General features: G+C 37.6%; 1 protein-coding gene and 1 pseudogene across 3 annotated transcripts; one reads left to right on the top strand and one right to left on the bottom strand.

The window, feature by feature from the left end:
- Window positions 1-215: 215 nt before the first annotated feature.
- LOC106094533 (ecdysone 20-monooxygenase) lies at window positions 216-91,024 on the bottom strand. 3 transcript variants are annotated; one of them, XM_059370778.1, is made up of 9 exons: window positions 90,969-91,024; window positions 18,856-19,178; window positions 18,581-18,779; window positions 18,116-18,511; window positions 17,865-18,033; window positions 17,566-17,805; window positions 1,429-1,641; window positions 1,219-1,318; window positions 216-1,134 (listed from the first exon to the last, which is right to left on the bottom strand). In XM_059370778.1, the coding sequence occupies exons 2-9, from the start codon at window positions 19,169-19,171 to the stop codon at window positions 1,076-1,078; spliced, it is 1,692 nt and encodes a 563-aa protein (XP_059226761.1). In that variant the 5' UTR covers window positions 19,172-19,178; window positions 90,969-91,024; the 3' UTR covers window positions 216-1,075. The 3 variants fall into 3 exon arrangements, with proteins under 3 accessions (XP_059226761.1, XP_059226796.1, XP_059226844.1); XM_059370813.1 differs by lacking the exon at window positions 90,969-91,024 and adding an exon at window positions 89,737-89,781; XM_059370861.1 differs by having other exon boundaries at window positions 217-1,318; window positions 90,969-91,022.
- Window positions 44,480-45,249, top strand: LOC106092846 (THO complex subunit 3-like; annotated as a pseudogene).
- Window positions 91,025-121,896: the final 30,872 nt, after the last annotated feature.

Genomic DNA, 121,896 nt, shown 5'->3' with positions numbered 1-121,896 from the left:
TGAAATTGGAAAAAATCGGTTCAGATTTGGATATAGCTCCCATGTATATGTTCGTCCGATTGGCAGTAATAATGCAATAAAATGGTCATTTGTTAACCGATTCTCTTGAAATTTGGTAGGTATTTTCTCTTGACTCTCGACATTCATGGTGGATTTCATGGAAATCGGTTCAGATTTAGATATAGCTGTCATATATGTATATCGCCCGCTTTTTACTTCTAGGGTCATTGCAATCGCAAATTTTGTGTAATTTGCAATAATGTTGTCATTTGTGGACTATAGATATTGCAGTTTGAACATATTTGCTCGAAATGTGATACGGATTGTTTAACAACCCATCTGAAAACATCCGGCTGCTGTTTTGACATTTGCAATATTGAGTAACATTTGTCTTTGAGTGCATGACTGTATGACTGTCATTTGGTAATTAATGCACACTTATTACCTCAAATAGAATACAGTCCATAAAGACATATGGTCCTCATATAAACTAATTCTCCGATTTGTGTTCTTGTGCTTTTAGAAGTCTCATTTATTTGTCGATTTGCTTTCTTCGCGGATTTGCTCAAGTTTTGAGCTGTCCAAGGATCGGCCACACGTAGTGCCTTTTTTTTAAGAAAGCAATGCTCTTTTATTGCAAATTTGTCCACTGACATTTAGGTTCTTCAATGAGACTTTTCGGTTCACGTTTCTTTCACGAACGCAGAGATTAAAAAGGTTCAAACGAATCATAAAATATCGAAGATTATAGCATTTTTTTTTATTTTTTATTACAAAATTATTATAATTACATTTGTCTTTATTTTGATAATTCTTATAGTGTAGTCTTTTTGCGGTTTGTTTAATAAATAACATTTAATTGCATACCGTTATACAGTCTTTCGTTACTCTCACACAAAAAATGCTGCTACTTATGAACTAAAAAACGACCAAAACAGGATTGCACTCGATATTGAATTGTGGTGACTGTGGGCATGCCGACCATCACCAAACACCAAAAATCAACTCACAATCGCATTTCAATCAGAAAATTATAAAATTATGCTAGTCTAAAGTTTTACAAGGCTTTTAAAATCTAAATTCTACAATTTGTATGTTGGAGAGGGGGGATTCGTCGAAAGTAATGGGGTAACTCTTAAAAAAATAAATAAACCAAAGAGAAAGAGAAGAATACTTTTTGTTGTTCATGACGATCAATGTGATGGACTTAGAACTCACGATCACGCATAATTAAACTTAGAGGAGTTTTAGGCGCCAGCAGAAATTCAAACTCCGTTTCCAACGGCTTTGTGAAGGTGATGTCGAATGCGAGCAGTAGCTATAAATTAGACAAAAAATGAAAAAAAAAAACAAAGTAGACGGGGATTTGATGAGAATAGATTTGATTGGTAATCAAAAACAGTGCCAGTATAAATTAATGCGACAGACCTTTGCTAGCAGCAACACAATTTCCATCTCCACAAACCGTTTACCCGGACATGTTCTTTTGCCAATACCAAAAGGTACCACAATGGTTGAACTTTCAATGTTTACACTGAAATTGCCATCTTTGTCTATCCACCGTTCGGGGTGAAATGTTTTGGCTTCGGGAAAATTTTGGTCCTTGTGACAGGCAATCATGTTCTGGCAGAGAACCACAGTCTGTAAAGCAAAAAAAAAATTCAAATAATAACTAATATTTGTTATGGGCAAATTTCACGTTCATATTTTTAACACCCATTATAAGGTGTATAAAATGTTATCAATACTTGTGCAACATATAAAAGTATATAGCTTAAATTGTTAGGAACATTTCAAGCTTTAATTAAAAGTAAGAAAAAATTAAAAAAAAAATCAATTTTTTTGACAGTGTGAAAACAAGGCAAAATTTTGATATTATAAAATTAAACTTTTCATATGTCGTTAACGAAACATGATGGCAAGGTCATGCCCAATTGTTTTTTAGATATTGCCAAGCTCTTTCGTTTGAATTCTAAATCATGGAAATAAATCGATTCAGTAGATCAAAACTTATAGCCCCTGTATCAGAGATATTGATATAGTAGCCTTTACAAATGGCTAAAATTTTTGTATTGTTAAGATCAATAGATAAAAAGTTGTGGACTTATTATACCCTCCACCATATGATGGGGGGTATACTAATTTCGTCATTCTGATTGTAACTACTCGAAATATTCGTCTGAGACCCCATAAAGTATATATATTCTTGATCGTCGTGAAATTTTATGTCGATCTAGCCATGTCCGTCCGTCTGTCCGTCCGTCCGTCTGTCGAAAGCACGCTAACTTCCGAAGGAGTAAAGCTTGCCGCTTGAAATTTTGCACAAATACTTCTTATTAGTGTAGGTCGGTTGGTATTGTAAATGGGCCATATCGGTCCATGTTTTGATATAGCTGCCATATAAACCGATCTTGGGTCTTGACTTCTTGAGCCTCTAGAGGGCGCAATTCTTATCCGATTGGAATGAAATTTTGCACGACGTGTTTTGCTATGATATCCAACAACTGTGCTAAGTATGGTTCAAATCGATCCATAACCTGATATAGCTGCCATATAAACCGATCTTGGGTCTTGAATTCTTGAGCCTCTAGAGTGCGCAATTCTTATCCGATTGGAATGAAATTTTGCACGACGTGTTTTGTTATGATATCCAATAACTGCGCCAAGTATGGTTCAAATCGGTTCATAACCTGATATAGCTGCCATATAAACCGATCTTGGGTCTTGACTTCTTGAGCCTCTAGAGTGCGCAATTCTTATCCGATTGGAATGAAATTTTGCACGACGTGTTTTGTTATTATATCCAACAACTGTGCCAAGTATGGTTTAAATCGGTTCATAACCTGATATAGCTGCCATATAAACCGATCTGGGGTCTTGACTTCTTGAGCCGCTAGAGTGCGCAATTCTTATCCGATTGGGATGAAATTTTGCACGACGTGTTTTGTTATGATATCCAACAACTGTGCCAAGTATGGTTCAAATCGGTCCATAACCTTATATAGCTGTCATATAAACAGATCTGGGGACTTGACTTCTTGAGCTTCTAGAGGGCTCAATTTCTATCCGATTTGGCTGAAATTTCGCAAGACGTTTTTTATTGTTACTTTCAACAACTATGTCAAATATAGTACAAGTCGGTTCATAACCTGATATAGCTGTCATATAAACCGATCTGGGATCTTGACTTCTTGAGCCTCTAGAGGTCGCAATTATTATCCGATTTGCCTGAAATTTTGTACGACAGATTCTCTCATGACCATTAACATACGTGTTTATTATGGTCTGAATTGGTCTATAGCCCGATACAGCTCCCATATAAATCGATCTCTCTATTTTATTCTTGAGCCCACAAAGGGGCTCATTCGAAATTATTCGAATTGGCTGACATTTTACACAGGTCTCCAACATATGATTTAATTTTAATAGCAGAGCAACCCTTTTCTTATATCCTTTTTTGCCTAAGAAGAGATGCCGGGAAAAGAACTCGACAAATGCGATCCATGGTGGAGGGTATATAAGATTTGGCCCGGCCGAACTTAGCACGCTTTTACTTGTTTTAAATTTTTTCGTCGTTCGGACTACTGTGCGACGGAAATCAGATCAATTTTATGCGATCAATACCAATAATCGAGGTGTAATAAATGAAATGACGAAATTTGTATATCCCCATTCGATGTTGGAGGATATAAAAATGGGCTTAATTCGATTTTACAGGATTTTGGATGCAAACCACCATTCCGCGGTGAAAGGCATAAATATGTTTGAATCGTTATAGTTGCATATTAAGCCTTTTATTATTATTAGAGATGGGCAATGTGTAAATACCCAAAAAGTATTTACCCGGTAAATTGGGTATTTACCCATTTATATCCAAAAGCTGGGTATTTATATTTTGCAATATCTTGGTATAAAAACATTTTCTAATCAATTGATGATTTCATATTCCTTGCATATAAATCTGATCTTCTGATCTTATAAAATCGGTTATTAGTTATATATAGCCGCTATATAGACCGATCTCCAGACTTTAAGTCTGGAGGCAATAAATTGGTTATTTTCCTTCCGAACTCGGTGAAATTTCGATTTCGGATAAAAAATGCTCCTTTTATAGGCTCAATACTCTATATTGGTAGATCGGTTTATATGGCAGCTATATCTAAATATGGTCCGATTTGGACAATATTCAACAAAATTTCATCCAAATCGGATGAAAAATGCTCATTTTATGGGATCAATACTTTAAATGCGAAGATCGGTTTCAACAAAATTTCATCCAAATCGGATGAAACATCCTCATTTATATATAAGAATGTTGATTATTTCCTCATCGTTCAATATCGGCTTTCCGAATGATATCATTCTAAATTCCCGAAGTATAGGACAGATGCCCAGAAAATGTTGCATTGTTTCAATTTCATGCATGTTACACAATTTACATTATTTATTTAAGACATCGGGATCAAAACTGTTACACCCTAGAGGGATAATTCCACTGCGCGCTTTAAATATCCACACGATTTCCGCTTGAGAGTACTTTCTGTTTAGGTAAAGATGGGATCTGCTTGGGTTTAAATATCTATATATCCGCCAGCTCTGGCTGAATTGTTTTCTATACAGTCTTTCTTCATGCAATCGTTCTTTCATACCACTTAATAAATCATTGCAGAAAGTGTTCCAATTGCCTTGTGAAGACATCGTTTGTGGCCATTGAACGTGTAGGCTTCGAGATAAGTCTTTTAATTCTGTTACCCAAAATATATTTTTTTGGTATATAATCTCCGATAGTTGATTTGGGAGCCTGTTTTGTGTATAGTAATACAAAATTCGCCCCAAATAGTTTAAATGTTTTCCCAGCGTGTATATTTGTGAGTCTTCTACTTCCGCTTCCAGCATTAGTACATAATTTGGTGTAAAACTTGGTACCCTAAGTATTCGCTTCAGAAAATATCTTTGGAGTGCATTAATCTCTTCGAAGTGTGAAAAACCCCAAATTTCGGCAGCATATGTTTGTATAGATCTACAAACGGCTAAAAATAATTTCCATTTAGAATTCATATCTATATCTGCTCTTCCAATGAATTGGTTCCATGTGGCATTAATAGCGTTTTTTGCTTCATTGTTTCTGGTTTGTACATGTTTGTTGAACTTCATTTTCGGAGTAAAGACTACCCCTAGATATTTAAACTCGTTGGAGATCTTAATTTCTCTGCCGTTGTACATCCACCTTTCGTATTTGCTTAATTTTCCTCCATTTCTAAAGACCATAATTTCGGATTTAGCTAGGTTTACTTCCAAACTCCACATTTTGCAGTATATTTCCAGATTATCTATCATTTTCTGTAGTACTTTTATGTCATCTGCTAGGAAAACGATATCATCTGCATACAAGAGAAGTCGGATGTTAATATTTTTCACAAACAAACCACCTTCGATGAACTCGTGCAGGTCATTTACATAGAGGGCAAATAATAACGGCGATAAAAGACATCCTTGTTTTACGCCTTTGGTTGTTTCGAAGTATTCAGACAGCTCCCTGCCGTTCCATACTGCTGACTGCGTGTTGCTGTATATTTTCTCTATTATTGAGACCATTTTATATGATACACCCATTCTAAATAATTTATATATAAGGGCTTGCCTTGATATATTGTCAAAAGCTGCCTTGAAATCGATAAAAAAACAATATACTTTTTTCCTCTCTGCCAATTTCAAGTGGACGATCGAGGCCAGATTGTATATATTATCAACCGTTGAATAATTTTTCCGGAATCCAGCTTGGTATTCTGTAAGAATTTGATAGTTTTCAACCCAATTATATAGTCTTTCATTTATAAGACCCATAAATAACTTCGCCACACAATTCATAAATGAAATGCCCCTGTAGTTTGACGGCTCGTTTAGATCACCTTTCTTATGAATTGGGTGAATAATAGTTTTTGTGAATACAGGATCAATTTCCCCACTCGAATAAATGGTATTGTATATTCTTAACAGCAGACTATTAAACTCTTCGGTGCCGTTTATGAAGAACTCATATGGTATCCTATCCTCGCCGGGTGCCTTATTTCTTGTAACTTTCACTAGCATTTTCTGCAGTTCCGACATCGTAAAGTGCCTATCGAGATCCATATCATTTTTATAAGGGGGAGCATAGTGAATAAGAGTGGTCTCTTGAGATTTATTTAATAAGTTGTCATAGTAGGATTTAAAGGCATCTGGGGTAATATTTGAGCCCACGAGGTTACATTGGTTACGAATTTCTTTCGCCATTTTCCACCATTCTTTGGAGTTTTTGATGTTATTTAATTTGTTGGCTATTGTATTGTAATACACGGATTTATTGGTACTGCATACAGTTTTGTACTCTTTTTGTGCGACTATATATCGTCTCTTGTCTTCCAAATTCCTTGTTGTCCTGTACACCTTTAAGAGCTTAAAACTTTTCATTCTTGCATTATTACAGTTTTTGTTGTACCATTTATTTTTCGGCTCAAAAGGCTTTTTGTGATTAATCAATTTTGAAGCGGATTTCACTATTATTTGGTTAATATCGTTGAGGTTGATGTGATTTACACCAGCGATATTACGTATACTTTCATTTATCTTTCTTTGATAATTATCCTTTTCTTCATCTTTCCATATCAATTTTGGCAATAGAGACATCTTTTCCCCCGTTCGTGAAGTGGGTTCAATATTTATTTTCGTCAGGATAGGGAAATGATCTGACCATACTTTATCTTCCACTCTGAACTCTTCAATCTTTCCCAAAACTTCCTTAGATACCGCGCATATGTCGTTTACTGACTCACCCAATGTCGTAATGTATGTCAATTTTCCATCTTCATCACCCTTCGTTATTCCATTCAAAATAAGCATGTTATAATTATCACATAGTTGTATAAATTTAACACCTTTTTGATTTACAGTTTTATCTCTTGATTTTCTGCAATCATATCCTGAGCAAAAGCTACTTTTATATATTTCTCCGATATTCTGGTTTGTTTCTCCGATTCGGACATTAAAATCACCTATGAGTATAGGGTTTTGTATTTCTATGTCTTGAAAATACTTTGCAGTTTTTCAAAGTCATTGTCCCAATTGGCAGGTCTTAAGTATTGAGGTATTACGCTGTAAGTATTTTCCATTGTGTACAATTTTAAAAGCGGGGTTTCCCCTATATCAATAACTTCATACGAAATACCAGTATCGTGTAGATGTTTGCTTATACCGATCAAACAGCCTCCAATTGCTCTGCCGTATCTATGAATGCGTATCGCATGCTAAAAAAATAAATCAAACCCGCTGAAATATGATTTTCAGCGGGTTTGATTGTATTGTTTGATATATTGAAAAAAAGTTGGGTACAAATACTTATTTTCTAGGCCATTAATGTTGTACGATAAAATCGAAATATTATACGGTTTAATCGCTTGTGTATTATTTATTAGTTTTTTGGATACGAATCATCATTAAGTTGATAATAATTTAAACAAATAGTTTTTATATCCTCCCCATATAATTTGACAAGTTCTTTTTCTCCATCAGCGTTGCCAGATACAAGTTTGTGATCGGAATTCCATTTAAACCAACGGTCTTTTATTTTTAGCTTGTCTTCTCTTACAACAACTTTATGCTGTTTGCTAACCGCTAAAATTTGTTTTCGAAGAATAAGAAAAGTCTTTTTGTGCTGTTGCTTGTTTGGTATCATATACGTTCAATAGAGATATCAGAGCCCGACAATTTTTTTGTATTTCGAAATATCTGTTGTAGAGCATCTTCGTTCTCAAGTTCGGCTATAACTGCCATTTTTCCGTTACGGTCAAAAACTTTGCGGACATTTTTCGTACTTGCCGTTACGTTTAATTTTTCTGTGAACAGTTTTTGCACCTCTTCTTTTGGATTTTTTGCACTTGGTAGGCCTTTAATAAATAACTTACTTGACCTGATTTGATTTTCTAGCCAAGTAATATCCTTTTTATACTGACTATTTTCTATTTCACTTTACTTAGCTCTTCTTTCAAACTCTGATTCTCTGACTTCAGTGCATTTATATCAGTGCTGATAGCAATTATCTCGCATTTTATGTCTTCTATGTCTGCTTTCGTAGGTAGCGATTTGAGCTTTTCGTCTAAATTGGAGTTAATAGTTTCTTTTATAAGTTTTATGAGTTCAGTTGGCTCCATGTTTGATGTTGATGACTTTGGTTTTTCTGGCGATGATATTTCGTTGTGTTTCCTCTTGGGTGTTTGAAAATTATCTTGCATATTTCTGAACCCTGCCAATGAATGGTAATGCTGTCGATCGCAGTAGATTAGATATCGATAACTTTTGCTTTGTTGTTATCGGTAGATTACCATCACTAAACTTGGTTGGATAAGGTCAGCTGATATGCTTATTTGTTGTGTCGGTGTTTGTCTACTCGTTGTTTTGTATTTTGAGTGACAATATTTATGAAAATTTTGTTGATAAAAGAAAACAAATTATCGGCTCACCACGAACTTTACAAGAGGTTCTTCCTTATGAATCCGGTGACGAGTTTGAAGGGGTGTGTTTTGAAGTGCGAAACAAAGGGAATCTCGGCTTGTTTACCTTATTTTTTTGCCGTTTGAAAGGAGCCTACTTTTACACGTCCGTCCTCTGATGATGTTCAATAGTATCTTTATAGGCAGCTATATCCAAATATCGTTTTATAGGCAGCTATATCCAAATATAGTCCGATCTGAATCACACCTCACGGAAATGGGTAGGAGTCTACCAGAACTAGTAGTGCTAAATTTCATCGAAATAGGATAAAAATAACTAAATTATTGCCTCCAGACTTTAAGTCTAGAGATCGGTCTATATAGCGGCTATATATAACTAAAATCCGATTTTATGAGATCAGAAGATCAGAATATGAAATCATCAAAAATTGATTAGAAAATGTTTTTATACCAAGATATTTGAAAAATTATAAATACCCAAATAAATATTCAAAAAAGGTATTTATTAGATATTTACCCAATAAATACCAAAGCGTTGAGTATTTACCCGGTAGAAACCCATCTCCAATTATTATTACTGCCTAAAAGTATGCAAACATTTTTGACGCCATTAACTTATCTGTAGAGCGATTCTCTAGATTGACGAAAAATTCGGTTGAAATCACGATTAGGTCATTCTGTAATCAAAGGTTACCACTAATGCTGGTGATATTTAAAATTTGAATTTTTAAAATGTTCAAACATTGTCGGTTGGACTTGACGACTATTTTTGTTGTTGTTGTTAACTTACCGATAATTTTCGGTAGCTACCGAAAGTTCATACAGACAAATTTCGGTTAACTTTGAATATAGAATAGCACTTACCGACAAATATCGTTAATTCTGTCGGTAAGAAGAGAATCTCACTACGGGTGGCCCTTTCGTTATTGTTTTAAAATACACATGAGCACTGGCTCACAAAAGTTAGTATGCACCCATGTAACCAAATGTCTTTATGAATAAACATCTAGTAGTTAATTGAAACAGCTAAATTAAATATTTTTACGATAAAAGTAAAAGCAGTTTTCCTTATGAACTACCAAAATTAATTTTTATAACAAAATTTTTATTCGATATGCTTAAAAGCTGATCTTCACTTCTGTTCTGCTTATTAACGTACCCATTGAGTCAAAAATGAGCTTCGTCCATAAAATAGAAGAATCGCGTGATGTACTTTTTTAAGAATGCACGCATTTAGATAATAAAATTCAATAATTTGCAAGCTTTGTTCATTTGTAAGACGATTCATGGATTATTATACACCAATCTGAAGATGTTTGACAGTGAAACAAAACACGAAACGTGGGTGTGCTTTTTGAACCAGTGTTGCCAAAAAGTTGTTTATTCATAAAGACACTTTTTATTTACATGGGTGCATACTAACTTTTGTGAGCCAGTGTATATGCAAGTTTGTTTTATTTGTTTCAGGTGGTTAAGAGGGATACGAAAAGTGTAAAACAAGTACAATTTCACTTACTTCAACCGTTCCGAACTTAAGATACCCATTATTATGGACATATTTAAATTCTATTTTATAATTACTTCCTGGTTGGAATCAGCCATTTCCATCTGTGAATCCATTTTCTTTAACTCAGGTCCACGGTTGTGATGAGGAAGTGGACAAAATTGACCTTTTTTGCGCCAAGTTGCAGTCAATGAAAACACACCTACCGAAAATCGGGAGAGGGTTCTATGCTAGTGATGGGCATAGAAGCACGATTGAAAAGACTAAATTGTGTTTATATGCGGGCCGTTAAACTCGTCCGATAAAAAATTATAATTATAAGTAGTTTTTTCCAATTAGCGAAAGGCATTCTCTCATTATTTTTATACCCTCCACCATAGGATGGGGCGTATACTAATTTCGTCATTCTGTTTGTAACTACTCGAAATATTCGATTGAGACTCCATAAAGTATATATATTCTTGATCGTCGCGATATTTTATGTCGATCTAGCCATGTCCGTCCGTCCGTCTGTCTGTCGAACGCACGCTAACTTCCGAAGGAATAAAGCTAGCCGCTTGAAATTTTGCACAAATACTTCTTATTAGTGTAGGTCGGTTGGTATTGTAAATGGGCCACATCGGTCCATGTTTTGATATAGCTGCCATATAAACCTATCTTGGGTCTTGGCTTCTTGGGTCTCTAGAGTGCGCAATTCTTATCCGATTGAGATAAAATTTTGCACGACGTATTCTGTTATGATATCCAACAACTGTGCCAAGTATGGTTCAAATCGGTCCATAACCATATATAGCTGCCATATAAACCGATTTTGGGTCTTGACTTCTTGAGCCTCTAGAGTGCGCAATTTTTATCCGATTGGAATGAAATTTTGCACGTGGTATTTTGTTATGATATCCAACAACTGTGCCAAGTATGGTTTAAATCGGTTCATAACCTGATATAGCTGTCCTATAAACAGATCTGAGGACTTGACTTCTTGAGCTTCTAGAGGGCGCAATTCCTATCCGATTTGGCTGAAATTAAGACGTATTTTATTCTTACTTTCAACAACTGTGTTAAATAAGGTTCAAATCGGTTCATAACCTGATATAGCTGCCATATAAACCGATCTGGGATCTTGACTTCTTGAGTGTTTATTATGGTCTGAATCGGTCTATAACCCGATACAGCTCCCATATAAATCGATCTCTCTATTTAACTTCTTGAGCCCCCAAAGGGTGCCATTCATATTCGAAATGGCTGACATTTTACTCGGGTCTCCAACATATAATTTAATTGTGGTCGAAACCGGACCATATCTTGATATCGCTCTAATAGTAGAGCAAATCATTTCTTATATCCTTTGTTTGCCTAAGAAGAGATGCCGGGAAAAGAACTCGTCAAATGCGATCCATGGTGGAGGGTATGTAAGATTCGGCCCGGCCGAACTTAGCACGCTTTTATTTGTTTTCCTTTTAATTCCAATACACGAAATACTGAATATTTTGACGATAGATTAACGATACACCGTGCAAACATGATGTTCAAAGTTGGATGTACTTTCTAAGGAAGCTTGTTGAGGTTTTTGGGCCATAGAATGATCTGTACTCGTATTGCGACAGAGATGCAGCGTACAATTTGACTTAGAAACTCATTTGGTTCAGCTATGCCCGTCTTTTCTTTACGCGCCGTTTGTCCGTGTGTCCTTTTTTTTAAATCAAGATGAACGTTGCATTTGTTGTAAAATCAACACAAAGTACACATATATTTCACGGACATGTACGCTCATTGGGAATATATAAAACTCAAAAACACTGTTAACCAAGTGTTTGGAGGTCATCTATCTCAGAAAAAAACCTGTAAGGGACATGTCAGCCCGCCTAGACAAATAACACTGCTCAACAAACTCAAAAACGTTTGCTGTTTCCACTGTTTTTTATACCCTCCACCATAGAATCGGGGTATACCAATTTCGTCATTCTGTTTGTAACACCTCGAAATATGAGACCCCACAAAGTATATATTCTTGATCGTCATGTCATTTTAAGTCGATCTAGCCATGTCCGTCCGTCTGTCCGTCTGTCTGTCGAAAGCACGCTAAACTTCGAAGGAGTAAAGCTAGCCGCTTGAAATTTCGCACATATACTTTTTATTAGTGTAGGTCGGTTGGTAATGTAAATAGGCCAAATCGGTCCATGTTTTGATATAGCTGCCATATAAACCGATTTGGGGTCTTGACTTCTTGAGCCTCTAGAGGATTTGGCTGAAATTTTGCATGAGGTGTTTTGTTATGACTTCAAATATCTGTGCTAAGTATGGCGTAAATTTGTATAGAACCTGATATAGCTGCCATATAAACCGATCTGGAATCCGATCTCTTTCTTTCTTATCCGATTGAGCCTCTTTCTTATCCAATTTGGCTGAAATTTTGTACATCTGTTTCTCCCATGACCTTCAACATACGTGTCTAATATTGTCTGAATCAATCAATAGCTTGATACAACACCCATATAAACCTATCTCCCGATTTTGCTTTTAATCGGCTTTTTGAGTGTAATCGGCTTTTGTGTGCTCTAAATACTAAGGAGTAACCTCGAAAAAGAAAATCTAAGTTGGGAATTCCGAGCTATTTTACAAATCCCTAATTATTTTCCACACCATGCCCCTAAGTTGGATGCCACTGTGGTGCAGAGGTTATCATTTCCGCCTATGACGCCGAACGCCTGGGTTCAAATCCCACATGGTAACATTTGGCAGGTACTATGCCACTGCGGCACGCCGTTCGGACTATGGAAAGGAGGCCCCTTATCGTTGAGCTTAAACTTGATTCGGACTGCACTCATTGATATGTGAGAATTTTGCCCCTGGAACGTTCATGGGCAAAATTTTTTATTTTGCCCCTAAGTTGGTTCGTGTCTGGTATTGTTTCCCCACCTAAGTGCCGGTGTCTATTAGCCGCGAAAGCCGGGCAAGATATAGGAAATGCTCAAACGTCATCATCTTGCCCCACATATGCTATCACTTGCCGCACCGATTTGCTTAAGTGAGCTGGTAGTCTATGTATCCTGTTACAATACCGAAAGCTATACTGGTCTCCTTCTAACTTCCTTTCAGTAATAGCCTAGTCTTCTCACGATCCGGATCTCCCTACCGACCGTTCGCATCGTCCTACCGACCGTTCGCTGGTCCTCAGTGTTACATGCACGTTCATCACCCACGCCCTAAACTCGGATTGCGTCGACACGAAAGTCTTCGGGTTAACCAAGTTTATTGACGGCAGTCCTTCGGCATGCACTACCAAATCGTCTGCTCTTTCATTTTCCCTTACTCCCCTGCAGCCCGGCACCCAATTGTGCATAGTGCCATCCTCATAGAAGGCGTTAATCTTCTTCTAACACTCCAAGACTGTTCGTGATCTTACCGTCCTGGTTGTTATTGCCCTGATGGCCAGTTTACTGTCGTAAGTTTTCGTGTCACGCGTGAATCACGGGTGAGTCACATGGTTCGTGAGTGAAATCCAAATTCAATCAAGCGATGGCGCGTGGTCGTGATTGAATTAAAATTGTTCGCGCGTGTGCGTGAGTAATGGAAATAAGCTCACAACACCAATCACGACTTAGGAATAAATCACGACTTATGAGACACTGACGAGAAAATCACGACTAAGTTTAAAAAATAACGTAAAACTAAATTTTTTTAATGCTCTCAAATCGTACGGTTTACGAATCTTTCTACAGATGGATAAAAACGAAAAGACCAAATAACTGGTTATGTAGGGCTGATACAAGTTATATATTAATACTTGCTAGATCGGATCCGCTCCGCTGCGCCTTCCTTTACTTTATATGGAACAAAATTTTCCTTGGAATATTTATTTTCGACAATTAAAGAGCTTTTAGTGAAATACCATGCTACGAAAATAGTATATCGCTTGGCAAACAGTTTAACCATAGAAGTTCCCTCATATGAATCCCATATGATCTTTATTGGTATACGAATTTAAGTTTGGATGTAAGGTGTACTACATTCTTAAAAAACTTTATTTCAGCCCGATATTCTCATGATGTCTGATTAAGGAGTGTTTTCGGGGGTGAGGCGGTCCCCCAGACACTGTGCCCTGAAAAAATATCAGCATCGTGCTCTTCTCTCAAATACCATTTATTTAAATTGCCATTGGTTTTGAGGAGGAGTTTACAGGATGAGATGACCCCCAAACACACGGTCCCAAAATTGGTTATCAAATTCGTTTTCTCAAAAACCTTTCATTTGAGCCACATATTGGAATGGTCGAAAAATGTTTACTCTTTGGGGGTGTTTTGGGGAAGGGGTGATGCCCTAAATACATGGTCCTACATTTGGATATCAAATTCGTATTCTACTCCCAAATACCTTTATTTAAGCCCCATATTGCGATGGTCAGTACAAAATAGCTGTTTGTGGGGTATTTCGGGAAGGGGGTGGACCCCCAAAAATTGGTCCCAAAAGTGGGTATCAATTCTTGCTCTGCCCCCATTACCTTTCATTTAAGCCACATTGGCATGGTCGGTAAATATGCCCGAATTAAGGATGATTTGGGGGGTGGGGTGGTCCCCCAATTACTAAGCCCTGAAAATATATCAACAACGTGCTTTATTCTCAAATATTTGAACCCCATATTTCCATTGGATATCAAATTCGTTTTCTAATCTCAAATACCATTCACTTAAATCCCTTATTGGGAAAGCCAGCAAATATGCCCGGTTTGGGGTATGGGCCCTAAAAACTATGAAGATCGAGCTCCACAGTCTTAAAGACCCATATTGTCTTGGTGAGCAAATGCGTCTTACTTGGGGGTTGTTATGGTGGTGGGACGTCCCCTAGACAGTTGGTCCCGAATGTTGATGTCAGATTCATGGTCTACTCCCAAATACCATTCATTGGAGCTCCATTTTTCCATAGTCGGCAAACATGACCGGTTTGGGGAGTGATTTGGGAGATGGGGCGGTCACTAAGTGACTTGGCTTTGAAAATATATATCGGACTCGTGTTCTACTCTAAAAGCCCTCTTATTGCAAAAAAGCCTCATATTGCAATAGTCAGCAAATACTTCCTATTTGGGCGGTGTGGGGTGGCCCCATAGACACTTTTCCCGAATATTGATTCAGATCCGGGCTTTACTCCCAAAGAATTTTCATTTAAGCCCCATATTCCCATGGTCAGTGGTCTCCCAAACAGTTGGTCGGACAATTGGATATCAGATACGTTTTCTTATCTTAAATACCTTTCATTTGAGTCCCATATTGTAGTGATTGGTGTATATATATATATATATATTTGGTAGGTTTTGGGGTTGGGGGTTTTGCTTGCTTAAAGATCCCACGATGCATTCCGTCGCGAATTTGCTGCCCAATCCCTTGATGAAGGCTGTCGCCTTTGTAAGCTGGGGATGTCCATCTTTCTCACTGGGTGGAGCTTTGCGCCCCAGGGAGTGTGGATACTCCCAACCAGGTTTTTGCCGGCATCAGTACATTCTGCTAACGCAAGGCGCAGCGTAAAGATGTCCCCCCTATACTCGCAGCTCATAACTTGTTTGGGTGGACCCTCTTCAGACTTCTACACTTGTTCGAAAATCCGTTCGTTAACCAGATCCTCCATTTGGGACCGATCAGCGACCATCTCCCCTTTAATGATGCCTGTTGTGTCCTTTTGGTTGGCACAGACCTCCATCAAGACTCATGGACCTTGCGCGCTTCCTTCGTTACTTTCCCACTTTGTCTCCCTCTGCAGGCGGCGGTCTGAAGTTTCCGTTGTGGGAGGGCTGGCTTGGTCTTTCCAGAGTACTTGAAAGCGGGGAGCTTTTTTTCAGCGTTTCAGCAGCACTATGCTCTGATCTGATTTTCTTTCCAGTAGAAGTGCATAGAATGTCAGTTCTATCCCTTCCAGCATGCTCCTTTGTCGTGCCCTGGATTGCTTCCTCGGTCTTCTTGTGAGCTTTGTAAAGCCCTTAATCACTACTGCCGTCATCCCGCTGTCGTCATCTCTCGATTCGGTTGTGATGCAGTTATTTCCGTCATTTCAATGACAATGTCGCTGTCTAAATGTGAATCGGCTGGGGACGAATTGCGCATCTCTCTGGTTTATCCGTCTCTTCCCATCTGTTAGTCTGACAACATACAACGGTCCGCAGCTTTTGGGTCTTCGGAGTCAAGGCTTAAAAATTTTTGCATAAAAGGCAGTACCTATTCCTGGGTACAGATATTTTTCTTTGAGGAGAGAAATAAAAAACACGTCCGCTCCACTAAACGGTTACATCGTATCATATTTGAGTGTTAAATCTAAACAGTTTTTGCTATATTGATGGTGAATATATATCTGAAGTATATGAAAAATCTTTACTGTCAAAATTGCGTATTTTGTATAAAATATCGTTCAATTATATGTGAAAAACCCGTGGTATGTGGAAAAAGAGCTGCCACAAATTGCTTAGCACCCATGATTTGCCGATTTTATTTGCAAATAATTTTTTGTCCATTACCTCAGTGTGGTGTTATTCGAAAAACAAGTAGCAGAGATCGCGTATGACGTATGTGTAACATTTATCAAATATTAATCATACGCTCCCATATACAATACATTTTATTAATAAATTATTTTAAATGGAGTTGTTTCACAAATTTGTAGGTTTTAAAAATTTGTAGGTTTTACATACCACGCATTCCAACTTACAATGTGAGGAACTCAAGGCTTGTTCTGAGGATGTAATTCTATTTTAAAGTACTGCTGATTCACCATTTTGAAAACGTTCCATATAAATATAGCAAAAACTAAAAACAAAAATAAATACTTTTTACTAACGTAGATCAGTTGGTTTAGTAAATTGGTAAAACAGGCCACCGTAGCGCTGAGGTAAGCCTGTCCGGCTATGACGGTAAACGCATGGGTTCGAATCCTTGTGAGGACATGAAAACATTGCTGCGAACCTTTGTGAGGTACTATGCTATGTAAAAACTTTCCCCTACAGAGGTTTCGCACCGCGGCACGTCGTTCAGACTCGGCTATAAAAATGAGGTCCTTTGTCATTGAGCTTAAACTTGAATCGGACAGCACTCATTGATATGTTCCTTAATGGAATGTTCATGGGCAAATTTTTTTGCATAAGACGATCTTCAGATTGGTATACTTGAACCCCAAAAGGGAGGAAATATTATCGAATTTGGCTAAAATTTTGGCACGTGGTGTTTTTTATTTCGACTATGGGATTAATCTGTTAAAGTTCCCATATAAACCGAACACTCGATTTGTCTTCTTAATCTCTAGAGGGCGCCTTTGTTGTCTGCTTTTACTGTTATGTAATATTATGACTTTCAACTTCAATGTCAGGTATGGTCCAAATAGTTATAAAAGCTTCCATATGTCTCATAAAAACTGATAAAAAAAATTTATTTTAATTTTGGACCGCCTTCAGAGTGCAACTCCACTCGTACCTCAGTTGTAATCACCAATTATTATGTAGATGGTATTTGAAATTCAGCACAGCTGTACCAAATGATCAACTTTTTGTCTTTTAAAATCGACTTTTGAAGGATTTATGGCATTGTCATTACAGATACTTACCCCTGCTTTAAGATCATAGCCCGAAAGCTGCATATCCTCCTCCAGTATTCGCGCCAAACAAAATGCTGTCGGCCTTATGCGATACGATTCCTGAATACAGGCTTTGGTGAATATGGCATTGGTGAAAGCTTCCTGCAGTATTAATGTGTGGCGGTGCTCCTGAAATTCTTCTAGAATTTTGGAAATGACCTCAGCATTGCCTGTCACCGAACTCAAGACAAACAACAAGGTATTAGCCAACTAAAAAAAAGGGGGTGTACATTTTATTGTAAGCTCTACTTATACCAAGATACACTTACCGTCTCTATGCCAGCTGCAATGAAATCAATGATGGCCGACTTCTTATCTCGTATATCCAAATCTTTCAATTCGAGAATATGTTGGAATACACTACGCACATCATCGTCGTGGTGCATAAAATTAGCATTATTCTCTTCCAGAGCCTGATCGACCATTTCCGAAATCACACTATGCATGAACTGAGAAGTTACTTTCTAGATTTCTTAAGAGCCGGAGGGATATTGAAATTCGAACACCTGGGAATACTTACTCGTAAATAGTCTCCTCGGCCCAAGCAAACTTCCTATAGGTCTGTGTGGGAAAGTATTTCCACATGCCGAAGCCGTAGTACGAGTCTCTTTGGGATATGAACAGTTGTTTGACTGCTGTGGCCAGTTGCCTGATTTTTTCCGGTTGTTCGGTGGTGGTGGAGAGAAATCCCATGCGACGTCCCAGCATAAGGGTACACACAGCCTCTAGACCCATCAAATTGGCAATATCTTCAAAATTGGTAACCTCGAACGTATGAGGATCTCTATGTGCTTTTAAAAGGTCAATAAAATCATCACATACCAAATTTAGGGCTGGCAAAAAGTTTTGCAGTATTCTGGGCGAGGTGATGAATGAGGTGAGTGAGGAACGTAGCTTTTGCCATGTGGGACCCTGTCTGAACGGAATAGTGATTTAATCGACAAGTCCACAGGCCAGAGAAATACAAAAAAATCACCAAACTTACTCATTAACAATGCCGACGCTGGCATAGCGTTCGGGTCTTGAGCGACGATAGGTCACCACAATTTCCGTGGGAGGTCTAAAGGGATATTTGCTGGGATATTTTAGAACTTTTTCCAAATCGGAACGGTTGAACAAGTGTACGATGGGTAGACCCGAGGGCATGACTTCCAAAACGATATCACCGTATTTACGATTAAGATCTTTAAGGAGACAAAATAAAAAACAAACTCAATAAAATGCCAATGAAAATGAAAAATGGCGTCGCTGAAAGCTCACCCGCATAAACCTCATGAAGCCGAGACATTTTGTATTTTCGAAAAAATAACAAAAATATCCATTTGGTGCCAACCATTGGCAGCGGCTTTGGTCCAGGAATATCAAATACTCCCTTCGGTCTTATCTCACGCGCATGATAGTAATCTGTATCCGAGGTTAAGGATGCTTCCGAATCTGTGTTGTTGTATTTGTTCACTCGATCCTGTTTAAAGAGCAGTGGCTTTATGTAACATTCTGAGAATTTGCGCAAATCTAAGTTACAATAGAAAGCCAACAAAATGGCAATTGCCACCAGAAGCACCAAAGCCATAACCATTAGAACTCTAAAAGTGATAAATATAAAAAAGGGGATGATGAAATGTTAGGCTTTATATCTTCAAATATGTACATATATCTATAATGCAACATGCAAATTGTGTTTCTATTTTTCGGTAAAGCTAATTGATATGTGCTAAGTGCATTTCGTTTTTTTTTTGCCTTAGAAGCACCGTTACATCTCTCTTCGATTGGCTACAAAACTCATTATGTGAGACCTTATACCGATGCCAGTCTACCTTACCATAGCTTAGAACAGCTTATATATTGACAGAAGTTTAAGTGGCGAGACATGTCATTGTATCCAGCAAGACAAGAGGCGATATGGACCTAAGGTGATATAGTAAAGTCCGTTTCGAAGGTGGAAATCTAGGCGCTAGAAATTTTGCGCAAATATTTCTTATGAGTGTAGGTTAGTTGGAGTTGTAAATGGGCCAAATCGGTCCATGTTTTGATATAGCTGCCATTTAAACCGATCTCCCGATTAGACTTCTTGAGCTTATAGAGAGTGCAGTTCTTATCCGATTTGATTGAAATTTTGCACATATAGTTGGTTATGACTTTCAATAACTGTGCCCAGTAGTCTGCACAATGCGTTTCTAGCACACCACATATGCCTTAACTTTTTAAAAAGAAATCCAAAGAAATCCATCGTTAAAACGAAACAAGCAAAATAAGAAGTAGCGCAAAACAGATGATTGAATGGACGGCACGCCGATAAATGTGTAGGCTGCAATATGTACACTCTGGTGAAGACTTTTTATACCCTCCACCATAAGATGGAGGGTATACTAATTTCGTCATTCTGATTGTAACTACTCGAAATATTCGTCTGAGACCCCATAAAGTATATATATTTTTGATCGTCGTGAAATTTTATGTCGATCTAGCCATGTCCGTCCGTCCGTCGAAAGCACGCTAACTTCCGAAGGAGTAAAGCTAGCCGCTTGAAATTTTGTACAAATACTTCTTATTAGTGTAGGTCGGTTGGTATTGTAAATGGACCATATCGGTCCATGTTTTGATATAGCTGCCATATAAACCGATCTTGGGTCTTGACTTCTTGAGCCTCTAGAGTGCGCAATTCTTATCCGATTGGGATGAAATTTTGCACGACGTGTTTTGTTATGATATACAACAACTGTGCCAAGTATGGTTCAAATCGGTCCATAACCATATATAGCTGCCATATAAACCGATCTTGGGTCTTGACTTCTTGAGCCTCTAGAGTGCGCAATTCTTATCCGATTGGATTGAAATTTTGCACGACTTATTTCGTTATTATATCCAACAACTGTGCCAAGTATGGTTCAAATCGGTTCATAACCTGATATAGCTGTTATATAAACCGATCTGGGGTCTTGACTTCTTGAGCCTCTAGAGGGCGCAATTCTTATCCGATTGGAATGAAATTTTGCACGACGTGTTTTGTTACGATATCGAACAACTGTGCCAAGTATGGTTCAAATCGGTCCATTACCTGATATAGCTGCCATATAAACCGATCTTGGGTCTTGACTTCTTGTGGCTCTAGAGGGCGCAATTCTTATCCAATTTGAATGAATTTTGGCACGTAGTATTTTGTTATGATATCCAACAACTGTGCCAAATATGGTTCAAATCGGTTCATAACCTGATATAGCTGTTATATAAACCGATCTGGGGTCTTGACTTCTTGAGCCTCTAGAGGGCGCAATTCTTATCCGATTGGAATGAAATTTTGCACGACGTGTTTTGTTACGATATCGAACAACTGTGCCAAGTATGGTTCAAATCGGTTCATAACCTGATATAGCTGTTATATAAACCGATCTGGGGTCTTGACTTCTTGAGCCTCTAGAGGGCGCAATTCTTATCCGATTGGAATGAAATTTCGCACGACGTGTTTTGTTACGATATCGAACAACTGTGCCAAGTATGATTCAAATCGGTCCATAACCTGATATAGCTGCCATATAAACTGATCTGGGGACTTGACTTCTTGAGCTTCTAGAGGGCGCAATTCCTATCCGATTTGGCTGAAATTTCGCAAGACGTTTTTTATTGTTACTTTCAACAACTATGTCAAATAAAGTACAAGTCGGTCCATAGCCCGATACAGCTCCCATATAAATCGATCTCTCTATTTAACTTTTTGAGCTCTCAAAGAGCCCAATTCTTATTCGAATTGGCTGACATTTTACACAGGTCTCCAACATATTATTTAATTGTGGTCCAAACCGGACCATATCTTGATATCGCTCTAATAGCAGAGCAAATCTTTTCTTATATCCTGTTTTGACTAAGAAGAGATGCCGGGAAAAGAACTCGACAAATGCGATCCATGGTGGAGGGTGTATAAGATTCGGCCCGGCCGAACTTAGCACGCTTTTACTTGTTTTTTCTCAAAAATTATTTCTAGTTGCACGAATGAATGAGTTTTTGTCTATTCATGACTCAAATAATGTTTATTACACTTTGAAATAATATTTTTTTTTTTTTTGAAAAAAATTAAAATATTTTCTCTTTTTCAAATCAAACGAATCCAAAGCGGAAAAATTTTGTCAAGTCTTATAACTTACACACCAAGCCATATTACCTATGAACAAAAGAAGATATTGATCGTAAAAATCGGATTACATACTTCGCTTGTATTAACAATTAAGTGGGGGTATCTCACTTTGAATCGAGTGTACAGTGGTGTACAGCAAGGCCTTAAAAGTGAAAATCGGGAGAGCATATATATGGGAGCTATAACTAAAACTGAACAAATTTCTATGAAATTCATCAGTCATCAGAAGAGTTATAAGAGAAACCTTCGTGCCAAAAAATTACTAAATTATTGAGTATTATTTAAAATGGGAGCTATATCTAAATTTGAACCGATTTCTATAAAATTCAACAGCAATACTGGGAATCGTAAGGCAATCCTTTGTAACAATTTTCGTGTGAATCGTTTAACAAATGACCAAATATTGCAATACTAGTGCAAATCTGACTATATGGGAGCTATATCTTAATTTGAACCGATTTCTTTGAATTTACCAATAATGTCGAGACTTATAAAAGAATCCCTCTTGTAAAGTTTTGTTAGAATATATATGAGAGCTATATCCAATTCTGAACCGATTTTTTCCAATTTCAATAGGGTTCGTCTCTAGGCCCAAACAAATGTTTGTGCCAAATTTATAGACGATCGGATGAAAATTGCGACCTGTACTTTGTACACATATTAACATGGACAGACAGACGGACATAGCTAAACTGAATCAGAAAGTGATTCTGAGTCGATTGGTATACTTATCAATGGGGCTATCTCTCTTCCTTTTGGATGTTATAAACAAATTCACTAAAATATTATACCCTGTACCACAGTAGTGGTGTAGGGTATAAAAATACAGGCGAAAAAGTAGCTGAGTTTATATAAAAAGGCAAAGAAATATTTCATCCAATTTTTGTTTGGACAGTTAATTCGGGACAAATATGTTTTTCTTGTATTAAGTAAAAAGAGGTATGATTTGTGTAACCTAATTTGGTTGTTCGGGTTGTTCTTAAGGTTCTTAGCTCTCAGATAACTAGTTGGATGACTCTTTCATGTAAGTCCTGCTCTTCAACTTGGGGGAAGGTTTGCAACTAACTTTTCGGCGAACTTGGGAGATATTTACCCTAAGTGTACATTTTGGAATAACTCATCCGAATTTCAATTTGTTCTCCTCCTAAGTTCCAAAAGTTCTGTAAAGTATTTGAATACGGTCATCCGGGAGGATCAGACCAAAAAATCTATATTTTATTAGAAAATCCAGGGTTTAACGCCCCTGAAGGCATGTTTTCGAGTATTCTCGTCCATAATAACGACTGAAGTTGGCATGTTATGAACTTTCATTGCATTTTTTTTACCTCTATAAGGAAATGGTGATACACTCTTTGAGTATTCTTACGTTTAGGAACCCCAAAATACCATGAAAAAGCACCCCAGAACCATTATGGTGCTTCCATCAGGATTTATAGCCCTTAATGTATACTGAGGGTCAATTCTTTTGTTTGGAGGGTGCCGTATGTATTTCATGGTATGATGTGGTTCCTAAACGTAAGAATTCTCAAAGAATGGATCAACATTTTTATAGAGATGTAACGCAAACGCAATGAAAGAAGCTCAAAGCTGTCGACCCACTGGGCAGCAATGGTGGGCCATCAGCTTTCCGCTGAGGGCACTGAAATCCCAATCCCATGTCAGTCAGGAATCGACGAGGCTATCTATAAGAAAGCTACTCGGGTGTATATGGCACACGATTTAAAGTTGCCACCTTCAAGCATTAAGTTGCTAGTTGTAGCCGCTTCTGTAGGCAAAAAGAACCTCATTGTAGGAAGTGATGCTAAAGCACATCACCAGATATGGGAAAGTTCGGTGACCAACCAGAACTGGTTGGTCTGTGTACGTGGCACACAGAAAAAACTAAAAACTAGGTTCAATTAAGAATTTTGTGCATCCAATCTAAAAATTTTCAAAAATCGGCCCTATAAAGGAATTTGTATTATTGATTACCAAATTTTGCAATTTGGATTTATGATAAGCTCAAAAATCCAATTAAAGTAGTTACAATCTCCATAGACCAATTATTTGAAAGTTGCCCTTGTTTTACAGAAACTTTTTTATTGTTTGAAAAAAAAAAATAATAAAAAAAAAACTTTTATTCCATTGGATTAAATTGCGTATAAGACATGATATATATTTCTTTAAAAAATATTTATATCTTATTTAATGATCCCAGGCTTCGACAAAAGAAGAAAAATTGTCGTTTCCATTATGAGCCCCTCTTTATTGTCGGGAACATGGTCCTTACTTTACTTTACTTTAAATGGCTATGACATAACATTTGCTCCACTAGCTGAACGTAGAATAGCATTCCAAGCGCCTCGATCTTCTGCGCTCATTCTAAAATCTCTGACACCAAGTTTCAAGGTGTCTCCCACCACTTGATCTTTTGATCGGGCTTTTGGTCTTCCCGGTTTGCGTGTACCACCTTGTTTTTCCTTCAAAAGATTTCTTTGCTGGAGCTTCTTCATCCATTCTGACAACATGACCTAGCTAACGCAGCCGTTGTATTTTGATGCTATGCTATCGTCGTCATACAGCTCGTGGTTCATACGTCGCCTACATTCAACATTAATGTAAACTGGTTCATGTATTTTACGAAGAATCTTTCTCTCTGCCTCATCTACTCTCACAAGTACCCATGCCTCAGAATCACAAGTACCCATACCAGAACAACAAGGGTAGTATCAGTGTCTTGTATAGTGTAATCTTCGTCTGTCAAGAGGTGGCCTTGTTTTTAAACTGTTTACTTAGTCCAAAGTTACATCTGTTTGCCAGTATTATTCTTCGCTTTATCTTAAAATTGGTGTCATTAGTTTCGGTTATGGCGGTGCCGAGGTTGATAAAGTTACTGACAATCTCAAAGTTGTGGTTCCCAACTTTCTCCATTTTCTTTATCAGCTCGGTTGTACAAGGAGTTTTGGGAGTTTAAACCATTCATTTCGTCTTATCTCCATTTACTGCCAGACATAATTTCACTGATTCTCTTTCGATTCTTTCAAAGGCTGCAGTTACTACTTCCGGTGACCGACCTATGATGTCGATGTTGTCGACATGAGTGAGTTCTCTTGTGATTAGTGAGCCATATCTATTCACATCTGCATCTCGTATAATCTGGAGGCCACCGTAGCGCAGAAGTTAGCATGTCCGCCTATGACGCTGAACGCCGGGCCTCGAATCCTGGCGAGACCTTCAGAAAAAAACATTTCTCAGCGGTAGTTTTCCCTCCTTATGCTGGAAACATTTGTGAGGTACTATGCCATGCAAAAACTTCTCTCCAAAGAGGTGTCGCACTGCGGCACGCCGTTCGGACTCGGCTATAAAAAGGAGGACCCCTTATATTGAGCTTAAACTTCAATCGGACTGCACTCATTGATATGTGAGAAGTTAGCCCCTGTTCCTCAGTGGAATGTTCATGGGCAAAATTTGCAATTTTATCTCGTATAATCTTCTCCAGCAGGATATTAAAGAGATCACACGATAGGCTGTCTCCTTGTCTGAAACCTCGTTTGGTATTAAATGGTTCGGAGAGATTCTTTCCTATTCTTACTGAGGAACGCGTATCAGCAAGTGTCATTCTGCAGAGTCTTATTAATTTTGCGAGGATACCAAACTCAGACATGGTTTAAAATATTGGTTGCCCAAAAAGTAATTGCGGATTTTTTAAAAGAAAGTAAATGCATTTTTAATAAAACTTAGAATGAACTTTAATCAAATATACTTTTTTTTAAAATTTTTTCTAAAGCAAGCTAAAAGTAATAGCTAATAACTGACAGAAGAAAGAATGCAATTACAGAGTCACAAGCTGTAAAAAATTTGTCAACGCCGACTATATGAAAAATCCGCAATTACTTCTTGGGCAACCCAATACTTTTGAACGTAAAGGGGTATCGAAAGCGGCATTGTAGTCAACAAAGAGATGGTAGGTGTTGATTTGTCCTTCTCGGGTCTTTTCCAGGATTTGGCGCAGTGTGAATATCTGGTCCAAGGTGGATTTGCCAGGTCTAAAACCACATTGATAGGACCCAATTATCTCATTGATTTTAGGTTTTAATCTTTCATACAGTTTACTGGAGAGTATCTTGTATGCGATGGGGAAGAGACTTATTCCTCTGTAGTTGGCACATTCCGTCTTGTCTCCTCTCTTGTGTACAGGACATAGTAAGCTAGGCAGATTGCTCAGATAAGCTGATGCATAAGCCTTTTCAGCGTGTCGCCTCCGGTCTTAAATAGTTCAGCGAGTAACCCGTCGGCTCCTGCTGCCTTGCTGTTTTTTACTCGGGTCACTGCTTCTTGGACCTCATTTTGACTAAGAGGTAAACATTCTAAGCCATCATCATTGATTGGTTCTACGGTAATATATATACATATTTAAAATGAATCGTACAAATCGTAAAATCAATAATACTTAGCATTTTGCGCACAATACCACGAAATCTAGATCCACATATGTTATATTCCGTCCTCAGTGCCGTTTTCCACGTTAATATAATCTCTGTGGATAATTAACTGTTAAAATATGATAACATTTATAAATACCGCGTTTGCATTCTACAATGTCCCTGTTCATTTGGTAATATTTCCGCTTTTCACTATTTTATCGTACTTTGAAATCATAGTTGAATAAATTATATTCGGGTATATATGTAAACCACCTTTCTTCAAAATCCGGTGAAAAATGCATACCTTATGTCCCATAGCAGCTATATCGAAATATGTTCCAATTTGGGCCAAATACTTATAAGTACAAGTCATTGTTCAATTCTGAAAAAAAATTGGTCTTTTAAGTAGCTATATCTAACAATTAAACGATCTGAACCATATACGACACGGATGTCCAAAATCCCAACATAAGTCACTGTGTCAAATTTCAGTGAAATCGGATTATAACCGGATGACAAGGATGTCCTAAGTTCCAACATAAGTCACTGTGTCAAATTTCAGTGAAATCTTATATATAACAAGTATAAGCGTGCTAAGTTCGGCCGGGCCGAATCTTATATACGCTCCACCATGGATCGCATTTGTCGAGTTCTTTTCCCGGCATCTCTTTTTAGGCAAAAAAAGGATATAAGAAAAGATTTGCTCTGCTATTAGAGCGATATCAAGATATGGTCCGGTTTGGACCACAATTAAATTATATGTTGGAGATATGTGTAAAATGTCAGCCAATTCGAATAAGAATTGCGCCCTTTGGGGGCTCAAGAAGTAAAATAGAGAGATCGATTTATATGGGAGCTGTATCGGGCTATAAACCGATTCAGACCATAATAAACACGTATGTTGATGGTCATGAGAGAATCCGTCGTACAAAATTTCAGGCAAATCGGATAATAATTGCGACCTGTAGAGGCTCAAGAAGCCAAGATTCCAGATTGGTATATGGCAGCTCTATCAGGTTATGAACCGATTTGAACCATACTTGGCACAGTTGTTGGATATCATAATAAAATACGTGCAAAATTTCATTCCAATCGGATTAGAATTGCGCCCTCTAGAGTCTCAAGAAGTCAAGACCCAAGATCGGTTTACATGACAGCTATATCAGGTTATGAACCGATTTGTACCATACTTGGCACAGTTATTGGATAGCACGTCGTGCAAAATTTCATTCCAATCGGATAAGAATTGCGCACTCTAGAGGCTCAAGAAGTCAAGACCCAAAATCGGTTTATGTGGCAGCTATATCAGGTTATGAACCCATTTAAACCATACTCGGCACAGTTGTTGGATATCATAACAAAACACGTCGTGCAAAATGTCATTTCCATCGGATTATATGGCAGCTATATCAAAACATGAACCGATATGGTCCATTTACAATACCAACCTACCTTCACTAATAAGAAGTATTTTTACAAAATTTCAAGCGGCTAGCTTTACACCTTCGGAAGTTAGCGTGCTTTCGACAGACAGACGGACGGACAGACAGACGGACATGGCTAGATCGACATAAAATGTCGCGACGATCAAGAATATATATGCTTTGTGGGATCTCAGACGAATATTTCGAGTAGTTACAAACAGAATGACGAAATTAGTATACCCCCCTCCTATGGTGGAGGGCATAAAAATCAATTTGCGTTTGTTTGTTTGTGTGTTCCTTATGGACTCAGAAACGGCTGAACCGATTTTCTTGAAATTTTCACAGATGGTACATAATGACCCCGTGGTGAAAATAGGGTACTAAAGTTTTTGATATCTGAAGGGGGGGCGGACCCTCCCCCTTACCCTAATTTTCATAAAACCAGATCTCGGAGATGGGTGGTGCGATTTAAGCGAAATTTTGTGTGCTCTCATATAGTACCCTAAAAATAAAAATTTGGTATCCAAATTTCGAATGGGGAATCTAGGGGGCTGCCCCACCCTAAAACCTACCAAACATATATTTAGACCAATCACGACAATATGGGACTCAAATAAAAGGTATTTAGGATAAGAAAACGTATCTGATATCCAATTGTCGGACCAAGTGCGAAGGGGCCACCCCAAGCCCCAAAACACTCCTAAATCGGACATATTTACCGACCATGGCAATATGGGACTCAAATGAAAGGTATTTGCGAGTAGAATACGAAGCTGATATCCAAATGTGGGACCATGTTTCTGGGGGTTCACCCCTTCCCCAAAACACCCCCGAAACTGGACTTATTTACTGACCATGGGAACATGGGGCTTAAATAAAAGGTATTTGAATGTGGAATACGAATCTGATATCCAAATATGTGACCAAGTGTTTGGGGGGTCGCCTCTCACAAAAAACATCCCCCAAAGGCGACAAATTTACGACCATAGCAATATGGGGCTCAAATGAAGAGTCTTTGGGAGTAAAGCACGATTTTGATATCAATATTCGGGAAAAGTGTCTATGGGGCCACCCTACCCCCCCAACACCACCCAAATAGTAAGTATTTTCTGACTATTGCAATATGAGTCTCAAATAAAAGGATTTTTAGAGTAGAACACGATCCGATAGGCCAACTCACTGAGTGGCCGCCCATCCCCAAAAAAAAACCCCCAAGCCGGTTATGTTTGCCGACTATGGAAATATGGAGCTCAAATTAAAGGTATGTGGGAGTAGACCACGTATCTGATATCAACATACGGGGCCAATTGTCTAGCGGACGTCCCACCACTATAACAACCCCCAAATAGGACGTATTTGCTCACCAAGACAATTTGGGTCTTAAAGAGAGTGGAACTAAATATTCATAGTTTTTAGAGCCAATATCCCAAACCGGACATATTTTCTGACTGTTGCAATAAGGAGTTTAAATTTGATTAGAGAACGAATTTGATATCCAATTTTGAGGGCAATGGCAATATGGGGTTCAACTAAATGATATATAGATATATGAGAATAGAGCACGTTGCCCATATATTTACGAGGCTTAGTGTTTGGGGGACCACTCCAATCCCCAAAGCACTCCTGAATCGGGCATATTTACCGACCATGTCAATGTGGAGCTTAAATAAAAGGTATTGGGGGATAGAGCAAAAATTGATACCCATTCTCGGAACCAATTTTCTGGGGGTCTACTCCTTTCCCAAAATATCCCACATCAAGCAATTTTTTAGTGACCATCGCAATATGGGGCTCAGATAAAGGTATTTGGGAGTAGAATATGAATTTGATATCCAAATTTAGGACCATGTATTTACCCCATTCCCAAAACTCCCCCAAAGGGAAAAAATTTTTCGACCATGACAATCTGTGGCTTGAATGAAAGGTGTTTGAGATTAGAAAACGAATTTGATAACCTATTTTGGGGCCATGGGTTTGGGGGACGCCTCATCCTGTAAACTCCTCTTAAGTCAATGGCAATATGGGGTTTAAATAAATGGTATTTGACAGAAGAGCACGATGCTGATATTTTTTCAGGGCCAAGTATCTGGGGGACCACCTCTCCCCCGAAAACACCTTTAAATCAGACATCATGAGAATATCAAGCTGAAATGTAGTATTTCAAGAAAGGAGTACACCTTACATCCAAACTTAAATGCGTAGACCAATAAATATCACATGGGATTCAGATAAAGGCACTTATGTTGTTAAACTATTAGTCAAGTTAGCATGGTATTTCACTAAAAGATCTTTAATTGTCGAAAATAAATATTCCAATGAAACTTTTGTTGCATATAAAGTAAAAGAAGGCGCAGCGGAGCGGGCCCGGGTCAGCTAGTCGGATTATATATGAGCCGTTTAGTGGGCCATGACTTTAAGATCGATCGAGAGATCGGTCTATATGGCAGCTATATTCAAATATGGGCGCCATTTATGGGCCCAAAACCTAAAATCGAGAGATCGGTCTATATGGCAGCTATATCCAAATCTGGACCGATCTGGACCAAATTGCAGAAATATGTCGAAGGGCGTAACACAACTCACTGTCCTAATTTTTGGCAAAATAAATGCGCCTTTTAGGGACCCAAAACCTCAAATCGTGAGATCGGTCTATATGGCAGCTATATCCAAATCTGGACCGATCTGGGCCAAATTGAAGAAGGACGTCAAAGGGCCTAACACAAATCACTGTCCCAAATTTCAGCAATCGGATAATAAATGTGGCTTTTATGGGCCTAAGGCCCTAAATCAGCGGATCGGTTTATATGGGAGCTATATCAAGATATAGTCCGACATAGCCCATCTTCGAACTTAACCTGCTTATGGACAAAAAGAAGAATCTGTGCAAAATTTCTGCTCAATATCTCTATTTTTAAAGAATGAAGCGTGATTTCAACAGACAGACGGACGGACATGGCTAGATCGTCTTAGATTTTTACGCTGATCAAGAATATATATACTTTATAGGGTTGGAAATGGATATTTCGATGTGCTGCAAACGGAATGACAAATGGAATATACCCCCATCCTTCGGTGGTGGGCATAAAAATAACAAAATAATATGTATATATTTGTGACAATAACTTAGAAAGTTGTCTGTCAAAAGTCGATATTTAAATTCTGTTAAATGAATTATAGTTCTATACAGTATTTTCTTTTATTTTTAAAATTGGTCTTGAATTATACTTTCTCTATATCTTATTGCCATTCGGACATAATTATATAGCTTCTCCCATCTTCTTCTAAATATGTGCTTCCTAAAAACCTCACTCTAGTTTCACATAAAATTGGATATTTCACGTGTATTGCAGAGAGTACATTGCTTTGTTTCTTCATTTCCATGATAGTTTCCATTTAAAAGGAGTACATTGACTCTTGCTCTCATTAAAATAGAAATCTGGTCCAAATTCCAACTATTTGCCTATTACTCTATTCCAACATCTGGATTCAGAAAACTGTAAAAACTGATTTTGCTGGCATTTGCTTTTAGCCTTTGTGTACTTTAAGCTTATTTGACATGTCGTCCATTTTCCTCACCCATTCCTGCGTAGTTGTAATACCTATGCTAGATGTTGAGATATTTACTTGATTCGCCAAGGTTTCTATGGTCTTTGGCAGTATATGTGGTAATCTTCGAGTTCCATAATTAAATAAAGTAGTACCAACATAGTCCAAGTGAAGTTTTAGAGTATAGAAGTGATTGCCCGGTACATCTGTTTCCAATGATGATATGTAGTTAGGCAGTGAATCTGGTTGCCTTAATAACCTCTTTAAGAGTATCTCTCTAACTTATCAACGTCATCGAACCATTCGAATCACTTGTGCAGCGTATGACTGTGTTGTTCTACATTCGCTTTGAGAGATTATCCATTTTTCTATTAGCGATATCTGTGGCTCATCAATCAACACTCCCCCTTCTAACCAGTCGTGCAGATCATTTAGATACAGGGTAAATAACAATGGTGACAATAAACATCCTTATCCAACTCCAGTGTAAGTATAGACATGTCCTGGTACTTCCTTTCCATTATTCCACCGACTTAGTATTTCTGTATATGTTTTCAATCAAATTAACATCTTTTGTTGGAATTCCCATACTATGAAGTTTAAAAAACATTAGGTTTCGTGAAATCATATCAAAAGCCGCCGAAAATTCTGCAAACAACGCATAGGCTTTCTTCATCTCATTAAGTTGTAAGTGAACAATTGAGGCTAAATTATAAACATTTTCCAGCTTCCAATATCCTGATCGGAAGACTGCTTGAGATTCATTTAAAATGTTGTCCCTTTCTGTACACTGCTCAATGCGATTATTTGAAATTTTTATAAGAATTTTGGCAGAAGAATTCATAAATGATATCTCTCAATAATTGCTTGTTATATTAAAATCTCTTTTTGTGGATGGGGAATATTACCGAGTCTTCCATTGTACTATCTACACGACTTGTGCTAAACATTTCGTTCTACTGATTGGCCAATTCTGCGAGAAATTCTTGGTGTGTGTTCTTTAAGAACTCATATGGCACTCTGTCTATACCTGGCGCCTTTTTTTTTACTTTGTCTTTTTAAGAATTTCGGTGATTTTCAAGATCCCGTTCATGGTCGGTTCGATACAATGCTGCATACTGAACATCATTCGCTGCTGGTTTAGGAGCATATTGAAGTATATTCTAAATTCCTGATCGGATATATTTGCCCCCAACTGCGTACTCTGTTCGATTTTATTGGGGGATACATCATTTGTCGTTTGGGTGAATTCAATTTATTATTCCAATGGTAAATGGTTTGAACATATTTTCTCCTCTACTTCGAATCTTACTATAATTCGCAGTCCTTTGTAGGTCATTGCCACAGTATCTTTGACCGAGTTAACTATATTGCTTACAAATGTTTAGTGTCCCTCCCCATCACCTGTAGTTTTGCCATTTAATATTAGCAAACCGTTAACTTCACAAAATTCCCTTTACCACATTTCTCCTCTTATATAAATCGGGACTAATACAAACTTATTTTTGGAGATTCAATTTTTAATATATTTATGTTAATCTTTTGCTGGTATTCGTTTATTTAAACTTTTTGCAAACTTATTTTCCCTCCTCTTTAAATTCCACCACTAGCTCTGCCATATGTATGATCTCGTTCTGCGTTCAGCCAATATAAGTTGAAATCATTGAAATATTTTTTTAATATCCCTCTGTTTCATTCTCCATGTCAGTCTCAATTAATGCAAATATATTGAAGCTCCTAACCTATCCAAAGAATTCCTGATAGGGACACTTGCTTTTAAGACTGAGTACATTGTATAACAATATTTTGAATGTTTTCTTTGCTTGTTTACTTAATACTAGATTATTACTTATCCATATACACTAAATTGAATTCAATTTATTACAATTATCTAGTTTTTTAAATTTAATGAGTTTTTTTTATAATATCATACTTCAAATTCGGGTTAAAATCTTCTCCACACAGTTCTCTCTTAACATTGACCGCCTTGCATGGACCGCATACCAATATTTTCTCTGTATTCCACTTAAACCATTTACCAGCAACCTTTATCCCGTCATCTTCTACTTCCACCTGGTGATTCTCGCTGAAATCGATCAATTGTCTTAGCTTGTTTTTGCCAAAATCAGTTCAACATCGCTTTCAGTTTTAAATTCTATCACACACTTTTCTCTACTTCAACTTTTAATGCATGCTGACATATCATTTGAGTTTTGCCAATATTGGTTTGCTGAGAGTTAAATCCTCCGAAAATTAAGTGATTTCCTTTAATGCTGTTTTCCAACTTATTTCAGCGTCTCTTAAGCATATTATTTTCTGTTTTGAAAACCTCCATGTCATGCGCCAAACCATCATAGATCACCTTCAAATGATTTACTTCTTCGCTGAGCGATGTAATTCTTCCCAAAACATCTTCGTTACGTTCCCTTATAATTGCTTATAAACTGGCCACATTTATATCTGAAACTTTTTGTTCTTTATTCATTTTGAACGATTTCGGGACAAGTTGTCTATTGTGAATTATTGTGGTGTAAAAACGGCATTTTCTCCAAATGACATCTACGACGGTAATCAGCTGTGTTTTGTTGTACTGCTGTTGTTTATTTATCTATATCGCTTAACGGTTAACATTAAAAATGTTGTTGTGTAATTCAGTTTGCAAGAATTTGAATTTTTAAGATTCAAATTCTTTGAATTAAAAAAATTTTTATAAATACAAATAACAATAATAAAAATAAGATATTGGAGAGTAGAATACGAATTTGGTATACAAACTTGGGTTCAAGTACCCAAGGGGTCACTCAACCCCAAAAACTGCTCCAAACAGACATATTGGACGCACATATGTTTCAAATGAAAGGTATTCGGGAGTATTCGTAGTCTACTCCATACATAAAAACTTAGGTCCATGTAATTGATGGCCTCCCATCCCCGAAAAGCCCCCTAGATGGGAATATAACTTGATCATAGCTTGATGAAACACAAATGAACTAAAATTTGAGAGCAGATTACGAATATGACATTGAACTTTGTGTCCAAGAATCTAGGTAGTTCTTTACCTCATAAAATCGCCTCCAATAGTTTATTTGACCCATTAAAACAATGCGGAATCAAGTAACAGATTTTTTTGAGTAGAGTGCGTCATTTCAATTTGTGCTCAATTGGCAGATAGGGTGTAGCACAAAATCCTCAAATAGACGCTCTCCACCAAACGGCCGTATACACCAATCATGACAATATGGCGTTAATATAAAGGTATAAGATCATTGCCCGGCTTTTGGGGCTAACGGGTTTTTAGGTGGGGCCACGATACCAGACATGAACCAACTAAGGGGAGTGGTATGGAAAACAGTTGAGGGGATTTTGTAATTTCAAATTTTATTTTTCGAGGTTACTGTTTAGTTTTTAGAGCCCACAACAAGCCGATTACTGGCTTAGGTGTATGTCTATAGTGCCATGGGGTAGATTAATATCTGCACTCTCTTTTTAACCCAACCTAAAGGTATAAGGATGTTGACTGCGAATCTGATATCTTTATTATGCTCATATATCAAGCAGACCACCTCACCCCAAAACAGTCGATCTATCAAAGTGACCTAACAGGACACTGTGTGATTTAAATAATGTTGGGGGCACAAATAAATTAAGGCCGACCTACCCCCAAAATTGTGACGTTCAGCGTGATAGCAGGAGTTGCAAACCTTAACGTTGCAACCATTTTTAGTTCATCGATAGACAAGAACAAACGACGTCCTGCTGGGCAACACTTTTTTATTCAAAAGTTTTACATGATTTAATAGTAAGAATTATCTCCACCGCACCAAACATATAGACTGACAAATAAGTTTTTTTTTGCCACAGAAATCGTTTAATACGGCAATTTGACTTGATTTAAAAAGGACTAAATAAACCGACAAACACAAATTCATTTTTATATATATAGATTACTGTCAGTTGTAAAAATACTCTTCTATGATTTTATATGAACGCCTATGAAATTTCGAAAGAACCTTGATCTTCCATCCAATGCTACACGTAGAAATGTTAGATTTTTATACCCTCCACCATAGGATGGGGGTATACTAATTTCGTCATTCTGTTTGTAACACCTCGAAATATGCGTCTGAGACCCCATAAAGTATATATATTCTTGATCGTCATTTTAAGTCGATCTAGCCATGTCCGTCCGTCCGTCTGTCTGTCGAAAGCACGCTAACTTTCAAAGGAGTAAAGCTAGGTGCTTGAAATTTTGCACAAATACTTTTTATTAGTATAGGTCAGTTGGGATTGTAAATAGGCTAAATCGGTCCAAGTTTTGATATACCTGCCATATAGACCAATCTTGGGACGTGACTTTTTGAGCCTCTAGAGGGCGCAATTCTCGTCCGGTGTGACTGAAATTTTGCACGTAGTGTTTTGGTATCCCTTCCAATAACTGTGTTAAGTATGATTCCAATCGGTTGATAATCTGGTATAGCTGTCATATAAACCGACCATGGATCTTGACTTCTTGAGCCTATAGAGCGCGCAATTCTCATTCGATTTGGCTGAAATTTCGCATGAGTATGACGCAAATCGGTACATAACCTGATATAGCTGCCATATAAACCGATCTGGGATCTTGACTTCTTGAGTCTCTAGAGGGCGCAATTCTCATCCGATTTGGAAGAAATTGTTTACAATGGCTTCTCTCATAATCTTTTACTTACGTGTCTAATATGGTCTAAATCGATCAATAGTTTGATGCAACTCCCATATAAACCCATCTCCCGATTTTGCTTCTTGAGCCCCTACAAGGCGCAATTCTTATCCGAATGAACTGAAATACTACACAATGACTTATACTTATATGTTCAGCATTCATCTATGGTCCGACCGTTCAAAGTTGACCTATTTTCGATTTAAAAAAAGACACACAATTTATGTTTTTGTCATATATTATTTGTTCTGTTATTTGGGTATACTGAATCAATGTAAAACTATCAAAAAAAGAATAATAATAATGTTTACGTTATTTCTCCCAAAGGGGAGTGAGTCAAGCTAATGACCCTGGGAATGAATATCACCAGCAATTGAAGGATTTAATTGATTACTGAAAGAAGTTGCCATTAATTAGATGGAGTTGATAACAGAAAAAACGCCTTCGGCAGACGTTTCTAGCGTGGCTAATCTCCTGTACCGTAGAGTTGCTCCCTAACATCCCGTCTATCGGGCCTATGGTTGATAACCTGGCAATTTGCTGAGTCAAACTTAAATCCAAATGAGAATGGCGTGTGGGATTTTTAAGTTTCGCTACAACAAATTAATTCGTTCGCATCCGTCGGATCAATATCTCTCCATGTGCCACTATAGCTTTTACTTTACTCTGGAGGTTACAGAGCATCGCAAAACTAATCGACTTATATTGCCCTCTTCTACGAAAAGTTATACGCTTCACAACTTAAAATTTCCGAAAATACTTATTTACGAATTGTGATGAAAATTTGACATAAAATTAAAAAATAAATAAAAAAGTTTTAGTTGATAATTTTAAAATCTTTTTCGGCTCAAATGATATGATTTTTGCAACGAAAAAGCTCAAACCGCGCGCCACGTGCGCCGATTTCAATATTGAATATGAGTTATCTTTGCCAATTTTTCTTGTGTGCTTAAATCACTGTAATTTCACTAACCACCAATTCGTGCCAAAGCAGTTGCAATGAGTACTCTCTGTGGTTTTGTGACAAACCACATTTAGTCTGAAATTAAAACAGACAGCTACCTCTGTCTGGACAAGTGCCTAACCGGTATTTAAATTAAATTATCTGCTCACATTTGTTGTGGTTAATAGCACACATATGAAATTAATACCAAACGGAACGTATGATAAGTGTGACTTAATGTCATTTTTTACAAAACACACTTCTACGTCATATTCTCATTCATTGATTCGCGAGTGTGAATTTATTTAAAAGCCTTTGAATTTTAATGCATTTCAAATTGGTCCGTTTCTAACAAGCTGCGAAGAAATCAATTTATGATAACAGAATCAGCTGTAGTAGCTCTTTGTGTTTCTTTAGGGATGACAACGGAGATTGATAATTTGATATAATTGAATATAATATTTTTATACCCTCCACCATAGGATGGGGGTACCCTAATTTCGTCATTCTGTTTGTAACTACTCGAAATATTCGTCTGAGACCCCCTAAAATATATATGATCTTGATCGTCGTGACATTTTATGTCGATCTAGCCATGTCCGTCCGTCCGTTAGTCTGTCTGTAGAAAGCACGCTATCTTTCGAAGGAGTTAAGCCAGCCGCTTGAAATTTTGCACAAATACTTCTTATTAGTGTAGGTCGGTTGGGATTGTAAATGGGCCATATCGGTTCATGTTTTGATAAAGCTGTCATATAAACCGATCTTGGGTCTTGACTTCTTGAGCCTCTAGAGGGCGCAATTCTTATCCGATTTTAATGAAATTCTGCACGACGTGTTTTGTTCTGATATTCAACAACTGTGCCAAGTGTGGTTGAAATCGGTCAATAACCTGATATAGCTGCCATATAAACCGATCTTGGGTCTTGACTTCTTAAGCCTCTGGAGGGCGCAGTTCTTATCCGATTGGAATGAAATTTTGCATGACGTGTTTCGCTATGACTTCCAACTACTGTGGTAAGTTAGGTTCAAATCGGTCAATAACCTGATATATCTGCCATATAAACCGATCTTGAATATTTGCACGGAATATTTTTTGTGATTTCCAACAATCGCCTTAAGAATTTCCCTATTTGACATCTTGACTTCTTGACATCAATGTGCCAAATATGGTCTAAATCTGTCAATAACTTCATTTAAACCCATCTTAGGATTTGACTTCTTCCAGCAGCCTGTCTATAACCTGATATCGGTCCCATATAAATCGATTTTCCGATTTGACCTGGAAGCCGCAATTGTTATCCGAATGAGTTGAAACTTTGCACGTAGTGTTTCGTTACGACTGCCAACAATGGTACCAAGTATGGTGTAAGTCAATTTATAGTTTAAAATTTTGCCTGATTTCGTAGAATTTTGGTATGTAGCAATTTTTAGCAGAATCTCTTCTAGTGTATTTCCAATATTCGGCCCGGCCGATCTAAGCACGTTTTTACTTAGTTTTGATTAAGTCTGATCGGATTTTGATGAATTTGTTAACACTTTCTGAAACAGCATACCTTCGACCGACGGACCCGAATAGATCGGTTTAAAATGTCATGACGCATATGTTCTCTCTATGGGGTTTTAGACTAATATTTCAAGGTGTTTCGGAGGTACAAGCGGAATGACGAAGTTAGTGTTCCCCCATCCTATAGTGGAGGGTATTTAAAGCAGTCAAAGAATGCAAATAGCTATGGCAAGTCTCTATTTCTATTCTTCCTCCACCACAGCATGGATGGGATACGGTAAACATTAAAATAAACAAGTAAAAGCGTGCTAAGTTCGGCCGGGCCGAATCTTATATACCCTCCACCATGGAGCGCAGTTGTCGAGTTCTTTTCCCGGCATCTCTTCTTAGGCAAAAAGTGATATAAGAAAAGATTTGCTCTGCTATTAGAGCGATATCAAGATATGGTCCGGTTTGGACCACAATTAAATTATATGTTGGAGGCCTGTGTAAAATGTCAGCCAATTCGAGTAAGAATTGCGCCCTTTGGGGGCTCAAGAAGTAAAATAGAGAGATCGATTTATATGGGAGCTGTATGGGGCTATAAACAGATTTAGACCATAATCAACACGTATGTTGATGGTCAAGAGAGGATCCATCGTACAAAATTTCAGGCAAATCGGATAATAATTGCGACTTCAAGAGGCTCAAGAAGTCAAGATCCCAGATCGGTTTACATGGCAGCTATATCAGGTTATGAACCGATTTAAACCTTATTTGACACAGTGGTTGAAAGAAAAAATAAAAAATAAAAAACGTCATGCAAAATTTCAGCCAAATCAGGTAGGAAGTCCCCAAATCTGTTTATATGACAGCTATATAAGGTTATGGACCGATTTGAACCATTTTTGGCACACTTGTTGGATATCATAAAAAAACATGTAGTGCAAAATTTCATTCCAATCTGATAAGAATTGCGCACTTTAGAGGCTTAAGAAGTCAAGACCCAAGATCGGTTTATATGGCAGCTATATCAGGTTAGGAACCGATTAGGACCATACTTGGCACAGTTGTTGAATATCATAACAAAACACGTCGTGCTAAATTTCATTGTAATCGGATAAGAATTGCGCACTCTAGAGGCTTAAGAAGTCAAGACCCAAGATCGGTTTATATGGCAGCTATATCAGGTTATGGACCGATTAGGACCATACTTGGCACAGTTGTTGAATATCATAACAAAACACGTCGTGCAAGATTTCATTCCAATCGGATAAGAATTGCGCACTCTAGAGGCTCAAGAATTCAAGACCCAAGATCGGTTTATATGCCAGCTATATCAGATTATGGACCGATTTGAACCATATTTAGCACAGTTGTTGGATATCATAACAAAACACGTCGTGCCAAAATTCATTCAAATCGGATAAGAATTGGGCACTCTAGAGGCTCAAGAAGTCAAGACCCAAGATCGGTTGATATGGCAGCTATATCAGATTATGAACCGATTTGAACCATACTTGGCACAGTTATTGGATATCATAACAAAACACGTCGTGCCAAAATTCATTCAAATCGGATAAGAATTGCGCACTCTAGAGGCTCAAGAAGTCAAGACCCAAGATCGGTTTATATGGCAGCTATATCAGATTATGAACCGATTTCAACCATACTTGGCACAGTTGTTGGATGTCATAACAAAACACGTCGTGCAAAATTTCGTGCCAATCGGATAAGAATTGCGCACTCTAGAGGTTCAAGAAGTCAAGACCCAAGATCGGTTTATATGGCAGCTATATCAAAACATGGACCGATATGGCCCATTTACAATACCAACCGACCTACACTAATAAGAAGTATTTGTGCAAAATTTCAAGCGGCTAGCTTTACTCCTTCGGAAGTTAGCGTGCTTTCGACAGACAGACGGACGGACGGACGGACGGACGGACGGACGGACGGACGGACATGGCTAGATCGACATAAAATTTCACGACGATCAAGAATATATATACTTTATGGGGTCTCAGACGAATATTTCGAGTAGTTACAAACAGAATGACGAAATTAGTATACCCCCCATCTTATGGTGGAGGGTATAAAAAAGAGGGGAAGGGGAAACGCACAAAACAAAAACCGGGCAAGCAAGACTGGAGCCCTGATATGCGAGAACTTCGTCTAGTCCGCAACTTCAAGGTTCTACAGTAGTGACGAGAGGGCAAAGTGGAAGTCCAGGCACAAAAAGAAGGCTCTATCCATAATCCTAAGTCTTCTCTTCTCAATGACACAATAGGTGCTACATCATATCCATCACTAATTGCCACAGATCTCGTATAAGTCGAGCCCTAAACTAGTGAAGTGTTTATTATCTTGCATTCAGCATACCATGAATCTTACTCATCAGGTTATTGTTGTTATTTTATGTCCAAGAAAACCGCCAAAGTGTGGACGTTTTTCCCCAAATTTTTTTCGAAGCAGTCAACTAAATTTAAGGGCTCTGTCAGCTGACCGGTTTTGCCAGTAGTCGGCCTTGCTCTTCGCCACATAGCAGGCTATCTGGTCCCGCTGACTTGTAGGGTTCTCACGAATTCACCGCCCAGACTATCTCTTCCTTTGTTATAAGTGTGTTGTATGTGAGATATATCGACCTGCTGCTTTACGTCTGAACACCTAGTACTATAACTCTTGAACTCACAGAAGGACAGTAAAGACAGATTCAATGAGCCCGAGTCCAAATAAGATACATTTTTTGCCAGTCCGGACTTAAATTTAGTACTATGGGTTGCTGTAAATCCTTACATTGTCTACATTAAATAATACATTGCGCCACAAGTTCCGAGCCTACTAATGGTAATTACTTATTCCCACATTCACCACTCGTTTGAATGTTCAACGTTATCACGAGAAACTCAGATGAGAGCTTCCGGGTGTGATAGGATGGTGGAATGTTTCGTATACGGAGCTACTTAAAATTGCAGTTGCAAACAATCAGCCATATCGACTGGAGAGTCTCAGTGAGAGGCCGGGCGGCACCGGTTCATGCTAAAATACTGAGTACCTGCGATAGTGCATATGACAAAGCGAGTTATTGACGCCTTTTAATAACCAATGGCTATAATGTTCCCGCGGCGATCGGTCCTATGAACCGGAATGAGCTTGATCACCTATGGAGCTTGACAAGGATCGCTACCTCCATATACAAATGAGGCTACGACATCAACAACAACTAACTGACAGAAATATACCCGCAAATATACCCAAAGAGATGTCGCACTGCGGCACCGCATTCGGACTCGGTTATAAAAAAGTCCCTTATCATTTAGTTTAAACTTGAATCGAAAAGCTTTCATTGATGTGTGAGAAGTGTGCCCCTTCTCGGTTCCTGGGTAAATTTGTACTCCAATTTAGAGAGACACTTAGCCCTTAATGTAAATATACGCTTCGTGCTCTACTTTGAAATATTGGGTTGCATAAAAAGTAATTGCGGATTTTTTTAAAAGAAAGTAAATGCATTTTAATAAAACTTAGAATGAACTTTAATCAAATATACTTTTTTTACACTTTTTTTCTAAAGCAAGCTAAAATTAACAGCTGATAACTGACAGAAGAAAGAATGCAATTACAGAGTCACAAGCTGTGAAAAAATTTGCCAACGCCGACTATATGAAAAATCCGCAATTACTTTTTGGGCAACCCAATACATTTTATATGAACCCCATAATGGCATGATCGGTAAATAAATTCTGTTTGAGGGTGGGATGCACCCCAGGGACTTTGTCCCGAAAATGAGTATTTTATGGGAGGGATGACACTCAGACATTTCGACTCAAATATGGATATCAATATGGATATCGTGCTGCACTCCCAAATCCATTTAATGTGAGCCCCATATTGCCATGGTCAGTGAATATGAAATGTTTGGAAGATGTTTTGTTCTTACTCCCAAATACCGTTGAATAGAGCTCCATATTGCCATAATCGGAAATTAGGCGATCGGTCGCTTTAGGACGTACCTTGGCTCCAAATTTGGATATCAAATTCAATTTCTACCCTCAATCAACCTATTTGACTTATTTTTGGAAAGAAGAGGCGCCGCCTAGACTTGAACTCAAATTTTAATGACATATTCGTAATCTCCTGCCAAATACCTTTCATTTGAGTCCCATATAGATATGGTCGGTTAATATGTTCATATGGGGAAACTTGGGGGTGGGGAAAGGGAGATCGCCCTTTACTTGGAACTAATTTTTTAAGCCAAGATCCGACGCTCGCCGCCAGCCGCCCCTAATTGGGCCCTATCAATGCGGGTTTAGACCTGGTAAATCCACCCTAGACCAGATATTCACACTGCGCCAAATCCTGGAAAAGACCCGAGAAGGACAAATCAACACCTGCCACCTCTTTGTTGACTACAAAGCCGCCTTCGATACTCCTTTACGTTCAAAGGTATTTCAAGCCATGTCTGAGTTTGGTATCCTTGCAAAATTAATAAGACTCTGCAGGATGACACTTGCTGATACGCGTTCCTCAGTAAGAATAGGAAAGAATCTCTCCGAACCATTTAATACCAAACGAGGTTTCAGACAAGGAGACAGCCTCTCGTGTGATCTCTTTAATATCCTGCTGGAGAAGATTATACGAGATGCAGAAGTGAATAGATATGTCACACTAATCACAAGAGAGCACATGCTACTTGCCTATGCCGACGATATCGATATCATAGGTCGGTCACCGGAAGTAGTAACTGCAGCCTTTGAAAGAATCGAAAGAGAGTCAGTGAAAATGGATCTGGCAGTAAATGGAGATAAGACGAAATGGATAGTCTCCACTCCCAAAAACCCTTGTACAACCGAGCAGATAAAGAACATGGAGAAAGTTGGGAACCACAACTTTGAGATAGTCAGTAACTTTATCTGCCTCGGCACCGCCGTAACCGAAACGAATGACACCAGTTTTGAGATAAAGCGAAGAATAATACTGGCAAACAGATGCTACTTTGGACTTAGTAAATAGTTTAGAAACAAGGCCACCTCTCGACAGACGAAGATTACACTATACAAGTCACTGATACTACCCGTGCTGTTATATGGTTCTGAAGCATGGGTACTTGTGAAAGCAGATTAGGCAGTGCTTGGAGTATTTGAGAGAAAGATTCTTCGTAAAATATATGGACCAGTTTGCGTTAACGGAGAATATAGGCGACGTATGAACCATGAGCTGTATGAGCTGTATGACGACGATAGCATAGTTACACGCATCAAAATACAAAGGCTGCGTTGGCTAGGTCATGTTGTCAGAATGGATGAAGAAGCTTCAGCAAAGAAGTCTTTTGAAGGCAAACACGGTGGTACACGCAAACCGGGAAGACCAAAAGCCCGACGAAACTTGGTGTCAGAGATTTTAGAATGAGCGCAGAAGATCGAGGCGTTTGGAACGCTATTCTACGTTCGGCTAGTGAAAGAAATATTCTGTCATATCCAATTAAAGTAAAGCAAGTAAGTAATTTTTTAAGCCATATTTTCTTTTTCGGTCGAATTCTTTTCATTTAAGGTCCATATTGACATGAACGTCGAATATATTTGTTTATAGGAGTTTTTGGATTGAGGAAGCCTGCTGGGTACTTTGAGTATTTTTGAAGGGAAGGGGGACCCCCTATAATTCGATCTGATTTTGTATGCCAGATTCGTAATCTACTCCCGAATACCTTTCATTTGAGGCCCATATTGACATGAACGCCTAATATGTCTGTTTGGGTGAATTTTAGGGTTGGGGCGGCTCGATGGCTACTGAAATCCAAATTTGAATACCACACTCGTATTCTACTTTCCAACACCTTTCATTTGATACCCATATTGTCCCGATCGGTTCACTTTTGATTTTGGGTGGTGGTTTTGGGTAAAGGGGGAGGGTCCGCCCCCTTCTGAAATCAACAAAGCCTATATCTCCTTCCTGACCACATTCTGCGTTCGATCGTCCAAAAAACCTATTTTGGGGGGTTTTGGGGTTGGGGCCGCCCCCCAGTTACTTGGACCCAAGCTTTAATATGAAATTCGTTCTCTACTCCTGAATACCTTTCATTTGAGTCCCATATTCTCCCGATCGGTCCACTTTTATTTTTGGGTAGTACTTTTGGGGTAAGGGGGAGGGTCCGCCGCCCGTCCGATATCAAAAAATTATATAGCCTATTTTTCCTTCCAGACCAACCTACACAATCTGTGATAATTTCAAGGTAATCGGTTCTGCCGTTTTTGAGTCTATATAAGATGGTTCGAGCAAATGTAGTTGTTGAGGAGGAACTCCGAAATTATTTTAAGTCACATAGCAAAATAAGAGAACAGAAAGTTCATACATCCAAAGTTCATTCTGTATGTTGGAGCTGCGATGGCCAGCGTCTGGCATCCGGTTTCATTTGATAAGACTTTTGATCGTGATCATAGTGGTTCTGTGGATCGGCTGTTTTGGCATGCTTCATATCCAGATTTATTAAGTACTGCGGGTGGAGATAAAATCGATCGAATTTGGGATATTAGAGTAGGCAAATGTTCATCTGTTACCAATACAAAGGGAGAAAACATTAATATAACTTGGTCCCCTGATGGCAAAACCATAGCTGTAGGAAACAAGGAAGACCTTGTGGTTTTTATTGACACAAGAACGAATAAAATTCGTGCGGAGGAACAGTTTAATTTTGAGCTGAATGAAATTGCCTGGAATAATAGCAGTGATCTTTTCTTTTTCACCAATGGAATGGGTTGAGTTCATATACATAGCTATCGCAGCTTGGAATTACAGCATATTCTAAAAGCACATCTTAGCCAAATGCATAGGCATTGAGATCGACCCAGCTGGAAAATATTTCGCAACAGGTTCGGCCGATGCTCTTGTGTCTTTGTGGAACGCAAGGGAATTTGCATATTTACGGGTATTGTCCCGATTAGATTGGCAAGTGAGAACTATTTATCAGCTGTGTTCAAAATGGGCACCGCGTTTGTTCACAATAACGGTAGACAATGTTTTTTGTTACCATGGCTAAACTGCACAATATTACTTTCCGCACCACCCGTATACACTAGATTTGATCCCCAGCGACTATTACCTGTTTGCAAATCCGTAAAAATTATCCAAGAAAAGAGATTTGTCTCCAAGACGAGGGGACTGCTGAAACTGAATCGTATTTTGGGGGAAAACATTAAACGTTCTACAAAAAAGGTATTGGTGAAGGTATATTTTAGTACCACCAGTAGTGCAAAAATTTTAAAACTATTTTTCTTTGTCCACAACGAGACCGCTAGAATTAAGCAATTTGCTAAAAATTACAGTGATTGGTACTATTTGGTACATTCTTTATGGGTGGATCTAAAGCCCTCAAAATTGTCATTTATTCTTTGACAATATATATTGAGTGACTAGAAAATTTTTTGAAAATCGTACTTAAACATATTAAATAGTACTTCTTTACGGAATGAGCTAGAGCTCTGAAATTTGGTATACAGGTACACCTTAAGAGTATATACCGGGTGACTAGCAAAATTTTTTAAAGTCGAACGATAAGGTACTCAAACGTACAAAATAGTACATTATTTTCAGCTCTCAAAATTGGGATACAGTTACACCTTGACAGCATGTATCGAGTGACTAGAATTTTTTTTTCCGTTTAATTAAGTTCTAAAACGTACAAAATTGTACTTTTTCGCGGATCAGAGAACGGCAGCGATGCAGAACAACCGCGCGATGTATTTGGTAAATACCAGTACTTGCGGTGAGAAAATACCAAATGGTAAAAAGAATTTCAACCACCAACATATACTGCAAGCGCTCCCTATTTGTGTTAGTACCCAGTGAGAAAAGATAATCAATGGCATATATCGACTACCCTGATAGCCTCTATAGTTTATTGATTCCAGAATACGTTTTTCTTTACACTGGAAATGTCCATAATATAGCTCGTTTAGTGCAATACATTATTTAACAATGTATTTGGAATGAATTTTATAACTAATGCATTATAATTTTATAATATACTATATATTATATTATATACTATATAGTATATTATATACTTATAATATACTATATACTTTTATAAAAAATCAAAAATCAAAAAAATAAAAAATCAAATTTATTCCCCGAAAAAAATAGCAAAATGATTTTCTAAAAGTCTGCTCTTTTAGGAAGCAAGAAATTGTTATTATTCTAACAAGGTTCGATTTAGGATGTATTTGGCGTAGATGTGAGGGATGTTATAAATCACCAAATTTTTTATGAGCTAATGAAAAGATCCAAAAATGGTCTAATTTAAATGAAATAAGCAAAAGCGTGCTAAGTTCGACCGAGCCGAATCTTATATACCCTCCACCATGGATCGCATTTGTCAAGTTCTTCGGTTTATATGGCGGCTATATCATGATATGAACTGATTTAGTCCATAATCGACACAGTTATTTGAAGTCAAAATAAGAAAAGATCCAAAAATTGTCTAATTTAAATGAAACAAGTAAAAGCGTGCTAAGTTCGACCGAGCCGAATCTTATATACCCTCCACCATGGATCGCATTTGTCAAGTTCTTCGGTTTATATGGCGGCTATATCATGATATGAACTGATTTAGACCATACTCGACACAGTTGTTTGAAGTCAAAATAAAACACTTAATGCAAAATTTCGGCCAAATCGGATAGGAATTGCCCCCTCCAGAGGCTCAAGAAGTATAATCGGGTCAAAAATGAAAAAAAAAAAATTTAGCATTTAGCATTAAATTGGGCATCACACTTTGCAAATACTTACTACACAGATAAAATTAAAAAAACTAGGTTCAATTAAGAAATGTTTACATTCAATTTAAAAACTTGCTGAAATCGTTACTTTAAACCAATTTGTGTTGTTGATTAACAATTTTGCAAATTTAATTTATGATAAGCTCAAAAATCCAATTATAGTGGTTACTAAGTCCATAAACCAAGTTATTTCGAAGTTGTCATTTCTTTTAAGCAACTTTTTTACTGCTTCAATAAAAAATTGGCGTTTCCATCATAGACCTCTCTTCACTGTCAGCGGCATGATCATTAAAGGGTTTTATAAACAATATTACGAAAAAAATTAATCGTAATAAGTACCAATCATAGCATTTTGCGTACAGTACCATGAAATCTGGACCCACCTATGTTATCTTCCGTCGTCAGCTCCGTTTTCCTGCTCCGGGAGCAGGGCGGACCCACCCCCTTACCCCAAAAGTACTACCCAAATATAAAAGTGGACCGATCGGGACAATATGAGCTACAAATAAAAGGTATTCGAGAGTAAAGTACGAATTTCATAATAAAACTCCAAGTACCTGGGGGGCCGCCCCAGCCCCAAAACCCATAAAACTAGGTTTATTTGACGATCATGACAATATGGGACTCAAATGAAAGGTATTCGGGAGTAGATTACGAATTTGGTCAGGAAGTAGGAATAGGCTTTATAATTTATTGATAACGGAAGGGGGCAGACCCTCCACCGTTACCCCAAAAACACCACCTAAAATTAAAAGTGGACCGATAAGGACAATATGGGTATCAAATGAAAAGTATGTGGGAGTAGATAACGAATCTGGCATACAAATTTATATCAAAGTATAGAGGGTCACCCCATCCCCACAAAAACGCCCAAAATGGGCACATTAGTAATCACGGACAACCCGTGATTACTAATGGGCACATTAGTAATCACGGGTTGTTTGTTCCGCATAGACTGAAAAACGGCAGAACCCATTTTCTCGAAATTTTCGCATATTGTGTAGGTTGATCTGGAAGGAAACATAGGCTATATAATTTTTCGGTATCGGAAGGGGGTCGGAACCTCCCCCTTAGCCAAAAACACAACCTAAAATCAAAAGTGAAACCATCAGGACTACATAGGTATCAAATGAAAGGTATTGGAGACCAGAAAACGAATATCGTATTAAAATTTGGGTCCAAGTACCCAGCGGTTCATGTCAATATGGGACTCAAATGAAAAGTATTAGACATTAGATTACAAATATAGCATTAAATATTAGGTCCAAGTAACAGGAGGTCGCCCCACCCCCCAATGGGCATGTTAGCCGACCATGGCTATATGGGACTCAAATGAAAAGTATTAGGGAGTAGATTACGAATGTGAATTAAAATTTGCGTTCAAGTCTAGGTGGCGCTTTTCCTCTTCGAGATACGTCAAAAGGAGTATTTGACCTATTATGACAATATGGGACTGAAATGAAAGGTAATTTAGAGTAGAAAACTACTTTAATATCTAATTTTGGAGTCAATATTTTTGGGGTACGCCTTAAAGCACCCCCAAAACTGAACTTCGTTTTCGTTGGAAAAAAGAACGAATTTGATATCTTTTTTCAGTGCAAAGGGCGGTGGCCACCCCAGCCACAAAACACCCTTCAAACGGTTAATATTTAACGGCCATGGCAATATGGAGCTCAAATTAAAGGGATTTGAAAGTGCAGCACGATGTCTGAGGTGCCATTCCTCCCCTAATGAGTACATTACCCTAAGGAAGAACATTACCACCAGCAACCGAGAAGGGGCAATATGGAGCTCAAATTAAAGGGATTTGAAAGTGCAGCACGAATTAGATATCCATATTTGAGTCGAAATGTCTGAGGTGCCATTCCTCCCCTAATGAGTACATTACCCTAAGGAAGAACATTACCACCAGCAACCGAGAAGGGGCCAATTCTCACACATCAATGAGTGCTTTTCGATTCAAGTTTAAACTCAATGATAAGGGGCCTTTTTCTATAGCCGAGTCCGAACGGCGTCCCGTAGTGTGACTACTCTGTGGGGAAAATTTTTATAATGACCATGCATTTCATTGCAGCTCGCAAATGTCGCCAACATTAAGAGAGGATAAATACCGCTTTGTCCGATATTCTCGCCAGGGTTCGAACGCGCTTAGCGTCATAGGCTACAATGTTACGAATACGATGTCCGCATTCAGGGCGAAGTGTCCCCAACCTAAAAAGATATTAGAGAGTTAATGAAGGAGCAGCGGAGCGGGCCCGGTTTGGCTAGTAAACTATTTATTAAAATAAGATAATATCTTCTGAAATTGCTGCTGTTTGTTTGTTTATTTATTTGTTTGTTAGTTTGTTTGTCTGTTCCGTATAGACTCAAAAACGTCTGAACCGATTTTCATGAAATTTTCACAGATGGTAGAGTTTGGGCCTCCGATGAAAATAGAGCGCTACATTTTTTTATATCCGATGTTTATCGATTGGGACAATATGGGTATCAAATGAAAAGTATTTAAGAGTAGAATACAAACTTCACCCAAAGTGTTCGGGGGGTCCCCCACACCCTAACAGGAATCTTTCACCGCTTTGTGCAATATGGGTATCCAATGAAAGGTATTTAAAAGTAGAGTACAAATCTGACATAAAAATGTATTCGTGGCGTGTGAATTAAAAGAAAGGTCAATGTCAGTAGAGTTCGAATTTAATATTAATAAGGATTCAAGAATCTGGGTCACGTCCAGCCGTCCTGCGGTTCAGCAGGACATGTATATCGCGACATTTAAGGACGCAAATAAATTGTCTTTTGGGCCTTAGCGTTGGGGGAGCGACCCCCTCTTGCCAATAAAAACAACACCAAACTGTAATGTCATGTAGGACGACCGAGAATATATTTTACTTAAATGAAAGGATGTGTCAGATGGCAATCCACCTCCCCCTATCCTATATAAAATAATATATGAAGGCCGATCAGTATAGAATAGGACAGCAATAAAAGGTCTTTGGTAGTAGAGTACACTTTTTACCCTAAAATTGGGATAGTCACAGGAGGACCTAAGGATCATTAAAAATGTGACATCCCAAGTGGTAGATTTGAAATATGATTTTGAATGAACAAAAAAAAAAAAAACAACGAGACGCCCTGAATATCTTAATAGCCACCTTCATCTCACGTCATAAACTCCCCCTAAACCAATAGCAATTGGGGCTCAAATAAAAGAAATTTGAGAGTAGAGCAATATGCTGATATTTTTTCTGGGATAAGTGCGTGGGTGGCCGCCCCACCCTACATACCCCTCAAACTGGCCATATTTGATTTAAATTCATTTTGTTTATAATAAATCAAAAACAGAAATTTAATATCCTTATTTAGGAGGGGGCCACGCCACCCCCAAAAACCCGCCAAATGGAAATATAAACCAATAACGACAATATGGGAAAATTATTTGAGGCTAGATCATGAATCTGATATATGGGCGTCCACACAAAAAAAAGCTACCCTTTATTATACCTTCCACCATAAGATGGGGGGTATTCTAATTTCATCATTCTGTTTGTAACTACTCGAAATATTCGTCTGAGACCCCATAAAGTATATATTGGGTTGCCCAAAAAGTAATTGCGGATTTTTCATATAGTCGGCGTTGACAAATTTTTTCACAGCTTGTGACTCTGTAATTGCATTACTATTACTTTTTGGGCAACCCAATATATTCTTGATCGTCGTGACATTTTATGTCCATCTAGCAATGTCCGTCCGTCCATCCGTCTGTCTGTCGAAAGCACGCTAACTTCCGAAGGATTAAAGCTAGCCGCTTAAAATTTTGCACAAATACTTCTTATTAGTGTAGGTTGGTTGGTATTGTAAATGGGCCATATCGGTACATGTTTTGATATAGCTATCATATAAACCGATCTTGGGTCTTGACTTCTTGAGCCTCTAGAGGGCGTAATTCTTATCCGATTGGAATGAAATTTCGCACGACGTGTTTTGTCATGATATCCAACAAATGTGCCAAGAATGGTTCAAATCGGTCTATAACCTGATATAGCTGTCATATAAACCGATCGTGGGTCTTGACTTCTTGAGCCTCTAGAGGGCGCAATCCTAATCCGATTTGAATGAATTTTTGCACGACGTGTTTTGTTGTGATATCTAACATCTGTGCGAAGTATGATTCAAATCGGTCCATAACCTGATATAGCTGCCATATAAACAGATCTGGGGTCTTGACTTCTTGAGCAACTAGAGGGCGCAATTATTATCCGATTTAGCTGAAATTTTGCATGAAGTATTTTGTTATAACTTTCAACAACTGTGCTAAGAACAGTTCAAATCGATTCATAACCTGATATAGCTGCCATATAAACCGATCTGGGATCTTGACTTCTTGAGCCTCTAGAGGTCGCAAGTATTATCCGATTTGCCTGAAAATTTGTACGACGGATCCTCTCATGACCATCAACATATGTGTTTATTATGGTCTGAATCGGTCTATAGCCCGAAACAGATCCCATATAAATCGATCGCTCTATTTTACTTCTTGAGCCCCCAAAGGGCGCAATTCTGAAATTGTAGACAGGTCTCCAACATATAAAATAATTGTGGTCCAAACCAAACCATATCTTTATATCGCTCTAATAGCAGAGCAACTCTTTTCTTATATCCTCTTTTGCCTAAGAAGAGATGCCGGGAAAAAAACTCGACAAATGCGATCCATGGTGGAGGGTATGTAAGATTCGGCCCGGCCGAACTTAGCATGCTTTTACTTGTTTTTCCTGATATTGATTTGTCTACCCAAGTCACTTTGTGTTTACATATGATAGAAGCGAGGCATATATTTGACCCATTCTCACTTCTTTTCGCAATGAATACGAGTGAAAGGGAACACAATATAAATTCGATCAATGCAGAATTTATACTATTACAAAACAATTTTATTCGTGCAATTAAAATATGTTCAACGTATGTCTTGTTTACCAATCACTTGCCGTGATATAAAAGAAAATCGAATTTCTATGTCGAAAATTATTAAAGCAATTAAAACCTGGTTTAAAAATATTTTTTATAAGTTAATACAATATTTAATCGGTCAAATATAGGTCTGTTCCTTTCTGTGTATTAAGGTTATTATTTAGTGCTATGCAAACATTCGCGTAAGAAAATCTCTTCCTATACCGACAATTTATTTTTGGTTTCCAAGACTTGGCAACGACATCTCTGTTATTTAAATATAATATGTTTATATTCGGTTAAAATTATGCCTTAACGTTTCCAAGCATACTTAGCGTTGCATATTAATTTCTGTTTTGTGGATATCGACTGATGGTTGGTATATCTTGATATACAAATCTTGTTTCAATTTCAATTTATTTGTATATTTTTTCAATTAATTTTTATATCTTTAAATTTTTGCATATTGCAATTTTCGTTGTCATCTCGATATGATTTATTTAAGTATAAATTTCTATGCGTTAATTTAAAAAAAAGGTTGAAAATTTCCAATATTTTTAAATTTTTGAATATTTATGTACATAGAATTATATGAAACGTGCAATAAAGATGCAAATCGTATGTAGTGACTTTGGGCCTATTAATACACAGGAAATGAAAACACCTGCCATAAGGTTTCGTAATTCTTGCAATGCATAATTTGCATAGATTTCCTATTTAACCAATGACCTACCTAAGGTAATTACAATAAAAGTGTATTTAATTCAATGGGAGAATGTCTTTTACTTACTACACTCAGACAATTAAAACGATCAAAAACGAACAAGAAAAATAAATTTGAAAGACTTTGAGTAGACTTTAGAAGAAATTTAAGAAATGTTATACTGCATTGAATTATACAAATTATTCTAGAACGAGGGCTCAGTACAACACTGGGAATATCAGATGTTATTCTGATTATGAGGAATTGTATTTACAGTACTTCCAGTAGCTTTTATAAGTTTGTGAATTTTAAGAGGAAGGTTCGGGAATTCCCTACTTGCATGAAGCTTGATTGTAGGTAATCGTCTGATGATTTGTAGACAAGCGATATGTTTGCAGACTTGCAGACCCATTCTACAAGTTCTATTCAGATAGGATTGAATCAGTCCAGATAAAATTTCTTCCTTTTGCGCTTAGGGGCATACCATGGAATCCAGCTGAATTTCTTCCCCACTACGAGAACAGCTTGAAACTTATTGATTTACAAACGCTCGAAATTGAGAAAATTGCGTGGTCAAATTGATTCCCAATTCTTAACTGGCGAATTAAATTTCAATATTCCCATCCGAAATACTCGGCATTGCATACCTAGATTATACATAGATACATACATAGATTTAATACATACATAGATTTAATTGCGAATTAAACAATCCGCTTCGCTCTATGTGTTATGCATGTAACAAATTGTATAGTAGCATATCCTTCCCCGATACTATTCATGTAATATAGAGTTCTATCCTTCATCTGTAGTTTGTTGTATAAGTTGCCAGCTAAGACTATATACATATTTATTGTCCTTTCACTGTTATGTAATATCTATGTTGCTTTAGACATTTTGTGTATGTTGATTTAACTTTACTGTTAATCTGGATGTGAAACTTCTGCATCCAGTATTACCCTAACCCTCTACTTACCCTCCATAGTTTGGAATATGGGGTGTACGCATCCCTACGGAATGGCAGGTGGCCCCCTCGGTCGGCAGAGGTGGTGTGAGTGGCGTGGGAACGAACGAAACATTTTCAAGTAGTTTGAATTTGTTTAAGAAATCAAATTGGCGTGAGACTGATTTTAAAAGAGTAACAAAAAGTTGGGTCGGAAATCGTTATTTCAATTGATGGGCTATCGGGGCCACAATTGGTGGTTGTTGAAATATGATGCCTGTCGGAGACAAACATTTATACCAACCGCCGTTAACCATTTAATTGACTTGTATTTTTATACCTACCACCGAAGGATGGGGGTATATTCATTTTGTCATTCCGTTTGCAACATTTCGAAATTTCCATTTCCGACCCTATAAAGTATATATATTCTTGATCAACGTCAAAATCTAGGACGATCTAGACATGACCGTCCGTCTGTCTGTTGAAATCACGCTGCAGTCTTTAAAAATAGAGATATTGAGCTGAAATTTTGCACAGGTTCTTTTTTGTCCATAAGCAGATTAACTTCGAAGATGGGCTATCTTGATATAGCCCCCATATAGACCGATCGGCCGATTTAGGGTCCTAGGCCCATAAAAGCCACATTTATTATCCGATTTTGCTGAAATTTGGGACAGTGAGTTGTGTTGGGCCCTTCGACATCCTTCGTCAATTTGGCACAAATCGGTCCAGATTTGGATATATCTGCCATATATACCGGTCCTCCGATTTAGGGTCTAAGGCCCATAAAACCCACATTTGTTATCCGATTTTGTTGACATTTTGGACAGTGAGTTGTCTTAAGACCTTCGACATCTTTCATCAATTTGCACCTGATCGGTTCAGATTTGGATATAGCTGCCATATAAACCGAACTCTCGATTTAAGGTTTTGGGCCCATGAAAGGCGCATTTATTGTCCGATGTCGCCGAAATTTGGGACAGTGAGTTAAGTTAGGCTTTTCGACATCTGTGTCGTATATGGTTCAGATCGGTTTATTTTTAGATATAGCTACTAAAAAGACCAATATTTTGTTATACACAATTGAACAATGACTTGTACTTATTAGTATTTGGTCCAAATCGGAACATATTTCGATATAACTGCTATAGGACATAAGGTGTGCAATGCAATTTTCACCGGATTTTGATGGAAGGTGGTTTACGTATATACCCGAGGTGGTGGGTATCCAAGGTTCGGCCCGGCCGAACTTAACGCCTTTTTGACTTGTTAGTACTAATATGTCTTCAATATTTAAAGCAGATTTTTGTATTTAAAACAGCAGATTTTGTTTGCTAAAATAGCAGTCGAAAACAGCAGCCCTATGTTTGTTGAATCAACAGTAATCTCTGTTTTCCCATTTTCAGCAGACAAAAACAAATTTCGCTGAGTAAACACATGTTTCTGTGCATCTTTCGGAAGTTGCACATCATAAATAACCTAAAACGAAAGAAAACGACATGGGAGTGAGAGCAGAGACAATGGAGGACATGTTGATGTTTTTGATGAAAACGCATTTTACACATGATACGACGAGATTGGAAGGTTTATCGAAGTCTTACGGATTTATACGGAGACCATCTATCTGGTGCCCCATCTGCCCACTATTTTCACAGTCTGCCAAGTACTTGCATATATTCCGAAAGCTTGGCAGGTGGCAAGGGTGGTATTTATACCCAAGACCGGCAAGGCAAGTTATGCTACACCAAAAGCCTATTGAGCTATAATCCTTACGTCCTTTCTACTACAAACCATGGAACGTATTGTAGATACCATAATAAAGAGTAGGATATCAAGCGAATTGCTCAAATACAAACAGCATGCCTATGTCAAGGGAAGGTCGGTGGAGACTGCCCTGCACGAAGAATCCTTCGATGCCAAGACGTTCACATTGACGGTATGCATTGACATCGAGGGGGCGTTTAATAATGTGCGGACCGACACACTGATCCAATACCTAGACCAGTACCGTGCTGGACCGGGTCCTTAGAGACTGGATAAATCATATGCTAAGCAACAGGTGGATAACTTGTGGGTCCAATGACATAAATATAAGGGAGAAGGTAGCACAGAGCACGCCACTCCAATGGATAATCATCATAAATAACCTATTACAGATGCTGACTGAGGAGGGATTTGAACCCGACAATGTTATAGTACTTCTAAGGGGTATAGACTCGAATCAGCTATATAGAAGGGCCGAAAGGGTCTTGCAGATGGCAGATGCAGATGGCGAGACCTAGTGGTGTCAATGTAAACCCAGAGAAGACTGCAATCAGTATGATCACCAGGAAGACGTAGATGAGCCAAGTTGACGCACCACGTTTCCTAAATAGAACGATTTCGATACTGACAATGTGAAATAATTAGGAGTGATCTTGAACAGGAAACTGAATTGGAAGTGTTACATTCAGGAACGTTCTTGGAAGGCTCACAAATGTTGAGCTCTATTAAGAAGGGCCGTAGGCTTGAATATAGGGCATCCAAATCTGAGGATACGCCACTGGCTCAGTAGTTTGGTGGGCTGCGATGGAAAAGTGCGAAGTGCAACATAAGGCCACCGTATGACGCTGAATGCCTGGATTCGAATCCTGGCGAGAATGAAAAAATATCAGCGGTGGTTTCCCCTCCTAATGCTGGTGAGGTATTGTACCGTTTGGTATGCAGCCATGTAAAAACTTCGACCCAAAGAGGTGTTACACTGCGGCACGCCGTTCGGACTCGGCTATGAAAAGGAGGTCCCTTATTATTGAGCTTAAACTTGAATTGGACATCAACCATTTATATGTGAGAAGTTTGCCCCTGTTCCATAGAAATTTGCATTTGCAAGGATAATAAAACAGGTTCAGAAAATGTCATTGTTTCAAAAAACTATTCCTCTATGACTCGTAAAATATGTTCAGATTTTAGTCGAAATTCTACATATAGGCAAGATTTTAATAAAACTTTTCCAAAAACAAAATTTCAATGCATTGACATTTTTTCTAAAACAAAATTTTAATGAAATTTATTTCAAATGCAATATTTTAATGATATTTTTTCCAAACACAAAATTTCGGCGAAGTTTTCTTTAACAAAATTTTAATGCAATTTTTCTAAACAACTTTTCCATCTTTTTTAAATACGCATTTTTAATAAACAATTTTCGAAACACAAAATTTCAAGGACATTTTTAAGACAGTATTTCAAAGAATTTTAGTTTTTTAATATATTCTCAAGACAAAATTATGATAACATGTTATGGAGACAACTTTTGAATGAAATTGTTCCTTAAGCCTAAATTTTTAACCGTTCTTTTAAATGTCAAATGACAAATAATATTGTAGTATTAAAAGATTATTTAAATTCTTTCAGTAACATTTTCTCTAAAAACAATATTTCGATTAAAGTTTCCCTACCCCCATCCACCATAAGATGGGGGTATACTAATTTCGTCATACTGTTTGTAAAACCTCGAAATATGCGTCTAAGACCCCATAAAGTATATATATTCTTCATCATCATGTCATTCTAAGTCGATCTAGCCATGTCCGTCCGTCTGTCCGTCCATCCGTCCGTCCGTCGAAGGAGTAAAGCTAGCAGCTTGAAATTTTCCACAAATACTTTTTATTAGTGTAGGTTGGTTGGTATTGTAAATGGACCAAATCGGTCCATGTTTTTATATAGCTGCGATATAAACCGATCTTGGGTCTTGACTTCTTGAGCCTCTAGAGGGCGCAATTCTTGTCCGATTTGACTGACATTTTGCACGTATTGTTTTGGTCACTTCCAACAACTGTGCTAAGTATGATTCAAATCGGTTCATAATCTGGTATAGCTGTCATATAAACCGATCTTGGATCTTGACTTCTTGAGCCAATAGAGCGCGCAATTCTCATCCGTGTTGGCTGAAATTTGCATAAGGTGTCTAAAGGCGTTAAATCGCACGATCTAGGCGGCCAATTGACCGAACTCGCCTCTCAATAAGTCCATTGTTGCGCGTGCTGTGTGGCATGTGACACCGTTTTGTTGAAACCACATGTCATGCATGTCAAGCTCTTTCATTTTGGGCAAAACAAAGTTGAATATCATCTCACGATAGCACTCACCATTCACAGTTGCATTACGATTCGCATTATCTCTGAAGAAGTACGGTCCAATGATGCCACCAGTCCATAAACCGCACCAAACTGTCACTTTTTCTGGATGCATTGGTAGCTCTTGTATTGCTTCTGGCTGATCTTTAATGCAAAATCGACTATTCTGCTTATTTACGCATCCATTGAGCCAAAAATGAGCTTCTTTGCTGAACACGATGAACTTTCTTAACAGAGCAGATATTTTGATAATAAAATGCAATAATTTGCAAGCGTTGTTCCTTTGTAAGACGATTCATGGTTAAATTATAGACCTATAGACTAAGGATGTTTAAGATTGAAATAAAACGCGAAACGTGCGTGAGCTGTTTAAACCAGTGGTGCCAGAAATATTATAGCTATAAAATCACCCTTTATATCCTCGATCGTCTTGATATTCTGAGTCGATTCATCCTTGTCCGTCTATCTGTCCGTTAGTGTAGGTCAGTTGCCTTATTAGTCTATTTCAGTTGCCATATTAGTGTAGGTCAGCTGGGATTGTAAATGGGCCACATCGTTCCATGTTTTGATATGGCTGTCATTTAAACCGATTTGGGATTTTGACTCTTGAGCCTCTAGAGGGCGTAATTCTTTAGAAATCCGATTTGGCTAAAATCTTGTATAATGCATCTTTCCGTGACTTCTTACAACTGCGACAAATATTTATGCCAATCGTCGTAATCACATTATATCTTCGAAGTAGTTTCTCTCTGATCTTATTTTAAAGTATTGGAACTTATTATCTTATTATAAAAAAATGCTTACTTGCATTGAATTATCATGCAATGGTTTTAAGTCACTGATTATACATCCCAGTATTTCTCAATAATAATATGGGGACATCTTCTTTCTGTGTTATTGGATTGAGGCCCATATCAGTATTGATCCCTAGATATTTCAGCTCCCTCATTATTTACGTCGGTTTTATCTTATTGAAAACACCCTCAATATCAATAAACGTCGACATTGTATATTCTTTGACACGGAGATAATGTCCTCATTATATGCATGTTGTTGCCGAGACAGGCTATATCCAGGCTACACCAACGTCTCTAGAGTCTTCAGCATAAAGGATGACAGACTAATAGGACAAACATTTCTCGCCTTCTTGTGGAATGGTTTTCCCACTTTTGTAATGCAAATGGCTTTTGTGTCCCTCCATCCCACAGGTATATACGACATGTTGATAAAAGCAGATTTTATCTCCCATAGCCAAGAAGACAGTCTATCGGACATAACTTGTAATTCAACCGGTGATACATCACCAGGGCCTTGCGATTTAAATGAGTCAAAACTTTTTATCGTGCTCTGAAAAATGTTTGTCCTAATTTTAAAAATTCCTTCAACTAAATCTAAAGATGCCCATTTTTCCAGCATGTTAAGAAAACATTTTTTCAGTGAGCTATTTTTACATGGTGTTAAGGATATTTTTAAATGGTATCATAATCAGTGCTGCCGTTTTTGGTATGTTCCTACCAAAATTGGTAGGTTTTTATTATCTTGGTATTTTGGTAGGCTGAACTCAATTTTTGGTAGATTTTTACAACATACAAATACGAAGTTTATTACTGAGAATATCATCGGGGAAAACTCAAATAGTTCACCTCATGTCGTTTCTGTGTAATTGTTAAGAGTGCAGAATAAAACCTGGATTTCGAGGGGCCAAATACTGTTACAAGGGGTCTCAATGCTTCAAATATCAGAAAAAGGTTCTAATATCGACTGTAACTCTAACGATTCTGAGTGATAAGAGAAGAAATGCGGCTTTTGTGCGTTTAATGCTTTCTATCGAAAAACAGGACATTATGGCATCTGCATACAAATGTGGTCAGATCTTGGATGTTAAGAGGTCCATTCAACTCATTGTAGTGTTGCGCCCAAGCCCCTAAATCGGAAGATCGCTTTATCCAAACTCACATGGTTGTTCATTGAAGTCGGGGCAAAAATGAGACTTTTATGAAATCACAATTTCTTATCGGCAGATCGATATAAAGGGTGCTATATCAAGATACCCCAGATAAATCGTTATATGTGCATCGTGTAAAACGGCGTGTTCAAAGTACGTTTGAACATGAAGTCATGTGCACCCATGTGCAGACATGCGTTCACGTATGCACATGACCCACTGTGCATAACGGTACATTGAAGTAAGTTCTTAATCGCTGATTCCGCCTTGACTTCATATTTGTTTACCTGGAATTGTTGCTTGTAGCTTGGAAAGTTGACCGTTTTCGCGGGGTCCAAGTGACAAGCAACAACCAAAAAAAGATCAGTCTCGCTTTTAAATCTCAAACCCGCGCATCGTATTCTCTCCCCCTCAAAGTGAACCCAAGTGAAGTGAAAAGCAAAAAAGTGATCTTACATATATACATATAAACAATCGTTAAAGAAAAGAACATTACAAACAGTGAAACAAAAATTAACAAACTCAATTTTCAGACGTGAAGAAGACACTAAGATACAACATAAACCCACAAGAAGACCCAAAATCAACACAACACATGGTTAAACCATCAAAGTGCGGGACACCAAAAATAAACACAAGTGCGGGCCACTCTACACACCATCAACCAATTCCTATATCCTTAGACCCAAAATCAAAAGGTGAAATAACCTACTTACCCTCTAAAATTAAATTTTCCTACTTAAAGCTAAAGTTAAAATTTCCTATCCAAAACTAAAAGTAAAATTCGCTACTTAAACTAAGAATAAATTGTGCTACTTCATCCTAAAAGAAATTAACTACTTAATGCTACATGTACAATTGTCTATCTAAATTTACCTACAACAAAAGACTGAATTCGATTTACTACTTATAAATAATGAAATGAGCAACAAACACAATAAACCATTACAACAGCATGGAATTTTAAACCTAATTCTCCCTCTGATTTTTTATTTCGAAAGGCAAAACCCTTAGTTTGACCCCAAACATTTGGTCCTTCGAGCCGGATAAGTGGTTTTTTTAAATAATTAAAAAACCAAAAATCAAAAAAATTTTTCTGTTTTGTGCCCAAAAATAATTCATTTTCATTTCAAAAAACCCAGTGACCGAAACACAAAAAAATTCGCAACAACAAAAGTGCAGTGACCCAACAATTAAAAGCAAATGAAATAGAGAAAAGTGCGAAAAAAGGGTTGGTTACACACAACCGTACATACATACACGTATGGACGGACGGCCAACACAAAAATATCAAAACACATAAAAGATCAGTTTTGGCAATTTATTAAAAACAAAATAATACACAAATCACAAATTAAAAAATATATAGCGGCTCTCAGTGTTCTTCGTTTGGTTGTGGCATTTATTTTATTGAAAATTTGATAAAATATTCCAACCAAATGAAGATCAAAACGAAATAACAAAAGAAAATAATAACCAAATTGCAAAGTGACAATTAAAGTACATAAAGACTCAAATAAAACAAAAACTAATTAAATTAACAGGGTGACCCGTGTAAAAATAAAAATAATTAATTAAATTTTAATGTGCAAAAAATTGACCCCAAAATCATTAGAAGTTGTGGTAAATCAAAAAAGAAGTGTGCAAAAGACCCAAAAAACGTAAAGTGACCCGCACAGTGGAACAGAAGTGGAAAAAGGTGGAATTTCAAAAAAAATTATAAAAATCAAAAATTTTTAAATTGTTTAAAGAAGTTTCTTTGTGTTAAATTGAAAAAAAAGAGCTAAAAAATTGAAAAATTTAACAATTTATCGTCCAACCCAAAATTTATGTTAATTTTTTCTACATATTTTGAAAAATTTTTTTTTCAGTATTTTAACTTAAAAAACAAATTAGAGTGTTAAAACAGAATTATGGGTTGCTCGATAAATTTGTAAATTTTATCCCAAACTAATTCTTTCTTTTTCTATCACACATAAAATATTGTGCATTTTCAAAAAACCCCAACAAAATCAAATTCGTGCGTTCCGTGTAAAAACACAAAAACAAAAAATCTACGCTCTGGGATAAAAACGGAAAAACCCGCTACAACGGTTAAATTCCCAAAACTTCATCAAATCAAAAACACTAAAACAACAAAATCCAAGACTCTAACGACACAAAGCTACAAAAATTGCAAAAGGCGCCAACACACAATTCTGGACCCAAGCCAAGCGCCCACCTACACACACACACACATACACACACATCAAAAAAGAAGCTTCAAAGTGAGTACCATTTTGTTTTTCTATTAAAGTGCGCTTGGGTATTACGTCATACATAACCTTTTTTTCAAAAAAGGAAAAGTTCATACATTTACCCAGCGTACTTTAATATTGTTTTTGATCGTTTTCTGATTATGAATCGCTAATTCGGTTGTCTGATAAATTTTGACCCAATTAATTTTGACCCAAATTAATTTGATCCAAGTGAATTTGACCCAATATAGCAGACCCTACTTTCAAGGCAGTGTGTAGGATTTTCGGGACAGACATCCACGAGATTTTTTGTTGAAATTTTTTATAAAGAAAAGGAAAAGTGTCTAAGAAAAATCGAAGTGCTTTTAGAAAAGAAGAAGTTTTTTTTATCAAGAATTGTTTTTATGTGAGAAATAACGAAAATAATATTGCGTGCTGGCCTCATTTGTCTTCGAAATTTTAAAACTTCATTCTATTGCACAAATTTAAGTGGAAACGGTCGGAAAGGACTGTGGTTGTTTGTGCAATCCTTTGTTGTTTTTTATACAGAAAGCAAATTGACCCAACGAGTCAAAGCAGTATTATTGTAAAGAATCATCTAGTTCTGTATGCCAAATTTTGAAAAGTGAAAGTTTAATTTTTTTTGGAGAAAAATAAATTTTTTTTGCAACTTTAATTCGAGCGGAATTAAATTGCTGGTGTATTGCGATTTGAAAGGAAAATTTTTCTTACAATTTTTTGCGGCTATTGTATAATCGATATCGTCAGAAATATTAACCTGTTTTTTTTCTAGTGACCCAGATAAAACATTTATTACGAATTTTGTAAAAAGTTTCAGGTTTGACCCTTAGATATTTGACCCATCATCAAGACACACATTTTTTTTTTCTCGCAATAGGTTTTTTTGAAATAGATTTGATTTCTACAAATAACCAGTTTTTTTTTTTGGACATTTTGTTGTAAAATTTTCCTTGGTTTTATAGTTTTTTGACCCTATTTAAAACATATACAAGCCAATTACAAAATGGATAAGAATTTACGCGAAAGATTTGTAAACTGTGTGGATGATTTAGTGGATTTTGAGACCGTTTACTCCGCGGCTAAGTCGGATGATAATATACATTCGTTAGAAATCACGCGGGTAGAACTCAATTCTTTATGGGATCAAATCAAGAAGGCATACTTAGATTGTAGGGATCGCATTCCGGAAAAGGATGAGACACCTATAGATAAAACTAAGCTTCGAAATAGCTACAAACAGGCACTAGAAACTTATAAACGGTGTTTAAGCTCTCTTAACGGAGAAATTTTGGCCCTTAACGAGCAACAAGATCAAGAAAAACAGGAGAGAATATCGATGACCCAACAGCGAGACACTAATGATTTTTCACCAGCTCTAAGATTGCCGCCCTGTGACACAGATGTTTTTAAAGGGGGATATCGCGAATGGCCTACCTTTAGGGATTTATTTTCAGCAATTTACATTAACAATTCAAAATTAAGTAAAGTCGAGAAGTTGTTTCACTTAACCCAGAAAACAGCAGGAGAAGCCCGCGAAATAATTTCCAATGTTCCACTGACCCATGAGGGTTTCGACATAGCGTGGAGAAATCTCGTTCATAGGTACGAAAATAAACGCATGCAGGTAAATGAGCAATTGCGAGCTCTTTTTAATTTACCTTCGGTTTCCGTTGATAGCGCGTCAACAATCCAGAAATTACAGCGCACTATAGGTAGTTGTACCCAAACTTTACAGACCCTTGAAGTAGAAACGGGGGGATGGGACCCAATCTTAGTTTATCTTGTGTCAACCAAACTACCAAGAATATTTTTAGAAGAATTCGAAAGCAGCCTAGCAGATTGTTCGTCTCTTCCATCGTGGAATCAACTAGATGTATTTTTGACCCATAAATTCAAGACCCTAGAATCAGTCGGCAATATCAAGCCACAATATTCGAGATATAATCAACCCAGATCGGAGTACGATAAGCGGGAAAAGCGAGTTAATAGTTTTCAAACAAATGTAAATCCCAATTTCAAGAACACGGGCTCAAGACCCAGCAACAACACACAATCACACTATAATGCTCAGAATAACAAACCGGTTTGTCAACTTTGTAAATCCAATCATTCTTTGCGAGAATGTCCTCAATTTCTAGAAAGGTCGATCAACGATCGAATAAACATTGTTAAGACCAGTCATCTTTGCTATAACTGCCTTTCTTCGGATCATGGAGTCAGGGAGTGTAAAAGTCGTTTTAGTTGTAGGGAATGTAGTCAACGACACCACAGTTTGATACATAAAGGCAACCAGACCCAGTACCCTACAACAGGCACACTCCAACGAGACGGAGCACGACCCAGCACAAGTGCTGCCGCTCTCAACACTTTAGTTCAACCCGGTAGACAGGAAGCACGACCTAGCACCAGTGCTACTGATCCTACCACCCTAGCTCAACCGGTTAGCGAATACGCACGCCCTAGTACCAGTGCTGCCGCTTTAACCACCCTAGTACAACCATCGGTATCGCCAAATATACAGTCCACACCTTGTTTAGAAGCACCTTGTTCAACGACTTTGACACTTCAGGAAATCAGACCCACTCCGCAACCCAAAGAGACACTTTTGTTCACAGCAATAGTTCAAATCAAATCTAGAGGACATAGATATGATGCCAGGGCAATCATCGATCCTGGGTCACAATCAACTTTCATTTCAGAGAAAATTAGAAACAAACTACAACTTCCAACAGTTAAGAATTTAATTCACGTCACAGGTTTAAGCGACGCAGTTTCTGAAACATCGACAAAAGCTTGCGTCTTCAATCTTTGCTCACGAGTAAATCCTAGTTTTGAGCTGGAGGTTTGGGCACCAGTCTTAAAGACCCTACCTTCTCATTTACCAACACACGATTTAAGGCAAAATCAATTTGGAGATTTTGCACACCTTAGTCTCGCGGACCCTCGATTCTTTGAAAGTCGACCCGTGGACATGTTAATCGGATTAGATATTGGACCCCTTATATACACAAAAGGCGGTACTATGAAATCCTGTGGATCACTTTTAGCGCAGGACACCGTTTTTGGGTGGATCATAGGAGGACCCATTACGGAAGACCCTAAATCCGACAGACAAATCACACTTTATAGTGCATCATCATTAGAAAAGATAATCACTCGCTTTTGGGAGGTGGAAGAGACCCCAAAAAAGGTTTTGAGGTCAGCAGAAGATATTTATTGCGAAAATAATTACAAAAATACAACACGACGTAATGAGGCGGGGAGATATATCGTAACTTTACCTTTTAAAAGCTGTTCAGAGATCGGTTCATCTAGGAACATCGCATTGGCACAGTTTCATAGAATGGAGAAAAAGTTGTCTAAGACCCCAGATATTAAAGCACATTATGATGCAGCCATATTAGAGTATTTGGAATTAGGACACATGAGGAAGGTAGACCCAAACAGCGTATACAAGACCCCTCACTACTACTTACCTCACCATGCAGTTATCAAACCAGATAGGGTTACCACAAAACTTAGAGTGGTTTTTAACGCATCTAGCCCAACATCAAACAAGAAAAGTCTTAATGATATCTTACATACAGGACCCATACTTCAGCAAGACCTTGTCGTACAAGTGTTGAACTGGAGATTTTTTAAGTACGTCTTCAATGCAGACGTGACAAAGATGTATCGTCAGATCTTAGTAGACCCCAATCAAACAGCATTTCAAAGGATCCTCTTTCGCAAATCAGAAAACCACCCAATTGAGGATTACGAACTCTTAACTGTTACCTTCGGCATAAATTGCGCCCCATTTTTAGCGATTAGGACCCTTCTCCAGTTAGCAGAAGACGTGAAAGATTCTCATCCGTTAGGATCAAGAATTATTAAAGAAAATTTATATGTCGATGATGTATTAGCGGGCGGACACTCCATAGAAGAAGCTACAGCAGCTAGGAAAGAATTAGCCTCCGCATTAGAATCAGCTGGTTTCAGGCTAAGAAAATGGGCGTCAAATGACACACGTTTGTTAAAGGATTTAAATGAAGACATGCTTCTTCCAATAGATTGGTTAAATATTTCCGAAGCTTCTTCGACAAAGACCCTAGGAATTCGTTGGAATATATCAGGTGATAATTTCACTTTTACGGCCCCTACAGTTGAAGAAAAGCAAATGAGCACCAAGCGAGAAGTATTATCAACGATAGCAAGGTTTTTCGACCCATGTGGATGGTTAGCGCCAGTAATTGTTGTAGCCAAGTTAATCATGCAGCAGGTTTGGCTAGATAAGGTAGAATGGGATGACTCGTTGAAGCCAGTGACTCAAATGAACTGGAATAACTTTGTGAGAGGCAGCCATTCTATAGACACTGTATCGATACCAAGATGGGTTCGGTTTACACCTGCTAGTATTGTGGAGATACATGGATTCTGCGACGCGTCAGAAAGCGCATATGCAGCCACAATTTATATACGCGTTGAACACATCGATAAAACTGTAGACACTTTTCTTCTAGCAGCCAAGACCCGAGTAGCCCCAGTTAAGAAAATCTCTCTGCCAAGGTTAGAATTATGCGGTGCAGTTATGTTGTCAAGGTTAGCAAATGCCATTGTGCCTAAGCTTCGATTATCAAAGTTTACGACCCATTTCTGGACCGACTCTACAATCGTTCTAGCCTGGCTACAAAAGCCACCATGCTCATGGAGCGCTTTCGTTGGTAACAGGGTTTCAGAGATATTAGAGAACGTCGGTGGTGAGCATTGGAAACATGTTGACTCAGAATATAATCCTGCAGATGTAGCAAGTCGTGGCTGTTCTCCTGACGACTTAATATCTCATAATTTATGGTGGACGGGACCCCAGTGGCTCAAATTGCCGCATGATCAGTGGCCGCAAGACCGAGTTAATACAGACACTAATCTTGAAGCAAAACAAGTTAAAGTATTCGCAACAGGCACTTTTGATGACCCTTTGACTCGATTTTCGTCTTTAGCTAGAGCATATCGTGTTTTGTCTTACGCAGTTAGGTTCTGGCGTAACACAGGTTCAACTAGATCCTCACTTAAAATTTCATCGCAAGAAATAACCAGCCCAGAGCTCATAGACACAAAGATGCGTCTTATAGTGGCAACTCAGAAACATTACTTCGTTGAGGAATACAGTTCTTTGACCCAAAAGAAAAGGCTTTCACCTAGAAGTAGTCTTTTACCATTCAACCCCTTCATAGATAGAAAAGGAGTAATTAGATCCAATGGTCGTTTAGTTCAATCGCCAGCTTTGACGTACAGCGAACGTCATCCAATCTTAATCCCATATGATTCGCGATTTGCACTCCTTCTAGTGGAATTTGTTCATAAAGTCTCAATGCACGGAGGCAATCAACTTATGACCCGGCTCATCCGTACGGAGTTTTGGATATTCAGATTGAAACAGTTGATCAAGAAAGTTATACACAATTGCAGAGTTTGTACCCTATATCGATTAAAGACTCAGACCCAAATTATGTCATCTCTTCCACCCGAGCGTACTACTTTATCCAGACCCTTTACGAATACAGGGGTAGATTTTGCAGGACCCTTCGGAATCAAAAGCTTAACAGCACGAGCGTGTTTAATAACCAAGGGTTATATCTGCATATTTGTTTGTTTTGCGACAAAAGCCATCCACTTAGAAGCAACAAGTGATTTATCGACTCAATCATTTCTGGCGGCATTAGCTCGTTTCATAGGAAGGAGAGGGTGCCCAGAAAAGATATATTCCGACAATGGAAAGAATTTTATAGGGGCAGCAGAAATGCTCAAGAAAGATCAGAAAGAGTTTATGAAAAGTTTACAGAGCAGCGCCATTCAGCAACATGCTCATCAGAATTTAGAGTGGAAATTTATTCCTCCAGGAGCTCCCCATATGGGGGGATTGTGGGAGGCAGGAGTTAAATCATTCAAGATACACCTTAAGAAGTCTATGCCCAAAATGAACTTCACGTTCGAAGAACTGTCAACCATATTGGCACGTATCGAGGCCTGCCTCAATTCACGACCCCTTAGTCCAGCTTCTGAAGACCCTAACGATTTAGCACCCTTGACCCCAGCTCACTTCCTTATAGGCTCTTCCCTTTTGACCCCGGCAGAACCCGACATCTCAGAGGAGGACATAACGCTTGCAAATCGGTGGAAGAGATTAAAGATTATATCCCAAAACTTTTGTCAGAGGTGGAAGTCAGAGTACTTAAATGAGCTTCACCGTAGATACAAATGGAAGTATCAGCAAGATAACATACAGGTCAATGATTTAGTTGTCATCAGGGATGAGAGATATCCCACCGAGTGGAAGTTAGGACGAGTTTTTAAAACATACCCCGGTGTTGATCAGAACACTCGAGTTGTAGATATTCGAACTTCCAATGGCATAGTCAGTCGACCCATAACTAAGATTGTCAAATTATTCTCAGACACCCCTAGCAATTCATAATCACATCAAAACACGGTACTCACGGGATTTTGGTTACAGATAATGGCCGGATATTTACCTCGCCCAGAGTCCCCACGACCCGCCAGACCCACACGCCCTCGCTTCGACCCACGGGAACCCAGGTATCGCCCCGCATCTTGGCAGTATGCCTGTGGCCTCTGCCAGGAGGACCACGCCATACGGTCATGCCCGCGGTTCCGGCAAATGACACCGTATCAGAGATACGAGACAGTTGAGAGACGGAGTTACTGTCGGAACTGTCTGGCGCGCAGCCATCTGGCCCCAGACTGCCCCGTGGTCACTGCCTGCCGAACATGCGACTACCGCCATCACACAATGCTGCATGGAGCCCCACAGCTTAGGGAGACATACGCAGCTACAGCCCGCCCCCAATGGAGATTGCCAACCCACGGCAACTTGCAATCGAACCAGCCAACCAGATGCCCATCGTCCAAGGCCCTCCCCCGGTCGAGATACCTTACAGCCGGGCCACTGTTTTTGTACCCACGGCGATGGTGGAATTGGCACCCGAGGAGCAGGACGATTGGGCTGGGGTACGGGTACTTTTGTGCCAGGCATCGACCATCACCCGAATCGCGGCAGCCACAGTAACTCGCCTGGGGATACCAACGAGAGAGCGCAGAGGGCACCGTCTGGCAACAATAAGACTTCGGTCAAGGCATGCGTCGAGGAGGACCATGTATACCATCCGGGCAGTGGTGACCCGGGATTTGCCGCGACGACCCTATTCAGATCCCATCATTCCCGACCCCACAAGCAGCCTAAGATCCCTTTCTTTGGCAGATGCTGACCCTAGGGGCAACGAACCAATCGATGTAGAGGTAGGGGCCGATGCCTACGCCCACCTCCGGAGGAGTGGTGTTGTACAACCCGGATTGGGAGCCGTCTTCGCCCAGGAGACAGATTGGGGATACGTGTTCGTCGGCCCAGTCACCTCACAGGCAAGAAACCAAAATTAAAAAGGTAAGATGTCACTTCGTCACTTGGAGGGGGAGAATGTTCAAAGTACGTTTGAACATGAAGTCATGTGCACCCATGTGCAGACATGCGTTCACGTATGCACATGACCCACTGTGCATAACGGTACATTGAAGTAAGTTCTTAATCGCTGATTCCGCCTTGACTTCATATTTGTTTACCTGGAATTGTTGCTTGTAGCTTGGAAAGTTGACCGTTTTCGCGGGGTCCAAGTGACAAGCAACAACCAAAAAAAGATCAGTCTCGCTTTTAAATCTCAAACCCGCGCATCGTATTCTCTCCCCCTCAAAGTGAACCCAAGTGAAGTGAAAAGCAAAAAAGTGATCTTACATATATACATATAAACAATCGTTAAAGAAAAGAACATTACAAACAGTGAAACAAAAATTAACAAACTCAATTTTCAGACGTGAAGAAGACACTAAGATACAACATAAACCCACAAGAAGACCCAAAATCAACACAACACATGGTTAAACCATCAAAGTGCGGGACACCAAAAATAAACACAAGTGCGGGCCACTCTACACACCATCAACCAATTCCTATATCCTTAGACCCAAAATCAAAAGGTGAAATAACCTACTTACCCTCTAAAATTAAATTTTCCTACTTAAAGCTAAAGTTAAAATTTCCTATCCAAAACTAAAAGTAAAATTCGCTACTTAAACTAAGAATAAATTGTGCTACTTCATCCTAAAAGAAATTAACTACTTAATGCTACATGTACAATTGTCTATCTAAATTTACCTACAACAAAAGACTGAATTCGATTTACTACTTATAAATAATGAAATGAGCAACAAACACAATAAACCATTACAACAGCATGGAATTTTAAACCTAATTCTCCCTCTGATTTTTTATTTCGAAAGGCAAAACCCTTAGTTTGACCCCAAACACGGCGAAAAAAATTAAAATATTTTTTTTTACCTTTTTCTTTTTTTATTTTGTTTCTTTACTTATTTATCATTATCGCATGAAATTTCAGACCACTTGGAATTTTTTTGATTGGAAAAAAATTATTTCAAAATTTGTTTCATAGAAAATATTTATGTGTGGATAACCAAAATTTTTATACCCACCTCCATAGGGTGGGGGTATACTAATCCAGTCACCAGTCAGTAACACCTCGAAATATTCATCTAAGAGCCCATAAAGTATATATAGTCTTCATCGTCTAGACGTTCTGAGTCGATCTAGACATGTCTGACCGTCAGTCCGTTTGTCGAAATCACGACATGTGAAATTTTGCACAAATACTTAACATTTATGCAGGCCTTTGGGGGTCGCAAATGGGCCATATCGTTTCAGATTTAGATATAGCTCCTATATAAACCGATCTTCCGATTTTAATTTTCGAGCCCCTGGAAGCCTCAATTTCGTCCAATTTGACTGAAATTTTGTATGTACTGTGCTGTTATGACATCCCACAACTGCGGCGAGCACGGTCCGAATCGGTCTATAACCTGATATAGCTCCCATAAAAAACGATATCCCGATGAGACTTCTTGAGCCCTTACAAGCCGCAATTTTTATTCGATCGCTTATTGAAATTGGAAAAAAAAAATCGGTTCAGATTTGGATATAGCTCCCATATATATGTTGGTCCGATTTGGACTAATATTGCAATAATGTGGTCAATTGTTATCCGATTCTATCGAAATTTGGCATTCAGGATTTTATGTTGATTCTCACCGAGTTTGAGAAATATTGGAAATTTTGCAGGAAGGCTCTCTTATGACTCTTAGTATTACAGGTGAATTTCAAAGAAATCGGTTTAGATTTAGAATTAGCTACCATATGTGTATATCGTACGATTTTTACTTATAGAGGCACTGCATGCGCATTATCGATAAATCTTGCCAAAACTTTGCACAACACTTTCCTCGAGGACTACCAAACCATTTAAGAAGTTTGGTCGAAATCGGTTCAGATTTAGATATTGCTCCCATATATAAGCTCGTCAGATTTTAAGTAATTTGCAATAATGTTGTCATTTGTCAACCGTAGTTATTACAGTTTGAACATATTTGCATGAAATTTGATACAGACTGTTTAATAAACCTTCTGAGAACAACCGCCATTAAAATTGGTTCAGAATTGGATATAGCTCCCACTTTGTTCTTATAAAGGGTAGGTGAAGGGTATTATACAGTCGGCACCGCCCGAATTTTGGCTTTCCTTACTGGGTTAACTTTGCATTGATTAAAAAGACAACATCTGGTTCAATACTTGTTGGATATGTTGTCTGGAAACAGATTGATCCAATTCGTATTATACATGTTTCCAACTCATTTTTTTCATTCGCTGCTATTTGTGGAATATGCACTTTTGTCTATGGTTTTTGTACATCCATTCCGCTCAAAGTTGACAGAGTGTTCACAAAAAGCTACTGTATTGCTGTGTGGATTGACTGCAGCTGGAAATTGTTGGCTCTTTAGCTCCTAAAAACTTGAATATTTACTACGGAATTTTTTCTATGTAAATTTTAAACTTCCATGGAAATTAAGATTAACTGTACTTTGGATTTATTGAGAATTGGAATGGAAAAGTATTCCAGGTAGTGAACATTTTGTCCTTTAATTGGTTTTCAATTACTGGTCTCATTTAGTGGAAAACCCCAAAATTTGTTTGCACATATAATAATTTGTCTGGGGAATAAGACATCTTTTAAATTTAGGCTGCTTCAACAGATTGACGGTCATATATAGATTGTATATGAATAAAACGACGATCTAGTAAGTATATTTTGTAGGGTTCAAGATGTGTACTTTGGTGTGTTTGCAAATGGAATGCCAAAACCGCCAACTCTTCGGTGGTGGGTTTAAAAATATTTTTCTTGTAGAAAATTCGATAGGTTTTGGTCACATTTAGTAGATCTTTTCTTTAAGTTCGGCCCTCCACCATGCATCGCATTTGACACGTTCTTTGAATGGCGTTTAGAAATTTATAGCAGAGACATAAAAAATAGGACGTTTAAAATTTCACCCAACTAGGATAATATTTGCATCCTCTAGAGGCTCAAATATGGCGATCGGTTTATATTTGAGCTATATTAGGTTATAGACCGATTTAGACCATAATTAGGAGTCATAGATAATTACTCCTTCGAAGGTGTGTGTGCTTTCGACAGACGGACGGACACGGCTAAATCGACTTAGAATGTCAAGAAGATCAAGAATATATATACTCTATAAATATTTCGATGCGCACAGTGGGCCAAATGGCAAAAAAATTGGAAATAAGTCTACAACTTTTTATCTGTTGATTTTAGCCATACAAAATGTTCTAGACATTTGTAGAGGAGGACATAGGCTTTCAGAAAAGTGCTGTTGTTGGTCCATATCTTTAATACAGGGTGAGCTACAGGGTGTCAAAGTTGACCACTTTTGACTTCTCCAAGCTTCTGGGGGCCATAACTTTTGATCTACTCAACCGATTTACATGATTTAGGACTCTAGAGAAAGAGCTTGACAAGATCTAAAAAACTTATGCATAAAGTACCATGCCATCGTGTACTGTTAAGGAGTTATGAATTGTTTAATTTTAAAATATGAAAATTTGGCCTTGGTTTTTTTCAGTGTTTTTTTAATAACTCCGTCAATTTTAAAGCTATAAACTTCATACTTCACACAAATTATGCCAGCATATGTGTGCATAAAATACAAAAGGAATCACGTGAATATCTTTGGCGGTTTAAAAATGGCATCGTTTTCAATATGAAAAATATTTTTTTTGTCAAAAAATTGCAAAATTTTTCAAAAAAGATACTCCCATTTCCTTTAAGTTTTCGCAAACTTTGGCCGTCAAAGCATTATCATTTCTTTCCATTTTCACAAAGTCGAGGTATTAAGAAAAGTTTTAAGTGCTAATTTGGCTAATTTCGATATCAAACAACACCGTTATCTTAAGACCAAAATGGCCAATTTTTTTACTAAACTTCAAAAGTTTCTCACTGGAAAAAAAGTTCCACGGGGATTTTTTCGCTTTTTTTGAACTTAAATGAAAGCTTAAAATGTTCCCAACATTTTAAGGTATGTCTCGCCATATCCTAGCCATAAATGAGATCGTAGCGATCAAAATACTGAAAAAAGTCAATTTTCAAGTAGTGCTATATTCATTGCTAAAAAACAAGTATTACGTCACATTTTATTGCAAAGATGTTAAATAAACTTTTATTTGGTAACACTTCTTCTACAAAACACAAAAAGAATCATGGAAATATCTCTATTCTATTCCATTTTATGGAACCGGCAATAAAAAAGTCAATTTTTCAAAAAAGTCGAATTTCCCAAATTTTGTTTTTGTTGTCCTAATTGCACATGACACACTATAGCCATATTTACGCAACATACCTTATCGTAAAGGAAATTTTCATACCTTTCCAACGATGTATAAAACATTTCTCAACTCGGATTCTATCTACTCTAAAATTCATTTACACTTCATTAAACTCTATATAAAAATGTCTATTTGTGAAATGGAACCTTATATGGGGCCTACACTAAAACATTGATAGATTTGCCCAGGGTTTACAATACAAATGTGTTAGAATAAAAAAAGGTCTCCTGCCAAAGTTTAAAAAAATTGGAATAAAAATATGTGTTTTAGAGCGAAAACACTTCGCATCGGCGTGCGTTTATATAGTACCTACATCTATTTTTAATGTAAGCTGATGATTTTTGAATAAAAAGTAACCTAGAAATATACCTGCATATATATATATATTTGTGTTAAGATTTGATGCAGACAAATGTTACCTGTTTCGCTATGTCGAATTCCCAGGAAATCCACCGTATCAATGAATGTGAAAAAACCTACCCATAAAAAATTCATTGTCATTTTTTTTAACCAAATTCGAGTCCAGGTAAATAATTATAGAAGAGTAAGTAAAAAGAGGCACTTTGGACCCCTTTTTACGATTGCGTCTGATACCTGAAATGGGTCATTAATTGTGAATATATTGCATAAATATTTGAACAAAATCCAAATTTTCTTCATTATATTTTGTAGAGGCGTAAAGGACATTTATAAGTTATGGAAGTCATACTGAAGTATTCCACTCTTTCGAAAATTGTATGGGACATCAAAAATGATTCCAAATCATACACGGAGTCATTTAAGGAACTTGTTTACACTTTGGACCACATATATGGAATAAGGCTAAATAAAGACGCTTTAGACAAACTTGAAAAATTCTACAAATCATTTGAGAGAAGGTTGCCAGAATGTTCATTCGCAAAAATCAAGTTTTTCAAAATGTATGAGAAGTGGCTGAAATCGGATCTACTTATTGAAATTAAACCGCTGATTCCCGGCCGGCCTAGCAAAGCATACGACGAAGTTACGGAGAAAACCAAAAAGAAAAAACAAGAGGAACTATTGGCGGCACATCCGCCAAATTTAATAAAAGATACGTTCAAAACAGCATTGTTAAAAACACAACCAAAAAATGTTGGACGAATTGTCGATGTTTTACCATTAGCATCTCCGAAAAGGGTAAAGAGAATGGTAGAAAGTATTCCAACTCCAAAATCGACTACAGAATTCACGGAGGAAGATGCACTGGCCCTGATTTTGAACCTAGGCCTCTCAAGAAACAAATACTCAACAATGAGGAAGGCTCTTCGTGAAAAGGTAACATTTGTCTGCATCAAATCTTAACACAAATATATATATATATGCAGGTATATTTCTAGGTTACTTTTTATTCAAAAATCATCAGCTTACATTAAAAATAGATGTAGGTACTATACAAACGCACGCCGATGCGAAGTGTTTTCGCTCTAAAACACATATTTTTATTCCAATTTTTTTAAACTTTGGCAGGAGACCTTTTTTTATTCTAACACATTTGTATTGTAAACCCTGGGCAAATCTATCAATGTTTTAGTGTAGGCCCCATATAAGGTTCCATTTCACAAATAGACATTTTTATATAGAGTTTAATGAAGTGTAAATGAATTTTAGAGTAGATAGAATCCGAGTTGAGAAATGTTTTATACATCGTTGGAAAGGTATGAAAATTTCCTTTACGATAAGGTATGTTGCGTAAATATGGCTATAGTGTGTCATGTGCAATTAGGACAACAAAAACAAAATTTGGGAAATTCGACTTTTTTGAAAAATTGACTTTTTTATTGCCGGTTCCATAAAATGGAATAGAATAGAGATATTTCCATGATTCTTTTTGTGTTTTGTAGAAGAAGTGTTACCAAATAAAAGTTTATTTAACATCTTTGCAATAAAATGTGACGTAATACTTGTTTTTTAGCAATGAATATAGCACTACTTGAAAATTGACTTTTTTCAGTATTTTGATCGCTACGATCTCATTTATGGCTAGGATATGGCGAGACATACCTTAAAATGTTGGGAACATTTTAAGCTTTCATTTAAGTTCAAAAAAAGCGAAAAAATCCCCGTGGAACTTTTTTTCCAGTGAGAAACTTTTGAAGTTTAGTAAAAAAATTGGCCATTTTGGTCTTAAGATAACGGTGTTGTTTGATATCGAAATTAGCCAAATTAGCACTTAAAACTTTTCTTAATACCTCGACTTTGTGAAAATGGAAAGAAATGATAATGCTTTGACGGCCAAAGTTTGCGAAAACTTAAAGGAAATGGGAGTATCTTTTTTGAAAAATTTTGCAATTTTTTGACAAAAAAAATATTTTTCATATTGAAAACGATGCCATTTTTAAACCGCCAAAGATATTCACGTGATTCCTTTTGTATTTTATGCACACATATGCTGGCATAATTTGTGTGAAGTATGAAGTTTATAGCTTTAAAATTGACGGAGTTATTAAAAAAACACTGAAAAAAACCAAGGCCAAATTTTCATATTTTAAAATTAAACAATTCATAACTCCTTAACAGTACACGATGGCATGGTACTTTATGCATAAGTTTTTTAGATCTTGTCAAGCTCTTTCTCTAGAGTCCTAAATCATGTAAATCGGTTGAGTAGATCAAAAGTTATGGCCCCCAGAAGCTTGGAGAAGTCAAAAGTGGTCAACTTTCACACCCTGTAGCTCACCCTGTATTAAAGATATGGACCAACAACAGCACTTTTCTGAAAGCCTATGTCCTCCTCTACAAATGTCTAGAACATTTTGTATGGCTAAAATCAACAGATAAAAAGTTGTAGACTTATTTCCAATTTTTTTGCCATTTGGCCCACTGTGATGCGTTACAAACGGAATGACGAAACTAGTACACACCCATGCTATGGTGGAAGGCATAGAAAAACCAAACGTTGTAGTTGAGATTCAGTCAGGAAGCGAAATTCGATATAAAAGTTGTGTCCTTTAGACAGATCTTTATTTTGAAATCTTGTTTCTATGGCTCGAAATCATTACCAATCTGTAATACACGTATGAAGTAAATTTTGTGTATATATTATGTCTTAGAGCATACAGTCTTGAAAGTTGTTTGTTCTTACATGCACAAGGTGATTGTGGTGCAGCTTACAAAGCTTAGAAATGTAATTTGAACTGTTTGAATATGTGTAGTTCTGGAACATTTACCTCATTTATAGCATCGAGTTTGTAATTCAATGGACGATTTGATAACAAAATCATAGCTTCTCCTCAAATTCATTGCAAAATTTAACTTAAAAGTCAAAAAGTTTTATTACTATGTACTCATTCCAGGGTTATTGGCTCCTATGCAAGTCTCATTCCTTTTTTAAATAGAGAGAAATCTCTACTGTTCTAAATTACAGCTCATATACTATTCACATTCTGTTTTATCGCACTTTGATTTTCATTGTATTTCATTCACATTGGTTGTCGATCCCGGATAAATACAGTTCTTTGGCACGAAACACAATCCACAATGTAATCGAAACTAGACTAAAAACATTTACAGAACCCATTCCACACATATTGACAGATAACAAAATGCGTAGCACTGAGTTGTTAATTCGCGATTCTCAGAGAGTCCAATACTTAAAGAAACATATGTGTTCTTTCTCAAACAATCACAAATGTTAACACAGCTGTGCTGTGTGTAAAGTTGTGCGAATTATAGAACAGCCAGACAGATGTGTTCACATGTATGTGTGTACTTATAGACACTGAGCACATGTAATAGCAGATGTCAGAGTTGCCATGGCTAAATGTTTTCCAAATATTTTAACCGATGAATTTATTATTAATATCAATATCAAGTTTGCAACACAACTGTATGCCATTCGGAGACGCATACATTTGGTTAAGAAAAATCGTACCATTTTTGGAAACAAGAACAACACGTAAAAGCGTGGTAAGTTCCACCAGGGCGAATCTTATACACCCACCACCATGGATAGCATTTGTTAAGTTAATTGCCGTGTATCTCTTTATAGGCAAACGAAGGATAAGGGATAAGAATTGCTATGATATTCGAGCTATATCAGGTTATATTCCTGGACATACTTGGCTTGGATGTTGCAGACCATAGTAGAAGTCATTGTGCAAAATTTCAGCTAAATTGGATAAAAATTGCGGCTGCCAGGTCATCAGGAAGTTAAATCAGGAGATCGGTCTATATGGCAGCTATATCCGAATATTGTGTGATCTGGACCATACTAATATCACTAAATGGCCCAAATTTCAGCGAAATCGGGCAATAAATGCACATTTTAATGGCTATATGTTAAATACAACCCATTCTTTTAATTTTAACGAAACGGATGAGAAATACGCCTTTTATGAGCTAAAGAAGGTAATTCAGGAGATCGGTGTATATGGGGGTTATATCAAGATGTAGTCCTATGTAAAAAAAAAATATTTGGAAAATTTCCGCTACATATCTTGTTTTTTAAAAGCTGTAACGCGATTACAACAGACTGACAGGCACATGGACACCGTTAAGTCGTCTTCAATTTTGCGATTATCAAGAAGATATCTAGGCTCGAAAATTGATGTTTCGATGTTTTGCAAACGGAAAGACAAAAGTAACACACGCCTTACTTCGGTGGTGGGTGTAAAAACGCTTTTGTAACTTCACCCAACCTTTTCATTGACAGCGGACAATAAGTATTTGTATCACCACCAACATCTACTTAAACTTGCCTGAGCAACACTTAAATACGTTGAAAAATAAAATACTCACTTGTAACAGAAATTGCTTTTCTACTATATGCACTGAATGTTGAACAAGATTTGGCCCGGCTAAATTCGGCCGGGCCAAATCTTGGATGCTCACCACCATGGATTCTGCTAAAATTGTATGCAAACTAAATTTAGTCGAAGGAAATAATTTTATTCTACATACCAAACTTCTGTAAAACCAGCAAAAATTAAAGCTTCTAGGAACCGAACAAGGATAATCGAGAGACCGGTTTATATGGGAGCTATATCAGATTATAGACCGATTTGGACCGTACTTGGCACATTTTTTGGAAGTCATAACAGAAAACTATGCACAGATTTTTAGGTAAATCGGACTAAAATTGCGGCTTCCAGGGGCTCAAGAAGTCAAATCGGGAGATCGGTTTATATGGGAGCTATATCTGAACCGATATGACCAATTTGCAATCTCCAACGACCTACATCAACAGTAAGTGTCTGTGCAATATTTCAAGCATCTAGCTTTACGCTTGTACGGACATGAGAATGTCGCGACGATCAAGAATATATATACTTTATGGGGTCTTATGTCAATATTTCGAGGTGTTACAAACGGAGTGACTAGATTAGCATATGGTGGTCGGTATAAAAAGACCAAACTTGCAACTATAATAACAAAGCAATTCCTATCCTTTGACAAATGTGATCCATGGTAGAGGGTTTATAAAATTTGGCCGAACTTAGCACGCGTTGGCTTGTTTTGAGATGTCTTTCTCCACTTGATCATTTCATCGCAGTTTTGGTTTTCAGCTTTTGCGTACTTTCAAAATCTTTCTTCGCTGGAACTGCTTTAATCATTCTGCCAACATGACATAGCCAACGCAATCGTTGTATTTTGATACGTTTAACTATGCAAACGTCGTCAAACAGCTCGTGGTTCATACGACACCGATATTCAATGCAGCTGGTCCATAAGCACACTACTATTCTGCTTTAACAAGTACCCATGCCTCGGAACCATAAGTAAGGATAGGTTTAAGTGGCAATCTACCGTTCCTACCGTTGAACCATCCAGTTCCTAGTTCCTACCGTTGAACGCAATTTTAATCAAAAGAATTTTTTTTGTCTTGAAGAATTTAAATATGGAGATAGGTTTCCATAACTTCTATATCAAACATTTTTTCTATATGTTTCTTCCATATTCGAGGAGAATTTTTAAATTCTTTTTGCCATGTGATGACATTAAACAAGAAGTAAAATAGAGAGATTGATTTATATGGGAGCTGTATCGGGCTATAGACCGATTCAGATCATAATAAAAACGTATGTTGATGATCATGAGAAAATCCTTCGTATAAAATTTCAGGCAAATCGGAAATAATTGCGACCTCTACAGGCTCGAGAAGTCAAGATCCCAGATCGGTTTATATGAGAGCTACATCAGTTTATGAACCGATTTGAACCTTATTTGACACAGTTGTTGAAAGTAAGAATAAAATACTTCATGAAAATTTTCAATCAAATCGGAAAAGAATTGCGCCCTCTAGAAGCTCAAGAAGTCAAGTTCCCAGATCTGTTTATATGACAGTGTATCAGGTTATGGACCGATTTTAACCACACTTGGCACAGTTGTTGGATATTATAACAAAACACTTCATGCAAAAATGCATTCAATTCGGATAAGAATCGCGCACTCTAGAGGCTCAAGAAGTCAAGACCCAAGATCGGTTTATATGACAGCTATATCACGTTATGGACCGATTTGAACCATACTTGGCGCAGTTATTGGATATCATAACAAAACACGTCGTGCAAAATTTCATTCCAATCGGATAAGAATTGCGCACTCTAGAGGCTCAAGAAGTTAAGACCCAAGATCGGTTTATATGGCAGCTATATCAGGTTATGGACCGATTTGAACCATACTTAGCACAGTTGTTGGATATTATAACAAAACACGTCGTGCCAAAATTCATTAAAATCGGATAAGAATTGCGCCCTCTAGAGGCTCAAGAAGTCAAGACCCAAGATCGGTTTATATGACAGCTATATCAAAACATGGACCGATATGGCCCATTTACAATACCAACCGACCTACACTAATAAGAAGTATTTTTGCAAAATTTCAAGCGGCTGGCTTTACTCCTTCGGAAGTTAGCGTGCTTTCGACAGACAGACGGACGGACATGGCTAGGTCGGCATAAAATGTCGCGACGATCAAGAATATATATACTTTATGGGGTCTTAGACGAATATTTCGAGTAGTTACAAACAGAATGACGAAATTAGTATACCCCCCATCTTATGGTGGAGGGTATAAAAATGGGAATAAAATGCATGACCTGCCTTGAAAACCGTTAGTTACGGAGAATGTTGCTGCCGATTTTTTCTGATTTCATGAGAATGTTTTTATTTTAATCTGATCTCAAAAAGTAAATCGATGGATCGGTTTATACGGGCCTTTATTTATGGACCCACCTGGTTAGTGTTGTTGGGCACTGTACACCTTAAGTACCAATTTTTCATCAAATTGCATAAAAGTTTAGGCTTCTAGGAGCTTAAGAAGTTGAAAATGTAGAACGATTTAGGAGCGTTATCCAAATCTAACCGACTCGCACCAATAATAAAAAGGTGTGCTTTGTTCAACATGATACATCTGTCATGTCGTTAAGCTGCCCAAAAATACAGTGATTGACGTTCAATCGTCGAATGTGGTGAATCAAAATATACAAATTGTTTACATCTGGAAGTCACTGAGAAATGTATGAAGGCATCAAGTCTTGTGTTTTAATGTTTTAGTAAATTTCGTATGTAAGTTTACGAGTGCAAAAAATTTAAGATATGCATCTACAGTTTTATGATGCCTTTGCCAAACGTTTATTTGACGCCATAAAATATTAGGTAAATTACATTCCTTGGATTTTCTATTATTTCTCTCTAATGTCCATGTACAATAAAAACATCAGTGGGATTTTTTTCATTTCACTTAAATGGTTTCAATCGCATTATAAATAAAATTAAATAAATAAAATTACCACTATGCGGATGTTACTTATTCATCGTTACGAATAGCTCCGAACGAAAAATGAATAAAGTACCTAAAGGGTGATTTTTTTGAGGTTAGGATTTTTATGCAATTAGTATTTGACAGATCACGTGGGATTTCAGACATGGTGTCAAAGAGAAAGATGCTCAGTATGCTTTGACATTTCATCATGAATAGACTTACTAACGAGCAACGCTTGCAAATCATTGAATTTTATTACCAAAATCAGTGTTCGGTTCGAAATGTGTTCATTCACCGTAACGTTGCGTCCAACAGCATCTTTGAAAAAATACGGTCCAATGATTCCACCAGCGTACAAACCACACCAAACAGTGCATTTTTCGGGATGCATGGGCAGTTCTTGAACGGCTTCTGGTTGCTCTTCACTCCAAATGCGGCAATTTTGCTTATTTACGTAGCCATTCAACCAGAAATGAGCCTCATCGCTGAACAAAATTTGTCAAAATTTGAACACATTTCGAACCGAACACTGATTTTGGTAATAAAATTCAATGATTTGCAAGCGTTGCTCGTTAGTAAGTCTATTCGTGATGAAATGTCAAAGCATATTGAGCATCTTTCTCTTTGACACCATGTCTGAAATCCCACGTGATCTGTCAAATACTAATGCATGAAAATCCTAACCTCAAAAAAATCACTCTTTATTACGGTCAAAAGCAAAATAATTGGTTTAGGCTTCAAAATTGGCGAATGAAACTTAAATTGTTCAAAATATTTTATTAATGGAAAGTAAATTAAACGACCATTAAAATTGCTATTAGTTTTTCTGAAAAATTTTTATTTTAGCAGTTTCTCAAAAATTGCTCTTTGTTCGTTTTAATAATTCAAACCTCTATATAAAAAGCGCTTATACAAATTTTTGTGAAATAATATAAAACATTTGTCGGTAATACAATAATAGAACCTTATTGCTTAAAATCTATTTGCAATACTGAAATATAAATCTCAAGAATAACATGTTGAATGAATGAACCACCTATTATGAGAAAAAAATTAGGCTGCAACTCCAAACAAAAATAATTTCAGTTTTGGCAGCGGAAGTGAACGGACGCAGTACATTGAAGTGGAAATGCAAGCGATAAATAAAAAATAAAAAAAAAAAAACGTTATTGAAATCGTTTGAAGCATTTTTATCTTTCAACAGTAACATATACTTCTTATAAATTGTCTATGCTTAGTTTAAAATATTGATACAAATTTCTTTGAAGTGAAACAAATTGCTTTTGGGGTAGAACAAATCAACAGTCTACTGTGATTTCTCGGTAAGTTAACTCAAATGAAATTTAGTTACAGTTAAGAAGCGTTTATCCGTGAATAAATACCTAAATTATAAACGAAAATAAAATGTTTGCAATTCTTTAATTAATCGCGGTTACACCAAATATTCGGGATTGCAAAACATTACATTGACGAAAAATACATATTTAACAGGTAGGGAAGAAAAAAAACCCAAACGAAATTGTGTTACGAAATTCGTAAGTAATGGTTGGGCTGAAAAAAATGTATTGTGTTACAACTTTATATACCCTACAACACTCCTGTGGTACAGGGTATTATAACTTAGTGAATTAGTTTGTAACACCCAAAAGGAAGAGAGATAGACCCATTGGTAAGCATACCGATCGACTCAGAATCACTTTCTGATTCGATTTAGCTATGTCCGTCTGTCTGTCTGTCCGTCCGTCTGTCTGCCTATGTTAATTTGTGTACAAAGTACAGGTCGCAATTTTCATCCGATCGTCTTCAAATTTGGTATGGAAAGGAAATTTGGCAGGAAGTATTTTCTTATGACTCTCGATATTAAAAGTGAATATTAACAAAATCGGTTCAGATTTGGATATCGCTCCCATATATATGTTCGTCCGATTTGCAGTAATACAGTAATAAAATGGTCATTTGTTGACCGATTCCCTTGAAATTTAGCAGGAAGGATTTTCTTACGACCCTCACTTTTAATGGTGAATTTTAAAGAAATCGGTTCAGATTTGGATATAGCTCCCATATATATGTTCGTCCGATTTGCAGTAACACAGCAATAAAATGATCATTAGTTAACCGATTCTCTCAAAATTTTGCAGAAAGGATTTTCTTATGACTCTCGATATTACTGGTGAATTTCCTACAAATCTGTTCAGATTTAGGCGTAGCTCATATAAACGTATATCGCCCGATTTTCTCTCCTAGACCCACTGCAAGCGCATTTATTGACCAATCTTTCCAAAATTTTTTACAACGCCATCCTCGACGAATTCCACAATATCTACAAAGTTTGATCGAAATAGGTTCAGATTTAGATATAGCTCCTATCTCCCGTCATTTGTCAACCGTAGTTATTATATATTGAACATATTTGCTTTGCTCGAAATTAGATAAGTAATTTTAATACCTATCTGAATATATCCGCCGTGGTCCATCAAAATTGGTTCAGAATTAGATATAGTCCCACTTTTGTATTTAAAAGGTAAGTGTAGAGTATTATAAAGTCGGCACCGACCCAATTTTGCCTTTCCTTACTGATTTTATTTTTTTTTATGCCTGTACAAGAAAAATTTCATTCAAGTGGGATAAGAATTGCGCCCTCTAGAGGCTCAAGAAGTCAAGACCCAAGATCGGTTTATATGACAGCTATATCAGGTAATAGACCGATTTGAACCATTCTTGTTGGATATCATGACAAAACACGTCGTGCGAAATTTCATTCCAATCGGATAAGAATTGCGCACTCTAGAGGCTCTAGAAGTCAAGACCCAAGATCGGTTTATATGGCAGCTATATCAGATTATAGACCGATTTGAACCATACTTGGCACAGTTGTTGGATATTATAACAAAACACGTTGTGCAAAATTTCATTCCAAACGGACAAGAATTTCATACTCTAGAGGCTCAAGAAGTCAAGGACCAAGATCGGTTTATATGACAGCTATATCAAAACATGGACCGATATGGCCCATTTACAATACCAACCGACCTACACTAATAAGAAGTATTTTTGCAAAATTTCAAGCGGCTGGCTTTACTCCTTCGGAAGTTAGCGTGCTTTCGACAGACAGACGGACGGACTTGGCTAGATCGACATAAAATGTCACGACGATCAAGAATATATATACTTTATGGGGTCTCAGACGAATATTTCAAGTACTTACAAACAGAACGACGAAATTAGTATACCCCCCATCTTATGGTGGAGGGTATAAAAAAAAATAGAAAACCCAAATCAGACAAAACAACTGGTAAGAGTTTTTATATTTTATATATTTTTTTGTACCCACCACTTTGCACAGATTCTTTTGTTGTCCATAAGCAGGTTAAGTTTGAAGGTGAGCTATATCGATCGGCCGATTTAGGGTCTTAGGTCCATAAAAGCCACATTTATTTTCCGATTTTGTTAAAATTTAAGACATTGAGAAGTGTTAGGCCCTTCGACCTAATTCGTCAATTTGGCTCAGATCGGTCCAGATCCGATCCGATCCTCCGATTTAGGGCCTTAGGCCCATAAAAGCCACATTTACTATCCGATTTCACTGAAATTTAATACAGTGAGTTGTTGTTGTTAGGTCCTACGATATCCTCCGTCTATTTGGCCCAGATCGGTTTAAATTTGGATATAGCTGCCATATAGACCGATCCTCCGATTTAGAGTCTTAGGCCCATAAAAGCCACATTCATTATCGGATTTCGCTGAAATTTGGGACAGTGGGTTGTGTTAGGCCCTTCGACATCCTTCGTTTTGCCCAGATCGGTCCAGATTTTGTTATAGCTGCCATATAGACCGATCTTCCGATTGAGGGTCTTAGGGCCATAAAAACAACATTTATTATCCGATTTCGCTGAAATTTGGGATAGTGAGTTGTGTTAGGCCCTTCGCTATCCTTCGTATATTTGGCCTAGATCGGACCAGGTTTGGATATAGCTGCCATATAGACCGATCCCTCGATTTAAGGTTTTGTGCCCATAAAAGGCGCATTTATTGTCCAATGTCCACGAAATTTGGGACAGTGAGTTAAGTAAAGCCCCTTGACATACTTCTGCAAAATGGCACAGATCGGTGCAGATTTGGATATAGTTGCCATATAGACCGATCTCTCGATTTAATGTTTTGGGCCCATAAAGGACGCATTTATTGTCCGATTTAACTGAAATTTGACACAGTGACTTATGTTAGGCTTTTCGACATCCATGTTGTGCATGGTTCAGATTGGTTTATTTTTAGATATAGCAATGAAAAAGACCACTATTTTGTTATACACAAGTGAACATTGACTTGTACTTATTATTATAGTATTTGGTGCAAATCGAAACATATTTCGATATAACTGCTATGGGACATAAGTTATGCAATTTTCACCGGATTTTGATGAAAGGTGGTTTACATATATTCCCGAGCTGGTGGGTATTCAAATTTAGGCCCGGCCGAACTTAACGCCTTTTTACTTGGTTTGTTTGTTTCTCTTTCGAGACGAGCTGAATGATCTGAGATGCAAATGGAAAAGGAAAGCCAAAGATAGCAACACACACCAACCACCATAGTATTTTCGCCGTTGCATGCGCAACATTGTGGACGGCGAAAATCCTATGAAGGGTTCCAGATCGTGAAAAGACGAGGCTATTACTGAAAGGAAGCAAGAAGGAGGTCAGTATAGCTATTGGTATCATAACGGGACACATACGACGACGAGCTCACATATGTGAAATCGGTGCGGCAAGTGATAGCATGTGTAGGGCATGCGGGGAAGATGATGAGACGTTGGAGAATTTGCCTTGTCATTGCTCGGCTTTCGCGTCTAACAGATACCTGTACTTAGGTGGAGACACAATATCAGACATGAACCAACGTAGGGGAGTGGAATTGAAAACAACTAAGGATTTTGTAAGCAGCACGGAATTCCTAGCTTAAAATTTTCTTTTTAGGGGTTACTTTATAATTTTTAGAGGGCACAACAAGCCGATTACTGGCTTAGGTGTATGTCCATAATGCCATGGGGCGGATTAATATCTGCACCCTCTTTTCAACCTAACCTAACCTATGGGACGCGTTTCGTCTTTGGTTAGAAGACTTTTTAACCATATTAGGTGTGATGGGTTCAAGGGCCGTGCGTTGGTATGTTGTATTTGAATCCTATTAATAGCGAAAACGCATCTATGATACAATTACCAAATTAACCACGCTCGACAACCCTGTTTATTAGCTGTACTTTTTCCAATGCATGTATTTTTGTGTAATGACCGACATTCTTTCTGTGCAAATTATATTTTTTATATATTAATTTAGTTTTGACTTTGCAGGTATTAATAAAAACGTAACTTGGACCCGCTAGACAAAATATGTGCAAAAAATGATTTGCTCTTTCTAGTGTTATGTCCAAAATGTTTTTTTTTTTTGTTTTCTTTCTAGGTGACAAAATTCAACTCGCAAATAACAATGGATTTTAAAAATCAAAAAAAAAAAAATTAGAACATTAACTCATCCTTAACATATAATAATTCTTTAAATTATACACAACTGTCCAATAAAGTAAAATTAGCTCATTCATCAAAGCAGAATAAGGCATTTTAAATGTTAAGGTTAGGTAAATTTAACCCAGAAATCGCAGCAGCCTTATTTTGAAACCGAGTGGTTTACTTTTAAGGATATGGAATTCTTCTCCTTAAAAACACTATATCCTTTTAGTAAGTTGCAGCAGTCTTTAATCCATTTCTATTTTTGTTTTGAATTCGGGGACTAACATCGTTAATTTAAATCTGTGTATCCTTGGGTTTCAAATGTAAAAAAACCTTGATTGTATTATTCTTTTCTTGGGTTCAAGGATTCATGCATTTCTTATTTTAAAACGTCGTATACTTGGATTATATCCACACTACATTTTTTATGCTAGGACGCAATCCTTGTTTATAAGTTGCATATCTTTGGCTCGAAATTATTACCAAAAACTAAAAATAAGAACAAAATCTTTAAGTTTGAGCAAACTTTTTTTGAGTGTATGCATTGCGTACTCTTAATCAGCTTTTTGCCTTCGGTCTTAAATAGTTCAGCTGGCAAACCATCGGCTCCTGCTGCCTTTTTTTGTCGGCTACTACTACTTGGATCTCACTCGGACTAAGCGATACACAGTCTTAACTATCATTAGGGATTGGTTCTGCAGTATCCTCGTCGTTGCCACTACCGGATATTAGCAGCTGCGAAAAGTGACTTTTCTCTTATCACACTTCTTGTATCTGTCACTGGATTTCATTCTTTGTCTATGCTCGAGAATGTGCCTTTACCATCGGTTGATGTTTTATTATTTGGTATAATTTCCGGACTTTATTCTGGCCCCTATAAATATCAATTCTCTCACACTCATGTCTATCCATTTTGACTTTTTTCTGCGGAATGGACGTTTTTTCTCTCTTCTTTTCTCCCGTTACCTCTTCTTCGCCAGACCCTATTCACGGCTTTTATAGCATTTCGACACCCTTGGTCGTACCAAGGATTTCTTGGGGGAAGGTTCGCGAGCATATTCCAAGAAGTGGACACCGTAATATCATCGGGACATGGAGTGCATTCATCAAGCAGTTGGGTCAGTCGAATGAAGTATGCTGTTGTCATCTGTTGCGTCTGCTGCTTTTTGATGTCCAGCTTCCGCGCAGTGTCAGATCGTACTTTTCGCCACCCCTAGACGTGTACGAACCTTTGCTGCAACAAGGTAATGATGCCATTCTATATTCGCTCCTTAGCTTATCCACAAATGAGTAAAATAATATTAATGCGATTTTTATACTCTTCACCATAGGATGGGGGTACACTAATTTCGTCATTCTGTTTGTAACACCTCGAAATATGCGTCTGGGACCCCATAAAGTATATATATATTCTTGATTGTCATGTCATTTCAATTCAATGTAGCCATGTCCGTCCGTCTGTCCGTCGAAAGCACGTTAGCTTTCAAAGGAGTAAGGCTAGGCGTTTGAAATTTTGTACAAATACTTTTTATTAGTGTAGGTCGGTTGGTATTGTAAATGGGCCAAATCGGTCCATATAAACCGATCTTGGGCCTTGGGCCTTCTTGAGCCTCTAGAGGGCGCAAATCTCGTCCGATTTGACTGCAATTTTTCACATGGTGTTTTAGTATCACTTCCAAAAAATATGCTACATACTTCAAATCGGTTCATAATCTGCTATAGCTGTCATATAAACCGATCTTGGATCTTGACTTCTTGAGCCAATAGAGGGCGCAATTCTCATCCGATTTGCATGAGGCGTTTTGTTATGATTTTCAGCAACTGTGGTAAGCAGAACGCAAATCGATGCGTAACCTAATATTGCCTCCATATGAACCAATCAGGGATCTTGACTTCTTGAGCCTCTAGAGGACGCAATTCTCATCTAATTTGGCAGAAATTTTGTACAACGGCTTCTCTCATGACCTTCGACATACGTGTCTAATATGGTCTGAATGGATCAATAGCTTGATACAGCTTCCATATAAACCGGTCTCCCGATTTTGCTTCTTGAGCCCCTACAAGGCGCAATTCTTATCCGATTGGACTGAAATAGTACACAATGACTTCTACAATGTTCAGTATTCAATTCATTTATGGGCCGAATCTGACTATAACTTGATATAGCTCCAATAGCAATAGTTCTTATTCAATATTCTTTGCTTGCCTAAAAAGAGATGCCGAGCAAAGAACTCGACAAATGCTCTTACTTGTTAAACTTATCATCCTCACTAAAGGACTCTCCATTTGGAAAAGATTTCCTGCTTCTTTTAGTAAGATACAATGATGTCATTTTCACAACTAACCTTCAACGATATTCTTTGGCATTGTCTGCTTTATTAGTTTCTGACTCAGGCAACACCAAGTGTTGCAATCTGACATTTTCAGTGGAAATTTTGACATTTTCTAGCATAATCATACTCAGAATTTTTGGCCCGACGACTATCATTTATGTTGTTTACAGTGACTTGAAAAAATGTTTATTGCCAAAATAATGAATTAAGCCCTTGATAACCCAAATTTGGCAAAGCAAAATATAAATAACCTACAAACATGATCAAACCAAAAATTTTGTTACCACTAAATTTAATTCAGCTGGATATTTTTCCATGGAAAAGGGTTAACACTATCCAATTGTATATTACTTTGGCTGTTGCTCTTCTTGTGCCTGCGGGTGTGCTTTCACATAAAACAAAATTTTATGGTGTAAAAACAGTAAAATGTGGTTAAAAATAATGGCGTATTGTTTAAACGTGTTTTTATTTATTTATTTACTTACTAGTAATAACTTTCTTAAACAACCACCATTTGCTTGAGAAGGCAAAATATGCTCCGCGGATCGATTTTTTCTTCCCAGAATCGATCACTATCTGAGAAGTTACAATCGAAAGACATGGTCCAATGATCCAATTTGTACTTACGAAGTGAAATTAATTTTCGGACAAAACCTCGCTCGATAACGGATGCGAAAATTAGGCCGCTGTATTTAAAATCATGCAAATGAATTTAATCGAAATAAATCAAAACGGCAACTCTGGCGGAGATTGCATCATTACGAAACGGATATGGTGAATGGATGCGACTCCCCACGTTTTCAGTCAAGTCAACGCAAACCAATTACCGATGTGACTACCCTACCTCTCTTTTACTTCCCTCTCACGCTATTTGCTTGTTTCGCATAGTCGTTGTGTTTACAGCAGATCGAGTTGACCCTCAAGGTAGTTCTTTTACATGCTTGCGATTATTCGCATCATACTCTCTCACACTCATTTATGTGGTGTTTATTTTGTTGTTGTAATTGTAGTTGCTATTATTGTTAAGTTTATAAATATTCATTATATTAACACATATTATTAACATTAGGGTAGGTCAGAACATTGTAAATGTCTACCAGAACAACAACACAATGACATCTACATCTGTGACAAGCTGGATGTAGTATGTGAAGCGCATTGACTCTGTTCGACTCTGTTGTACTGTAAAAAGACAATTGGTTCTGTGAAATCAGCATTGTATGAGAATCGCTGGAATTGTGAAAGTTTATCCAGTCAAAGCTTTAGATACTTTCAGTTATTAAAGTACTGAAAGAGTGAACCCCAAATGAATGAACATTTAACTAAATGGTTGCAAAATGGACCATGACTTGGCGCTTAAGATTTTTTTTGTTCCGTTTGGCAAATGTATTTTTTTATTTGCAAATATTTATTAATTTTATTTGCAAATACTGCAAAATTTTCGCTTAGTCAAAAATGAAAACTTTGAGTAATAATAATTTTTTAAGTTTTAGCGAAGCTAAAAATACAAATTTGATTTTTTAATAACACTTGGACTTCACTTTTCATTCGCATTCATCATTTCATACCATTCATCTAGGAAATTTGGATATATATTTACTGCAAAAAGCCATGGTTAGTTGTAGTTATGATTAGCCGCGTAGAAATGAAAACAAAAGAAAAAAACAGCTGGTTGAAGTAACTATAAAATAATTGAAATAATTTAAATAGAACTTACGTAATGTGGATATTTATCTGTTGTAAAAAATTATGGCTTTTTGTTTTAATAATATTAACCGGAGTATTATTACCTACCTTGAATATCTGAAATGAGAACAGAAAATAAATAAATTAGAATAAAGTAATAAAATAAAACAAAATAAATAAAGTAAAATATAATTAAAGAAAAATAATATAAAATAATTATTTAGTTTTTAACAAATTGAGTAGCAAAAAAATAAACAAATAAATACAGCATTAACAAAATAACCACTATAAGAAGAAATAAATAAAAAATAATAATTTAATTAATGAATAGTTATATAAATAAATAAATACATAAACAAGGAAATAAATGAATAAAAAAAATAAGTAAATTAATAAATAAATAAATAAAAAAGAAAATAAATTTATTTATACAGAAATAAGTGAATTAAATTAATAAATACTTAAATAAAAGTTTATGATGGTGCGATTATTAATCTGCCCCATGCTGCTATGGACATACACCTAAGCCAGTAATCGGCTTGCTGTGCACTCTAAATAATAACAAGTAAAAAGGCGTTAAGTTCGGCCGGGCTTTGATACCCACCACCTCGGGTATATATGCGAACCACCTTTCGTCAAAATCCATTGAAAAATGCATGCCTTATGCCCCATAACAGCTATATAGACATATCATGCGATTTAGAGCAAATGCTTATAAGTACAAGTCATTGTTCAACCGAGAGATCGGTCTATATGGCAGCTATATCCAAATCTGGACCGATCTGAGGCAAACTGAAGACAAATATCGAAGGGCCCAACACAACTCACTGTCCCAAATTTCGGCGACATCGGACACTAAATGCGCTTTTTATGGGTCCAAAACCTTAAATCGAGAGTTCGGTCTATATGGCAGCTATATCCAAATCTGAACCGATCAGGGCCAAATAGATGAAAGGTGTCAAAGGGCCTAAGGCAACTCACTGTCCCAAATTTCAGCAAAATCGGATAATAAATGTGGCTTTTATGGGCCCACGACCCTAAATCGGAGGATCGGTATATATGGCAGCTATATGCAAATCTGGATCGATCGGGGCCAAATTGACGAAGGATGTGGAAGGGCCGAACGCAACTCACTGTCCCAAATTTCAGCACAATCGGATAATAAATGTGGCTTTTATGGGCCCAAGACCCCAAATCGGAAGATCGGTCTATATGGCAGCTATATCCAAATTTGGACCGATCTCGGCCAAATTGACGAGGAATGTCGAAGGGCTCAACGCAACTCACTGTCCAAAATTTCAGCAAAATCGGATAATAAATGTGGCTTTTGTGGGCCCAAGACCCTAAATCGGAGGATCGGTCTATATAACAGCTATATGCAAATCTGGACCGATCTGAACCAAATTGACGAAGGATGTCGAAGAGCTCAACGCAACTCACTGTCTAAAATTTCAGCAAAATCAGATGATAAATGTGGCTTTTATGGGCCCAAGACCCCAAATCGGAAGATCGGTCTATATGGCAGCTATATCCAAATCTGGACCGATCTGGGCCAAATTGACGAAGGATGTCGAAGAGCTCAACGCAACTCACTGTCTAAAATTTCAGCAAAATCAGATGATAAATGTGGCTTTTGTGGGCCCAAGACCCTAAATCGGAGGATCGGTCTATATAACAGCTATATGCAAATCTGGACCGATCTGAACCAAATTGACGAAGGATGTCGAAGAGCTCAACGCAACTCACTGTCCCAAATTTCAGCACAATCGGATAATAAATGTGGCTTTTATGGGCCCAAGACCCCAAATCGGAAGATCGGTCTATATGGCAGCTATATCCAAATCTGGACCGATCTGGGCCAAATTGACGAAGGATGTCGAAGGGCTCCCGCAACTAACTGTCCCAAATTTCAGCAAAATCGGATAATAAATGTGGGTTTTATGGGCCCAAGACCCTAAATCGGAGGATCGGTATATATGGCAGCTATATGCAAATCTGGACCGATCGGGGCCAAATTGACGAAGGATATGGAAGGGCCTAACACAACTCACTGTCCCAAATTTCAGTACAATCCGATGATAAATGTGGCTTTTATGGGCCTAAGACCCTAAATCGGAAGATCGGTCTATATGGCAGCTATATCCAAATTTAAACCGATCTCGGCCAAATTGACGAGGGATGTTGGAAGGCCTAACACAACTCACTGTCTCAAATTTCAGCAAAATCGGATAATAAATGTGGCTTTTATTGGCCTAAGACCCTTAATCGGCGGATCGGTCTATATGGGGGCTATATCAAGATATAGTCCGATATAGCCCATCTTCGAACATATCCTGCTTATGGACAAAAAAAGAATCTGTGCAAAATTTCAGCTCAATATCTCTATTTTTAAAGACTGTAGCGTGATTTCAACAGACAGACGGACGGACATGTCTAGATCGTCTTAGATTTTTACGCTGATCAAGAATATATATACTTTATAGGGTCGGAAATTGATATTTCGATGTGTTGCAAATGGAATGACAAAATGAATCTACCCCCATCCTTCGGTGATGGGTATAAAAAGTAACCTCCAGAAAGAAAATTAATACAGAATTTCGAACTGCTTACAAAACCTTAATTGTTTTCTATACCACGCTCATTTGTTGGTTTATGTTAGGTATTGTGTCTCCCATCTAAGTGCCGGTGTCTGTTAGACACGAAAGCCGGGCAATGACGAAGGAAATGCTCCAACGTCTCATCATCTTGCCCACACGCCCTACACATGCTGTCACAGTGTGCTCGTAGCCCTATGTGTCCTGTTATGATAGCTTCACTGACCTCCTACTTTCTTCCTTTCAGTTGTAACCTTGTCTTGTCACAATCCGGATCTCCCCATAGGATTTTCGACGTTTTACCGACCGTTTCGCTGTTCCACAGTATTACATGCGCGTTCATAGCCAACGCTCTTAACTCTGACTTCGTCTACCCGTAAGGCTTCGGGTTAACCAGGTTTATTGACGGCAGTCCCCTGGCCTTCACTGCCAATTCATCTACTTTTTCAGTTCCCCTAACTCCTCCATGGCCCGGCACCAAAACGATGCGGATTGTGTCATCCTCAGAGAAGACGTTAATCTCCTTCTTACACTGCAAGACTGTTCGTGACCTTACCGTCCTGGTTGTTATTGCCCTTATGGCCAGATTACTCTCCTTAAAGATGGTGACACTCGACGTTTTCGCGTGCGTTAGCACCACACAACCCCACGCATTCCGTGATCGCCCGGATCTCCGTCTGCAGGATCGTATTATGGTCAGGCAGTCTAAAACATACCTCAGCCCCTGGTTTTCGGTTTCCTATCGTCACCTCGATTTTACCACAACGATATGACCTGCTCCTATCCTCTATCCATTCTCACATCGCTTTAAGTCTCATAGCTGCAATGGCTGTTTCACACCTTCTCTGTATGTCTATCGGCAAGATATCTAGAATAGTTTCCAGTGCTCTAGTGGGCGTGGTTCTCATCGCTCTGCCTTTGCCAAAACAACCTGTTCTTTGAACCTGCTGTATTATCCTTAAGTTGCACCTTTTTTCCATCGCAATCCACATAAATAATAAATAAACAAATGAAGTAGAACTTACTTATAAAACAATTTTTTGGTATTCGTTGTAATTGATGAATGAAGTAGCATCTTGAATCGTGATAAAATTTGAATATTTTTTCCTTAAAGACGCTTTAAAAAAATAGGTGCAAACTGCCGTCAAGTCTTTAAATTTGCCAAAAACAATATGCTATTCGTTAGTAAATGTAAAAAATAATAACATTTCATTTCACTTAATTCACCCTTTAAAATCATCATAAATTTTTCTTTGGCACCTCCACTGGACTTGACTATTTTACCTCTTTTTTTGCATGTTGTGTTTTTTTCTTTCCGCTGTAACGATGCGCACACGAACTCATAACAAAAACCAACTAACTAAGCCGCCCATCTAAACGCAAATAAGCCTACATGATATTTATGTGTGCATACATAAATGTTTGCATCTTTATTTTTGAATGTGAATTAAATGTTTTTTAACTGGTTATAAGGAAATTTTTTTTAGAAAATTTCTATACCCATTTTAAGTAATATGAACTAATTGCAATTTCTTCCAAAAAAGGATATGTTCCCGTAGTTTCGCAAATTCTCATAACAGAAGAGAAAATTTTAAAAAAGCGTGACAAAATTTTGTACCAATTTTGGGTAAATTTTTTACAACATAATACGATACCCTGTTTTTTAGGTTAGGTTTTATTAAGTAACCAACACGTATGGTATGTCCCCTATATATGCAGTGCATTACGTTGGCAATTAGGAAAATTAAGGGTTGGAAGGGAAAAAGAGAAAGTAGTGTTTATTGATATTAGTCTTAAATTTCTGAACGTCAATGTCGGTGGGAAAGACATTAGCTGGAAGTCGATTCCACATACGAATGGTTCGGGCGAAAAATGAATTTTCTCGGTAATGCATGGTCCGGTCGACTGGCCAATCGATTACAAACGGGTGTGAGTTCCTGGCAAATCATGTATTCCTGGTGTACATCCCAACGTCAGGGATAAGAAGACGAATATCCCTGGAACACACGCCACGATTCCCACATTCCGACGATGTTCAAGGGAAGCAATGGAGTTGGATACCCTACTGTCCCCAATCAACACCATCGCTCTCCGTTGAACCGGGTCAAGTAGCTCCAAGAATGATTTTGGAGCTCCTGCCCATATATGAGAGTTATATTCCATCCTCGGCCTGATGTAAGTAGTATAGATATTGAGGAGATCAGAAGAGGTGAAATATTTCTTGCAACGCTTAAGAAAGCTCAAACACTTGAATGCTTTTTTCGATACTTCGAATACGTGTTTTGACCAACGGACATCACATTGAATCTTCATGCCCAGAACATCAAGAGCATCTGACTGCTCAATATCTATGCCGTTGACAGATATCGACGATTGAAGTAGGTATTGTGTTGCCCAAAAAGTAATTGCGGATTTTTCATATAGTTGGCGTTGACAAATTTTTTCACAGCTTGTGACTCTGTAATTGCATTCTTTCTTCTGTCAGTTATCAGCTGTTATTTTTAGCTTGCTTTAGAAAAAAAGTGTAAAAAAAGTATATTTGATTAAAGTTCATTCTAAGTTTTATTAAAAATGCATTTACTTTCTTTTAAAAAATCCGCAATTGCTTTTTGGGCAACCCAATAAGTGAATTCTGTGCGTTGAAGTCTACTCTGTTCATTCTACCCCACTCGGAAATGGCCAATATAATCTTCTAAATATTTTCTAAGGAGGCCATCATAGCGCAGAGATTAGCATGTCCGCTGAACGCTGGGTTCGAATCCAGGCGAGGCCTTCATAAAATTGTCAGCGGTGGTTATCCCCTCCTAATGCTGGCGACATTTATGAGGTATTATGCCATGTAAAAACTTCTCCTCACAGCAGTTCGGACTCGGTTATAAAGAAGTGGCCCCTTACCATTGAGCTTAAACTTGAATCGGACGGCACTCATTAATATGTGAAAAGTTTGCCCCTATTGCTGATAGCCTTAAGGTTGCAAGTAATGATTCCACCACAAGCTTTGAGAACATTAAAGACGCGGAAACGATAAGGCATCTATTAAGCGCGTACCACAAGGCTGTTCTGGAACGTTACTGAGTATAGACAATAAATGCTTTTTATACCCTCCACCTCCACTATAGGATGCGGATATACTAACTTCACTATTTCGTGTGTAACACCTCGAAATATTGATCTTAGACCCCAAAAGTATATATACTCATGATCGTCTTGAAATTTTATGTCGATCTAGCCATGTCCGTCCGTCTGTTTGTATGTCTGTGGAAAGCACCCTAACTTTCGAAGGAGTAAAGCTAGGCGCTTGAAATTTTGTACAAATACTATCTACCCTTATGATCGGTTAGAATTGTAAATGGGCCATGTCGGTCCATATTTGGATATTGCTCCCATATAAACCAATCTCCAGATCTTACCTATTGTGCTTATAGAGGGCGTAATTCTTATCCGATTTTGTTGAAATTTGGCACAATGGGATCTACTATTTTCATTAACATCCAAGCCAAGTATGGCACTAAAAGCTTTATAACCTGAAAAAGCTCCAATAGCACATCAACTATAGGGTTGCCCAAAAAGTAATTGCGGATTTTTCATATAGTCAGCGTTGACAAATTTTTTCACAGCTTGTGACTCTGTAATTGCATTCTTTCTTCCGTCAGTTATCAGCTGTTACTTTTAGCTTGCTTTAGAAAAAAAGTGTAAAAATAGTATATTTGATTAAAGTTCATTTTAAGTTTTATTAAAAATGCATTTACTTTCTTTTAAAAAATCAGCAATAACTTTTTGGGCAACCAATATTATCCGTTATATTTTGTTTGCCTATAAAGAGATACAGGGGTATATAAGGTTCCGCCCGGCTGAACTTTGCACGCTTTTACTTGTGGTTTTTATACCCTCCACCATAAGATGGGGGGTATACTAATTTCGTCATTCTGTTTGTAACTACTCGAAATATTCGTCTGAGACCCCATAAAGTATATATATTCTTGATCGTCGTGACATTTTATGTCGATCTAGCCATGTCCGTCCGTCTGTCCGTCCGTCCGTCCGTCCGTCCGTCTGTCTGTCGAAAGCACGCTAACTTCCGAAGGAGTAAAGCTAGCCGCTTGAAATTTTGCACAAATACTTCTTATTAGTGTAGGTCGGTTGGTATTGTAAATGGGCCATATCGGTCCATGTTTTGATATAGCTGCCATATAAACTGATCTTGGGTCTTGACTTCTTGAGCCTGTAGAGTGCGCAAGTCTTATCCGATTGGGATGAAATTTTGCATGACGTGTTTTGCTATGATATCCAACAACTGTGCCAAGTATGGTTCAAATCGGTCCATAACCTGATATAGCTGCCATATAAACCGATCTTGGGTCTTGACTTCTTGAGCCTCTAGCGTGCGCAATTCTTATCCGATCAGAATGAAATTTTGCACGACGTGTTTTGTTATGATATCCACCAACTATGCCAAGTATGATTCAAATCGGTTCATAACCTGATATAGCCGCCATATAAACCGATCTTGGGTCTTGACTTCTTGAGCCTCTAGAGTGCGCAATTCTTATCCGATTGAAATGAAAATTTGCACGACGTGTTTTGTTATTATATCCAACATTAGTGCCAAGTATGGTTCAAATCGGTCCATAACCTGATATAGCTACCATATAAACCGATCTTGGGTCTTGACTTCTTGAGCTTCTAGAGGGCACAATTCTTATCCGATTTGAATGAATTTTTGCACGAAGTATTTCGTTATAATATCCAACAATTGTGCCAAGTATGGTTCAAATCGGTTCATAACCTGATATAGCTGTCATATAAACAGATCTGGGGATTTGATTTCTTGAGCTTCTAGAGGGCGCAATTCCTATTCGATTTGGCTGAAATTTTGCATGACGTATTTTATTTTTACTTTCAACAACTGTGTCAAATAAGGTTCAAATCGGTTCATAACCTGATATAGCTGCCATATAAACCGATCCGGGATCTTGACTTCTTGACCCCTAGAGGTCGCAATTATTATCCGATATGCCGGAAATTTTGTACGATGGATCCTCTCATGACCATCAACAAACGTGTTTATTATGGTCTGAATCGGTCTATAGCCCGATACAGATCCCATATAAATCGTTCTCTCTATTTTACTTCGTGAGCCCCAATGGGCGTAATTCTTATACGAATTGGCTGAAATTTTAAACAGATCTCCAACATATAATTTAATTGTGGTCCGAACCGGACCATATCTTGATATCGTTTTAATAGCAGAGCAACTCTTTTCTTATATCCTTTTTTGCCTAAGAAGAGATGCCGGGAAAAGAACTCGACAAATGCGATCCATGGTGGAGGGTATATAAGATTCGGCCCGGCCGAACTTAGCACGCTTTTACTTGTTTAAGCTGATTTGTTTGGTTGGTTTGATGCAAACTGGGATGAGAAAAATAAGCTGTGTCATTTGTGACCGGATAGATATGTTTTCATGAAATTTCAACTGGTTATAGTTATTGATGAGGCAGTAAGGCGAAAAGCAAAAAGCGCATATGTGGTCTGATAATCAACATTCATTTTATAGTGACTGAAAAATTCCCATAAAAAACTACATGCTTTCATGTGTTATCTCTTATAGTATTCGTGATATTAGATTTACAATATTTTGATGACGTTTTTGCTAAGGTTGGTCCATTATTATGTCGTTTTCCAAAGAATTTGCGGTATTCGATTTTGATTTATAATTCCAGAAGCACTTGCCATGGGATAAAATGAGAATCGGATATGAACTATTCTCAGTAAAGCAAAAGTTTGTACAAGGATTTTTAATCCTAAGGGCCCACTAGAAAATGTTATATATTTTAACAAACATTCCAAACCTATACCTTTTAAATATCATAAAGATAGACGTACCATTCGTTCAAAAATGGCAGACTGATTTGCAATTCTTTTAAGAGTCCCAAAAAAAAAACTTAGTAAGCACATGTATTTGTAGTATTACCATTCATAGATATGTCATTAACCTGTGACTTAAAAAAATGAAAGTCTTTAATTTTGTCAGGCATATTTGGGTATGACCTCAAGTGAGCCCAATAGTTACAATACAATTTCAATTTGAAATTATCTTAGAACCAAAAAAGGTACCGTTTAAGATTTTGCAGCGTTACAGTATTAATCTTGCCACAAATCTTTACTTAAATACCCAAAATCCCCATTCCGGGAAATTATGTTGGCAATATTAGCATTTTTAGGAAAATGGAAGTAGAGGCTGTAACCCTCGGATGGCAATAAAAAGTTTTTGTTAGCATACTGGGACCACCTTAGGTGAAAAAGATGTTAACATATTGGCGTTACAGTTTTGCGTTTTGGGAATTCGAAAGGGTTTTCTAATATTTTGATAAAAAATAAATTGGCCATATTGTACTGCACATATCTCCTACTAGAATAAACACAATATATATAAATTGCATTTTGAATACGTTTAAAAAAGGTATTCTTTACGAAACAATAAGCCGAATTGAAGGGTATGGGTCAAAGTTATTTTATAAAGGCGAACCAATGAAAATACCGTTTTTTGGTCAAATATGCCGAAAATCTACTCGTTCCATCTTTTTTGATTCTTAACCCCGTATAATTCTTGAATCGGACATGGACATATGATGATATACTATTTATCAGTTATCTGAATCAACTTAAAATTGGAAAACCCATCAACATATGCCTTCGCTAATGAAAAAGTAACGAATGACCCTACACGGATATGAAATTGAAATACACGGAAATTGAAATATCTTTGCAACAAACAAATCTGTTTCATTTAAGGTAGGACAATTTTTATTTTGGAGGCCACTGCTGCGCAGAGGTTAGCATGCCCGTCTATGACGCTGAACGCCTGGGTTGGAATCCTGACGAGAACATCTGAAAAAATATTCAGCGGTGGTTTTCTCTTCCTAATGCTGGCAACATTTGAGAGGTATTATGCCATGTAAAAACTTCTCTCCAAAGAGGTGTCGCACGGCAGCGCGCCATTCGGACTCGGCAATAAAAAGGAGGCTCCTTATCATTGAGCTGAAATTTGAATAGGACTGCACTCATAAATATGTGAAAAGTTTACCCCTGTTCTTAGTGGTATGTTCATAGGCAAAATTTAAATTTTACAATTTTTATGGTGACAGTGAAATATTTTCCCTCCACTTTTAAACGTTGAAGACAAAAATATGTAAATATCGATCTTTATTTCTTGGGACGTTGCCAAGAGTTGGCGCAAAATAAATATCTAGTCCATGGTAAATTTATTAGGTTTAATTGTCTAGTTGACTTTAGATTTTAGTCTCTCATACAGTACACCACAGAATATCTTGTTTACCATGGGAAGTGTACTTGGAAGTAAGAAAAATTGGGAATACGTTCTTCGTGACAGTTTGGGAAGATAAGCTGACTCCTATGCCTCATTATCGTTTCACCTCCGGCCTTAAGAGTTCAGCTGGTAACCCATCGGCTGGTGCTGATTTGTTTTTCAGGTAGATTATCGCTACACGGAGCACATTTTAACTAGGCGGTTTACATGCTATGCCGTCATCAGGGATAAGGGAAACACACTATATGTATCTGTAAACAACTTTCCTTCTTTATATTTGCAAAACCCATCGGTTTGATCCTTTTTTCATTGGTAGAATCTCCGAACTTCATTCAGACTACTGAACTTCATTCAGACTACATCTTGATCCATGTCTTTCTATTTCTCTCTCCATTCTGCAGAACAGATATTTCTCCTCTCTTTCTCCGGTACGTTTGCTTTACCTGGGGTTTTGCTACTGATTGCAGGGTTGGTCTGTATGTCACATTTATGGCTTTAGTAGCATTTCCACACTCCTGGTCGTGCCATCTTGGGGAAGGTTTTTAGTATTCAGGTTCTATTTTCGCGACATTTTTCATGGATCTGGCAATTGAACTCGTTCAACAAAAAATTTATTTTGGAACGAAGTGCGAAACAGTTGACAAACTACTATACCTTGGCGAATTACTCTAAAAAGTCTATAAAAGGGCAACTTCCAAACCTTTCGGAGAGGGTAAGCAGCTACTCATATCAGATAACATAAAAAGGCAGGCACACTGTGAACAGCCTATTCGTCAGGCCAAAAACCAGCAAAAGGGAAAAGGAATAATCAAACGTGTTGCAACATTCAAAACAATCCTCTATGGGATAAACAAACCTCTATAAGATGAAGATGAGTCTTTTTCGATCGAAGGCTTCAAGAGAAATAGTTTATATTTCGTCAATTTCTTTCGAGATACAGAGGCTCCAAAGCAACGAAAAGGATTTTCAATTATGGCATCGGCAATATGCCCATATAAATTATAAGGACTTAAGCCACCTTCCGTCTTTTCCAATAGTAAACGAATTGCCAAATTTAAATAGGATGCAAATTAATTGCGAGCTTGTATTAGTAGAAAGCAGACTGTCCTTATCCTTCCCACATAAAAATTTTAGCATGTTGTTGATAATAAAACTGGAAAGTAGATAAAATTACTTGGAAGTGACAACGTAAAGGAGTTGGTTGGTGCAGATTTTTCAAATTTTTTGAAAAAAACTGGTACTAAATGTTAGCTAACCGTAGAATACAACCCTTAAAGAAACGGCGTTGCCGAACATAGGGTCGGATTTTGGTAGAGATGGGCCGTTCCTATGTTCTATAGGCTCATTTACCTATTTCTTCGTGGGCAGAATTGATTAACGCGTTAGTGTATATAAGAAACAGATGTCCGACAAATCTAAACAATGAAAAACTCCAGAAGAATTATGGACCGGTAAGAAACCATGCTTGAAACATTTACGTCAAATAGAAAATAGTGCTTTCGTCTCAAACATGAAATCAAAAGCTAAATAGGAATACGCCAGTAGCAATGAGCATGTTTCAGTGGCATACTGATGAAACCCTGGCACTAAAAATATGGGAAAAAGTTGTGACGTAAGATTCAGTAACTAAACGTGAAACATATATTTGTTCTTTCTATTCTATTATGTAATTCCGTTTCATTTTACACATTTTTTGAAAAATCCAAAAGAAAATTTCTTCAGGATGACAAACTAAAGATGCTATATGTACTTGGGGTAGGGTAGAAAATAACAAAAAAGAAAACTTTTCCGCTATTATTTAATTCAGCATCAAGGGCCAACACATGAGATTTGTTGTTATCGCATAATGGAGCACTTGTATGAGAGGCTGAATACTATTCATTCAACTTTATTACTCTGATGGAAAATGATCGCAGAATAAACTTCGATCCTTAAAAAAGTCGTTAAATTTTCAACTTATCTTTGATGGCTGGTTTTAGTTTCGAATTTGAATTCTTTGTATTCTTATTTTAGCGTTGATCATTTATGTTTGGTTTTTTTTCTGAAATGGAAGTCAGTAGGATATTGGGTCGGCGTGAAGTTGAAACTATGTAGAAAATTATAATCATATATACTGTCATTATTATATGGAATGTGAAAGCTTAAATTAAAAATGATAAAACTGTCGGAAACTGAAGTCTTATATTAGACTTTGTCAGATTTTATGTATGAATCCGCCAGAGAGTGCGTTCCAACTGGAGATTAAAATTCTGCCCTTTGATTACTTGAAAAATCAGAACATAGAGAAACTTTATAGGGCAAATAATAACTCTTGAAAAACGAAGAAAATGGAAAACGGATAGGGTGCAGTATACTCTCTGACGGATGTACTGGAGAAGCATAAGGGACACATTACCGCTACAGTGCGATGGCTCGGGAAAGGCGCCACAAAAACATCGAGAGGTGAGGCCCTATATTACAACTGCTATGAAGCTAGGCATGAAATTGGCTGTGGATTTGTGGTATGTCAGAGACTGAAATACCTTGACTCCAGGTTTACTCCTGTGGATGAGAAGCTAGCCACAATCCGCATAAATTCTTCAACATCAGCCTTATGTGCGCCCATGTCCCGATGGAAGACAAACACAAATAGACTAAAAATATTTGTTACGAACGCCTAAAAAGAGAATATGACCGCTATTCCGCCCCTGATATTAAAATCGTTCTGTGACATTTAAATGCGAAAAAAACAAACGAAAATATCTTTGACCCAATAGTCGGAAAATTTAGCCTATATGATGAGGAAAATTTAGCCTATTTGTCTGCGCCATCTGGCTAGATATCCGATGATTGGAACCTGAACGTACTAGGTTCCGTACGCAAGAAAGGAGACAAGACAGAAAGTACCAACTACAGATTAAAGTCAACGAAATAATTGGGCCCTATCAGGGCGGATTTAGACCTGGTTAATCCACTATAGAGCAGATATTTACACTAAGCCTAATCCTGCAAAAGATCAGAGAAGGACGATGCAACACGTACCATCTTTTCGATGTCTACAAAGCCACCTACGGCAACCCCACACATTCAAAGGTATTTCAAGCCATTCCTAAATTTGGTATCCCTGCAAAACTGATATGAGATTGCAGGATGGCGCTTGCTGATACACGCTCCTCAGTGAAATAAGAAAGAACCCCTCCGAACCCTTCGTATCAAACATACAGTGATCCAAATGGCGAAAAATTGGAAATAAGACCACAACTTTTGATTTGTTGATCTGAGCGGTAAAAAATGTTCTATATATCTGTAGATTTATGACTCTAGAGAGAAGACTTAACGAGATCTACAAAATAAAGTGGCCAGTTTTCATGTGTAATGGTGACGGCAACAACAAAGTTCGGAAAATTCATTTTTTTTTAATTGACTTTTATGTTACCGGCTGCATAAAATCGGTTAGGATAGCGATATTTTCATGATTATTTCTGTATTTGGTAAAAGGAGCGATAAAGTAAAAACGTTTTTTGCACCTTAAGTGACGGACAAAACTTACGCAAGGACTTCTGTCAGCCAGCATTTCCTTTTATACCCACCACCGTGGGATTGGGGGTATATTCATTTAGTCATTCCGTTTGCAACACATCGAAATATCCATTTCCTACCCTACAAAGTATACATATATTTCGGATTATCGTAAAATTCTAAGGCGATTTAACGATGTCCGTGTGTCTGCTGTTATCACTCTTCAGTCTTCAAAAATTGAGATAGTGGGCTGAAATTTTCTTGAAGTGGGCTGAAATTTTCTTGAAGTTCTTGAACGGGCCAACCCGGACCATATTTAGATATAGCTGCCACATAGACCGACCTGCCGGTTTAGGATCTGAAGCCCATAAAAGCTGCATTTATTACCCGACTTCGCAGCAACTTGAAACAGTGAGTTTCGCAGAAATTTCGGACAGTGAGTTAATTTAGGTCCCTCGGCATTCGTGTTTAATTTGTCTCAGATCAGTTCAGATTTGGATATACCTCTCGATTTAAGGTCTTGTCCCCATAAAAGGGGCATATATTGTCCAATTTCGCTGAAATGTGTGTCAGTGACTTATGTTTGGCTTTTCGACATCCTTGTCCTATAGGGTTAAGATCGGTCTATATTTAGATATAGCTGCCAAAAAGACTAATATTTTGTTCTACAAAATTGAACAGTGACTTGTATTTATTAGACCACGCAATGTTCGTGCTGAATGTGGTCCAAATCGGACCATATATCGATATAGCTTCTATGGGTGCAAAAATATGACCTTTTCGCCGGATTATGACGGAAGGTGGTTCTCATACATACCCTAGGTGGTGGGTATGCAATGTTCGGTCCGGCCGAACTTAATGCCTTTTTATTTGTTTTTTGTTGCCTGATCTTTCAATTTAAAGAAAATATAGGTTCTTCTGGGTCTACATTCCTATAATTTTGTATTTACAATTGAATCCGCACTCTTCTGACACGTGATCTAAAACGTTTATGTCATCACTTCTAAATGATTTGATAAAAACTAAAATGTAATGATCGGGTTAAAGGTCCGTTTATTAGTATTTTAAGGAGAGGTGGGTGCTCAGATACTTGACTCTGTAGGCCAATATTAGTTGGTACTCTACTCTTAAAAAACATTTTATTTGATACAAAGATTGATCGCCTTTGAGATACTTGCCTCTCAAATATCTTGTATTGGAAACCCATATTGTCATAATTAGGTTATATGTCCGTTAAGCCCATTTGAGGTTAAGGCTCTCTGAAAGATGAATTCATACTTTAATGTTTGGTTGATACTATACCCACTGCTTCAATTTCAATTGCAAATTCGACCATGTACATTCCACGAAGGAACTGGGGCAAAATTCTCACATATTGCTGAGTGCTGTTCGATTCAAATTTTAAGCTCAATCATAAGGGGCTTCGTTTTTATATCCGGGTCCGAACGGCGTGCCGCAATGCATAGAATGGCATAGTACCTCACAAATGTCGCCAGCATTAGGAGGAGATTACCGCCGCTGAAATTTTTTTTCTGATGTCGCGTCATAGGCATTATAACAGTAGTTCTACTATTACAGCAGTAGTTCTGTAATTTCTGAGCAGCAGGCTTACTGCTGAAAAGTCTCTTGTTTGCTGAAAATGACTGCTGCTTAATTATGAAGGGGATGTTCAAAGAAACAATTAAAAAGCGTTAAGTTCGGCCGGGCCGAACTTTGGATACCCACCACCTCGGGTATGTATGTAAACCACCTATTGGGTTGCCCAAAAAGTAATTGACGGTAATATAGTAGTAATACAGTCGGCGTTGACAAATTTTTTCAACGGCTTGTGACTCTGTAATTGCATTCTTTCTTCTGTCAGTTATCAGCTGTTACCCTTAGCTTGCTTTAGAAAAAAAGTGTGCGAAATTTTGTTTACATTTGTTTGTTTGGCGTCAATTTTAATATGGGTACCACATGTATTTTTTTTTTTTTTTTTTTTTTTTTTTTTTTTTTATTCTTAAGTCTATAGATTATAATCCTTACAGACTAAATTATATGCTAAATATTTACGAATATATACATATTTTAGATTCAAAATAAATAAAACTATGTGTTTAAGTGAAGTATTAATTTTCTTTTAACAGAATCACGTTTTTCAGAGAGATCGATGAGGCTATAAAATTTATTAAACTCAACAAAGAGGCGGCGTAAAGGGTCGTTGTTTGCATAGTTTGATGTGAAATAATTTATTTGAAATAGCTGATAGTTTCGGGATGGCCTTAAGGGAACATTTATGTAAATTCTATTCAAAATAAAATCGGAGATTATTTTGCCTTGCATTATATTGATAAGGAAAGTAACATTCAGCATTATTCGTCGGCTTTTTAATGTTGGTAATTTTATTAAGTTTAATCTGTATTCGTACGATGGTAGAGCCCGAGGGTCCCAGCCACGCCCCTTAAGGCAAAATAAAAGAAATTGTTTCTGAACTGACTCAATCGCATTCGAATGAATGGAATAGGCTGGATCCCATATAATGGACCCATATTCCAAAGTAGAACGTACAAAAGAAATATATAATTGTTTCGTTACTAAGGGATCTGAAAATTCTTTACTCCAACGCTTGATAAATCCCAAACTTCTATAAGCTTTGTTCGTAATTAAGGAAATATGTTTTCTAAAATCCAACCTGTGGTCCAACAGAATCCCCAAATCATGAATAGAGTCCACATACTCCACCATACAATCATTCAAATAGTAACTCGTATCAATTCTTCTCAGCCGAAAGAAAGACATATGTTTACATTTTAAAGTGTTTAGTTCTAGCAAGTTAGCATTGCACCATTTATAAAACTCATTAAGATCGGATTGCAGTATACACTGGTTTGCTTCCTCAATAAAAGAGTAGAAAATTTTAACATCATCTGCATACATTAGAACCTTTGATCGATGTATCACGCTGGGCAGGTCATTTATAAACAATGTAAATAAGACCGGTCCAAGATGACTTCCTTGAGGAACACCGGATGTCACAATTATCTTGTCAGAAATAGCATTTCCTACTTTCACCATCTGAGCTCTGCCCATTAGATATGATCTTATCCACTTCAATAACGCATTGGAGAAACCCATAAGATGCAACTTCAACAACAGTAATTCGTGATTGACCTTATCAAAAGCCTTACTAAAGTCTGTATAAATACAGTCAGTTTGATATCGTCTTCTAAATCCTTCATTTACAATCGTAGTTAACTCTAAAAGATTCGTCACTGTAGACCGATGCTTCCGGAAGCCATGTTGAAATTTACAAAAAACAGATGAGACCTGAAAGGATAATATCTCAGTCACAATTTTTTCAAATAATTTAGGAATTGTATTCAGTTTAGCGATTCCTCTATAGTTCGATGCATCAATTCTACTACCCGATTTAAATAAAGGTACAATAAACGATTCTTTCCATATTGGTGGTAAATAGCCAGTATCCAGGGACTTATTGAACATTATAGAGAGAGGAAGAGCAAAATTCTCTGCACAGTATTTAAGAATGCATGAAGGGTATTGAAAGAAATTCATTTAACAAACCGAATCAACGCTTGTGATATGCACCTTAAACGCAATGAATTCGATCCGTTTTTAAAACGAATCATAACTGGAGATGAAAAATGGATTGTTTACAAGAACGTTAGTCGAAAACGATCATGGTCCAAGCATGGTGAACCAGCTCAAACCACTTCAAAGGCTGATATCCTCCAAAAGAAGGTTATGCTGTCTGTTTGGTGGGATTGGAAGGGTGTGGTATATTTTGAGCTGCTTCCAAGGAACCAAACGATTAATTCGGATGTTTACTGTCAACAATTGGACAAATTGAATACAGCCATCAAGGAGAAGCGACCAGAATTGGTCAATCGTAAAGGTGTCATATTCCACCAGGACAACGCTAGACCGCACACATCTTTGGTCACTCGCCAAAAACTGAGTGAGCTTGGCTGGGAACTTTTGATGCATCCACCATATAGCCTTGACCTTGCACCATCAGATTACCATTTATTTCGATCTTTGCAGAACTCCTTAAATAGTAAAACTTTCGGCAATGATGAGGCTATAAAATCGCACTTGGTTCAGTTTTTTGCAGATAAAGGCCAGAAGTTCTATGAGCGTGGAATACTAAATTTACCAGGAAGATGGCAAAAGGTTATCGAACAAAATGGCAATTATATATTTGATTAAAGTTCATTCTAAGTTTTATTAAAAATGCATTTATTTTTTTTTTTAAATCCGCAATTACTTTTTGGGCAACCCAATATATACGACATGGATGTCGAAAAGCCTAACATGTGTCAAATTTGAGTGAAATGGGATTATAATGCGCCTTTTATGGGCCAAAACTTTAAATCGAGATATCGTTCTACATGGCAGCTATATCCAAATCTGGGCCGATTTGGGCCAAGTTGCATAAAAAAGTCGAAGGGCCTAATACAAAGCACTGTCCCAAATTTCAGCGAAATCGGACAATAAATGTTTCTTTTATGGGCCCAAAACCTTAAATCGAGAGATCGGTCTATATGGCAGCTATATTCAAATCTGGACCGATCTGGGCAAAATTATGGAAGGACGTCGAAGAGCCTAACCAAACTCACTGTCTCAAATTTCAGCGACATCGGACAATAAATGCGTCTTTTATGGCCCCAAAACCTAAAACCTAGATATCGGTCTATATGGCATATTGCAGATATTGCAGAAGTATGTCAAGGGGCTTAACTTAACTCACTGTCCAAAATTTCAGCGACATCGGACAATAAATGAGCATTTTAGGGGCCCAAAACCAGATCTGGACCAAATTGAAGAAAGATGTCGAAGTGCCTAACACAACTCACCGTCCCAAATTTCAGCAAAATCGGACAATAAATGTGCCATTTATGGGCCTAACACTATAAATCGGCGGATCGGTCTATATGGCAGCTATATCCAAATCCGGACCGATCTGAACCAAATTAACGATGAATGTCGATGGACTTTACACAACTCACTGTCCCAAATTTCAGCGAAATCGGATAAAAAATGTGGCTTTTATGGGCCTTAGACCCTAAATCGGAGGATCGGTCTATATGACAGCTATATCCAAATCTGAATCGATCTGAGCCAAATTGACGAAGGATGTCAAAGGGCCTAACACAACTCACTGTCCCAAAATTTCAGCAAAATTGGATAATAAATGTGGCTTTTATGGGCCTAAGACCCTAAATCGGCGGATCGGTCTATATGGGGGCTATATCAAGATATAGTCCGATATAACTCATCTTCGAACTTAACCTGCTTATGGACAAAAAAAGAATCTGTGCAAAATTTCAGCTCAATATCTCTATTTTTAAAGACTGTAGTGTGATTTCAACAGACAGACGGACGGACATGTCTAGATCGTCTTAGATTTTTCCGCTGATCAAGAATATATACTTTATAGGGTCGGAAATTGATATTTCGATGTGTTGCAAACGGAATGACAAAATGACCCAACCTCGGTGGTGGGTATTAAAATTAAATACAAATGTAAATGCGTGTCTCAGTGGATATTTTTAATCACCACTGAATGTATATTGTCCATAATCGTTTTCTTTAAATTTAAATACAAAAAGCCTTGCTAGTCATATACACCTATCTAGGGCAATAACAAAAAATGCGAGCGAGCTCAGCCACATGTCGAAATGTATACCAATGGATGGAGCAGGTAGCTTCTTTGCAGTAATATTTCACAAATTAAAATAATCTCTTCCAACTAAATTTCTAAAATAATTCCTAAACAAGTAAAAGCGTGCTAAGTTCGGCCGGGCCGAATCTTATATACCCTCCACCATGGAGCGCAGTTGTCGAGTTCTTTTCCCGACATCTCTTCTTAGGCAAAAAGTGATATAAGAAAAGATTTGCTCTGCTATTAGAGCGATATCAAGATATGGTCCGGTTTGGACCACAATTAAATTATATGTTGGAGGCCTGTGTAAAATGTCAGCCAATTCGAGTAAGAATTGCGCCCTTTGGGGGCTCAAGAAGTAAAATAGAGAGATCGATTTATATGGGAGCTGTATGGGGCTATAAACAGATTTAGACCATAATCAACACGTATGTTGATGGTCAAGAGAGGATCCATCGTACAAAATTTCAGGCAAATCGGATAATAATTGCGACTTCAAGAGGCTCAAGAAGTCAAGATCCCAGATCGGTTTACATGGCAGCTATATCAGGTTATGAGCCGATTTAAACCTTATTTGACACAGTGGTTGAAAGAAAAAATAAAAAATAAAAAACGTCATGCAAAATTTCAGCCAAATCAGGTAGGAAGTCCCCAAATCTGTTTATATGACAGCTATATAAGGTTATGGACCGATTTGAACCATTTTTGGCACACTTGTTGGATATCATAAAAAAACATGTCGTGCAAAATTTCATTCCAATCTGATAAGAATTGCGCACTTTAGAGGCTTAAGAAGTCAAGACCCAAGATCGGTTTATATGGCAGCTATATCAGGTTAGGAACCGATTAGGACCATACTTGGCACAGTTGTTGAATATCATAACAAAACACGTCGTGCTAAATTTCATTGTAATCGGATAAGAATTGCGCACTCTAGAGGCTTAAGAAGTCAAGACCCAAGATCGGTTTATATGGCAGCTATATCAGGTTATGGACCGATTAGGACCATACTTGGCACAGTTGTTGAATATCATAACAAAACACGTCGTGCAAGATTTCATTCCAATCGGATAAGAATTGCGCACTCTAGAGGCTCAAGAATTCAAGACCCAAGATCGGTTTATATGCCAGCTATATCAGATTATGGACCGATTTGAACCATATTTAGCACAGTTGTTGGATATCATAACAAAACACGTCGTGCCAAAATTCATTCAAATCGGATAAGAATTGGGCACTCTAGAGGCTCAAGAAGTCAAGACCCAAGATCGGTTTATATGGCAGCTATATCAGATTATGAACCGATTTGAACCATACTTGGCACAGTTATTGGATATCATAACAAAACACGTCGTGCCAAAATTCATTCAAATCGGATAAGAATTGCGCACTCTAGAGGCTCAAGAAGTCAAGACCCAAGATCGGTTTATATGGCAGCTATATCAGATTATGAACCGATTTCAACCATACTTGGCACAGTTGTTGGATGTCATAACAAAACACGTCGTGCAAAATTTCGTGCCAATCGGATAAGAATTGCGCACTCTAGAGGTTCAAGAAGTCAAGACCCAAGATCGGTTTATATGGCAGCTATATCAAAACATGGACCGATATGGCCCATTTACAATACCAACCGACCTACACTAATAAGAAGTATTTGTGCAAAATTTCAAGCGGCTAGCTTTACTGCTTCGGAAGTTTGCGTGCTTTCGACAGACAGACGGACGGACGGACGGACGGACGGACGGACGGACGGACGGACGGACAGACGGACGGACATGGCTAGATCGACATAAAATTTCACGACGATCAAGAATATATATACTTTATGGGGTCTCAGACGAATATTTCGAGTAGTTACAAACAGAATGACGAAATTAGTATACCCCCCATCTTATGGTGGAGGGTATAAAAATTACTAAAGTTATCAAAACAAGTAATAGGCAAATGCAAATAGTATAACATTTCTTTTTCATCAGATTTTTGTACTTCAAACAGCAGATTTTGTTTGCTGATCGAAATGTGTGCTAATCCAGCAGCGCTATGTTTGGTGAAACAGCGGTAATGTTTACTTTCCCATTTTCAGCAGACAAAAACTGCTGTTTTATTTAACATTTTTGCTGTTTTGAATATCAAATTCGGTTGGGTGTATTAAGATATGAGCCCATCACATATTGCAAAATGCTGCAATCCTCCCCTCACTTATTTAAACATTCCACCAACTATTACATTCTTTGAGTGCATAGTATAGTCACACAATTAGTTACTTTGAATGTGCATAATTTTTCTTAGCAGACCATCCCTTTAATTTTCACTTCTGTGCTTAAATACAATAAGTGACACCCACCCACCTACTGCATACGACCTGTAATGTAGTTACAAAACTTTTTGTCCTGTTGTGTAGGCTCCAAATAGATATATGATTGCTAGTATCACGCAAAGTCGAGTCTTCAGAAATTGGCGTACATCACACCCTCACCTATTACAAATAGTGATACTCTTTCTCTCGCACATCAACCTGTTGTTTCTCTCACTCTCACCACATACATTCCCAACCAATGCTTTGTATGCACACAAATAACGGATGCTTAAACGAAAAAGCAACAACAATTTGCTGTGTTAATGTTTCTTCTAAAAAAATCTTGCAATTGATGGAAATTTCATTAAAATCCATATAACAAAATCGGCTTTATAAAACCCTTGGCCGTTTAATAATATATAGTTAAAGATAGTAATGTTCAAGTGATTTACACTGTATTTTGTTGTTTTCAGGGAACAATAAACTATTCAAAGTTTTTCCAAACGTAACGTATATATATATATATATATATATATATATATATATATATAAAAAAGAAAAAAAAATATAAATATATATATATATATATATATATATATATATATATAAATATATATATAAATATATTTATATATATATTTTTATACCCTCCACCATAAGATGGGGGGTATACTAATTTCGTCATTCTGTTTGTAACTACTCGAAATATTCGTCTGAGACCCCATAAAGTATATATATTCTTGATCGTCGTGAAATTTTATGTCGATCTAGCCATGTCCGTCCGTCTGTCCGTCCGTCCGTCCGTCCGTCCGTCCGTCCGTCCGTCCGTCCGTCCGTCTGTCTGTCGAAAGCACGCAAACTTCCGAAGGAGTAAAGCTAGCCGCTTGAAATTTTGCACAAATACTTCTTATTAGTGTAGGTCGGTTGGTATTGTAAATGGGCCATATCGGTCCATGTTTTGATATAGCTGCCATATAAACCGATCTTGGGTCTTGACTTCTTGAACCTCTAGAGTGCGCAATTCTTATCCGATTGGCACGAAATTTTGCACGACGTATTTTGTTATGACATCCAACAACTGTGCCAAGTATGGTTGAAATCGGTTCATAATCTGATATAGCTGCCATATAAACCGATCTTGGGTCTTGACTTCTTGAGCCTCTAGAGTGCGCAATTCTTATCCGATTTGAATGAATTTTGGCACGACGTGTTTTGTTATGATATCCAATAACTGTGCCAAGTATGGTTGAAATCGGTTCATAATCTGATATAGCTGCCATATAAACCGATCTTGGGTCTTGACTTCTTGAGCCTCTAGAGTGCCCAATTCTTATCCGATTTGAATGAATTTTGGCACGACGTGTTTTGTTATGATATCCAACAACTGTGCTAAATATGGTTCAAATCGGTCCATAATCTGATATAGCTGGCATATAAACCGATCTTGGGTCTTGAATTCTTGAGCCTCTAGAGTGCGCAATTCTTATCAGATTGGAATGAAATCTTGCACGACGTGTTTTGTTATGATATTCAACAACTGTGCCAAGTATGGTCCTAATCGGTCCATAACCTGATATAGCTGCCATATAAACCGATCTTGGGTCTTGACTTCTTAAGCCTCTAGAGTGCGCAATTCTTATCCGATTACAATGAAATTTAGCACGACGTGTTTTGTTATGATATTCAACAACTGTGCCAAGTATGGTCCTAATCGGTTCCTAACCTGATATAGCTGCCATATAAACCGATCTTGGGTCTTGACTTCTTAAGCCTCTAAAGTGCGCAATTCTTATCAGATTGGAATGAAATTTTGCACGACATGTTTTTTTATGATATCCAACAAGTGTGCCAAAAATGGTTCAAATCGGTCCATAACCTTATATAGCTGTCATATAAACAGATTTGGGGACTTCCTACCTGATTTGGCTGAAATTTTGCATGACGTTTTTTATTTTTTATTTTTTCTTTCAACCACTGTGTCAAATAAGGTTTAAATCGGTTCATAACCTGATATAGCTGCCATGTAAACCGATCTGGGATCTTGACTTCTTGAGCCTCTTGAAGTCGCAATTATTATCCGATTTGCCTGAAATTTTGTACGATGGATCCTCTCTTGACCATCAACATACGTGTTGATTATGGTCTAAATCTGTTTATAGCCCCATACAGCTCCCATATAAATCGATCTCTCTATTTTACTTCTTGAGCCCCCAAAGGGCGCAATTCTTACTCGAATTGGCTGACATTTTACACAGGCCTCCAACATATAATTTAATTGTGGTCCAAACCGGACCATATCTTGATATCGCTCTAATAGCAGAGCAAATCTTTTCTTATATCACTTTTTGCCTAAGAAGAGATGTCGGGAAAAGAACTCGACAACTGCGCTCCATGGTGGAGGGTATATAAGATTCGGCCCGGCCGAACTTAGCACGCTTTTACTTGTTTTTTCTTTTTTTTTGAAGGTTGGGAATTGTTTTAGTCGATTTTTTCTTAATTGTAAATAATTAGCAAATGCAAATTTGCCCATGAACATTCCATTAAGGAACAGTGGCAAACTTAGGTAACTTCACTCGTTCGACCGCTATCGTGATGTTCACAGATGGACGGAGGGTCTGACGAACAGGGCTAGATCGTCTCAGAAGACTCGTCTAGTCGATCGGGAATATATCTATAGAGTCCCACATCCATATTTCTAGGTGTTGCGAACTGAATGACTAGATTAGTAAACCCCCTTTCTATAGTGGTGTGTATAAAAAAAAAATAACCGCAGCGGCCACGGATACGCCACTTTTACACATTTTCTTCTTCTTCTTCTAGAGACAGTTCACCTCCTGGAGGTGTCCTTCCACTTACTCATCTTTGCAGACCTACAGATCCGAAACCTGCCGTAATGCATATTTTAGTTAGTAAGTTATTAATACATTTTTTTATGGTTGAATTGATGCCTAGAAACTCCAGCTCACTCATGATTGATGTCGGTTTTACATTTTTGAAAACACCCTGTGTGTCAAGAAATGATGCCATTGTATAATTCTTGACAGAGAGAACCATCTGTGCAGCAGTTTCAGTGGACCTGCCTTACTTTATGTATGATGTGGCCGAGACAGCCGATCTCCAGGAATCTTCGCCCTATGATATGTTTCCATCAACCTCTCTAGAGGCTTTAGCATGAAGGATGACAGGACGAAAATCTTTCGCCGTCGTGTGATACGGTTTACCTGCTTATGGAATGAAAATTAATTTTGTGTCTCTAACCCACAGGTATATAAGCAGAGCATATCTCCTTAACCCAACCGGACACAGCTTACAATTCAAACGGTGATACATCATCAGGGCATGGCGATTTAAAGGCGTCAACATTTTTTATCGCCCCTAGTATTTTTGACTTAGACCCAATTTCCCAAAAACTTCCGACCAATTCGAATCAGTGAAAACCTCTTCTAAAGTTTACAGCATTATTTATATGATTTTTCAATATTAAACCACTATGCGATACCACCCATTTGCAACCCAGAATGATCTGACAAAATATGAAGAATTCATGCAAGATTTAAGGCAATAACAGTCGTAATTTCAAGGGTTGAGCATGGCTTAGTTGACGATCAATAATTTGGAATGTAAATAAGAAACTTACAAATACATTTTTGTCTCCTCGAAATTCGCCCAGAGTACGGTACTTGTCAGTCCTGATTTTGATGAAGAAGCTATATGGAGCAACTAGCTGGCCGGTGTGCTTCGCTACACTCTAAAGTGGCAATTTACAATTTCAATGTTATGAAGCTGGTGCCCAGAGTTATGGGTCTTCCTCGGATCTATTTTACTTTATTTGTTTCTCGTATGTGTTGTTCAAATACATAATATATCCGATACAAAAGTTTTTAAGTCCACCAGGAGCTTACTGGATCGACGTCATTCTAAATTTGGGCGTATGATTCGTACTCTACTTTTGTTACATGTTACACTTATACTGACCAACAATTTGCAAATGTCGCCACAATCCATTGAAAGTGTTGCACTTTTTACATTTTCCATCAAACATGTGCATGTGCGACACCTAAAAAGCAAAAAAAAAAACAAGTAACAGCGTGCGGCCGGGCCGAATCTTATATACCCTCCACCATTGATCGCATTTGTCGAGTTCTTTTCCCGGCATCTCTTCTTAGGCAAAAAAGGATATAAGAAAAGATTTGCTCTGCTATTAGAGCGATATCAAGATATGATCCGGTTTGGACCACAATTATATAATATGTTGGAGACCTGTGTAAAATGTCAGCCAATTCGAAGTAAAATAGAGAGATCGATTTATATGAGAGATGTATTGGGCTATAGACCGATTCAGACCATAATAAACACGTATGTTGATGCTCATGAGAGGATCCGTCGGTGGAGGATTTCAGGCAAATCAGATAATAATTGCGACCTCTAGAGGCTCAAGAAGTCAAGATGCCAGATCGCTTTATATGGCAGCTATATCAGGTTATGAACCGATTTGAACCTTTTTTGACACAGTTGTTGAAGGTAAGAATAAAATACGTCATGCAAAATTTCAGCCAAATTGGATAGGAATTGCGCTCTCTAGAAGCTCAAGAAGTCAAGTCCCCAGATCTGTTTATATGACAGTGTATCAGGTTATGAACTGATTTTAACCATACTCGGCACTGTTGTTGGATATTATAACATAATACTTCGTGCAAAAATTCATTCAAATCGGATAAGAATTGCGCCCTCTAGAGGCTCAAGAAGTCAAGACCCAAGATCGGTTTATATGGCAGCTATATCAGGTTATGAACCGATTTGAACCATACTTGGCACAGTTATTGGATATTATAACAAAACACGTCGTGCAAAATTTCATTCCAATCGGATAAGAATTGCGCACTCTAGAGGCTCAAGAAGTCAAAACCCCAGATCGGTTTATATGGCAGCTATATCAAGTTATGAACCGATTTCAACCATACTTGGCACAGTTGTTGGATATCATAACAAAACACGTCGTGCAAAATTCCATTCCAATCGGATAAGAATTGCCCACTCTAGAGGCTCAAGAAGTCAAGACCCAAGATCGGTTTATATGGCAGCTATATCAAAACATTGACCGATATGGCCCATTTACAATGCCAACCGACCTACACTAATAAGAAGTATTTGTGCAAAATTTCAAGCGGCTGGCTTTACTACTTCGGAAGTTAGCATGCATTCGACAGACAAGCGGATGGACGGACAGACGGACGGACGGACGGACATGGCTAGATCGACATAAAATGTCGCGACGATCAAGAATATATACACTTTATGGGGTCTCAGACGAATATTTCGAGTAGTTACAAACAGAATGACGAAATTAGTATACCCCCCATCCTATGGTGGAGGGTATAAAAATAATTTTGATTGAATATTGTTTAAAATTCGAATAAACTTTTTATTTCTGCTAGAGAACTGTCGAATAAACCTACTTGATAGCTGCGTTTAGTTTTGGCAACAGCAATGTTAATTTTTTAACATACAGGGTGATTGTTTAGCTATTATATATTTGGCAACACGAGTATAAACAGCTCACGAGTATAAACAGTATAAACGAGTATAAACAGCTCAAACATCTTCAGTTTGGTTTATAATTTAACCTTACAAACGAACAACGCACAGTGGGCGAAAATCAAAAAAAAAACTAATAAAAATTATGCTGTATGAGAGGTATCTCTGTGAAATTTGAAAAGGTTAGAGCTGAGGTGTTAGCGCGATCTTGTGCAAAATTTCAAGGCCCTTAGTGGTCCTGGCGGCTCTTGGCAGGCCCCTAAATTTGGTCACCTCGGTACTCGAAAATTTGTTGTGGCTGCCAATCTTCATTTGTAGTCCGGTTTTCAAAATTTTGCTGGATGGTGCTCAAAAATCCCTACAAAGAAGTCCTCTTGTGGTATACAATAACTCTACTGGTTTTTGGAGATATTCAACATTTAATTTTTTTACGCAATTTGGACCGATATCTGCTTAGTATTTTGCAATTTACGAATACACTTGTGGTTCGATTTTAATTTTTATGCATTGTATAATTTGTGGCAAAATTTACAACAACTTTGCTGCAACACATTTCCACATGATCCACATTTGATCATTCAGTTAAAAGTTATACAGTTTGGAAACCAAAAAATGTGAAAAAGGTGTATTTTTGCATTTTTTGTTTAAAAAAAAAATCCTTTCTTTGATTAGCCTTTATTGAAAAAACTAGCTTTAATACCTTAGTTTTTTCTTTTTTGTTTATGAAGCGACAATGTAGTAGATGCTTTTTAAGACAAAGTTGAACTGGATATGTAATTTAAACGAGTGCTATATGTACTTCAATATAGGCAAATTTTTATTAAAAATTTGGAAAAACCGCTCGCGTACAAAGTTTGCAAAGCCCAGATCCAACAATTGGACACATGGTCTTTTTTACTTTATATGTCCTCTAAACCCATGCAAAAATTATTTTGCACTTTCCAATATTTGTAGCCTCCATAGCAAAACAGACGATTTTGAAACCATCTTTGTCCGAAAGGGGTATTTGTGGATTTTCGTAAAAAAATCGGGCAGATTTTATTTTCAGTTTTTTAAAGACAATTTTATCTGCAAAATTCAAAAAGAATTACTAAGATGTCTTTATTCGAATTTTCGTTTTTACAAAAATTAAATTTTGACCATATTTTTGATTTTACAAAAATTTCTCATTAAAACTCTTAATTTTTTATGTTACTGCGCCAAACTCGCTCCAAATGTGCACACCTCTAAGATTTTATCATATATCCGGTAGAGTGTAATTGTGTATAACATTTAAATAAGAGTGCAAAGGTGGGTTTTTCCTCTAATTTTTGAATTGTAATATCAAAATACTGACTGATGTCAAATTTGGCCCAAGTAAATCCTTCACATATTCAAATAAGTTCGCCTGCTTACCTGAATACCTTAAATTCACTGTGGTGCCTTAGTCTAAAAAAAGGTAGTAAAAAAGTACCCTAACCCAACAGGCACAAAAATTTCAATTGTTAACGGAATATATTGAAACAAAATTCGAAGTGAAAATTAAAAATGCAGAAAAAATTAAAAATTTTGTTAGTTTTGTCTTAATTTTCACTTTGAATTTTTTTTCAATTTGTTCGGTTAACAATATACTATATATATTTTTTTAGGTTTTTTTTTCGATTTTCTCCCACTGTGCAACGCTTGCAAATTAATGAATTTTATAATCAAAATGCGTGCTCCCTTAAGAAAGTTCATCGCGCTTTGCTTCGACGAAGCGACGATGCTCATTTTTGGTTCAATGGGTACGTAAATAAGCAGAATTGTCGATTTTGGAGTGAAGATCTGCCAGAGCTACCATTGTACCCAGAAAAAGTCAAAATTTTGTGCAGTTTATGGGCTGGTGGCATCATTGCACCGTACTTCTTCAAAGATGACGTACTTCTTCAACTGTGAATGGTGAGCGTGAAATGATATCGATTTTTTTTGCCCAAAATGCAAGAGCTGGACTTGCATGACATGGGGTTTCAACAAAACTGTGCCACATGCCAAACAGCACGCGTAACAATAGAATTATTGAGAGGCGAGTTCGGTGAACATTTTATATCATGTTTGGAACCGGTCAATTGGCCGTCTAGATCGTGCGATTTCACGTCTGTAGATTACTCTTTGTGGAGCTATGTTTAAGCTCATGTCTATACAAACGCTTCAATTGACGCATTGGAAGACAATATTGAAGCATTTATTCGTGAGATATCGGCTGAAAAGTTGGAAAGAGTATGCCAAACTGGACTAAGCGGATGGACCATTTGAGGCGCAGTCACAGTAAATATTTGTATGAAATAATCTTCAAACATTAAATTATTGGGTTGCCCCAAAAGTAATTTCGGATTTTTCATATAGTCGGCGTTGAAAAATTTTTTCAACGGCTTGTGACTCTGTAATTTCTTTCTTTCTTCTGTCAGTTATCAGCTGTTACTTTTAGCTTGCTTTAGAAAAAAAGTGTAAAAAAAGTATATTTGATTAAAGTTCATTCTAAGTTTTATTAAAAATGCTTTTACTTTCTTTTAAAAAAATCCGCAATTACTTTTTGGGCAACCCAATATATGGACCGTAATATCTATTCAAATAAAGATTTCATTAATTGTACTGAATTTTGTATATTTTTTGAAAATTTTCTCATGACTCTTAAAAAATCACCCTTTCTAAAACTATAAAACGGAGGACGTGTACAAAATACACATTTCCAAACATGGCTTACAGTCTTTCAAAAGAAAAGGTCGTATGATTAGGGTAATATTGGACTCAATTGAAAAGTTTTCAATATAGAGTAAAAATGTGGATTCCAAATTTGGGTATAAGCGATGGAGGCCGCAAAATAATCCATAATAGAATATGAGTACCGATCAAGAACAATATGGGACTCATATAAAAGGTCATTGGAAATGGAATACGACTCTGATATTTTCGACTTCAAGTGTCTGGGGAGCATAAAAGTAGAAAGGACTCGGGGAGTGGGCTAAGCACCCCCAGAGAAGTTTTACATTTTTTGATACAAAATTATGTTTCTAGGTTGTTATAAGAGAAACCTCATAATTTTGATTAAATCGCACCACCACTGAAAATTAGGGTAAGGGGGAGGTTTTTTATACCCTCCACCATAGGATGGGGGTATACTAATTTCGTCATTCTGTTTGTTACACCTCGAAATATGCGTCTAAGACCCCATAAAGTATATATGTTCTTGATCGTCATATCATTTTAAGTCGATCTAGCCATGTCCGTCCGCCTGTCGAAAGCACGCTAACTTTCGAAGGAGTAAAGCTAGCCGTTGGAAATTTTGCACAAATACTTTTTATTGGTGTAGGTCGTTTGGTATTGTAAATGGGCCAAATCGGTCCATGTTTTAATATAGCTGCCATAAAAACTGTTCTTGAATCTTGACTTCTGGCGCATCTAGAAGTCGCAATTCTTAGCAATTTGGGTGAAATTCGGCATAAGGTGTTTTGCTATCACTTCCAACAAGTGTGTCAGGTATGGTTCATATCGATTCATAACCTGATATAGCTCGCATATAAACCGATCTTGGATCTCGACCATTAGAGGGCGAGGTGTTCCCCATATACTTGGCCCTGAAAAAATATCAGCATCGTGCTCTTCTCTCAATTACCATTTATTTAAACCCCATTTAAACCCCAGTTACCATTGGCTTAAGAGGAGTTTACAGGATGTGGCGTCCCCCAAACACATTGCCCCAAAATAGGTTATCAAATTCGTTTTCTAATCTCAAATACCTTTCATTTGAGCCACATATTGGCATGGTCGAAAATTTTTTTCCTTTTGGGGTGTTTTGGGAAAGGGGTGATGACCTAAATACATGGTCCTACATTTGGATATCAAATTCGTATTCTACTCCCAAATACCTTTATTTGTGCCCCATATTGCGATGGTCAGTAAAAAATTGCTGTTTGTGGGGTATTTTGGTAGACCCCCAGAAAATTGGTCCCGAAAATGGGTATCAATTCTTGATCTACCCCCCAATACCTTTCATTTAAACTCCACATTGACATGGTCGGTAAATAT

The sequence above is a fragment of the Stomoxys calcitrans genome, chromosome 1, assembly GCF_963082655.1.
Source record: "Stomoxys calcitrans chromosome 1, idStoCalc2.1, whole genome shotgun sequence".
In the NCBI taxonomy this organism is placed as follows: Eukaryota; Metazoa; Arthropoda; class Insecta; order Diptera; family Muscidae; genus Stomoxys; species Stomoxys calcitrans.
Note: the sequence above shows the minus strand (reverse complement) of the source record. Positions and strands in the feature narration are given on the sequence as shown.

Excerpts from the sequence above, each read along its gene's own strand:
- LOC106094533 (XM_059370778.1), bottom strand. The coding sequence starts at position 19,171 with ATGGTTATGGCTTTGGTGCTTCTGGTGGCAATTGCCATTTTGTTGGCT. Across the intron at positions 18,512-18,580 it reads AGCGTCGGCATTGTTAATGA|ACAGGGTCCCACATGGCAAA; the intron begins GTAAGTTTGGTG and ends TATTCCGTTCAG. Across the intron at positions 17,806-17,864 it reads TTGCAGCTGGCATAGAGACG|TTGGCTAATACCTTGTTGTT; the intron begins GTAAGTGTATCT and ends CCTTTTTTTTAG.